General features: G+C 40.9%; 10 protein-coding genes and 1 long non-coding RNA gene across 17 annotated transcripts in view; 6 read left to right on the forward strand and 5 right to left on the reverse strand.

Annotated features, from left to right (window-relative positions):
• Positions 1-4,481: 4,481 nt before the first annotated feature.
• Positions 4,482-12,955, reverse strand: LOC120727834 (protein zyg-11 homolog). Of its 3 annotated transcripts, none has more exons than XM_040022383.1 (14): positions 12,698-12,955; positions 12,009-12,174; positions 10,953-11,752; positions 10,652-10,792; positions 8,906-9,082; positions 8,164-8,228; positions 7,756-7,855; positions 7,453-7,503; positions 6,894-7,052; positions 6,728-6,775; positions 6,391-6,591; positions 6,170-6,222; positions 5,030-5,127; positions 4,482-4,834 (listed from the first exon to the last, which is right to left on the reverse strand). In XM_040022383.1, the coding sequence occupies exons 1-14, from the start codon at positions 12,698-12,700 to the stop codon at positions 4,653-4,655; spliced, it is 2,244 nt and encodes a 747-aa protein (XP_039878317.1). In that variant the 5' UTR covers positions 12,701-12,955; the 3' UTR covers positions 4,482-4,652. The 3 variants fall into 3 exon arrangements, with proteins under 3 accessions (XP_039878317.1, XP_039878318.1, XP_039878316.1); XM_040022384.1 differs by having other exon boundaries at positions 6,502-6,591; positions 6,894-7,055; XM_040022382.1 differs by having other exon boundaries at positions 6,894-7,055; positions 12,698-12,954.
• A 2,198-nt stretch (positions 12,956-15,153) lies between these two features.
• LOC120727837 (angiopoietin-related protein 1-like) lies at positions 15,154-24,205 on the forward strand. The gene is made up of 5 exons (XM_040022391.1): positions 15,154-15,413; positions 18,138-18,962; positions 20,689-20,882; positions 21,951-22,221; positions 23,040-24,205. The coding sequence occupies exons 2-5, from the start codon at positions 18,176-18,178 to the stop codon at positions 23,225-23,227; spliced, it is 1,440 nt and encodes a 479-aa protein (XP_039878325.1). The 5' UTR covers positions 15,154-15,413; positions 18,138-18,175; the 3' UTR covers positions 23,228-24,205.
• Positions 24,206-29,438: 5,233 nt separating this feature from the next.
• On the forward strand, positions 29,439-37,428 carry tada1 (transcriptional adaptor 1). The gene is made up of 8 exons (XM_040022401.1): positions 29,439-29,567; positions 30,144-30,235; positions 30,341-30,406; positions 30,626-30,720; positions 31,707-31,919; positions 34,099-34,250; positions 34,437-34,593; positions 35,305-37,428. The coding sequence occupies exons 1-8, from the start codon at positions 29,485-29,487 to the stop codon at positions 35,455-35,457; spliced, it is 1,011 nt and encodes a 336-aa protein (XP_039878335.1). The 5' UTR covers positions 29,439-29,484; the 3' UTR covers positions 35,458-37,428.
• LOC120727846 (transcription factor AP-1-like) lies at positions 36,907-39,056 on the reverse strand. Its single transcript, XM_040022402.1, has one exon. The coding sequence runs from the start codon at positions 38,670-38,672 to the stop codon at positions 37,701-37,703; it is 972 nt and encodes a 323-aa protein (XP_039878336.1). The 5' UTR covers positions 38,673-39,056; the 3' UTR covers positions 36,907-37,700.
• Positions 39,057-44,180: 5,124 nt separating this feature from the next.
• Positions 44,181-68,462, forward strand: fggy (FGGY carbohydrate kinase domain containing). The gene is made up of 16 exons (XM_040022399.1): positions 44,181-44,321; positions 44,616-44,809; positions 48,185-48,296; positions 48,665-48,816; positions 48,999-49,087; positions 49,418-49,533; positions 49,657-49,785; positions 51,650-51,753; positions 52,189-52,296; positions 52,523-52,584; positions 52,885-53,047; positions 63,778-63,852; positions 63,989-64,109; positions 64,524-64,618; positions 67,846-67,907; positions 68,068-68,462. Exons 2-16 carry the CDS (start codon positions 44,627-44,629, stop codon positions 68,147-68,149), a joined length of 1,653 nt encoding a protein of 550 aa, XP_039878333.1. The 5' UTR covers positions 44,181-44,321; positions 44,616-44,626; the 3' UTR covers positions 68,150-68,462.
• A 3,116-nt stretch (positions 68,463-71,578) lies between these two features.
• Positions 71,579-78,655, reverse strand: LOC120727848 (peroxiredoxin-6-like). Its single transcript, XM_040022405.1, has 6 exons — positions 78,548-78,655; positions 77,930-78,061; positions 77,199-77,355; positions 72,392-72,541; positions 72,125-72,271; positions 71,579-71,990 (listed from the first exon to the last, which is right to left on the reverse strand). The coding sequence occupies exons 2-6, from the start codon at positions 78,019-78,021 to the stop codon at positions 71,862-71,864; spliced, it is 675 nt and encodes a 224-aa protein (XP_039878339.1). The 5' UTR covers positions 78,022-78,061; positions 78,548-78,655; the 3' UTR covers positions 71,579-71,861.
• Positions 78,105-81,977, forward strand: LOC120727847 (phospholipid phosphatase 6-like). Its single transcript, XM_040022403.1, has 2 exons — positions 78,105-78,916; positions 81,266-81,977. Exons 1-2 carry the CDS (start codon positions 78,538-78,540, stop codon positions 81,685-81,687), a joined length of 801 nt encoding a protein of 266 aa, XP_039878337.1. The 5' UTR covers positions 78,105-78,537; the 3' UTR covers positions 81,688-81,977.
• Positions 81,978-85,492: 3,515 nt separating this feature from the next.
• On the reverse strand, positions 85,493-88,508 carry LOC120727844 (myocilin-like). Its single transcript, XM_040022400.1, has 3 exons — positions 87,289-88,508; positions 86,703-86,807; positions 85,493-86,605 (listed from the first exon to the last, which is right to left on the reverse strand). Exons 1-3 carry the CDS (start codon positions 87,770-87,772, stop codon positions 85,803-85,805), a joined length of 1,392 nt encoding a protein of 463 aa, XP_039878334.1. The 5' UTR covers positions 87,773-88,508; the 3' UTR covers positions 85,493-85,802.
• Positions 88,509-102,220: 13,712 nt separating this feature from the next.
• On the forward strand, positions 102,221-124,887 carry dnm3b (dynamin 3b). 3 transcript variants are annotated; one of them, XM_040022410.1, is made up of 21 exons: positions 102,221-102,587; positions 103,296-103,461; positions 105,321-105,394; positions 105,639-105,788; positions 106,771-106,974; positions 109,098-109,196; positions 109,418-109,578; positions 109,960-110,102; positions 110,249-110,384; positions 111,016-111,083; positions 111,724-111,862; positions 112,011-112,097; positions 113,239-113,309; positions 113,502-113,556; positions 115,129-115,242; positions 119,093-119,202; positions 120,788-120,902; positions 121,373-121,537; positions 121,687-121,922; positions 122,024-122,197; positions 123,321-124,887. In XM_040022410.1, exons 2-21 carry the CDS (start codon positions 103,301-103,303, stop codon positions 123,361-123,363), a joined length of 2,505 nt encoding a protein of 834 aa, XP_039878344.1. In that variant the 5' UTR covers positions 102,221-102,587; positions 103,296-103,300; the 3' UTR covers positions 123,364-124,887. The 3 variants fall into 3 exon arrangements, with proteins under 3 accessions (XP_039878344.1, XP_039878343.1, XP_039878345.1); XM_040022409.1 differs by having other exon boundaries at positions 102,222-102,587; positions 103,135-103,461; XM_040022411.1 differs by having other exon boundaries at positions 102,222-102,587; positions 103,135-103,461; positions 123,348-124,887.
• LOC120727851 lies at positions 110,508-119,085 on the reverse strand. Its single transcript, XR_005694590.1, has 2 exons — positions 118,192-119,085; positions 110,508-113,636 (listed from the first exon to the last, which is right to left on the reverse strand). It is a non-coding gene; the product is annotated as an uncharacterized LOC120727851 (long non-coding RNA).
• A 2,795-nt stretch (positions 124,888-127,682) lies between the features above and the next one.
• The window catches only part of LOC120727849 (SUN domain-containing ossification factor-like), a 14,160-nt gene continuing 395 nt past the window's right edge, over positions 127,683-141,447 (forward strand). The window contains exons 1-24 of one of the 3 annotated variants that reach the window (XM_040022406.1): positions 127,683-127,986; positions 131,093-131,198; positions 131,463-131,582; positions 131,868-132,088; positions 132,174-132,278; positions 132,401-132,542; positions 132,630-132,747; positions 132,864-132,988; positions 133,100-133,167; positions 133,273-133,380; positions 133,573-133,678; positions 134,087-134,107; positions 134,529-134,584; positions 135,540-135,622; positions 135,895-135,948; positions 136,055-136,120; positions 136,847-136,934; positions 137,420-138,760; positions 138,892-138,979; positions 139,807-139,911; positions 140,186-140,343; positions 140,549-140,643; positions 140,747-140,802; positions 141,147-141,447. The exon at positions 141,147-141,447 is cut by the window's right edge and continues 395 nt beyond it. In XM_040022406.1, the coding sequence (XP_039878340.1) occupies positions 127,928-127,986; positions 131,093-131,198; positions 131,463-131,582; positions 131,868-132,088; positions 132,174-132,278; positions 132,401-132,542; positions 132,630-132,747; positions 132,864-132,988; positions 133,100-133,167; positions 133,273-133,380; positions 133,573-133,678; positions 134,087-134,107; positions 134,529-134,584; positions 135,540-135,622; positions 135,895-135,948; positions 136,055-136,120; positions 136,847-136,934; positions 137,420-138,760; positions 138,892-138,979; positions 139,807-139,911; positions 140,186-140,343; positions 140,549-140,643; positions 140,747-140,802; positions 141,147-141,447 (3,790 nt within the window). In that variant the 5' untranslated portion in view covers positions 127,683-127,927. The remainder of the gene's footprint in view (positions 127,987-131,092; positions 131,199-131,462; positions 131,583-131,867; positions 132,089-132,173; positions 132,279-132,400; positions 132,543-132,629; positions 132,748-132,863; positions 132,989-133,099; positions 133,168-133,272; positions 133,381-133,572; positions 133,679-134,086; positions 134,108-134,528; positions 134,585-135,539; positions 135,623-135,894; positions 135,949-136,054; positions 136,121-136,846; positions 136,935-137,419; positions 138,761-138,891; positions 138,980-139,806; positions 139,912-140,185; positions 140,344-140,548; positions 140,644-140,746; positions 140,803-141,146) is intronic. The other 2 variants (XM_040022407.1, XM_040022408.1) reach the window with 2 other exon arrangements.

Genomic DNA, 141,447 nt, shown 5'->3' on the forward strand with positions numbered 1-141,447 from the left:
TTCTTTCTGATGGTAAAATAAAGTAGAAAGCTTTCTCTTGTCTATCTGATGAAAAGCCAGCAGGTTATTAACATAGCATAAAAATAGGGGAAGACAACTAGCTTAGCTCTTGGAAGGAAACTAAGCTGGCATAACACAAAGGTAAAAATTTAAGTGGGTTTAAAAAGTGCTAGATGAGTTGATTACTTAACTTTGAAGACCAGCAGTTTTTTAGTGTATGATGGTTACACACCAACTAGCACAACTGCAGCTACATAGCACCAGAACAGGTGTTCAAAGGGCAGAGTGGTAATGCAAGAGAAGCGATTCTTTCTATTCACAGAACCATAAAAGGATTTAAAAGCTGCCATTTTTATTTTATATAGGACTGCAGTGCTCCTTTAAACAAAAATGTAACATTCATTTGGCAGGTTGGGTTAGGGTCGCTGTTTCCTTCTGGTTCCACGTTAATCTAAGTTCAGCAGCAACTGGCTACAGCATCACATTAACATACAAACCTGAGGGGCAACAATCATTTGATCTGACCATTGGCAAGTTAGCAAGTAGTAAGAGCACATTTCCCAAGATGTTGAACTGTGGCTTTGAAATAATAGCAGTACTTAAGGCAGCTGTGGTGCTTGCGAATGGATGTTTGTTTTCATTTTCATATCCCATCATTCAAAAGCCAAGCTGAGGCAGTGGTCAGGATGTGCTCCAGGACAGAGATGCGCCCAACTGGATATGGTCACATTACAGCTGTGACTGCGAGCCAGTTCAGTAAATAGACAAGGAAATGCACACAGCTACTGGACGCAGAAGCTCCTGCAGCCCTGCTTCCTGCTCATATTTTTGCACCATTGTGTGCACCCACTGAGCTGGAGGCAAACGGGCCAATGTAAAAATGCCTGCAGATGGGAGATGTGACATGAAGTAAGACTGGCTCTAACCGACCGTAATAGCCCTCTGACACATCTACTTACAAACATGCTCACTTACACAGAGTCATGCACACACACACACATCAAATTGGAAAATAATCCTTTAGTCATGGAATAGTGGAATGACTTAAACTGAACTTGGAGATGAGGGGGATATTTCCACGGAAGGGTGGAAATCTGGTGTCAGTGTTACAGCTGTTATGTGAGAATTTCATCATTAATCAGACCCAAATTAATGTCAGCTGAGACAAATCTGCGATACATGCTGTACGCCTGTAAAGAAAATACTTTAACGTATATAAACGTATAAATGCATTTCTTTTGCATGCATTTGTGAACACACGAAGGCTAAGGAGGGTTCTTGTTTTATACTCCGAGTTACTTTCTGACCACAGAAGGATCAGGATCTGCAAACACTGGTTTTCCACCAGTTTTGCTTCCCTCATTTCCTCCATTGTGATCTCAGTACATTCTCAAAGCAAATTATTTGTGTCGTGGGATTTGTTGCAAAATAACATTACTGTTTGATTTGATTTCTGTCACATGCAGTATATAGTATATATTTTATTGCAGTATATATTCTATTGGACTCAATATTGACAACTTCTACTTATCCCTTCCTTGGAAAGAGGCTATTGATTGATTGCCTTCACTTGGCAAAGAGGAGGATGGTCCTGCTGCTGTTACACACTGTATTTCCACACAGGCTCAGGGGCCTGCCAACTCTGTATCCTTCCCCAGCAATAAAAGGTCATTGGAGAGGAGATGGTGTGTCCTTTTGTGCGTCACAGTTCTGCCTGGAGAAGTGTTTTTTTCTTCTTTTTTTTGTTTCGCCTTCTTAGACGTCTCCTCTCCTCCTCTTCTTTTCTTGAAACGTGTTTTCTTCCGCTCTTGCTCTGTGGGTATGTAGAAGGCTAGTCGGTGTCTAATTAGCTTCCAAGTCAAAAACCTGTAAAGCCAATAGGCACATATGCACTGCAGAGACCGTCGCACACAAGTGAACAGGCACACAGACATTCGCAGCTGGAGATGTGTTGCATTTTACATTAGTGTATTCTGGGCACCCAGGCCAGTGCACAGTTGTTTTAATCCAACGGAGCTGGCTGCACAAGTGAGATAACGAGATGCTTACTCACACTAAGCTCCAACTCAAAAGCAGCACAATGGTATTTCAGACTGAGACAGGCACTTTGCAAACTGGTCTGTGGTATTTTTTGCACATACAACTGGCATGAAAGGGACTTTAATTTTCATTTGACTGGCTCTGTTCCTCTTATCTCTTAAATGTCACTTTATCCCTCCCTTGCTTTATTTGTCTCTTAAATATTTTGGCCATATGGCCAGAAATATCTGCACCTGCCATTTTCCCTATTGACGTGCCTATTTCTAGCTTTTTGCCAATCTCCACCCTTCTCTCTTTCTCTGAACAGAATACTTTCTTGCTGTCTGATAAATACCAACAATGAGTTAAGCTTAGCTTAATACAAAAAAGCTTCATATCTAATTCATATACTGTACATTAACTGCTTCTAGCACTGATAGTCTTGCAAATTTTTGCTTTAATACTTCAATTTTTGGAGCAAATGAAATAATGTAGTGACCTTCAGGATTGCTTGCACTGTATGTGTGTGCATTTTCACATCAAAAAACACCTCTTGGACATCTTTGCACAATACACTCAAGGATAGGAGTCCAGGCACATTATGAGGCTGGAGGTGAAAGCAACTGAGAGACACAGGGAAGGAGTTTCAGGGATCTAGTGAGGGTCAAGGTTGGCATGCCCAAAAGGTACTGTGTCCCTGTACTTTCACAGTAAACAGTTAATAGTCTTCAAGTTGAATCAGTATTAGCTCCATAACTTTCACATCTGAATGAAGAATCTTGGGCTCGAATCTTCGGAGACACCTGGGTCAATTTTGAAACTCCAGAATTTCTGTATTTCAACACTTGACATCTAGCAAACACTATAGTCTGCCATCAGTGATATATCACATACACTAATTTTGCCTGACAGAATCACGTCCATTTCTAATTCAGTCAGCCCAGTGAATACAGTCATTCAATTGTGGATTTGACTTCTGTTAATTTCTTTTTAAAAGAATCATGAACCCCTTTCCGTCTTTACTTCTTACAAATAGTAAAGATAATCAGTCACTTTAGGAAGCTCTCTTTATACATAATCCTCTTACTGACTTCTTGTTAATTAACCAAATTAGACTTTCGTTGGCCCTTTCTCAGCTTTTTTCTTCTTCTTTTTTACAAACCATTTCCATGTTTTCCCCCTTGCTTTTGTCCGTTTGATATCCTTCTGTCTGCTTCTTCCTCGTGTCACTTAAATATTGATAGGTTCCTCGAGCAACAGAAAGAAACTTTAGACCTATAACAGTGCACAGCGCTGTTGTCCTTCGGCTCGGTTCTCTCCAGTCACTTTAACTCATCACACGCCGTCTTTTCCTGTGTGGAAGTGGAGTTCTACGCTATCGAGTAACAGCACAACTGTAATAAAAACCCTCAAAGGAAGTGCTGTTTTTCCACCCTTCTCATGACTTGAACTTCACACCTCTCTGGCTGTTAGCATTTAAACTTGTAACACAGGGCTGCCACTGTGAGTTTAAAGTTTAGAAGGCGAGTCTGTGTTAAATGCTGCCTCTGGATCAGATCTGGTTCCCGTTTTCAAGCGTACAGAATAACCCACCACTTCCAAGGAAATGAGAAACCTGGCTGAATCACAACATGCAACATTATTTTATTTTTTAATAAATACTTTTAAATTCCTGCTGGGATTTTCTTTTTTAAACAGGTGAATCGAAGCAAATTGACACTTAAAAAGTTGAGCAGCCTGGTAATAGTCAAATATTCACATGAGCTTTTTAAATTCACTTCTCAAAAGGAATTATTAATAGAACAATTTATAATAGACACTCTCGATGCCTACAAGCAGTTCTGTCTTCCGGCTGTATTACATAAAACATAATGAATTCAGAGAGCCAGAGAGAGCGACAGTGTGCGAGAGAACAGAAAAATAAGAAGAGGAGAGAAAAACAGATAAACAGCAGGTTAAGCCTGCTGGTACCTAGCCACTTATCACACGATGATGACCTGGAATCCGTACATTTAGTGCCTAAATAATTTACACAAATACACATTAAGGGCAAAACAGTCCAAAAAAATACAGTACTAAAGCACCCCCTAGTGACAGGTTTTGAAATTAAAACCTTAACACCATACCTATCCAACACCTTCTCATCACCCCTCTAATAGCTACAGATCCATTGAAGTCAGCTCCAATCACCACTCTCACCCTGGGGACACTCTAGCACTTCATCCAACTTACTCCAGAATTCTTCTTTCGCTTTTAAGTCAATCCATTTTTAGCTGCAGTTCATTTTATTAAGCTTCTATGCTGTTCAGCCCATTATCAATGTAGACTAAAAACAGTGCACATGTCAAAGTAGAACATTCGCTCTGTAAACAACAACTCTGGTTTCAAAGTAAGTAAACAGTTTAAAAAATAGATAACACAAATAACTTTTTACATCAAGCAAATACACTGTCCATATGAAATAAATATTATGCATTATGTGGTTTATTCTATTAAATATGTTTCCAGATGATTAGCATTAAGTGTCTGCACCTTGATACTGCCTCTGCTTTCTCTGCAACTATATATCTAGCGTATTTCAGATATAACTCAAAGATAGCAAATCAAGTAAAATTCTTTTTTTAACACTTCTGTCAAGAGCGTTGAGGCGCCGTCTGATTGTTGAACGCTCCCGCATGAATCTGATGTTGCTCAACCATGCTCAAGACGCTGTCTGATAGTCCTTTAATGTCACTGTGTGTGCTGGGATGTGCAGCCAAAGCTTTCAGAAGTTCAGTCAGGCCTTCCTTCTCCAGCATGCTGCTGTAGTGTGAAGCTGGATGGATTGAGGAGAGGAGAAGCGATAAAAAGATGAAAGAGGGATAGAGCTCAAGACTATTAATAAACCAAACAGCCTATAAAATATGATCATATTTTTGCATGAATAAAACAATTGTTTCAGATCAACCCATCACGCCGATAGTGTAACCGTCCTTGGATCCCCACAGCTGTGTTTGTGTGTGTGTCTTACTGTTTTGAGTGCAGACCAGATGTATGGCCCAGACTGCCCACAGCTGCACGCCTGCGGGCTGACAAGTTTGAAGCAGAGGGCAAAAAGGATGGAACGACCTGAAACATGGACATCAAATAACCCAGTTTTTGTTTGTCCCAGATGCAATCCAGCTGAGTATGTGAGCTAAGGTGATGCAGAAAATGATTCTCAATCACATTTAGGACGTTTTCTTGTGATGTCTGAGCTTTCTGTAGCAATTGTGGTAGAATTCTGGGTATAACTCAGCAGAAAAAAAAGAAACAAACAACAACAAAACCAAACTGGCAAGTGCCAGTGATACCCCTCAGGCTCCTGGCAGTCGAATCTTTAGCTGCCATAAATCTAGTGGAAAGACAAGTTTTATAACACATAATTATAACACCAGGTCATCTTTTAAGACTTCAGCTATCAAATTGTGCCCTGGCTGGAAAATTCATACAGCTACAGCAGAAGGGTTATTATCACTAAGAAAATTTAATGAATGCCAAATGGGGAAGAGTCATTTTATCTAAAACGCTGAAACAGTGGCGTTGGTATAGCTGCACCACTGAGAAAACAATGCATGAATTATATTAAAGTTGCAAAATCCAAAAGTATCAGAGATTGTCAGTAGATGCAGCTGTGCTGTCATATGAGAAGCCTATATGATATCCTTCCTGAGTAAATATACCTATAGGCATGGTTTAAAAGATCCTACATGACCTCCTTCTCAAGCTACTGTGTTCACTAAACTTGACCTCTGACCTTGAAGTCTTACCTTAATCATGAGGTCAAGGCTGCTGATATTCAAAGCTATCAGAGAACCTTTTCTCGAGTTATCATCACTGCTGCCCACCTGGTTAACCCAGTTAATGCCCCAAGTGTTTCAGGCTAAGAGGTAAAAACTGTTAAAAGGAACTGTCCATGGTGTTTAAGATCAGGCTTGTATTCTACTGATTAAACTGGTGAAAACTGTGCAAATGTTGAGTGATCTAAAGAGAATGTAACATGTGTAACCTAATTAATGGGAAACTGTTTAAATAAAGTGTTATTCAGCATGTAGCTCATGTCTGATGTCAAACTCAGACTCGTTTTATTCTCTCTTTACAGATTTCTGTTCTGTCTTTGCTATTCTCTCACCTGTAAGACACCATCTCCCTCTCAAGATGGGTCCACGTCATGATGGAATCGTGCTGCCGAGACAGAAAGGCATATTCACAAAATGTGGTAGATCTTACGTGAAGAGCAGCATTCAAAACACACACACACACACACACACACACACACACACACACACACACACACACACACACACACACACACACACACACACACACACACACACACACACACACACACACCAGCTGCTTCAGTACGGTGCTGCGCAACTCATTTTCCAGGGTCCAGGCATTTGGTCTGGAAGCAAGGTGCGCCAGTATCCCCCCTGCAAAGTAGCGAACCCCCACATCCACCTGAGAGTCCTGCAAGAGGCTGAGAATGTGCTCCAAAATGTCCTCCTCCATCAGATCAGCCTGCAACTCCTCCACCTCAGCAATGTTGTTCTGCAATTCAGGGAGACCAATTATAGCAGTGACTGCAAAAACATAATATAAAAGGCAAGCATAACACAGGAACTGTTTTGTGTATGATTACGGCTGCCTACAGATGACTTCATTTAAAAGTATATCCACTACCCACCAGAAGGCCAAGAACTTTCTGCTGAATAGAAGGTTCAGTGTAGTAGGACTGCAAAGCAAAAGGGAACAGCATGAGAGGAAACATACACTCTTATGTTAACGTCTCTCTTTGTGAGGGTTCATTTTTAATCAGTGTGTCTATTGCTTTATTTTCTGGTCTCCTTTACCTCCAGAACCTCCTCGTACAGCTCCAAGCCCCGGCACTCAATGAAATTGCGCGCTGCTACTGGCATTTCATCTGTCAGGTTCCACAGAGCACTCAGGGCAAACTTCAGAGTGGAGTCGACAACTCCAACCATGGCTTTCTGCTGCACAATAGCCAGCAGCTGCTGTTAACAGAGACAACAAGAAGAGGAAATATGGCACGGTGGAAAAGCACAGAGGGGGAGAGAAAATGGGAGATTACTTTTTTTGTAGAATAAATAAATATATAGGAGAAATATTGTACACATAGCGGGAACATACTAATGTGTAGCTTTAGACATAGAGCAAAAGAGGATAACTAAGTGTGGAGAGCAAGACGAAGTGACTGAGAAGCAGAGAAAGAGCAAATTGAGGCGTAGGCGTGCATTAAGCGATGGAATGACAAGGGCATCGAGTAGAGATGTGTATGCATTAAGTAACTGTAAATGGACAGGTGAGAAAGACGGTGAGGGAAAGAAAAACACAGGGAGAGAATTAGAAATAAACCCGTGCTAAGCCGGTACCCTGAGAGCCTTAATGTACCTTCATTATAAAGATATCCTTGCTGAATTGTGCCATCTCCTCTGTGGACAACTGCACATAAAAACAAATGGATGAGTGCTTCTTTTAAGGGTTTTTTATCCATTCTTCTAAATGTCAGTCTAAAACAAGAGGGTACTTTTATCCCACAGGAAAATTGTCCACATTTAACTGGACTAAATGAAAGCATAAAGCCGCTCGCTGAAATAAGTGTCAAAGGGTTAGCTCTCAACAGGTAGGATTAAAAGGTGCCACCACTATTTTCCAGCAGCAGACTAATGCACAGCGAGCGAGAAAAGTCTTGACCTTGGCCACCAGAATGGAGATGACAGCCACAGCCATCCTCTGCAGGGTCGGATCCTCGTGGCTGCTCAGCCAGTTAATCACCAGCATTGCCGCTAAATACCTGAAGCACGATAACAGCGTGGATATAAGGAACACAGTATTACAAAAATACACCAGTGATGCACAGCAAAACCTTGTGAAAAGTTCACTGCTTTGGTTTAACATCTGGAAGAACTATTTCTTTTGGCAGTTGCATTTCAGAAAAAAAAAAAAAAAAAAAAAAAAAAAAAAAAAAAAACACAACTCAGCTGGATTCCAATCTGATGGAAAAACACTACACTGCCACTCTATGCGTGCACTGATTATTTTGGCTACTGCCAGACCAATGGACTCAAAGATCATATTACGACTGACGGAAAGTAAACTAACTTGTCAAAAGGAACCTCCTGGAGGATGTAGTCACTGCAGAGGGCCAGCAGACAGTTCTTTTGCACCTGGAGAGACGGTAACACTTCATGAATTGAAGTATGGGGTATTATAGAGCAGCTACAACTACAGTCAGGATTAGGTCTTAATTCTGTCAGGAATTAAGTTGGATTCTGGTGAATAGCAACTCAGCTAGAACAAAACCATTGAGTGCCACCTTTTGCTGGTATACAACTATGTGATATTATGATTCTAAAATCTGATGGTGGCTTTCACAAAGGATGGGGCATGCACTGAAATCCATCCATTACCTGAAATAATGGTTTTTCAGTGCATCCATTATCTTCAATAGCTTGCACCACGCAACAGCACTTTGCTGCTGCGCAAAGCAAATGCACAGCTCAGGAGCATTTGCGGGTTCAGCATCTTTCAACTTTGACCCATGCTTGCTGGGAAGCACACATTGCTAGTGGAAAGGAGGCTATGACCTGGCAGCAGGTAGGGAAGGCAAAATGAGGAAAAGTTGATATCATAAGTCTGAAATTTTGGCGTGCACACACATACACACACTCTCACCAGAAGATTAATACAAAAAACCTTTTGTGGAAAACAAGTTTCCATCCCAGTAGAGACGCCAAGTTTTTAAACTCCTAAAACACCTAATATTAGTAGTGAACCCAAAGGCGAGTAGAGCACATGCCACATCCTGAGTGAAAGCCTTCGAGGCACTGAGCATACTCCTGACCTGCTGGTGGTTGGGGAAATTCTTCATGGTGTTTAACAGTTGGGTGACAGTAGAGCTGAGCAAGCTGATGGGCATGGCCTGTGCCAAGTCCTGAGTGGTCAGGTTGAACACACACGCTGTGGCGACCAGGTGGATGTGCAAGGAGGTGGGGTGCTTCTGCATACCACTCACCACCAGCTATAGGACAACAAAATATCCATTATATTAGTGGTGCCCGACATTTTTTTAATCTGAAATATACTCAGAGCACTGTCACTGTCTTTTATAAAAAAATAAATAAATTAAAGAAAAAAAAAAAAAGCACCAATCTGTGTTCATTTGCACTTATTTTAAACTGAACGATAAACCCTTTCGGCTTATTTCTCAGCTGTAATCAGCTAATTGTTTTAACCATCATCACTATAAGTTCACAATGTCAACCATTCACTACTACTCTGAGTTCGACTCATTGTAACAACTATTCATTTCACTTGACACTTAGTGACCAATAACTTTACGTTTGTCCTTTAAGCTACCAATTAATATACTGATAGCTAAAAATATTAACTATTAATCCATACTTTTACATTGTAATTTAAACTTTCAATTCATAATCTTAACTACAGTTTACCTGTTACTTTTTTCAAAACTATTTATTAATTTTTATTCATAACTTTAGCTAGGTCTAAAATTATAAATAAATAGCTAATAAGACTAGCTAACACAAGTGGCTAATCGCAGCTAGCTACACACTATGCTACGAATATAACTGCTAGCCATATTTAAATACTTCATAACTTTGCATTAAGAATTTCATGTAGCTAATTTATTTTACTCAACCACGTTAGCCTATAGTTTAACTGTAACACTTCACCAAAATATTATACAGATATTTACTAAAACTTTTAGCTAGCTCCTACATTCCAACTCTTTATCGCTTTGGTTTAGCAAAAAAATTAAAATAGCTTACATACATTTAGCTAATTTTTATATTAATGATATAATTTTGTACCCAATTCTTTGATTCAGTTTTTGTTTTTTGTTTTTTTTAGGTCAGTGTTAGCAGTTGTGCTAATCTTGCTATACTTAAGGATCTTGCAGAAGTACTCTCTGTGGTACTGTATCTCATTTGGGAATCATTTTGTAGATCATTATTACACAAGCATGTGTTTTCGAAAAAGTAATGAAAGCGATATCCAATCTGCATGTTCTTTTGTTCAATTCTCAGCTCTATTCAACCAATTCATCTATACAGTTGGACTGTACTATTTAACATCAAAGCTATAATTTAAACTGCCTCACCACCTCTTCTCTTCAATATCCACAATTCACAGGACATTAAAGCTGTAAATTAGGAAAGTGGTTTAAAACACCAAAGAACCAAAGATTTTTGAGAAAAAAAAAGATTATTTATATTACTTTTTTCTTTATTTCAATAAATCATGTTTTAGTACTTTGAGATATGGTGTGAATGTTTGCATTGGTCTCTGCATATGCTGTTTCTCTTGGCAAGGTCTTAGTTAAAAAAAAGGAAATGCTAGTTTCAGTAACAGTACTGTTTTTAAAAAAGAAATTAATGAACAAGGGAAAAGATCTCATACAATGGAGAACAAAGGGAGATACTACAGTAAAATCTTACTTATGGTAAGTTTTTGCTTCTCCTAAACTGAACAAAATAGCCAACTGATTTTCTGTTACCACCCAATCAAACAAATCATTCCACAGGTTTACTAAAGACATGTCGGGAAGCAATGCAGACCACAACACCTTCAGCACGTCTGGCTGTGGTTTGTCAGTGTCAGTGGTTAGACTGTAGAGATGGACAAGGGCCTCTCGTATGAAACACTCGCGGTCTCTGTACCTTCTGAGTGCCTCACACACCTGGTTCTCATCAGCCTCTCCTGTTACCTGGACACACATTCAGCAGCATTACAGAGAGAGGAAATGCAGTGGGAAAATTCAGAAAGAGTACAAACAGAGCCTCAAGTCAAAAATAAATGAGAAGCTTGTGCAGTAATCAGGCTTGTATTTCTACCATTGCTTTCCCTGGGTAGTAAAAGATTCTTACTTTTAGGCTTTTCTGTGTAGAAAAGAAGTCACAGGAGCTAACCCCAGTGGCTAGCAGGCCCAAAAAGACCAGTCCACTTCTGGATTCCACAAAGCTTCTGATTGCAGCTTCACTGATTCTCTTCCGACCAGAGATATCTAAAGAAACTAGTGATGGGAGGACCTGGGGACTCCCCTCCAGAAGCTGCCGCACTGTCTCATCTCCATCTCTTCCATCGCTGTCATCTACAGAGAAGTGGTCCTCTGAAAAGTCCAGATGCTTGAGAGCATGAAGCTGGCTAAAGACAAAGAGCAGCTGGGCAGGGGACATATCCAGGTGCCGCTGCCTGTGGGCAATAAGGGATCTCAGGGTGTTTTTGCACTCAAGAAGTGCAGTGAGCTTAGAGATAGCACTGCAAGAAATATCCAGCATCTCCAGGTGAGGGAGATTGCAGATATCCTCAAGGGCAGCATCATTTAGGTCTGTGTTGGCAAGGTTTAACATTCTAAGGCCCCGCAAGGAGCTGAAGCCAACATGGATCCCACCATTTGCCTCTAAAGACTCCCAGTCCAGACGTAAACCGTTGAGGGACAACCTCTGCAGGCTGGATCTGCATTCTGGGTTGGAGGCCAAGCCTGAGACAATGTCAGCCCCAGTAAGACCACCAGAGACCCAGGAGGCATCTAGTTCCAGGAGCCGGTGAGGGCAAAGAGCCAGGCGGAAAGCTTCTGCAGACAGTGGACAGCTCTGAATGGAGGCTCGGCGCAGACGGAGTTCTTTGCAGCTTCGGAAAATCCCAACAGTTGTGTCATTCAGTATCTCTTATGGGAAGAAACAAACATAGGGATATTGTAGGAAAAAGAAGCATCGGTTAAGCCATATTTATGTTTGTGGAATATACCTTTCCTACTCTTGCAATATGACAAACTGAAACCTCTGTTTACTGCGAACTAATAAATCATTTCACCTCCAATGCTTTGGAATAATTTTTCTTTCCTTCAGTTTGCCAAACAACTGCGACCACTCAGTAGCGGTAGAAAATTGATGTTTGCAGAGCTGTTTTATTTTCTGACCTACCTTTAGCTGCCATGTGATTCAGAAGCTGGTCAGCAGTCTCCTGCGGGAAGACCGGGGCCCAGATGAGGCTCATGGAGCCGTCTGCTCGCATGCTGCACAGAGAGCTCAAGCTCTGGCACACCTGAGCCAAGCAGAGGTCACAAAGCGTCGGGGGGCCCTCCGCATCCTGCAAGAACATCACCATGTATCACAATAATCACACACACACACTACAGAAGAAGTATATGCTCATATGCTCACTTCAAAAAAATCTCACTCGACTCAAATTAAAGGGAAAACTTTACATAATATTCCATGTGATCTGGCCAAAATACAACAGCGCAAGTTTTATTATATGTCATAATTCTGTGATGTAAATGTCATATTAAGAGGTTTCAGTTTATTCTAATTGCATTTAAGCCTACATAGACCCTCCAGTTGTCTGTGTGGTCTTCCTCAGGCCTCAGCGGATCTACAGAGACACGGATCTCTAACCTTAGTCTAATTTTATCCGCCACAGATGAGTCTCCGCTCACGAGCAAAGCCTGTTTAAATCGCCTCGACCCCACCGCTTTCTGGAGGGCAAAGTGGACAATAACAACTGTTGCTTCTACGGCTCTACACAACAGCCGAGTGCTTGTCACAGAGTCGATGTGCACGAAAATAAAACCCTGGCGACATTACATGAAAGGGAATGGGGTCAAACTCACCATACTTGAAAGTGAGAAGTCCGTAGGAAAAATGAAATACAGTAACAGCAACACTTCGTTCACCTGCTTTTTAAACCATGTTACTCTGATTATTTATTCATTTCCTTCCCTTTAAACGAATGACAGCTAATCAAACGCTCCTCTGTTTAGATTAAAGTCGCTACAGTTTTTCGCCAGACGTCAAACCACAAGTGTCAACTGTCAATGTCCAGCTTGTGATTGGTCAAGCCGCATGGAGTCACCGAGGGCTTGGCGCAGTGTCTGTGATTGTAGGGGATTAAACGCTGTATCAATTACACGCTTAGAGAACTGTCTTTGGAGGTATTGCATAGATTCTAAATAGTGAGACTTGGGTGGTGACTTTAAGTGTTACGATTAATGTGGACTGGGTCTTAAAAAATAAAAAAAAATAGATATATTTTTCCCTCTCTCTTTGATTTCATCGCATATGTATTCTCCAACTTTCCACTAGACCAGTATTTCCCCCTTACCTTCTTTAGGTCTTGGGGCAACCCAAAGTGCCTCTCATTTTTCTTGCTGAATAGGAATATGAACATGTAAATAATATAAAATAACTATCTATTACTTTTTGGACTGAATACAGCCTCCCACATTCACATAGCCACAAAGCATATGCTTACACACAAACACATAAACCAGTTACTAATTCTGATTAAAAAAAAAATATGGATGTTTTTGTGGAGTCTGTCAGTTCTTTTACTCCACATTAAGAAATATATTCTTTTAGTTTATCTGGGATTTTTGTTATTCTGTTTTTGCACTTTTTAAAAAAAATGTATCTGCTTTCATGCATCTTCATATCTTCATTCAGAATAAACTGGTACAACTATGGTATTTGCGAAGGTGAAACTGGGTGGTAGTAGAGTAGTTCGGCCACAAGGAGGGGCTCACAGAGAGGGGTGGATTTTATTTTTTTACCACAGTGACAGCTTAAGTCTCAAAGTTCAAAGTGAACTTTCACAGAAATTATCCACAGATACAAAGGATCAAACTCCATTATGTGCCTCCAGAATATACACTTTACATATACTTGGTTTTCAGAAATTTGAGCAGTGAGCCACTTCAGGGGGAGCATGGAAGACCAGGTGATTTGTTTAGAGCTTAAAAGAGTTTGCAGATGTTATTATGCTTGCCATGTTTTATTGTTAAAGGTTGATAATAATAATGGAATATGGGTCTTAAATTATTGATTCTGCAGGACATTTTTTCAGCTTCTGAAATGGCACGTGTTAGAAAAGCTTTGGTAACCACTGTGGAGTTTGAAGTAAAACATCATGTTAACTCAGAGAAACGGGAAAATTATGAGGAGCATTTTGCTCAAAGAGTAATGTCTGTTTTCATAATATATTTGAATAATCCTTTTTATTTTGAAAAGTAGTAAAGTCACTTTGACGTCTTCAGACTTACTGCAAAATTATTTCAAAATAATGAACAAATTTAGAATTTGTTAGTTTTATTCATTGATATGATTTTACTTGCTCAGAAATCTGGTATTACCAAGGCTAAAACAATTTATTTACAAATTAAAGATTTACATTTTTGTTTATTAAAAAAGCTTTTTCCTTTTCAGATTTTCAGATTTCAAAAACATTTCTAAAAAGAAAGATTTTTCATTCCTGTTTGCTGTAATTTTTCAGTTTCACCCACTGCAGTGAGACTCACTATGTCGATCACGCACAAACAAACATATGCCCTCACACATGTGTGCGTCACACATGAGCACCCACACACTTCTACACAGACACATTTCTACAATATGAATCCTGTCTTGATTGCTCAGAAACAATACTGTCCTCCCACATGCTGAAGTATGCCTCCCCACACAGAGAATCCCCATGCTTCAAAGCCTGTGCTTCCTCTCCGGTCCAAAACATTTAGCTGAGGGGCGTTCTTTTTTGTTTGAAAAGCCCTGTGCATATTATCCTCATACCAAATAAGCACAGCTGCCAATAGCTCTTGGATTGCCTCTGGAGGAACACACATCCCATATAGGGAGTAAACACGAGAGAAGCACTCGCATCCAAAAAAACAGACCTCGTATTATTATGCTAGAGCTACTGGATCGCCAGAATCACTCAGTCATTAGATTCGAGTTGATAGGAAACAGATTTGCGTGGAGTAAGCAGACTGTGAGAAGTAGTTAGGTGAATGAAACTGACAGATGAATATGTGAGTGAGAGGGAGAAAAGGAAAAAGTCCATCAGCTTTCAAGCCTGACTGGCATGTTGCGTGTGTAGGAGACTGACTAACCCTGCAAACCAGATCTTGTTAGGATTTAAAAGATGGCAGAAAGATTGTTTTTTGCATGTGCCTTCACCAGTAACTGACTCACAGCCAAGTGCATTCATCACTTTGTGGTGAAACTTTATATTAGGAGGAGTCTTTTACCCAAACTGACATCAGAGGAGGAAGGCAGGGCCAAAGCCTCTACTCAGACTACAGGAGGAAAAAAAAATCACACCATCAGCCCCTCTCGTTCTGTATATGGACCACCCTCCAGTGTCCTCTTCCAGTTGACAGTTTCTGCTGGTGCCATAGCATAGTGTGCAGGCCGTTAATCTCAATGAGAACAAAGTCAGAGGGAGACTGGGAGTGAGGAGATGGGAATGGAGAACCAGCAGAGGAGGCACGCGTGAGACACCGAGCTGGGTTCTACCTGCAGCTCTTGGACCACTGATTGATCTCACTGACACAGGTTAGACTTTTGCCTGTTTTAAGAGCTCAGAGTGGCATGTGAAGTTTCAGAAACTGATGTGACAGTATGTATATTTTTGAACTATATGCGCATTATTGAATCTGTAGATCTTTGATGAATGCAAAGCACAGATCTAAATGCAATGTACTGAGTATAAACCTTCTTCTGATGGCTTTAGAAGGATCCGTGGAAGGACTGTTAATCTCCTAAAGGAAATATGTCTGATGTGAACCACTTGGCCCCATTCACCATGTTTAATGCTCATGTTTAATGTTGTCTCTTTAGCAGACAGACTTAATCAGTGGCACCGTCGGAATAACTTGTGGTCTAATCCTGAAAGAAATCTGCTGGCTCCGAGCAAAAGCCACAACAAAGTTTGAGTGGGATAAAAAGGAGGGATATGTGATTTGCAATAATATATTCTGTATGTTGGTATAACCAGTTTGATGGGACCGTAGGGACTCGTACGCTGTGTTCGCAGATATATAAAAGAAAATCCTTTAATCGAGGAGCTTACCAGCACACAGTGGTGCCACTTAGAGTTAGTGGGCCATTTGGCAGAGTCCTCCTAGTTCCCTTCTCCGCTGGGGAAAACCAGCCACCGCAAAGTTTGACCCGTCTGGTTGCAAAGGACTGTATTAATATAGATGAGGTGGCTGGATCTGGTCAGGTCTGGCTCTGACCAAGGAACGTAGAGGTGAAAATACCCTTTTAATAAGTGAAAAAAAGAGGGAGGGAAAAATGAATGCTGTGGCCGAGTTGATGAAGACCAGCAGGGTGTGAACGACAGAGAGAAACCTGGTGGTAATAACTGCAGATGAGATTCACAGCTGCGGCTGAGGAGCCTCTATGTAAACACTGTCACTCCTGTCAGACCAGAGCCTGTGAGATTCATATTGTGGCGTTGGAGGCATACAGATGGGCCAATTGCTGAGCCTTAGCTATTGAAGGGAGGGATGACCGATGACTACAGAAAGACAGGAAAAATGCACTCTCTGAGTAATAATAACTGACTGCCTGTGCCAAGGTGTTTTTGAAGCACGACACATGGGCCACTTTCATTAAAGCGCCTTTTCCTTTCCCATCATATGGTTTGTGATCTATGCCAAATAAACAGAAGTTAGTTCCATATGTAAAAGCTAAAACAAGCCAAAGCTTTATTTCTATCAATGAGTCTTTGTGCTTCATGAGAACACAAAAAACTTTCCCTTGAGGCGAGCATGTTTTTTTCCCTGCAAGGATGATAAAAGGGTACTATTCTGCTACGGGAGCATTCTGAGCTTAGGTAATGCTCTGGGATCGGTCCCGTTTACTGTGGTCAGGGCTCTTCAATGCAACTAAACATCAAGTTAAGGCCACAGAAATGATTCAATGCCCCTGCTGTCTCTGCCTCGCGATCATTAATTTCTGCCTTCGTGGGCATCTGTAAAAATCCTCAGCAGATGTGTTTCAGAGCATCAGCGTGATGCAGTTCATATCATGCGCCTGTCAGAAGTGTCAGCTGAAGGTTCAGCTTCAACTCATCCACCAGACTGCCTTCTGGTTGGATTTGGCTTGACTGCCAAAGTCAGCCTGACGCTGGCTCGCCGTTATTGCTCCACTTCCAGAGCCAAGCCATGTTACTGAATATGAGAAGGAGGGATCTTTCACTTAGCATGCGCCCACCCCTGCTTCTTTTCGTTGCGCTGTCAAAACCAATAAGATCAAAACACCAGCTTTCTTCCCATAAATAGACTCCAGAAAACATTACTCATAACCCAGGAATCCCCCCCCCCCCCCCTTTTTTTTAAAACTCTGCTCTTCATCAAACAATTTATTTTATTTGTCACCAAAACTCAAATGTATCTGCTTTCTAGCAGCCAGGCAGAAGTTAAAGTGAGTCAGAGAAGCCCAATGACTACCACCTGCTGCTTTCTTTGCTCATTACCGGACTAAAAATGTCTGCACCTCATGAAACACAGACTGCCACTGGATGCTTCCCTATTAGATAGCACATTCAGCATCCTCCATGACCACAGTAACACAGTTTTCTCTCAAGTATATTTTAATTTAATTTAATTTTTTCACTTGGAGTTAAATCTTTTGTCAGATTCCTCTGTTTTATCCACATAAGCTGGTGTCGGTATGGTGAAAGACTATAGGGGAGATTTGCAGAAGGTCTGAGCCATGAGGTCTACTGAAATATTAAAAACAGATCTCAGCACTTGTTCACACCCGCCCAGACACCTGATACAAATGTGGTAAGAAAGAGAACCCACGAGGGGAATGTATTTAGAATAGGAGATTTTAAATACACAGATTCCTGCTGATGAACAAACAGCTTAGTACGTGAAAACAGGTGTATCTCAATTTTCACTTTTGTAAAAACTATTTAGGTATTGGTGCTTTTTGACTAAGTTTTGCAGCCGCACTGGATTAAACAGATTCAAAGGAGAAAAGAGAGCCTTTGCAAAACTTTAGTTTTCTTGTAGTCTGCCTGTTAGAAAGATGATCAAATGGAAAGAGATGAGTGATAAAGATAAATATCTGAACCAACTCTAGCGGAGTCAGTTTATTTTGATGCTACCAAAGTCCTTTTAGAAGCAGGTACCCACTGATGTCCAGATCTGTGGCAGGGAATTTGCAAGGAGCTGCAGGTCAAATATGGTGTTTTCATGGAAAACTCTAGAATAACACCAACCTAATTCCTTATGTATGCAATGCGTTTCTCTTTCCTTTTCATAGATCTGTACGTTTTTTTGATAACGCATAGAGGAAACACCATGGGACCTGGAATGTGGACCGTATTTATTCTGCTTGGTCTGTCCCTCTGGAGCAACAGTCAAGCCTTTACCAAGAACCCCATCCTCTCCCGGATAAGAAGGGCCCCAGAGGCCAATGGAGAAAACAAAAAGTGCTCTTACACCTTCCTGGTCCCCGAGCAGAAGATCACAGGCCCCATCTGTGCCACCCGTGGTTATTCAACCGACAAGGATCGAGTGACACGCCTGGATGTGGCCTCGGTGCGCGACCTGCTGTCTAAGCAGCGTCGGGAGATGGAAACTTTGAAGCTGGTGGTGGACGTCGATGGCAACTTGGTGAATGAGATGAAGCTGTTGAGGAAAGAGAGCAGAAACATGAACTCCCGAGTGACCCAGCTCTACATGCAGCTGCTTCATGAGATCATCCGGAAGAGGGACAACTCGCTGGAGCTGGCTCAGCTGGAGACACGCATCCTCAACGCCACCACCGAGTCGCTGCGCCTGGCATCCCGTTACAGGGAACTGGAGGCCAAATATGCAGCCCTGTCAGCAATAGTGAATAACCAGTCAGTGGTTATAGGAGCACTGGAAGAGCGCTGTATGCAGGTGTATAGTCGTAGGCATGAGCATCCACCTCTTGGACCTCCACTGGTGCAGGTGGTGCCTGAGAACATTCCAGTCAATGTGCCACGTTTCACCAACGAAATCCAGAGGTTTGCACGGGAACGAGGCTCTCGTTCCGGTCCGTCACCCACAAGCGGTACCCTGGAAGCCCAGAAACCTCCACAGAGAAACTTCAGCGCAGAAGGTTAGAGAGTTACTCATCCATCCACAAATCCATTCATTTAATCCCTGCTTCAGTCCCAAATATCCAACACAGTCATGGTAAAATGTAGAGCAGCCTTCACAGGCCAACCACAACAAAATAATAATCCAAAATTTTGAACACAGCTGCAGGTGGGCCAGTGTCCCAACTTCTAAAGGTTAAAGATTTTGTAAATTCAGCTCGTACCTCAACAGAAGGAACACAAACCAGGATGGAAATAAAAATGCGCTAATGTCTGAATAGAGGCATGCAACCTAAAGTAGAACAAAGAAAGTCCTAAGCAGTGAGATTTTGCTCATCAACAGATCTCCCTCAGATAGTTCAATTACCTTCACCCAAGAATAATAGAGTGTGTTGAACTTCAGTGCAGCTGTGTGCAAAAGATCCTTCATAAAACTGCAACTGCATGTGAAGTGCAGACAAAACTCAGGCTGGCATTACAGGCGCCGTCCAAACCACAAAGTAGAGGTAATTCTGTTATATAAGTGAATGGACTATACCTTTACCTTATTATCATAATGTGAGCGACTTCCTCATCCTTACTGTAAACTCACTTCTACATCTGCTAACAATGAAAAAATTTACAATGGCAATGTTAAATTAGCTTGAGAAAGGGCAGACATTATTAAAGAAAGGTTAATAAGATATCTACTTTTTTATTACTTCAAATGAGAGAAAGTTATTTCTTATTAAAGTGACTTAATAGGCCAATTTTCTTCGACTGCTCTGTATTTAACTTTTCAGACCTACAATACATGTGTTTTATATTACTCTGCGTGCTTGTGTGACTTTGTTTTTTTCGTGTTTACTGTTTTCCCCCGATATATTTCATTTTCTGTCAGACATTTCGTTGCTTGTAATGTAAACTCGTTGTCTCAGTGCTCTAATTTAATCTGCCCTATGAAACCCAATTGCGGTCGGATGATAGGTTTGGTCAAAATTGACCTTTTGTTCTCTAGAGAAGTGTGCTTTGTGAAAATGTAACATTTGAAACCACTTACCTACAAAACAGGATAAAAAAAGAGAGAAGCCTGCAATGTTACCCAGTGATTTGTGAAGTCCTTTTAAAGCCTCAAGCTGAGCATTTACACTTTGCAATCTTGTCAATATCAAACAGGGCCATACTTACAAAATGAGCATCATGTTGTATTCAGTATTCATAAACTCAACAGAACAGTTTTTACTGATAGCACGGATTAAGGGAGTGCTACTTTTGGTCTATACAAAAAGTAGTCCACGCTAACTACATCTTAGCTAGGTTAGGCTAACTTGAGGATAGTTTGTTAATCTAAGCTGAAGCATATTTGATTTCTTTTGGGTTTTGTTTTGTTTTTGTTTTGTTTATTACTAATTTTGTCCATTGAAAAAAAGAACTGAATGCTCTAAAGTCCAATTCAGTTTCTTATGTAGCATAAATAAGTTACTGGCTGAATCTAATAGCAAACAGTACTGGTAAAAGCTAACTAGCCTAGCATCCGTTTCCTTTCCTTAACAATTCAAAAAGCCTAACAAACCTCACCTTCAGATTTTTGTCTCAGGTCTTTGATTTTTATAAGCATATATAAATGTGTTTTTAGTAAATCTGATGATTTTTTCCTACAAAAATGTAGAATGTTTGTCCAGCTCTCTACTTTCTTGATAGAGCTAGATTTTTTAGTTCTCTCTTACTTTTATCAACTGTATCTTCTCTTATTCTCTTTTCCCTCAGGCCCATTCAGAGACTGTCTTGCAGCACAGGAGGCTGGCTACAGCACTAGTGGCATGTACCTAATCAGACCAGATGAAGCTGAGAGGCCAGTGCAGGCCTGGTGTGAACAGGACATAGACAACGGCGGCTGGACTGTCATCCAGAGCAGAAGGGATGGTTCAGTTAACTTCTTCAGGAACTGGGAAAACTACAAGGTGATGACAATTGCACTTCCTCTGCCCCATCTCTTCCCCCCTCTTTTCTTCTTTTAAAAGTGCTGTCAAATAAATACTTGGCCTATCCAGAGATAACAATGTGCTGTTATACGTTCCATCTAGAGGAACCACTGGGGTGTTTGAAACAATTCCCTGAGCCTGAATCTTCATGTATTCACTTACTGTAAGGTATAATACCCTGTCAGCAGCACCATTTGTTGGAGATCCTTTTTTATTTTCCCATTATGAAACATTAGCTGTCCCACTAGGAACACTGGGAAGGTATGTTCCACAGCTGGAGCCAAATTCTTTCCAAACTGCTTCTACTACAGCACCTTCCTGGGTGGATGGTTAGTACTACACCACATCAAAGCACAGTGAGACTGAGATTGAGTACATCATTGCTGGCAGCCTCTGCAATCCGGAGTTCCATTCAACCAGGTCAAGGCTGGAGTCTAAATTGCAATTTCCAACACTGATTTACCTCTGTACTCTCCCACAAAGCCACACACACATACACACACCGCAGAGGAGGCCTCAAACTCAAAGCCTACATCATTCATCATTTGCTGGCTCCCCGAACTAATCCGCAATCACAAACCTCAACCTCTTTTACCAAGTGAAGTGTTCTGGCGGAATGAAGCCAGACATAGATGGCTGGTGGTTTTTCAACACAAGTGGCCAGGCCAGTTTCACTATTAGCAATGATCCAAGAGATCGTTGCTGTGGGGTAGGAGCAATGAAGGAGAATTTTGAAGACAGATGGCTTTTCCAGCATAAACTCTACAGCATGTCTTCCTCAGGAATTTCAAATGCAGGATGGTATCCGTATATCTCAATATATTTTTTTTTTCCTTTTTAATTTTCACTTTTCTGCAGAATCATGTCATGAGAAAGACCTTTCTCATTTGTTCCCCTGACAGTCACTCATCATCACCCACAACTCCTTTTTATTTTCCTAAATAATCCTCATGTTTCTAAACTCCACGGGTAACCGCAGAACAAACAGTGTACATTGTTTTCTGTGATCTTTTTTGTAACTTTCCTTTTAATCTTCCTTTGACTCAGAGCGGCTTTGGCAACATAGACGGAGAGTACTGGCTCGGTCTAGAAGGCATCTACGGCCTCGGAAGGCAGGGGGACTACAAGCTGCTAGTGGAGCTGGAGGACTGGATGGGCAAGAAGGTTTACGCTCAGTACAGCAGCTTCCACTTGGAGCCAGAGAGCGAAGGCTACCGCCTGAGGCTGGGCACCTACCAGGGCAATGCTGGGGATTCTCTGAGCAGCCACAACGGCAAACAGTTCACTACTCTGGATCGAGACAAAGATGCTTTCTCAGGTAAACAATACTGTGTGATTGTCACACATAGTCTTCTCTGAAGTGTTGAAATATACATTTTCTCTTTGAATAATTGAGACCATTAAATTATTGGAATCTGCAGTCTAAGTGGTCCTTCTTGATTGGTCAAAACATATCAGAATCGACTAACAGATTCAAAAGGGAACACACTGTGACACGAGGCCAAGTTTGTTCATATCAGTGCATAGTGGTATATGTAAAAGATGGGATGGGTCTAAAAAAAATGTACTTTACACTTGCAGTCTTTCTAATTGGGGGCAATGCAGCTGATTACAAGTTTACAAAGTTACCTCAGTAAACATTTTCACCTAATTTAGTTTATGGTCTCAATACTTTGTTTCAAATATTGTTTATCACAGCAAGATGCTAATTTCATAAATATGGTTCCAATTACTGTAAAATAGACTAGAAAGCAATGTATGATTTAAGGCATGGCTACTGTATGAGCACGTGGTGTCCTCCATTTGTCGCTTTCAGAAAAGCTTTACTATTACAGTCAATTTTTCTCACTTGATAGAAAAAATAAAGACTGGGTTCCATCGCTAGAAATACTTTTTCTGTCCATCATTATTGACAGACGTATAAGATAACACAATACAATACAATGTTATGTTATATGTGTATACACAACACAGAACGCTAATCTCAAGATAACAAAAGGACAAAAACAGAACAAAAAGGGAAAAAAAACTTATAATTTTTTTAAAATTATAGTAATGTTTTCTAGGGCAGTGCCAATTACCTCACTGAGAAGACTAACCAATATGATAACCAATTTTTCTGTTTCCCATTCGCAGGTAATTGTGCCCATTTCCATAAAGGAGGCTGGTGGTACAACGGATGTGGCCAAACCAATCTCAACGGTGTCTGGTACAACGGAGGTGTCTACCGTAGCAAATACCAAGATGGTATCTTCTGGGCCGACTATGGCGGAGGTTTCTACTCAATGAAGTCTGTCCGCATGATGATCAGGCCCATAGATTGAGAAGAATGCATAAGCCAGGCTGGTCAAGGGGCAGCTATGTAGGCCAGGGCAAACTTGACTCCGTCTACATTGAGCCCAGCTTGAAGATGGAGTTTACCAATCGTCAGACAGTGACCTGAACTCTCTGCTATAAAAGACACAGATTCTGCTTGTTCTCCTTTTGATATCATAGCTGACTCAAACATAGACGGATTTACCATATTCCTACATGACTGCTCATAGGAAGCCATACTGCTCCTTTAACCACCTAATGTGTATGACCGAGAAGGTGAATTAAGAGTATATGCCTACGTTTTTCACTAAAATAATGGTAGCTGTCTCTCTGATTAAGAAACCACAATGTTTTCTTATTAGTATATGACTTCATGGAGCAGAGAAGCCACATCATAAAGGAACTTCAGCGGCTGTGATTTCATTCCCACGGTTAGCATCGCAGGCTCTTAATGCAGCTCGTCCTACCTCGCCAACATAAACGTCTGGAGGAAACACACGTATACGGCATTTAACTTGCTATAGTTGCTGGTAGCTGGAAAAGATATTTTGTTACTACGTTATAGATTTATCTGGGCTCTGTATTCACTTCCAGATGTGAAAGAGCAACACATTAATGAGTTGGAGTTTATACATTTGATTACATGGAAAGAGTGGCAATTTTATTTTTAATCCCTACACTTAAAATGACCTGTATACTGCATGTTAAAGTACTTTGAGTGCAGAAGACCAGAAAGGATAATTTATGTGTATAATTAAGTTATCATTACAGTGAAAGGGGCCAGGTGTCCTGAGGGAAATAGTAAATGATCCTGAAGAAAATAGGACTAATTTCCTGCACTGTACGTGACAATCATTCTCCAAGTGTGCTTACACGTATGGAAATTTGTTTTATATGTTTTTCTCATTTGGCTGTTGATTAAACTTGAGTATGACTCTGTGAAATACAATCATTGTTGGGAGGGGGAATAAAAAAGATGGATTTCCGTTTTGTTTTGAGTGGTTTTCGAGCATGAAGAATATGCCAGCCGAGCGTGTTGAAAGTTATAGGCATGGGGACAGACAACGAGAAACACATTTCTGAAAGCCAGACGGAGATGGAGAGAGAAATAGAGGGAAGGAAGGGGAGGAGGAGATGAACTGGGATGGAATGGGTCCAAATTTCCAAGTTATTTTTTCCAGCCACCCAACCAGCCCCCTACCCGCACGACCTTTTTTTTTTTTTCAAACACAGAGAAATGTACATTCTTTCCACACAAAAGTGCTTGAACTGTATGTTTTTGTAATTTAAAAAAATCTCTCCTCAACAAAGACACCAGTCCCTGCACCCTGTAATCACTGGTAAAGATGGAGAGCAGCATCCTTTTAAGGAAAACCATCCCTGAGGAGGGGGTTGCAGGGATGTAAAATGATGGGGATGCATTTGAAGAAATAGCCAGTTGTTGTATCCACAACAACACATTAAAGCCAAGCAGCCTGTAGTCTCGGATCTGAAAATAGGCTCACATGTTGTGCTCACCCACCACAATGGCCTTCACACCCATGTCTTTAAAAACTTTTATAAAGCATGAAATATGAACCAGGAACACGGGTCAAACCCAGCTGGACATGGAAACATGTTTATGGACATGTAAAAAAGCAGCCGCTAATAAAAAAAAATGGCATTACAATCTTAAAATTAAACAGCAATAAAAGCCGATGAGTCACGATGCTTGGCAGAACAATATTACACAACCAACAGTCACTAAATGGGAACATTTAGGGTTCACTTCAGGGGACATTCTTGTTCAAGTGGTTTCAAAAGAGCTCTTTCCATAGGCTGGTTTATCTGTTCACCAACTCAATAGGTTTACTTGACTTATTAATTATTAGTCCTGTTCTGTCTTGCTGGTTGAAAGTTGTTTTCCACGGCTGATTCAAACGAGTGCTATGACACTTAATAGAAGAAGGATATGCAAAATCCAAAAGTTCCAGGGAATTCCTGGACCAGTTTGCAACACTTTGAATTTGACACTAATAAGAGTTGTCTTAAATCTTTCTGGCCCTGTCGGCTTTGTGTTGATGAGCCAGACCATCACACTCTTCAAGTGGTGTCCGTGGATGACTGGTTTCAAGCAAAGTCATCAACGCCAGGCGCACAACTTTGATCACATGGAACACATGAATCCTTTTTCTTTCTTTTTCAACCATTGTGTTCTCCCTTTGACAGTCCAAAAGAGTGCTCTTAATTACTTTATGTCTATAAATCTGTCTCATTATAACCGTCAAAACCTCTGTTTCCTGAGAGTTTGCCTGCATGCGTGTCGATGTTAGTTTAGAAGACTGAATTTAATTACATCAGAATATCTTGCAAACAGTAAAATTGAGATTAACGGTACAACTCTCATGTGTCTCTAATAAATCTGAAACTTTGGCCACCTGGCGTTTAGCTTACTTTGCCATAAAACTGGAAAATGCTTCCAGTCAGGATCAAGAGTTATAAAAGCAAAGCAAGTGGATCCAAAGCTTACAGATTAATGTGATATACCCCCTTTTTTTACTTCTAAAATGAGAAGTTGAGTAGTTCTGGAAACTACCCCCATAACACTGATTCCACGCAGCTGAAAAGATGAGAAAAAAAAGTGCAAAGCTATTAAAGCTGATTTTAGTTTTATTGTTTGAGGATTCTTCTGATTTTAAGAGGATTTGTCTTCTGTATAACCGTTTCTGTGCTCAAGTAAGCTAAGAGCTAGCAAAAAAGCAAATAAACGTGAAAATTAGAGGCCAAGGGCTTTAATCTGTCACAGGTCTGAAAATATATAAATGCTTATTAAATCCTTCATTTAAACATTTAGCCTCATTGAGATTGAGATCTATTTTTCAAGACAGACCTGTGAACAAAATAAAACACATACAAAAAGTTAGACAAACAGGTACATGTACACAATTTAAAAAAATGCACAAGAGTAGCTTCATAACATTTTGGTAGTTTGTTCCGTTTGTAGGTGGAGAAATATTTCAATCCAGTTTTTCCAATTTCAGTGTGAACAACAGGTACAGCTAATGTTTAAAATGTCCCACGGCCTGACATTGTAAGAGCTCCGTTTAAATTCAGTCAAGGAGATAAGCAGGCAATCTTTGCAGCAAAGAGCCTTGTAAATAAATATCATACAATGCTGCTGTCTTCGATTTACTGTACATTATCACATTTTGTTCTCTCATATAAGATACGATGGTGACCAGGAAAACAATCACCTGTAATGAATCGTAATTTACGGTAGTACACAGAATCAAGAGGCTTCAACTTGAATATAGAAGCAACATCACCGTAATCAAGCGTAGACAAAATTGGCAGATTGCACAATGATCTTACTAATCATGAATGAGAAACAAGATTTGTTTCTATGTAGAAATCCAATCTATTCCTTTCATTTTCTTAAAAGGTGCTCCGCATAAATAAAATAAAACATGCAGAAATGTGACCTACTGACATATACAAAGCATTTTAACAAAGTATAGGCCTACTGCTTGCTGAGAAGTGCGAAAGCAGGTTTAGATACCTTTCTAGAGCATGGTTGTTCTCTAAAACACTTTCTTGTGCTTTAATGCAAAATCTAGACGTCCTGTCCATCCCTGTCCTCCACTGCTACCCCCTGAGAAGCTTTACTGGATTAATTTCAATACAAATTTTCCCAGCTTGACCAAGGAAAAGGACGCTGATTATAACGGACCACCTTCCTGTTACAAATGTGCCTCTAAACCCTCAGTGAGAACAGACCCCACAAATCAGCCAGTGTGGGTTGATCCAAGTGTAGCCTTCCAATAACTTGTGCCGGTGACACACTGAACCCTCACAATTTTAAACAGCCTCACAGGGACATGGAAATGCCTGATTAACCCACAAAAACCAAACCCCTGCAAAGCCTCATGCTGGAACTGTGAAGGTGACATCCTTGGCTCCGGTGAAAGGACCACACTCAGGTCTGCACCAACTCAAAATACCTTGCCAGCAGACTGGGGATGGGCAAACGCTGCTACAGGTGTGGTCCTCTGAAAACCACTGCACGTTTCAGAGGTAAAAGCCCTCCTTGTCACTAAGTGAAGGTTCACTGTCTACAGATTTCAGGCTCGGAAGATCCCTGACAGTTCGCTGCTGTTTGCTATAAAACATCTGCTGTTGGGGGAATGTCCGTGAGAGTGACTCATTAGCTCTCAGAAGCTCACTTAGTGTCAGCAGCAAATCAGCAGACAGGATGTGGAGCTGTTTTCTTTGAAAATAAGCTCCATGATGAATTTTTTGCTCTAACTGGGACGGTTAAACAAATCCGTAACTAAGTTTGTTGCTAAGTGCCCTTTTGATTTAGGGCTCAACAGACACTTGTTTAAGATGGATCATCGTTTGGAGAAATCTGGGAAGGCTCACTTTGCTGTGGACAGCTACAGTTTCCAGTCTGTCCTAAAATTTCCAGAAGAGTGATAGTGTGTTTAGCTTTGAAGCAAACAAGCAGAGGCTGAGATTGTGAAAATGATCTTTATCTTGCTGAGGGGTTTTTCTCCAAACTAAGCAGCAAATGCAACCCAGAGATAACAAACAAAAGGACATGTGAACCATAGAACATTTGCTCCTTGAGTTTCAGCTGCTTATTAACTGACATTTAGTCTGTTAAATGCATCTAATAGCAATGAAAAAATCAGATGGTTTTCATCGTTCTTGCGTTTGGCATGGCAGGCTTGTTTATTCTGCTAAAGCCGCGAAAGCCTAAGATGATCAAATGCACATCCTTTGTAAAGAAGTATGACCTCTGAACACTGCAGGTTAGTCACGTAACTGAGGACCCGCTAATAGCCTACAGTATGTCTGTATATGTTCAGTGATTGCACTCATTTTGATGAATGACATGAGTCAGATGGCCTGGTTAAGGCTTCAGAACCTCCTGGGTATGTGGGGGCAGGGGCGAGGAGGACCATCTATTTGATGACTCAGCTGTTTTTACGCCAAAGTTAAAAGAGTGAAAAACAAAAAGGGCCTCCTGGCCTAAATCTGCTCTGGAGGAATATTATCTGTAAAGGACAACATATGGAACCACGGAAATGCTTTCTGATGAGCACTGTGGAGAATTGAGGTTTCTAACCTCAACTGGTAACTCTAAAGCTACATTTTTTTGGTGAAAGCAGAAGAAATAATCACTTCATAGAAGTGTACTGGCTGATGTTATAGCTGTTGCATTCCAAAGTAGCTGTAGGTGTGAGTGACTTTTGAATTGAGTGGAAATTTTAGTGGTTATAATGGGAAGTGCGGGCAGGCATGCTTCATATTGGAGGGAAACTTCTGTGATCATTAGAAGTGTTTCTTCTGGTCTAAGGGGAGCTAAAAACAAAAAGTAAAAAACCCATAAAAACTCAAAACCTAGTCTGCAAAATGTTGAAAAAGCCTAGAGCATGAAAACAAGACAATGTGACCTTTTTCTAAGTTTGTCGTAAAAGGTTGCAACACTGCTTTACGTGATTTGTTTTGAAGGCTTTGATCACATTCTTCCCACTGGTCTTGCAAACTGACTCTGGAGTCATTCTTTATACACGTCAGCTCAGGCTCTAAAGTCGTGTTAGCACACAAATGCTGTGTTCTGACATGAAAGCTGTTCACTGTTAAACACAAAGAGCTAAGATTCTGCTTGGTAAAAGACAGACAACATTTGGGGGGGCATCTTGACCTCTTTGTTAAGCTTATGAAATTTACAAGATTAAAAGCACTTTTATTCAGCTCTTCTGCATCAAGTGGACACCAGTGGGAGAAGTTTGTCCTCAGGGTTAAAATACATGCTTTCATCAAAGTTAACCACGTCTTTAGAGAGCTTGTCTGGCAGAAGGCCTTGAAGGCAAACCTCACTAATCTGTGTACAAATATGAAAATAATACCACACTGCCATCTAGCGGCGCAGTCGTTTGTAACAAAACCACATGGTTTAGTTATTCGTTTTACTTACATTGTGTTTTCCACTTCTTTTTGTTGTGTGATTGATTCTGTTATTTATCTTAGCTTAGTCATCATATTTATTTAATTTAGTCACCATATTTATTTAACCTAACTTATTTATTGATTGGTTATTGACTTTTTAATAGATTTCATTTAACTAGTTAGATTCAACTAATTTCAGCCATTACAAAATGCTAAGTGCTTTTCTCTCTTTTAGATTAATTTTGTGAAATGTATTTTCTACAATAAAGTTTATAGGTTTAGGGGAAGAAAATGTTACTGTCGCCGATTAATGACGTAATTGTAGGCGTTTATGAACGTCATGGCGGCTCATGCTAGCGAGCTTGAGATTGCAAAGAAGAATTTAACGGATGCAATTGGCGATAATGTCAAACAGTAAGTGAAGTGTTGTTTGTGTGCTTGTCTTTGTTCGTAGTCTTGCGTTTTGGTCCCATTTCTGTGCCACTGAAATGAAAAGGGGACTAACATTAATTAACTGCGCCTTGGACCAATTAGCACCTAGCTATCCTCTGCTACATTTTGCAGGATTTTGTTTTGTTGACATATTACTGTAGCATCTCGTTGGTATCTTTTTATGTCTGTGGTGAAGGTGATGCGTAAGAAAGGTGAGATTTACCTTGAGCTTTATTAGCTGTATGAACTTTAACGTTATGGCGGGTTTGTGTAAATCCAACTTGACGATATTTTGAAAAGTAGTGTACCAAGAGTTGGCGAGATGTGAAACTTAACTTAAAGACGACGAGTGAAAGAAACAGGAACAGCACTGTTGAGTATTTGTGATTTTAAAAGTTAATAGCACGTGAATAACGCGATAAAGAGATGTAATGACGTGCAGATGGTGCTTGTGTGTATGTATGCGTGTGTTTCTGTCTGTGTCCAGCATCACTTTGTGTTTTAGATGCACCTGAGTTATGTGTGTGTTGGTGCTTGCTTCTTGTTTCCTCCCTGCAGTTACTGGGCAAACCTGAAGCTGTGGTTCAAACAAAAGATCAGCAAGGAAGAGTTTGACATTGAGGCGCGTAGGCTGTTGGCACAGGAGAATGGTCAGTGTCAAAGAACAGCTCTCCTCTGTGCTAATGTGTAATGTAGAAATTATAATACTACTAATAAAAAAAATGGCTTATTCTGTGTTTCCTTCATTCATCCAGTCCATGTTCACAATGATTTTCTCCTGGCTATTCTTACACGGTGCCAGATCATCGTCTCCACACCAGGTGAGTTTTTTTTTAAATAATAACTGAATGCCTCTGAAATTGTGGCTGAACCTATATTTTATAACAGCTGACATTTTATGTATGTATTAAGCCATACCTTTTTGTCAGGACTGGCTTGGGAGCTGTTGAGATTAAAATTCAAGACTATTTCACCAAATAAAATGGGATCTCTGTTTGTGTCTTTCATGCACCTTGTTGTGTGTCCTTTTTGTCCTCTAGAGGGTGCAGGGTCATTGCAGTGGCAAGGTAGCTGTGCTTCAAAGCCCGGCAAACCGAAGGGGAATAAGAAATGTTCCTCTAGGCAAAAATTCGACGTAAGTCCTCCTTCATATTTTCATCTCCGCACGGCCTAGATATGTTCATGTTGGCAACAATACTGCTAAAACTGTTCCCACAAATTTATATTCTTTAACAGAGGTTGCACACACACCTTTAATGAATTGTTGAAAAAATACTTCTTATAAGGTTCTCCTCTCTAAATATTTTAGTTGCCAGGTAGTGTAACCAGTAAACTTTTATTGAGCTGCTGCTCCATTGAGTCTCTCTGTGGATGAGCTTTATCTCTACTGTGTTGGTCTGCAACTAGTGATGATAATCCATGTTCTGCTTTGCATTCTCAAAGGGCTCAGCATAGTGCCACATGACCCATTGCTCCCGCTGAAGTTTCTGGTTCTTGGGCCATTCAGTTCACAGCAGAAAAAAAAGACTGTCACCAGTCTAAGTCCATCTGACTATTAACACAAGACCCATTTAACTCTTTACCCCTTGAAAGCCTCCTAGGAGTAACCCTTGAAGCTTTTTTCTGAACTGAGTAGTTTCTCATATTTCAGGCCTGCTTATAGAACAGGTCATTCAGTAGTAGTAGATAGTAGACCAAGTAGACCGATGAATACTGGGGTGTCAAAATTCATAATTAAGGGTACAGTGGAGGTAGATGCCACAACAGCAACCTGACCAGCAAACCAACTGCTAGGGAAACCGCACAAAAAGGGCCTGGGCTTTCAAAATAAGAGTGGGGGAATGGTCCAACTGTAAATCACCCATGAATGATTTCATTTTCTGTGGCATGATTTAAAAAAAAAAACCCAAAATGCATTTAAAAAAAAAAAAAAAAAAAGGCTGAAATGAGTAAACAGATACACTTGGGTGGCCATCCTAAGTAAAGTGTATGTGTGCAGTACACTTAAAAAGTAAAATCACAACCGAGTGTTGCAGCTGCAAGGTTAGCCACCTCTAAATAACAGCTGTGTGCTTGAACAGTGGACTGACAATATCGCTCGGATGCTTGTGTGTCCTTCAGCATCGTTTCCAGCCTCAGAATCCTCTGAGCGCCGCCCAGCCATTCAGCCCGAGGGAGGGGGGAAGTGAGGAGGAAGAGCTGCGTCTCAGCGCCCACACTCTGCTGCTGCCCACACGGGGCCAACTGGAGGCTCGCATGATGGTGACCGCCTTTGAGGTGGGCTTGGATAACGTCACAGAAGATGCCATCAGCACCATGATCTATGCCGTTGAGGTATATACTAACAGTTCAACAGAAGAGTGACTGTTTGAGCCTCAGTGCACCCTCATAAAAGCTGAGAGTGTGACGCAAGTGATTCTTCTGCTTTTTAAGTCTGACATTGTTTAAACATCCGTGCAGTGGTTTAAATGATCAGAAAGAACATGTTCTGCGTCATTTATTATGCAGCACTGACAGCTTTGTTTTCTCCAGAGACTGAGCAGAGCTTTGTCGCTTAGTCACACCAAAATCTAACGAGATGTTTACCCATGTGTGGTGGCCAAAAGCAGGAGGGACATCAGTTGTACTGTCTCAGTCTGTGTCCTTGCCCAGCACAGTGTCTTTTTCACTCAGCTGTTTGAATTATTTTAAAGTTGAGTTATGAAACAAGTATATATAGAATATATATACAGTGGGGCAAAAAAGTATTTAGTCAGCCACCAATTGTGCAAGTTCCCCCACTTAAAATGATGACAGAGGTCAGTAATTTGCACCAGGGTCACCTTCACTGTAGAGATACAGAATGTGAAAAAAAATCCATATGCCATGTTAATTTGTAAAGATTTATCGTAAATTAGGGTGGAAAATAAGTATTTTCACTCAAAGTACAGGTTTTTAAAACTTCGTGTTTTTTCTGCTGCGCACCTGGCGGACCCTGTATGTGCAGCCCTCTTTAGCTCGTCATAGCGCCAAGACATTATTTTGTCCATGAAACCATAAAGCTGCCACTCTTTTTTGCTCTGAAGGATTGTGTCAACTCCGTTGTGGAGCTTTCTGGCCGCACTTTTCACCCTGACTTGTCTTATTCTGGCTCAGCAGAACTAAAATATATATCCTGCTTTTACACGCTCACTCACATAAGCTCAGCGATTCTCTGCGCGATCAACCTCTCACATGTTTAAGCTTGCTGCGTGAGATTTCACTTGTCATGTTGCATAGTAAGCTACGATTAATAAGCGATGTCAGAGGAATTGGTGCACAAATTCATCACTCACAGATCAGTGCTGTCGCTCTCTATACACAGTTCGCACGATTGCAAAGTGAAAGCAAAAAAACAAGCGCAATTCAAACGCGATTAAAATATGTCACATATTGACAGTGGCTCACCAATGCCAATGACATAATTACCCAGCTACATTTCTGAAAGAATGCAAAAGCATTGACATATATTTTTCCTTCCTACAATAGCCCGACGGGCAGGGCAGAGATAGATTTTGGTAGCCCGACTGAAAAAATCGCTAGCTCCAGGACGTCGGGCTAGCGATATTGCAAGCCCTGATCTGATTGAGGAATCACTCATCTTTGGAAAAGAGAGTTTATTACAGAGAAATGTCTCTTTCCAAAATAAAAGCTATACTATCCGCTTCTTCTGGGCTATATTCTCAGCAGCATAAGGAGAATCATGGCTAACAGCTGTCTAAATGACTCGGCTAAAGTTAGTAGCATGCTTGTTGTTTTTGTCTTTGCACTAGGATGATGTCGGCGTAAATGTGCAGTCATATTCGTTGTGTTCCCACTAGTGCTTTCAGGTTGATCTCGTTGAAATGACCTTAACGCCACAACACGGCAAATCTCCGTTAACGAGCTACCGCCGATCGCCCCATGCATGGGGCTAGACGGCCAACACGTTAACGAGCTAACTGCGCTAACACACTAGTTCCCACCCATGTAATTGAGCATTGCATGGCACATCCAACATACTGTTTTACTTTAGTCCATGACTCGCTTACCTTCAGGGTCATACCTCACATGAAAACCAAAATAATTCCAAACGCCAGATCTGAATGTTGCAAGGAGAGCTTAACTTCTGTCTTGCTAGCTTGCCCTACCATCTGACTATGGATTGTGTTTTTCTTGATCTGCTCTCGACAGTCAGCCTAGCGGAGTTACGTAAAACGCAGATACTCGCTCAAACTGCAGCAATCTGTCATCCAGTTGAAGTGACCCTGGTGTATGGTGTCATACATTTAGCGAACGCAACATTGGTGGTTGACTAATACTTTTTGCACCCCTAATATATATGTAGTAAGAGAGGTCTGTCTTGATTCCATTATCAGTGATCACTTGGATTAAACTACACTAAGCTATCAGTCAGTTTACATGCAAAAGCTAATGCGACCTGTTGCACCCAGAAATGAATGGGAGCCATTTTGAGTCTGACTGTGCACTGACTCAGTGCTCTGATTTATTTCAGCACCACTTGAAAGATGTCCTGACTGCCGTAATCATGCGGAGGAAGGCGTATCGATTACGAGACAGCCGTTTCCCCTACGCCTTTGGCAATGACGTCACGCCTCAACCCTATCTGAAAAACAGCCTTGCTGCTTACCACAGTGTTGCTGATTGGTAGGGACTCCAGCTTTTGTTAGGCTGTGAGAATTCTCAGTATAAGAAAATGCATTTGATACAGAAAAATGTGTTTGCCTCTCATTAGTGCAACTTCATTAAATCTTTTTAGTTTTTATGTTTGTATCAGTAGCTGCTTTCTTTTGCTGTCAGCATGGACTAATAGTGTACTTTTTTTCCTTGAAGTCCGCCACAGAGTGCTTCCCTCCCTGCAGGCCCACCACCGCAGGTGTCACCCGATGAGGCTGAGCAGCAAGCTGTTCATTTGCTGGCTTGTTCTGCTGACAGTCTTCCTGCACCTCTCCCTCCAATCAGCATGTTTGATCTCCTCGAGGCTTTACAGGTAAAATGTGAACAACTGGTCCTAGCAACATCAGCATATTTCACAGTGAGTTTGTTTGGAACAGCCCAAAGGAAAAGTTGTGATATTCCCAGGCAAGTGGTCAAATAATACAACCTTTGACCCTGTTAAATGTGATGGAGTTTTTCACCTTGAAAATTTGTGTGTGGGATTCTTAGAATCCTGTGAAGTTGTGTAATAGTCCACAAATGAGTGTGTAATAAGACTGATATAAACTCATTTTTCCAGCAAAAATGCCAAACTTTTCTAAGTTCTGGCTTCAAAACTGTGTGCAGTTGCTGCCGTTTTTTGTCTTATAATTTTCGAGCTGTCAGTTAGAGATAACAAAACTCATAGCTTTTTTTTTATTTTCTAACCAACCTATAAGTTTGAGGTCTTATTGCAGAATTGGTAGGCTGTTTGCCTTGTTTACTGAATAGTTGTGTTTACACAAAAATGCTGTTTCCCTCAGAAATGCATATGTAAAGTGTAAAGGTTTATATCTTCATGTCTTTCTCTTCATGTCAGCACATGAAATTTCCCACTCGTGGGACTAAAGAGTATCTTATGTGTATCTTATCGTGTATCTTATCTTTCTTTACTCTCAACGCTGGATTCTTTTTTTTTTTCCAAGCCTACCTTTCCTACCTTTCCATCATTTAACTATCAGAATTGAAATGGTTTTCTCATCTCTTTTATACTCGTTTAATGCAGGTTCACCACGGCGTGATGCCCTCCCACACCATGTACGCCCTCAACATGGAACGCGTCCTGTCACGGCTTTGGCACCCCAGCCATGAAGAACTAGAGCAGGACCACGTCCACCGGCAGCGCATAGCTGCTAAAGAGGGCGTGCTCGTCAGCTGAGAGCCCCCGGCCACAGGACTGTGCACAGACTATGGGGGTTATCAGGAACCAAACACAAGAACGACCCCCAGATAGATATAATTTAGGAACTCAACTCTGTGTTTGAGAACTTAAAGCTGTTTAGAACCTGGAAAAATTTGTGTTGCACAGAAAGATGGAAGACAAGTAAGATCAAAAGAAGCTGTTGGATGAGACCAGAGCAGGCAGTCGGCTCCAGTAATCAACTCCACCAGTCGCTTCTGGCAGACAACCGTCATTTTGTAACTTCTGATCCATAGTAGAATATAGTGTTTAATTTTATGTACACTGTCTGGGGATCCAGTGCAGGATGCAGTTGTGGAGTTTGTGGATAAGATGCCTTAACAGACTAAACCCTGTCTGAGTTGCCTCGAGTTCGTCTTTGCTCACATTGTCAGATACGCATCAAAACATCCTGTAAAGATACAGAAAAGCACATATCTAATCCTCAAGTGTTGTGTAAATAACCAGTTAACAACATGACATACGGCACGTATAAAAGATTACAAGCATTTAAATGGTCATAAAAGTTCTGGACAGAATATGCAGGTGTATTCATTTAACGGCTGATTAAGTCTTGTGTCAGGCTGAAGTTGAGGGAATCCATGAGGAGCTTATCTAAACCGATGTACCAAGACTCAAGTTAAACATAGAAACAGTCCTGTCATAACAGGTAGGGCCAGGGTGTATCAAGCAGTGAGTGAAAGCACCTGTGTGGGTTTACAGTCTGTGTGTAGGGTCTTTAAACTGCCAGACAGCTGCCTCCTCCAATCATTTACCAGCTGGTAAATGATTGGGCATGAACATGTGTCCAATCATTTACCAGCTTCTGGTGTCACTGTTGGGCTAAAGAGTCTGTTTTTTGTTTTATTTTGTTTTATTTTCTTTCCAAGTAATTGAACATGTGCCCCTCTGTTCAGGTTAAATGTATAAAATGTATACATTTGTACTTTTTTTTTTTCTACAGAAACGTATTTATATTACAGACAGTTATTACAGTTGAGAAAATAAATTTAAAAAATAAGCCTCCTCCTCTTTACAAAGTATCTCGTCTCCACTCACTCCCTTCAAGTGTGTAAACAGATCTGCCTCGGCTTCATGGCGTTTCTTGTAAAAGAGTCACCAGCTGTAGTGGGAGGACGGTGACTATAACTCGCGCGCGCGCACATACACACCCCCACCCGTCCCAGCGCTCGCTCGGGACCTCTTGCCATATTTGGCTGCCTGCGGCTCACTTCCGACGCTTCGCTGTCCAATGGGCGTCCGAGTAGCTTCGGCAACCATCGGGTGCGCCTCAGCGAGCTGGTGACTCAGTCTCGCGTCCGCCCCAGTTTCTCCAACAACAAACACTCCATGTAACACACTGCAAGACTATCCGGTCACCTCCAGGCTCATTTATCGTTAATCACAAAGCCACAACACACATCCTGCTGCATGTCCAACACTTTTATTTTCTCATATTTACATTTAAGTGCTCAAAATACTGCGTACAAATATTACTAAGTGTTAACTTGAGGTTTAACATTAGTTACAACTATATCACAAAGTTGCTTGAAGGTAAGTATTAAGAAAGTAAGGCAGTTTTGTCAGTAAACACACACCTATGAGTCTTTAGGGAAAGGTGTGAACTTTTGTTGTTGTTAGTGTTCTGTACATATAATCGTTGGTGCCTGGGATACTCAGTGCTTGACTCATGTCTATATGCATACGTTGCTACTTGACATAGTGAAAGGTTCGGTTCACATTGTGTCTATGCAATTTGAGCCCACATAAGCCCTATCTATCCTCCAGTCAGGATGCAGGATATGTGTGGGCCACAGTCGAGTGATAAGATGTGGACACTTGCCATAGCTGGTTTGACAGATTACAGATTTCATTGTGTAGTTTAAGGTGGAAATAAATGACAAAGACACAAAAAAAAAATGCCAAAAATATGTAACGAGCCAGATCAGAGGCGCTGGCAGAGCCAAGGTTCCATCTGAGCTGTGTGCGCCTGTGCAATAAGTTTGATGGCTTCTGCTCTGTGATAATTCACCGTTGCTGACCAATACCAAGTATCTTGTCAGTCAGCCTCCATGTGGATACAGTCTGAGCGGATATTTTGGTGGAGGAGAAAAAAAACAATGCGCTGAGACTTCCCTGAAAGGCTGAACGGGCCACTTTAAGCTGCATTTGGTCCCCGAGCAGTGTCCCTTGGTTCTTTTTCTTTTCTTCTCTTGGCAAGTCTAGTAAGCTTGGAGCTGCTGCGTCAAAATGAGCTGGCAGCCGCTGTTAACGTGGTCCATCACCTTTTGTTTGAGCAGAGCCAGCTCGTCCCGCAGGACGTTGGCAGAGGAAACCAACTCCGTGTTTTGGCTCTTTAGGTTTTTGACCCTGTCCTCCAGTCGGGCGATCCTCTCCAGCTTCCTTTTCCGGCATTTGGACGCGGCCACCCTGTTCCTCATGCGCTTTCTTTCAGCTTTGATGCGCTCTTGGGACTCCATGTCGATGGGGGAGAGCGGTGGGGTCTCGCCGGACATCTCCGGGACCGTCTGTGGCTCCTCTTTGAGCGCGTGTAGCCGTGAGTGCTGCGCAGCCACCGGCAGCTGGTGGTCCATGTGGTTGTGGGACGGCTGTGGGGCCGCCGGGTAACTTGTAGGTGGAGGTGGCTGTCTCTCGCCGGCAGGTGCGGGCGTGGAGCCTATTACAGCCCGAGTGAAGCTGCTCAAGTTGGTGTACTCCGGCGGCTCCGTGCGCACCGTGCAGCTGTAGGAAATCCCGCCGCTCTCGGGCGCAGCGGAGCCGGATGTCATGCCGTTGGCCGAGCCGGTCTGTGGGTCGGGCTGGGCAGCAGGTATCTGCTGCTGGTAGTGGAGCTCAGCCAGCGCCCTCACAAACCCTTCAGCGAAGCCCTCCTGCTCGTCGGTGATGTTCTTGGAGCAGATGAACTGGGTCGGGGTGGGAGTTGTCAGCCCGTTGCAAGACTGGATGATCAGTCTCTCCAGTTCAGGTGAGGCCAGCTTCAGTAACCCGACATCAGGGGACGTCAGGATGTCCAGGGCCTTGGCGCCCAAATGAGGTTTAAAGTTCTTCGGGTCGTTCAGATTCAGGGTCATGGTCTGTTTGAGGGTTTTAGGGTTGAAGCCGTACACTGCCGCCCCGTCCCGCTGAGAGTTGGAGGCTTCGTCGTAGAAGGTCGCTTCCATTTTTCTGGACATAAAGTTTTGTTCACCCTGAGGGAGATCTTTCTTTTTCTCCTTTAAAAAAGAAACGAGAAAACAGTCCAAGGTCGACTGTTTACATAGGTCCCGTGACAGTCCGTCAACTGGATTGCGATAGAGTCCGCCTATTGTTGAAGTTCAACTCACTTGACAACTTTATGTCCTGGGAAAACTTTTCTTTTGTGCGCCCTGCGCTCATCAACAACCAAAAATTGTCCCCCCGCCGCCGGGTCTCCGTGTCCGGACACACCGAATGTCTTCCGTGACTTATCCTCGCTCCCAAAAAGTAAAAACAGTGCCCGAAAACGTCTAATACTTTCTATCACTTCCAACGTGGAGACGAACTTTATCCACCTCTAAGCTGCAGCTCGCCTGAAAATAACAATGATGTCATTTCTACAGCCAGCGATTGGCTGGAGATGACTTGGTAGGCGGGATGTGTCTAATGACATGCAGGTTGCTCTGACAACAGGCCATATCCCCGCCCACCGCGATGGCTTATGGGATTAGGTAATGCAGACAGTGGAGCAATGTACTCTGGGATTACGTAGTGTTTTTGAATATTTAGTTACCCGCTCAATTACTAGTTATCCCCCGAAGTGCGCGCTGAGGGTGCGCAGAGATGAGCGCTGATTGGAAATGAACCAGGAATCTTTAAATAAGATGTTTCGGATCAGGAACATGTGATTTAAGGCTGTAGGTTTCACAGTCTTAAATATTAAAAATAAATCACAACAAAGAGATAATTAACCTGCTTGAAAATGCAGAAATTGTGGTGATCAGTGTGTGTGGCTGTACAGGAAGAACTACACGGGACTTTTGAGGAAGTGGGCACAGGTTGGCTGGTAAAGCAGGGTTAAAGACAGGAAAGAACAAGAACCTGACGTGCGTTGAGCTCCTTTGTTGCCCACAAAATATGTGGTCCTACACCTGTGCTGGTTTTAAGTTTCTTTTTGATTTCTTGCTATGTGAAGATGGCATGTGTCCTCAGCAGTGCACATATTTACTCGGAAAATGTGTATCTGTGCCATACAGTATGTGGAAACAAGTAATATCCAAAAAGCTTAGAAATATAAGAACAAAAAAATTATTATATGTAAACAAATGAGTATTAATACATAAATGTACACTAGGCCGTAAGCACTAATTTATAGTCTTGTATGGGTACTCCATGTTTCTATACATGAAATTTATAATAGACTATAAGATTTGTGCATCTCTAACACTAACATTGTTGTATAACAAACATTTATGCAGTTATGGTCTGTTTTTCTTAGTACCAGTATCATATGATGCAATAAAATCAAGTTAGCTGCTGAGCCAAAGAGTATTTTATTTAGCTGATCATTTTCAGGAAAAAAAAGCTCTTCAAGGAGAAATTTGTTCCACTCTTTAAGGAACATCAGCTTGTAAATTTCCACAGCAGCCTTTTAGAGTGTTTTTTCTCTTGAATGTGTTCATGCAGAGGATGTCAGTCATTCTTTTTGATGTGTGGCTTAAAAAAAACAAACAAAGTTGCGTAATCCTGTTTGGAGTGTGTCAAACGTTTGGCATGACGTGAAAATAAACTAGCATGCAACTTTTTGTTTTGATTAAGGTGCAGTACTAGTTAAAACATTTATGGACACATATTTATTTTACAATGCATTTTTGCACAACATAAAAAGTAGTTAAAATAAATAATCGTAAAATACAAATGGAGCTCTATTTTAGGTATGATTGTGACCAATCTATAGATGAAGTCTGCAACAGCAAAGATGATGGCACAGGTGTAACTTCCAGGGGACATTTTTAAAACCTTATATTGAGGGGAAAGCCAGCACATTTAACAGCTATATATAATTTTTTAAAGATATTGATGGGGGAGTGTTTGTTTCCTGTAGTGGCCAATCAAATTAAGCTTATTTTTAATTATGTTATGAAATAAATACCCAAATAAGTTCCTGCAATAGATGGATGCTGAGTGGTGAGACTTGCTCGAAGGACTTTGATATGACACCTGAATTCCTTAAACACTGTAATTTTTGATTAATTGTTTTTGAGCAAAATTTGTCAACGCTGATAAGGCCACACTATTAAAAACTCTAGGCAACCTATGCACTGACAGGCTAACCCAACCCTAAATCTGCACAAAAAGTAAGGAAATCTGCGCTTGTTCAGCTTTTTCTTTCTTGGCAATTTCTTTCTTTCTTTTGTTCCCCTAAAATAATAACACATTTGTAAGGAAAATGCATTTACAGGTTGAGCAGCAGAGTTGAGTATGTGGACTGAACCCATGAAAAACTTGTCAGATCTTTTCTTCTTATGTCAAACAGCTTATTCTGCTATTGACTCTTGTTGTGAGCTGCTAGCACCCCAGCATGTGAGCATGGACCCTGCTAGAGCAGTCAGTTGGTCTGCTCCAAGCATGCCCCATTTGACTGATCTGGATCGGACTTGTGCCATAGTGCAACTTCAAGCTTGTGTTTTATAAGACCAAGTAGCAGCATTATTTGGAGTAAGCCCTAGTATCATCTCCAAATTGAAGGCCAACTTCTATCTAATGGGGAATGTCAGAGACAGTCATTGAAGTGGACGTCCCAAAACGACGACGCCACAAGAAGACCATTTCCTCACGTTGTCAGAACCGTAGGCAGTCTTCTACAGATTTGCAGTCAAGGCTTGCAGGACGACATACCAGTGGGTAGGCAACTCCCTCACTGGAAAAACAAGGCTTGTCGTCACTGGCGGCAATCTGAATGCATATCAAGATATTGAGATGACATTCTACAACCAGTAGCAATCCCATGTCTCCACAGTCTGGGACAGAATTCAGTCCTCTAAGACGACAATACTCACCTCCACAGAGAGGGGTTTATCAGAGACTATCTTCAGAACTTGGGAGTGGAGAAGATGGAATGGCCTGCCTGAAGTCCTGACTTCAACCCCCCTGAACACTCGTGGGCGTGCTGTTCGTGACCAACACAACCATATTGGCTGACTCGCAACAAGTCGGTTGAAGAATGGGACGCCATCCCACAGCAGTGCCTGACCAAGCTGGTGACCAGCTTGAAGAGGACCATGTGTATGGTTCTTCCACATGCTACTAAGGTCCCTGTTTGTTAAATGAATAAACTGTTAAATTGTCAATATGTATTGTTTCTTCGGACGAAATCATCCAATCGAATAAACGACACCAAACAAAAGTCCACAGCAGAATAAGCTGTTTGGTACTGGCAGAGAAGCATAGGTGCAGCCCACACACTCAACTCATGAATGCATTTTCCTAAAAATGTGGCACCATTTAGTGGAAAATAAACATAATGAATGCATTCTTTGGCATTGCAGTCTTAACCACCCCGCACTGTATGTATGAATATGTGTTCTTTCATTCACATAGGTAGACACAAAGCCAGCTAATGACAGCTGCTGTCCAGTCTGTCTGGTCTACCCCATTGTATTATTAAACATGTTCTCCTCGAGCCAACTATAAATAAGTTAACAGCCCAGACAGACAGGCTGGGATAACCAGGGCAGCCTGAGGTCAACACTCTCCAGATGACATGTTGTCTTCATCAGAAGGCTGCGCAACACCCATTCTAAAGTATGATACCCTGAAGAATGCTTTAGAAACGTTCTTTCTTTCTATCACACGGTAACGTTCTGGGCCACTCTGTCCATATACCTGTGTCAAGACCCACCGTGCAGTGTTTCCAATCAAACTATCGCTATGGCCTGGCCATGCTTCCTGTTTCTCTGTCAGCTTTTCCTCTCTACTGGGTTGACGGGGTCGCCTTTAGATAACAGTGCTTTCCTCCTCCCTGGCTGGGCCAGCTGTTTCCACTGCATGGAGTTTTCTAATCAGGAGCTGGTCCCGCCTGTCTCCCAACAGGCCCTGCTTTTGTTGTACAGAGGTGGGACAATCCAGCTTTCACGGAAACACCCCTCCCCTCTCCTCCCCTTTATTAGGGCAAAACACACAGAGAGAGTGTATGTGCATGTGTTGATGTATCAACAGAACAAAGTTTTGATTACCTTCAGGCATGGACTTGAGGGACACACACACACACATGCACACTGGCCAGTGAGAGAGACAGATGAGATTTCAAACACTGTCCATGCACTGTTTGTTGGAGACCATCTGTTTCTTCCTGTCCTGCTGTTTGGTTTTTCTCTGAAGTCCATCTCTGCTGATCATTCCTTGCCCAAACATACGGGTCACATCCAGCAGCACTTCCTTTACACAGCTGCTTAGCTCCTTTAATAACACAAATAGACAAGGTAGGATTTAGAATGAAAAACTTGACTATATAAAATTCCCCACCCTTTGTCCTTCCCTCGAGCTTGAGGGTACCCTGGAGTATCTTTGCTGTGTTCCTAGAACTGCGCTCTTCTGGACAGAGATCTCAGATGTCATTCCTGGGATCCGCTTGAGCCAGTCGCCCAGTTTCCAGTCACTGCTTTGAGCTCTCCGATTTCACCCTCCACATCTTCTCTACTCTCTCAGCCCTTGGTATTTCTCGAGTTTCTCATGTTCCTTCTTCCTGATATTCCTATTGGTTGGTATAGCTACGTCTACCACTAAGGCCTTCTCCTATCCCATTTTGACCTCAGGACTTCCAGACCATACTTCCAGAGATGTTCCTGTATACTATGTCGGCATACACTTCCACATATGCCCTGTCTAATGGCAGCTTGCACCCTGTTGTTATGCGCTGGGTTGTCTCAGGGGCATCTTTGCACAGCCTGCACGTAGGCACGTGTCTTAGCTGATGTGGTAGACCTCAGCCTCTATCAATTTTGAGCTTATAGCTTGTTCCTGTTCTGACATGATTGGTGCCCCTGTGTTGTCTTTCAGTCCAGCTTTGTGAAGCCATTGGCAGGATTTCTCTATATCAGCCACTTCTTCTATTTCTTGGTGGTACATGCCGTGCAGGGGGCTGTCCTCAATGATGGTTCCTGTTCTTTCTCCTCTTCTTTCTCAGGGGTCTGCTGCCTGAGGCATCCACTAAGCACACAATCAGTTGTGGCCAGTTGTGGTTTATATATATCATAAAAGCAACTGAAATCACCAATGTCCTTTATTACAAATGTTGTGTAGGAATCAGTAGTTCTGATCTTTTGGTCCACCCCACCAGATTTATTATAATTTGTATTTCTAATTATTTTTTTTATTTTTATTTCATTTTTAATTATAATCTTTTAATTCAGTTTACTTTCAGTCCCCCCCACCCCCCGCTCATTGTTTAGATTTTCTAGTTTTTATTTAAATACTTTCAGTTTTTAATTAGTTTTAGGTAATTCTGATAACAAGCACTCCACAACTGGCATTGCAGTTATTTTCTGCACACTTTGAAAAAAGTCTAAATGTTTTCAATGGTAAACTTGGACTTTTCAGATAATAAAAGATATAAATGTAAAATATAAAAATATTTAAATGTATATATAAAAAATATGGCATGATGAAAAAGTGAATAAGCTGATTTCTGAAGCTAAAATGCCTGAACAACTTAGCATACGATAAGCTTTTTGTCCGCTTTCGCATTCCGTCCGACTCTGAAGTCCAGCAGCGTTGAAGCAATGCTTTAACTCTGAAAGTACCCTGATCACAAACTTGAACGATCAACATAAATGCTCTGCGGACTAAAATAATTGTTTAATCGCTGGGTAAGTTCAGATTACGCACTCGCGTCCTATTTGTTTATTAATAAGTACTTTATAAGTACTAGTCTGTTATTATTGCTGAAAACTCTGTTTTACCAGCTGCTGCTGCACTTCACACATTCCTGCCCTCCAACCGTCTGCAGGAGTGTGTGAAGATGCTAAAAAGAAGACATTTTTCAAAAGCAAAATACGCAAGTTGCCTTAATAATTGCGTTTTCCTTGAATTTGTATAACCTGCTCAAAGTCGACACTGGTAATGTAACCTGGTTAATAATAAACCTCCTCCCCCACTTTCAGGTCATCTCCTCATGGCAGAGGTTTTTTATGTTGGAGTGGACGTGGGCACAGCCAGTGTGAGGGCTGCACTAGTGACCAGGGAGGGCCTGCTGAAGAGCACTGCACAGGAGCCCATCGGCATTTGGGAGCCGGAGTCTGACCACTATGTCCAGTCCTCCACTGAGATCTGGGAGAAATGCTGCACAGTTGTCAAGGTGGGATGATTTATGGCCTCAGTATGTGTTATAAAGATATACATCCATCCCTCTACAGCAGCCGTCTGAGCACAGAGCACCAACACAGACTCTCATGTGTTCATTTTAGCTAATTTTTAGCATGGATGTTAATAGTATTTTAGCAGCTAAAGAAAAAAAAAGCAGTTTCTTCATTATATATATGTTTTAATTATTTAAAAATTCCTTCTAAAACGTATTATTTAATATTCCTACCGCCCTTATATTGTTCTCTGCTAATTATTTCAGCATTTTCTTCACTACATCAGCCACCGTTTGTTATTTTTAGCTAACTCTTGGTAAGTCTTTCAGTCGTTGTGTATTGTCATATGCTAATGTTTCGCTTACTTTGCTATAATTACTTTAAGCTAGTTATTTCGTCTTTTTATTCAGCACCTATTTTAGGTAAAATATAAAATATATTTACTATTTTGACCATTTTGGTTACCTTTAGCTAGCTACTGTACTCGTGCTTTTTCTGCTAACTTTCTGCATTTAATTCCCTCCTAGTTCAAACTCAGCTGTTACAGTAGGCTTCTTACTACCAGTACATTTGCATAATTAATTAAATTAGCACCACTGAAGAACAATGGGCTGTGAGCTCAGTTTCTTGATCATTAATATGCCAAGTGTCATGACCATGAGGACCATTCACAAAGAACTGAGGAATGGCTTTCAGTCATTGTGCAAAGGCACTGTTTATAAGGTTGGGGAAACCTGCAGTCAGCTGAGACTGAAAAAGTCACTGGGATGAGTGACCAAGCGTTTCTCCCACTGAAAAGGCTACATCCAGATGATTTTGGGGATTTCCTTACCTAAATGATTGCGCATGCATCAAGACATTTTACTTCAAGATATTGCACCTCCATTGTTTCCAATACACAAAACACTATAACCAGTGGTCTAGAATTAAGCTGTGTGTTGTTGTTACACTGTAAACTAGTTTGTTTGAAATACATTGCTGAAAAGTTGTTATGCAGGACCCAATCAATTTCCCTTTTATTTAGAACTCCCCTGTAAATACAGCATTACTGTATGTCTAAAGAATATAGGGCATACAGTGGGGCAAAAAAGTATTTAGTCAGCCACCGATTGTGCAAGTTCCCCCACCTAAAATGATGACAGAGGTCAGTAATTTGCACCAGAGGTACACTTCAACTGTGAGAGACAGAATGTGAAAAAAAAATCCATGAATCCACATGGTAGGATTTGTAAAGAATTTATTCGTAAATCAGGGTGGAAAATAAGTATTTGGTCAATAACAAAAATACAACTCAATACTTTGTAACATAACCTTTGTTGGCAATAACAGAGGTCAAACGTTTACTATAGGTCTTTACCAGGTTTGCACACACAGTAGCTGGTATTTTTGCCCATTCCTCCATGCAGATCTTCTCGAGAGCAGTGATGTTTTGGGGCTGTCGCCGAGCAACACGGACTTTCAACTCCCGCCACAGATTTTCTATGGGGTTGAGGTCTGGAGACTGGCTAGGCCACTCCAGGACTTTCAAATGCTTCTTACGGAGCCACTCCTTTGTTGCCCGGGCGGTGTGTTTTGGATCATTGTCATGTTGGAAGACCCAGCCTCGTTTCATCTTCAAAGTTCTCACTGATGGAAGGAGGTTTTGGCTCAAAATCTCACGATACATGGCCCCATTCATTCTGTCCTTAACACGGATCAGTCGTCCTGTCCCCTTGGCAGAAAAACAGCCCCATAGCATGATGTTTCCACCCCCATGCTTCACAGTAGGTATGGTGTTCTTGGGATGCAACTCAGTATTCTTCTTCCTCCAAACACGACGAGTTGAGTTTATACCAAAAAGTTCTACTTTGGTTTCATCTGACCACATGACATTCTCCCAATCCTCTGCTGTATCATCCATGTGCTCTCTGGCAAACTTCAGACGGGCCTGGACATGCACTGGCTTCAGCAGCGGAACACGTCTGGCACTGCGGGATTTGATTCCCTGCCGTTGTAGTGTGTTACTGATGGTGACCTTTGTTACTTTGGTCCCAGCTCTCTGCAGGTCATTCACCAGGTCCCCCCGTGTGGTTCTGGGATCTTTGCTCACCGTTCTCATGATCATTTTGACCCCACGGGATGAGATCTTGCGTGGAGCCCCAGATCGAGGGAGATTATCAGTGGTCTTGTATGTCTTCCATTTTCTGATGATTGCTCCCACAGTTGATTTTTTCACACCAAGCTGCTTGCCTATTGTAGATTCACTCTTCCCAGTCTGGTGCAGGTCTACAATACTTTTCCTGGTGTCCTTCGAAAGCTCTTTGGTCTTGGCTATGGCGGAGTTTGGAGTCTGACTGTTTGAGGCTGTGGACAGGTGTCTTTTATACAGATGATGAGTTCAAACAGGTGCCATTCATACAGGTAACGAGTGGGGGACAGAAAAGCTTCTTACAGAAGACGTTACAGGTCTGTGAGAGCCAGAGATTTTCCATGTTTGAGGTGACCAAATACTTATTTTCCACCCTAATTTACGAATAAATTCTTTACAAATCCTACCATGTGAATTCATGGATTTTTTTTCACATTCTGTCTCTCACAGTTGAAGTGTACCTCTGGTGCAAATTACTGACCTCTGTCATCATTTTAAGTGGGGGAACTTGCACAATCAGTGGCTGACTAAATACTTTTTTGCCCCACTGTATATTAGTATCAGATCATTTTTTACACCCTAAGTTGGCCCCCAAAATCTAGTATTGGTCAGGCTCTACTCTTAATGGCAGCACACACACTTTGGCAACAGCTGCCTTAAGTTATGGGAGGTATATACTCGGCAGCTGGCATATGTGGTGGATGACTGGTCTCTGCGACAAAAAAATTAACATTACAGGGTTTTTCCTGGCTCCAAATGTGCCTGTGGGAGAAGCATGATTCATCCACATTAGGTTAAGGCAAAGAATATGTTTTACCTTAGTTAACAGAGGTTTATGTAATGAGAAAAATGTGAGTAAATTTAACTGTACTAAAAAAAATTAAAAAAAAATACCTGTTAAAAATACTGGTTGAAATCATCAGTAGTGGTAATTTCCCCTCAGTGGAAGGCAAAAACCTCATGGGCAAGGAATATTCAGGAATAAACTTGTATTAGACTCACTACATGTTGTAAACGTGTTGTGCTGAAAAATCTTTTCTATGTATTGCCAATGTACTCCCTAGGTTTCAATGTGCACTTGGTTGGGAATCTCAAGCACACATCCTGTGTGAACAGCTGTTTATTTATGAAAGGCAGAAATTGACATCATAAGCTGGTGAATGTATTCGTGCCCTCTTACGGTTGCAGGATGAGTAAATGCACGGAGGAAATGTAATTTAAAAACAACTGCGTGTATTTGTTCCAGAAAGTTACTCACGGTGTGGAGAAGAGCCAGATTAGGGGGATTGGCTTTGATGCCACCTGCTCTCTAGTGGTTTTGGACCAAAGCTTCCAGCCTGTGCCTGTCAGTCAGGAAGGTAAGCGATTTATTTTATTGCATTTGATCTGATCTGAATGCTTGGTAAGCATTGGTTATGTAAGCCCCATTTTTGCTGAGCATTGATCCTTCAGGGGGAAAAAAAATCACCCCTCCACAGTGAGGTCCAAGGTCATAGTCGGCTGCAGAGTAGAAGCCTGGAGCTGGATTTGAATCATGTTTTTGCTTATTAAGCAAGACACAAAAGCATGACCCAAATTCTTTGGCTAAATACTGAATTTGTACTCCAAGATGAAATCTATCCATGACAACAGTTTTATGTATCAGGTCTTAACAGATACAATATTATATCCAATATTAGCTCTCTGGTGTTTGTTGCCTTCTCCCTTACTGAACTGCTTTTCCCAGGTGACCCCCAAAGGAACGTAGTGATGTGGATGGACCATCGTGCTACAGAGCAGGCTGATCGTATAACAAAAAATGGCCACAGGGTCCTCAGCAGGGTAGGGGGAGTCATGTCACCAGAGATGCAACCCCCTAAGCTGCTCTGGCTTAAAGAGGTGAGAGGTGAACAAGGTCACCACTGATCTCTGCATGTTTTATTATTGCTCTTTGTACTGGCTGTTCAGCAGATACCTGGTGGGCTTTTTTTTGTTTGTTTTTTATTACTGTTTTAGCCTTAGCATATTTGTCATACAGTTGTTGCTTTTATTCTCACACACTCTGTCTTTCACTCATTCAGAATCTAAAGGAGAGCTGCTGGAACAAAGCCAGTCACTTTTTTGATCTTCCAGACTTCTTGTCTTGGAAGGCATCCGGCTCTTTAACGAGGTGAGCTGTCGATGATGTTACGGAGACTTACACACTTATGTATGTCTAATAAAAAAAGGAGGTAGGTTTGAAAAGGATCACCACTAGCAGGCCTAAAAACCCTTGTATTAATTCAAACATATTTGCTGGTGGGCTGCCCCATTAAAAACAATAGTCTTGTTTCTGTTCTCAGTTAAAAAGAAAAGATGCAGTTGCCTAATCCTTTGTAAAATGTGTGGACAAAGTCATTGGTTTTCACAAAATACTTGTATCTAATGTGTGCTGTTAATAAAGCATGTTTATTATCCTACAGTATTTGCAAGTGGATGCATGTTGTCCAATGTTGCACAGGTCTTTATGTACTCTGGTGTGTAAGTGGACCTACTGCCCTCCAGAAGGATGGGATGCCAGCTTCTGGACGAGCATTGGACTGGACGACCTTCTAGAAAATAACTTCTCCAAAATAGGCCAGAAAATGACATTTTATACATTCAGATAGTTTGACTGATTATTTCTTATATCTTTTACAGTTTTTTGTCTCCTTTATTAAATTCTAAGAATTAAAAATTTTAAATAATTTTGTCATCCAGGCAGTGTGACGTGTCCTCCAGGAAGTCCACTGGGAGAGGGCCTTACACAGGAGGCAGCAGCAGATTTGGGTTTGGACCCAGGAACTGCAGTTGGGGCTTCTCTCATCGATGCCCATGCTGGAGGCTTAGGTATCAGATGACGAATCACACTTACTTGAAAACAAAAGTATTTTCTTGTCATGAATAAGCTGAGATTACTCAGTTTGCAGCCGCTTTCACAAAGCCTGTGACTGTGGCTGTTCCATATGAAAGCTATAGTGAAAGCATGGAGGGTAATCACATAGCCAAGTCATCACACACCAGAGATGCGTAGCTGTTTTTTAATGGTGTGCTGGAGTGGTGCAGACATGCTGGAGGAGCAAAAATTGCTCTATGCTGTCGCGTTGTTATGCCTATTTAAAGGTACTGAAAGGAAAATGAAGGCATAAAATGTCAGTGATGCAAAGTTGATATTTTATTTGCACAGTTGATATTTTGATATGCTACGTGTCAGGGTCACAATAAAAAAGAAGTTCATTCCTTAAGGAGCAAAGTTTAATATAAACGTTTACTAAATAGACTTATTAATATTTCATAATTTCCACATGTGGCTGTGGCTTTTCAGCATCCTGTGTGCAAAGTTTAAACTTTAACTCCAAAACAAAGCATGTGCTAAGTTAAATCATTATTTTTGTAGGTGCATGAATACACTAGGAAACCAACTTAAACATCATAGTAATATGTATATGGACAAATGTAAATTTGGGCTTGATGGTAGTGCTATATTAGATGCTAGTTTATCCATCCATTATATTTTGCTTATTCAAAGCCACGTCGCAGTAGCAGCAGGCTAAACAGGGTGCTCCCGACGGCTTTGCCAGTCCTTTCTAGGAGATCCTGGGGCATTCCCGTGACACGTCAGATATATAATCTCTCCAGGAGCTTTTGGGTCTACGCTGGATTGTCCTCCAAATTGCATATGTCAGAAAAACCTCTTAAAGGAATCTCCAAGGAGGAGGCTTCCTAACCAGATGCTTAAACCATCTAAGCTGTTTATGTTTGGCGTGGAGGCGCATTGGCTCTATTTCAAGCTCTCTCCTGATGTCTGAGCTCCTCACCCTGTCTCTAGTGCTCGCAAATAAAAGAAATCAACACAAGTTGCCCTTGTGGTGTGGCTGGGCTCAGCCTTCGAGATAGGGGAAGCATTTTTGCACTTCTTTGTGAAATGTATGCCTATTGATCAGTGGATGACCTGCCACAAGTTAAAGCGCTAATTATCAGGATAGTGTGATCCTCACTGAAAAGTGAAAACAACCTGCTTGACCAGCCGACAACTTGTGACTGTGCTTAGTTACCAAAAATAAATAAATAAATAAAATACCTTTTTTGGTTTTATGAGTTTGCTGGAAGAAGGAAGTGAGATAATAGATGGATGATGTGATAATATTTCAACAACTATAGTTTACCACATGAGGATTAGGTGCCTAGCGTGTGTTAGATGTTCCCATCTTTAATATTATGGGAAATAAACTGAGTAACAAACCCGCCTGAGATGTTAGTGAATTTCTGACCAGTGTCAGGGCAGCAGCAGACCTTCCTCAGGAACAGAAATCTTCACCATCTGGATCTGTTCTGTGAGCTGAACTCGTCGTGAACTCTTGCCTTTGACCCTCGACCGTGACCTCTGCCAATCACACATTGCTGCGTCAGTGAGAGGTTACAGCACTCTGCACCATTAGTTTCTGTTCATGTCACAGTGATGGAGACTGGCCTCCCACCTTAAACTCAAACCAGCTTGATAAACATTATTCCAGCAGTTAGCGTCACTGCTGAATCCTATGAAGAGGTTGGAGCACAATTTCATTCATGTGGATTTAAAGTTCTAGCAGCATCTTTGACACTTTGTGTTAGATGACAGCAAAAAAACCCAACAACTTAATTATTACAATGTATCTTTTCCCCCTGCATAAAATAAAGAGTGTTAAATAAAGCAACATTAACCTCCTCCTTCCAGGTGTGATCGGTGCTGATGTGAAAGGTTTTCATTTGCCCTGTGAGGGTCAGCCGATCACTGCACGCATGGCGCTGATCTGTGGAACGTCAACTTGTCACATGGCGGTCAGTAGTTCACAGCTGCTGTTCACCTGATTGGTGTAAAATTACCATGCTAGTCTACTACTGTACTGTTCCCCAGTGGCCTTTGTGATTGTGTATATGTTCCTGTGAATATCTCCTGATGACTAATAAAAACGTCTTCTGATGATTAATCGTGTACTCACCACCTTCATTTCCTAGGTGCACAATCTGTCTTAAGTAGTCTGATAAGATATCTTTCTAAAAGCCACTCTATCTGTATTACTTGTTTATACTTATGTGAGCATTGTTAAAAATTGTTTATAGACATAAATTATCCTGTCTGCACAGGCCAACTGCAGTAACTCTGAGATGAGAAGCAAATGGCACGCATATCCTGTTAGTCCGGCGGTTTCTATTTTAATTTATAAAATATCTACCTCCAACTAAAACTAACTAAAAGATTTCCTGTGCCATCAGATCAGTGAGCAGCCTCGGTTTGTGCCAGGAGTGTGGGGGCCCTACCTATCTGCCATGGTGCCTGGACTGTGGCTCAACGAGGGAGGGCAGAGTGTGACAGGAAGGCTGGTCAGTCTACTCATATTTTTCTTGATCTTTTTCATTCATATTTAAATTATTTTTCAGATCCTCTTCATGCTCAATACTAACAGAAAACATGGAGACAAAACCACTTATTTTTTCCTCACCTTTCACATTTATAGATTCAGCTTTGACATTATTAGTTGAATCCAGGTGGCCACCAGTCATTTGTGATCCTTTTCAGTTTAAATGTATTGCCGCTTTCCTCCCTCAGATTGACCACATGGTGAAAGGTCACACTGCATATACCCAGCTCCAGGAACAGGTTCAGCAGAGGTCAGCTGATGCTTTTAATACTGCAGTTCCCAACAATGCTTTTGCACATCTGTGATCCTCATCAGCTGGGTTAGAATAATGTCAAGTATGCTTTATGGAGATTAGAAGCTCAGTAATGTGCTTTCAGTGCAACTCAACTGTTCTCTGGAGGAATAGGAAGTTTAATTTTTTGATATACGGTACTTCACGTTTGCTGAAGATTGAATATAGATTTCATGCTCGCCAACCACCATGGCATTAATATAGGTAATATCAGCTATCATTTTAGGTGTCCTGGCAACAGTGTTTTTCATTTTATAGGCTTCCTTTTGCTGGCGAGAATATCTACAGCTACTTGAACAACCATTTGAGTTCGATGGCCAACTCCTGCTCTGCTGTCGATCTGCTAGGGTCCAGTCTTCACGTGTGGCCGGACTTTCATGGAAACAGGTCGCCCCTGGCTGACCCAACTTTGAAGGGCATGGTAAAGGCTATGACTTAAAAAGAAGGATATGTGTAGACTGACGTTGTGTTGGATGTGTGAGTATCAGATTTTAAGTTAGGGTATGCCTGCTTTGAATGTTTCTTCCTTTTTGTGCACTTGGGGTTTTCTTAATCTTTTCTTAATGTTCTCTTATGCACGTGGAAGTCTGTGTTTCAAAGATCCATGCTCTACAGAATGATTATGAATGAATTCTACAATGATTCCACTTATATGTGTGAGGCTTTTAGAAGCAGCAACATATACACAGCTCTGACTGGCTGCTTTCCTGCTTTTGCACTTTTTTCATTTGTCACACATTTAAAAGGTTTAATCAAAACAAATACATAAATTCCATTGTAAAATGAGGGCAAATGATTAAAGTCAGACGTAGGGCTGTTCGATATAACGATATATATCGGATGACGATATAAAAACGTCTATCATTTCATTTTACGCTATCGTTTGTTTCGTGGTGTCGCAAAATAAACTGTTTACGGCAATATTTTTTCATCGTTTTGATGGTCACTGTAGTGGCTATATTAATTTATTAAAGTTCTTTCTTTCTCTTATATTTAATATAACCACACTACGGACGGACAAGCACCTGTTTTTATGCGTTGTGGTTAGCAACAACGACGGTAACAGCATCGCGTGTCCGCTTGTTTATGTTCCACATAAACCTTTCACAATAAAGCTCAAGATCCTGTTGAGACTTTTCAAAATAAACTGAATCACGTGAAAGAGCAGATTATTTACAGATGAGAAGTAAAAAAGAGCCGCCAGGTGCTAAAAAAAATAAACCTTAGACTCAAACGTTAGAACAGGCTTTTCCCCGCAGCACGCTGTGTAATAAATACTCACAAAGAAAACGGCGGCCGTTACAACTTATGTCTAAAAATGTATAGTTTCATGCATCTGTTAAAACACTCGACTCCAGCTACATGACGCGCAGCTGGAAACACTTCCTGCAAGTCGAGCTGCCCGAGATTCACAGAATTTACAGAAAATGTTACATTTTTTGGATTTATATCGTTATCGGGATGATAGAATTCTTATATTGGGATATGAGATTTTGGTCATATCGCACAGCCCTAGTCAGACGTCACTTTTGTTACATTTTCCAATTAAGGTGAGTTATTTTTGAACTGGTCCCTGTTATCCAACTCAAAGCTGTTGACTTTTTTTTTTTTTTTTTTTTTTTTTTTTAAATCTCTTTATTTGGATTTTTTGATACAAAAAAACAACAACCACCACAACAAAAAAATAAATAAATCCCAAAACAAAAAACAAGAAGCAACACAATAAGCAGTCTGAGACATGTAAAAGGAAAACTAATACATTATGGTAAATAATTGGGTATACCACCCATTTACACTTTGTCCTGACAAACCCATCCTGCCATTGGAGTGGGGCTGCCCCTCCAAAAAGATATCGTCATTACCGCTTAGTTTTGCACTCAGTCTTGAGTTATTGTTGGTGGTTTTCATTGATCCAATTGAAAAGAATACATTTTCTTGCCAAAAACAATAATTTACATAGCAGTTTATATTTGTTAGCTGTTGACTCATCTTAATACAGGAAGTATTGTTAAAGAAAGCTCAGATTAAGTTATTTAGCTTTTCCTAAGAACCATCAGTAATGTTTCTAAAGAGCTTTACCATTGAATAAGACCATAAAGAACAGTGAATTTATTTACATAATTTATTGTATGATTTTCCCCTGTTGGAGTAAGATGGGGCTACTCTTGACCAGGCTGAGCTCAAGAAGAGTCCTTTTTCCAGAAAAACCTGAAAGTCTTTTCCCGACACAGTTCTTGGAGATCAATGTTCTGTGCTGTGAGGTTTGTAATGTCAAGGAGAAGTTTCTTAGAGCTTTTCTCCAGGTATTTAATTTTGTCTTGCTTTTCCTCTTGTTGTTTTTAGAGTTCTTTGTTTTCTTCTTGAAGTTCTTTATATTTTTCTTGCAAATCTTTGTATCTTTCTTCTTGACCTTTCTTTTCCTCGTCCATGTCGTTGTTAGTTTGTTGTAGTCTGTCATGGATGGCCAGTAACTCTTGATGTCTTTTTTCCAGTTCTTGAAGAGTAAACTAGGTCTCTTGATGTTTTTTTTCTTGTTGTCGCTTCTCGTCTTGCATTTCACCGTTTGTGAACAATACTTTGTAATAGAGTCCTTGCAGATGGTTATTTTTTGCTGATCATTGCTTGGATTTTACACTGCATTTCATTATGTGTTGCCTCCTGACTTTTTTTCTCTGTCAGTAGTTTTGTGTTTCTTTGAAGCGTTTGGTCAAACTTGACTTGGAGCCCTTTATTTTCCTTCTTCGTGTCTTTGAGCTTGGACAGCATCTGATTTTTTTCTTCCAGTTCAAAGAGCTTGTAAATGTTTCTCTGTGTTTGATTTTCCATTGTTTCTTCTGTTTCAGTAGTTGTGTGTTTTCTTTGAAGTGCTTCGTCAAACATGACCTGGAGGTCTTCATTTTTTTTCTCCATATCCTGGAGCTTCTGCTGCGTCTCTTGGTGTATTGTCTCTATGCTTTGGAGTTGGCACTGCATTTCTCTGTGGTTCTCCTCCACTTGAGTTTTCTCCTCTTGCATTTGTTTAACCTTTTTCTCCAGGTGTTGTTTTTCATTGATGCATTTCTCAAAAGCTCTTCGGAGTTTTGTTCAGTTCAGTTCATTTACGAACATCAAACATGTACATTCACCATCATTACAAAATATCATTCCATTCTTTTGTTTGAAAAGGAGTAGGCAGAAGTATACACTTATTTGGCCCTACCCCATCAAGTTTGACCTCTCCTTCGTTTAATTTTCTTCAAGTCTTAAATTAAAGAAACAACAAATGAAGCCAAAGCAAAACAAAACACAAAAAAAACCCACACACAAAAACAAACAAACCCCACCACAGTATAGTTTCTTTCATATAAATAAAGACAGAACGTATACATTTGCAGATTCACAAATTATGAAACAAACAAACTAAAACACCATTACCAACAACATTACCGTCCTGGGTTAACCCAGTTTTCTTCATTCTTATATTGGTTTAAAATTTGTTTTTTATATTTGATTTTAAACTGTTTTAAACAAAGTAACAACTTATGTTGTTACTTTGTTTTATTTCTTCTGTTAGACTGTTCCATAATTTAACTCCTGCAATTGAGATAGACGTACGTCTTAAAGTTGTTCTAGCACTTTGTATTTTTAAATTCCATTTCCCTCTTAAGTTTTACCCTCTTCTCTTTCTATAAACAATTTACAGATTTCTTTTGGAAGCATTTTATTTCTTGCTCTATATATTATTTGCGCTGTTTTAAACTTCACCAAGTCTTGGAATTTTATAGCTTGCATTTTGTTAAAGAGTGCATTTGTATGGTCCCTGTACCCCACATTATTTAGTAATCTAATGGCCCTTTTCTGTATTATGGGTATTGTTTGTGTATTACTTCTGTGTTTCCCCAGACCTCTACACAATAGCTCATATATGGCAGTAGTAAAGCACAGTATAATATGTGCAGTGCTTTCTGATCCAAGATTGCTTTGTTTTCCCCAGGACGGCAATGATCACACCAACAAATTTTATTTCATTTACTCTAAGTATACATTATCAATACATATTTCCACTTTGATACGTTTCTTGTGGTTTCCAAATAACATAAATTTGGTTTTATCTAGATTTAATTTATTTATATCAAACCACTTCTTTAATATCTTTAATTCCTGTGTGATCACCTCCAAAACCTGTGGCAACTCCACACCTGAACAAAATATATTGGTGTCATCTGCAAATATTACAATCTTCAGTATCTTCGATACTTGGCAAATATCATTTATATACATAATAAACATTTTTGTACCCAATACTGATCCTTGAGGTACTCCACAAGCAATATATCTATCAAATTAGATTTTTACTTATTTATTTGTACATATTGTTGCCTATTCACTACATAGCTTTTTAAACAGTCCAAAATCACTCCCCTAAACCCGTACCTTTCCAGTTTTTTTATTAGAATTTCATGATTGACAGTATCAAACGCTTTTTTTTTTTTATCTAAGAAAACTCCAAGTGCGTTCTTCTTATTATCCATACATCCTGTTATCTCTTCCATTAAATCTATTAATGCCAAAGCTGCTGATCTATTGTTTCTGAACACTATTTGTCAGCAATTCATGTTTTTCCACAAAACTGTCAAATCTTTTTTATGAAAAGTTTTTCTAGTATCTTAGAGAACTGGGAGAGTATTGACACTGGTCTATAGTTTGTAAAGTGGTGCTTTTCACCTGTTTTGTAAATGGGAATAACTTTAGGAACTTTCATTTTTTGTGGAAAAACCCATTTTTAAAAAGATAAGTTCAAAATGTATTTTAATGGCTTCACAATACCATCAATAACTCTCTTTACTGTTGCCATATCAATATCATTCCAATCTGTACTGGTTTTGTTCTTAAGTCCTCCAATGATGTCACAAATCTTTTTCTCTTCCACTGCTCTTAGAAACATTGAGCTTCTATTCCTTTCAATATTTTCACCAGTGTCCCTTTCTGTTCCATCAATCATCACGGTGGCACGGTGGTTAGCACTGTTGCCGCACAACAAGAAGGTCCTGAGTTCAATTCTACCATCAGGCCGGGGTCTTTCTGTGTCGAGTTTGCATGTTCTCCCCGTGTTTGCGTGGGTTCCCTCCGGGTACTCTGGCTTCCTCCCACCGTCCAAAGACATGCAGCTTGTGGGGATAGGTTAATTGGATAATCCAAATTGCCACTAGGTGTGAATGTGAGTGCGAATGGTTGTCTGTCCCTGTGTGTTGGCCCTGCGACAGACTGGCGACCTGTCCAGGGTGTACCCCGCCTCTCGCCCTATGACAGCTGGGATAGGCTCCAGCGCCCCCCGCAACCCTGAAAAGGATAAGCGGAAGCAAATGGTCCCTTTCTATTCCATCAATCTTTATTTCCTCTGCCAGTTTTGGCCCTATATTTACGAAGAATTCATTAAAACCATTTACTACCTCATTCATTTTGTTAATACTTCTTGTCCCTTCTATAAAGTACCCAGGGTAATCATTATTCCTTGATTAATTTTTGATTATACCGTTTAATACGTTCCATATAACTTTTGTGTTATCTTTGTTGTGTTCTAACCTAACCAGTTTTTATCAAGTAATGTGTTAAATGTTCTTAAAAATGCTTCGTAAGCTATCAACTTCTTTTTGTTTATATACAATATTTCAATCTTGCTTTAAAAGTTCATTTCTAAGACAGTTTAATGTCTTCTGTTCTTATTCTTTTGTAAATAATATTGTTATAATCGCTGTTAACTTTATAATGGCAATTATAAGATGCAAAGACTGGTAAACGGTAGAGCAGGGCGATATGGCCAAAATTATTTATCACAATATATATTTGAAAATTTGTGATGACGATATAACTGACGATGTAGTTGATACGAGACAAAATACAACTCTACAACTTTACTAGCGCAAAAGAACACCATCCATTTATTTTCACTTAAACAAGAAGTTGTTTTTTATGTGCATTAAAGCTATATAAAAATTTAACAGTGCAAATGCAAATTCCTTGCTGAAGGTTTAACCAAAAGGCATTTCCAGTAGAAATGGGCTGACATATCCTGAGCATGACCATGTATAATATCCACTGAAGTTAAAAAGAAGTGCTTTGCAACATTAAACTGCAGTGTGCCAAATAAAAAAGTCAAATACATATTTTTCGGACCATAAGGTGCACGGGATTATAAGACACATTAAGCGAAACAAAGCAGTCAGATATATCCAACTTTATAATTTGATCGCCCCGAAGAATGTAGACAGATTTTTACTCTCAGTGATGCTGCACTGTTTGTTTGACTTTGGGACCTGAAGTGGAGGGAGTTTAGGACACAGATTACTCCCAGATTTACGAGCACCTTAGTCCAACAAATACGGTAATAACAACGGCCCGCTTGCATGTTCTACAAAAAAAAAAAAAGTGCTTTGTTGTATATCTGATGGACAAACACCAAACCAGTTCCACATCACTGAAGTTGCACCATTTTTACAAACCAATTCTGGTTCATCCGTTTCACTCAACATTCGGCCATGTGCATATGAAAACAAAGGCACTGCGCATGCGCGTTTGACCCATATTCTATCGCGATATTTCATTTTCTTATCTTTGCCTAACATTGTACCGGTATTACCGTGAATGGTATAATATGGCCCACCCCTAGTAAACGGTCACTTATATCATTGATTAATAACCCACTTTTTATATTTTCTTCCATTATATTTGTAAATATATTATCTAATAGAGTTGCACAATGAGACGTCATTCTGGTCGGTCTTGTTATCAGGGGAAATAAACCCATGCTATACATGGAATCAATAAATTCTTCTGTACTCCTATTACAATTTGGATTCAGTAAGTCAATATTTAAGTCTCCACTAATAAACATTCCTTTCTGATTTAGATTTGTAAATAAGTTCTCCATATTATCCTTAAAGATCTCAATCCTTGATCCTGGTGTTCTGTATATACAACTGACAAGTAGGTTTTTCCTTTTTTCCATATTGTTTTCCACTGTTAAACATTCCATCACTCCATCAATAACAGTCGTCATTCTTGCCACTCTTTTGTACTCAGAACCGTAACACGACTCTGGTATGGAACAGATGTGGGTGTGTCCTCACCTCCCAGAGGACTCCAAATTGTCATCAGACAGACCTACAGACACAAAAACATTTGAAACTATAAACAACCAGACTATCAGCAGTGATTTAAATACTTTAAGACCTCTGTGAAAATCATTTACAGTATATATCACAGAATTTAAGGCCTTTATAAGCACAGAGCATACAGAGAAAAGTACTAAACTGAATCAATTTCAGCTTTTGTTTTTCATCATGTATATTTTATTAATAATTACATTTCATTATCTGTATCTTTACCACACAGGTGTAGATACTGTCGGTAGGTGCAGTGAATGCTTAAATTGTATGGATTAGAATATACTGGACATTCAAAGCTAAGATTCAGCGCACTGTGTTAGAGGCTGGGATTTGATGAATTCATCATATATACAACCTTTGATTATCATTTATGTCCAGTTGAGAATGAATCTGTGCACTCACATATTAAATGAACTGAAATCAGTAATGTGATCTCCAGTCTTGATATAAGGAATGAGAGAACTGACAGCTGTTATTTCAATCAGCCTGTTTCAGTTGCTTTAACTCTAAGTATCATAACATCTGGACTGACGAGTTTACTGTCAGCATTTTAATCGCTAGTTTAAAGGCTGTAGGTTGCAGCCATTGCTCTAACACTGTATAAATGTAACAGGTCTCAGTGTTGGTTCTAACAGTCTGAGCTGCTTCAAGCTTTATTTGTGAAGAGCACCGCAGCTTACAAAACACGTAGCTAGCTCGTACAGCTGCGATGTAAAATTTTCTTAAGCTAAGATGTCCTTCAAATAACAGGGCTAGCGTTAGCCATGTTAGCACGTTACCTTCACAGGTGGTCAGACTGTATAAACAGGCACTCAGTCAGAGGTTGGGCTCTCCGTTTCGCTTCATTCTTCACATATCCGTGTCGTTTGGCTGTCGGAGGGGCGCTTTTTTTGAACTGCAGGTCTTTGAAGGGAATAAATGCCCTTTTACATGCCAACCCAGCGTTTTCCTTCATCACCACGAAGGAAAACAGTCTGTGGTCGTCTGAGTTTGGTGATTTTTGTGTCACAGGTCTACGTGTTTAATACAGGGACTTCCACAGCCTTTTCAACAGCGCTGCGGACCGCGGGGTGGGGGCAGTGTTTTGGAAATGACAGTCTTCATTACAAAGCTTTCTTCGTTATGAATTAGCATACATGTTTTTATTGAACATTTGAAGAACCAGCAAAAAAAAACAGAAACTCTTGTAGAGGACATAAAGTCAGAGATAGAAAAGACAAGGAGCAGGTGCATCTAGTACAGGTAGAGCTGCTGCAAAAACCCACAGAGCCCAGCAGCCAGCGCAACAAATTCTGGATCCTTTGCTTTTAGTTAGCAGTTAGCATTAGCAGCACATCCTGCGTCCGATGTAAAAGGACTTTTATGCTGCGCACTGTGACTCACAGAATGGTCCCAGGTCAGCCCTGACTTTGTGTTAAACTAATCCTAAAGTAATAATGGTATTTCTAACCACTGATATAGCACAACTTTATCCTTTCAACAGCTGCTGAAAGTTAGGGGACCTAGCTGCTATCGGATATTTATATAGAGATCCTCCAGCTTCAAACTGTATTACCCTTCAAGGACCTGCAGTTCAAAAAAGCACCCCTCCGACAGCCAAACCCATCTGTTCTCTGATTGGATTGTTACATTTGTGATTGGCATGACATTGACCAATCAGATGAAAGGAAGAAAAATAGGGTCAAAATTCGTACTTGTAACTTGCAGGGGTTTTTTTTGGGCTAAGTCCACACACAAATCTTTTTTACGCACACACAAATCTTTTTTACACACACACAAATTCTTTTTACACATATAAATCTTTTTTACGCACATACAAATCTTTTTTACGCACGCACAAATCTTTTTTACACATACAAATCTTTTTTACAAGTACAAAATATTTATGACCACATTTTGAGCCCATATGAACGGCACAAGCACACACGCTTCTTAGCAGGGCGAAGCTATGAGCTAGAAAAATCCAGGCAGAGCCTGTGTCCGTCCAACCAATCAGAGAGCTCCTTGCGTCCCACGGTTTGGCTAATTTGCATTGCAGCAGGATTTTTAAAATGAAGTTGCTAATCCAAATGTTCATCCCTGAGCGAACAGGAAAGGGAAATGGATTTTGAAATGAGGAGTGGAATCGCCATTTTACAAAGCATTTTGAAAATCAATTTATTAAATTGGAATATCTATATGAGTTGTTACATGAAAACTGTCAGACATTTGAGTTGGTTGTACAACTTGGACAAATACCATCATATTTAGCATTGCTTTGCGTTCTGATTTATCAGTTATATTTATCTCTTTGAGGACTAGAACTTTTGCCTGCTCTGGTGTTCCATTTAATTTAATGAATACCTTACAATCTGATGACCAAGTTGACTGTATTTTCTTCTGTTTTCTTAATATTCTTGGTGGTGCCCGGCGTGGCCTGGCAGCTAGCCTCGCTGGCTGGCGGTCTGGTGAATGTCCAACTCTAAAGTTTCTCTCCTCTTTGAAAGTTCTTCAAATTCAACACACTGAGGAGTGTTGGGGTCATCGCTCTCTGTTGACTGGTGTTTTTTTCTCTCTCAGACATTTTGGTACCTTGCTGACTAACATGACTCTGTGAAGGATCCAAATGTGTTTAAATTCGTCGTAGTCGATGCCGAATGTTTGATAGCTGCGAACAAACCGGTGTGTTGACTGAAAATGGTTGACTTGAAGTGTCTCTTGTTTACTTATGAATTATAAAACAGCATAATGTTTGATATAAGATTCTAGTGATGCAACCAAGTTCCCGACAAGGTCAACATTCCATGTGCAAATTAGGTTGTCACATGACATTTTTGAGGAAGGGATTATTTTTCTATTTTGTTTGTTTCAATCTCTGATATCTTTGTTAAAGATTTATTATCATTGCAATCACATAAATATAACAGAAACAATTTAAAAAGCGATATATATATATATATATATATTTTACAAATTATTATTAAATACACCTGGCCAGAGAAGTCACTGATTTTGAATATACATATTCCACTTACGTTATTTCTTATCACCTTGATTAGTAAAGAATAAGAACCAGAACTTACCTGTTGATTGTATTATGAAATAATTGTTTTTAATTTATTCTTTTAAAAACTTCACATCCACAGATTTGACTTATTTTAGTTGTGGTGTGGAAGAGAATTATTTTCACTAGCTACAACCAGAAAACCCCCTTTTCTCTTAATAAGGTTAACAGTGGCTGTATTCTGTTCAATTAAACTGTGTTTATCCTATTTTGACATATCAAAGTGTCTCCTGAAATATGGTCCATCAGCATTAAAACTCAGCACATGGGGAAATAGTTAATTTAACTTGAACTTATTTAACTTTGCAGAACCACAGATTGTGTTTTCTAGAGTGCTGGTTTGGTACAGGGAAAGCAAATGAGATAAGATCCTAATGACTGATTTGATTTTGTAAGTCACAGCAAGACAGTTCAAACCTGTGCCTTAACCTTATTTGTGGAACTCCCCACAGGACTGAATAGGTTCAAGTTGGCAGTTTTATACGATCTGTTTCAGATAATATAACAATGACCAATGAACATATCTTTTGCTCTCTACATAGACAGAAATTCACATTTAACTCATGCATTTGTGCTCAGCAGCCTTTCTATTCTCTTCTTGTCCCCTCGACTTCAAATCAAATTAATTTCCCATTACACAATAAAATGCCATTAATTGAGTTTGTTACTCTTATTGGCTTACTTATCTTATGGTCCCTCTCTAATCATATCAAAAAGAAACTATTTTTATTTGTGTGTTTAACTTGTTATTATATTTGGTTATCCATGTTTTGTTTTGGTTTTTTTGGTAATTACTGGCGCCAAACCACATCTAAAATTCCAGGAAACAGAAAGCCAAGTAATGGAATATGAAAACCTCTGTTTTAATAAATCACCAAACACTGGATGACAGCCTTGCTTTCACAAAATCTTAGACGGTGATCACACCCTTGCTGGTATTTTTGTGTCATTACTGTTTTGCAGGTAGTTGGACTCTCTTTGTCCCAGACCTTGGATGACTTGGCCCTTCTCTACCTGGCCACCATGCAAGCCCTCGCTGTGAGTCTGATGGCGTTTTGTGTTTCAAATGACTTCCTCTCTCTCAGACTGATACCCTAGCACCTTTAAGTACAAAGGAGGTTGTATTTGCTTTCTTGTAACTTTATTCCTGTTGTGTGTCCTCCTCTGGTTTCAGCTCGGTACACTTCATATTCTGGAGGCCATGAAAGAAGCAGGACATGAAATCAGAACCCTCTTCCTGTGTGGTGGATTGAGCAAAAACAACCTGTTTGTACAGATTCATGCTAATACTACAGGTAGTAAATACCAATAACATGGTTATATGTATATTTTGAAACACAGTTGCACAGTATGTACATTTATAATTTATTGAGAGTAAGAAAGAATGTTTGTATTAGTATTTCAATAACTTAACCACGAAATAAAGATTAAGAAGAAAATTTTAATTATGTGCAGCTTCCAGTAGCCAACTTTGAAGTTTAAAGAGTCCCCCAAAGTCTTTTTTAACAGCACAGCACAACAAGACAGAAGAAGAAGAAGTAAATTTAGAATACAGACAATCAACAACAAAAAATAATTAATATATAGTAGGAATATGATACATGAAGACATTGAAGAACATTCAGGCAGAGAGGACCTGGAGAGAGGAAAAGGTAAAATAAGTTCTGTGATAGCTTTAGCCCATTCCATGTCTTCAATCTCATTCTTAGGATTGCCTGTAGTGTTGCCAGACCAAACTGAAGCTGTGCTAGTGGGAGCAGCAGTGCTGGGAGCATGTGCATCAAGACACTACAGCTCTATACAGGTAGAGTGAAGTTACAATACACATGAGTCAAACAACATCTGAGGGATTTGGCAGGAAATGCTTTTGAAACGTAATTAAGCACTCGTTAGATATAAGGTCTGAAGAAGAGCATCTCTGAATGGGCAACATGTTAAACATTGAAGCAGATGAGCTACAGCAGCAGAAGACCACACCGGGTGCCACTCTGTCAGATAAGAGCAGGAAACTGTTCTGATGTAACATTAAAGTTCATAAAGAACATGAAAGTATAAATCCAACTGCCTTGTATCAACAGTTCGGTCTAGTGTTGATGGTGTAAAGGTATGGGGGATATTTTTTGGCACACTTTGGGTTGCTAGTACCAAATGACCGTTCGTAAAATAAACACCTGACGAATGGTACGTAACTGGAAGTTTTTTCTGATATGTCACAATACCAACACAATAACATAACAAAAGTATCCCGGTGGAAATGCACTGAAACACTGTCGGCTGTCACAGTGGAAATTTGGATTTGCTCTTTTGCACAAGTAGAGATGGAGGTGCATAGTGTTTTACTCTAGTCTGCAATTTGACTTTAAGAGCTGGCTTCCCAAAATACATTCAGCGATTGTAGGGTAAGTTGTTCATTTTAACAGTTTTTCTGTTTAACAGAGTTAGAAAAGGATTAGAATCTGTGACTGGCTTTTTAAAATAATTTAATAACATTAAATTTTCACGGCACTGTTTGTGTTTTTGGTTTAAGCTGTACTCTTTGAATTATGGATTTCCGTTTGTATTATATTTATAGTTCCTGGTTATTCGGTTTCTGTTCTGTTTCTGTGCCTCCTCTGTGTTCTTGGTGTAATTCTGTTCTCCGTGTGTTGTATATTTAGTCTTAGTTTTCTGTCTTTATGTCTTCCCTATGTCCCACGTCTTGTTACTTTTGTCTCTGTGTTTCATGTTCCTCTGTCTCAGTATCAAGTCCACGTTTCTGTGTTATGCTTCCTGTTTACTTTTGCTTTGACAGTCTGTCCTTGGTTAATGTATTCTGCTTCGCTTCCTTTGTCTCACTATGGGGGTGTCTAAATTCATGGGCTGCATCCTCCTGAGGACACATTTGTAGGCCGATTACGTCACAGCGACGCGACGAAGGCTGTCCAAATTCGTAGACTCCTCCGAATGCAGCCGACAAATGTGTCTTCCTTTTCTCCGAATTTGAAGGATGGGTCGGGTGTGTCCTTCGTGGCCCACCATATCCCAGAATTCATAGTGTGGCTTAGCCAATTCCAGTTTTCAACAATGGCGGCCGCTACTAAGTTTTAAATTACTCATACTAATCTTTCTGGGTCACAAAATAAACTTTTAACATATTTTCAGACGAGAATGTAGCTGTGTAAACATCAAATATCTGCTCAGTTTATCAAGATATCACGTATTTGCAAAAATGCTCCGACGTTTTCGGAGACGTCTGCTACCCACCAGCTCGATAGCTAGCCGGGAGGTCGAGGGTCACTGAAGCCGCAGAGAACGGCACAACTCCCGGCACATCATTTTCAGATCACTGCGGACTTTTGCTACTCATGTTAAACGTAATATATAAGTCACTTAGACAACCTAAAAATGTTATTGTTTGGCTTTTTTCAGTGTTTTATTTGTTTGTGAGTAAATCGGTTTGGCTGAGATTCAAGTTATTAGATTAGATTAGATTAAAAAAAAACTTTTTTAATCCCCTGGGTGGTTTTCACACAGCTGAATAAACGTCAAACAGAAAACAGATTAAACAGAAGTGTGAGATGGTCGAGAATTTACGCCAGTGTCCTGTTATATTTCAGATAGCAAGGAGCAGACGGCTGAGTTTATTAAACTCCACCGAGACAGCGGTGACGCAAATCTGAAGGCTAGACCGTCCAATTTCACAGCCGTTTACTTCCGGCCTACCCGACCTTCTGAGGACCCGGCCCACGTAGACCGCGAAGGCCGAGTCCTCAGGAGGATGCAGCCCATGAATTTGGACATGACTTATATCTGATTTGTCCCACCTGTGTTCCCACCTGTTCCCCATCATTGTCTTGCCCTCTCATTTAAGCCCTGTGTTTCCCTTTGCCCTTTGTTGCATCGTAACCTCACTGTGCTGTGTTTCTCCCTTCGTGTTCCTGATGAAATTCTAGTTCTCAGTCCCTGTGTTTCTTTTCCTAGTTTGTGTTTTTTATTTACTAGTTTCCAGTTTAGTTTCTATTTTATATGTTCAAAGTTTAGGTTTGTTTTTTGGGAAGTTTCTTTCTATGGAAAAGTATTCCCAGCAATAAAAGCTGCTGCTTTAAGTTTGTCCTCCGTTTGGCTCCTACATCCTGCCTGCCACAGCAACACACCTTGACATAAATACATTTCAGTCAAAGAGGACACGTTTGATGAAGTGGTTGCATTTGAAGAACATATAAGTAAGCCCATATTTCTGAAACTTGGCTTTAAAGGGATGTTAATAATAACCACTTCATTATAAATACAATATGGATAGCATTTTTTAAAGAGACTGCCCCTGCCACTTAAATGTAAACTGCATATATCCCAGTTTATTTTGTAAAAGCCAACATCTTTTTTTTGTCAGCATCATAGAAGACTGTGTTGTGCAGCTGTTTTGAGCAGTTGAGCAGTACTTAAAAACGAAATACGTGTCTCTTTAATCCAGGTCAACTTGGTATTTTAATGTTTAGTTTACAGTTTACAGTCTGCAGCAGTTTGCAGTGTAATCATTAAATGCTGTAGTGTCGTGGAAACACAGTAGAGGTCAAACATGACATAGGTTATGTCATACATAATCACTGACTCACTGCCTGCATCTGCTAGGTGGAACCAAACTACATAATAAGCAATGCACTGTGCTGGCTTTTGTTACAGACAGGTATGGATTCATCTTGTGTCAGGTCAACTCATCATCTCTTTGTGTCTCAGCTCCACAACTCTGAGCAGCCTCAAAGCCAGACAGACTAAAAATACGATGCTGTTATTTGGACGAGGATGCACCTGTCAACCCATTACGAACATAGACACAGCAGGCAGTTGTGTTGTCTGAGCCTCCGAGCTGCAAACAGTCAGCTGCATGGATTTTGTAGGTTTAGACAGCAGAGGGGCCCTGCAATGCATTAATTATAAACTCCGCCACAGCAGCAGGCTGCTGCTTTTACTATAACTGGGTCATGGCTGACATGAAGCTGAATCAGTGTGCTATCATTTATTGAATGAAATTCATGTGTGTGTCTTGTGTTTCAGGAGGCCATGGAAAAAATGGCTAAAGTGGGGAAAGTCGTCCAGCCTGACATTGAAGTCCAGAGGTGAGGAATTCTGCAACAGGAAAGGAAACGCTTGACTCTGATGCCTTCTTTGTGTTTAATAATTGATATAGTTATGGGATATTTCAGGAATGAAATCTGAAATATACAGCAGGCATCAAGTTTATCTCATGATTTTCTTTATTTCTTCCTTTTTTTTCAGCTTCTATGAGAGGAAGTACAAGGTGTTCCTGCGACTGCTCGCCCACCAGAGGGAGTGCCAGGCCCTCATGAGCCAGAGATGACAGTGCTGGTGGGAGGTGTCTGAGATGAAGCTCGCTCTCTGTGACACAACAGTGATGACAAATCAAGAACGAGACGTCTTAACCTTGCTGCTTTTTTCAGTATAGATAATGTTTTTTAATTCCATTATGGGGGTTTAACATTCTCATGTGATACTATGTCATATATGCAGGACTTATCAGATGACATATGGCATCAGATCTCTGTGTAAAACTATGTGTTTCAAATTCAGGCTGAATGGGACAAGTGGCAGTTAAAGTCAAACATCATGGAGTGTTATCTTCTAATGCATTCCTAATAAATATTTCAAATGGACACTCCTGTCTCTGTCACTCCAGCCTAATGTGTCTGGATAAACAAGCTAATGTCCCTGCAGTCAGCGTTCAGTGACATTCATTTTTAAACTGCTTGTCCTTTGTTCTCTCCTCACTCGACTTCATCCCTCCATTTCCTGTTTTTAACACCTCCCTTGTCCTTAAATTCTCCTGTCTGCTGCTCACAGAGGGGAAGCCTGTTGCCATCGTTCCCCTAGATAAAAGTTGATAAGCTCTTAGCTGATGCTGTCAACCCGGTGAGGAGGGAACACCAAATCCCACACAGCTGAGTTAACACTTCAAACAGAACTAACTTAGGATACAGAGGAGGCCAGGGACAGTGCTAGCCAAAGCTAACAAAGTCACAGAGGAGATCCTGGACATATCTATATCTATGTATATATATATGTGTGTGTGTGTGTATTTGGGGGCTCGTCCTTGCCCTTTGCGTTTCCTTTTGTAGCGCCCAGGTGGGTGGTTTGTCTGCGTGTTGCTGGGTGGCTGTTTGGTTTGTGTTGTTAGCCACAATGGAGTTTGATTTGGATAAGTTTGCTGGGAATCCTACATTGCAGCAGTTGAATAAGTGTAAGAAGATAGATTTGATGTTTATTGCCAACCTTTTTAATGTGCAAACACCACTGGTTGTGAGGAAGGAAGAACTGTGGCGGCTTATAGCCAAGGCACTGGGTGAGAGGGGACTGTTGGCGGATGGGGCAGGCATAGCTGATGTGGAGCCACTAGCTCCTGTACCTACTCCTTCCACTAGTCTTCCTGTAACCACTTCTATAGCTCCTCCCAGTCCTGCGGTGGGGGACGTCAGCTGAGGAAGTCCAGCTGATGCTCTGCATTAAGGAAGTGGAGTTGAGAAATTGGGAGCTGGAAGGGGAAGCAAAGGGTGAAGGCGTTAGAGCTGGAATGCCAGCCTAGTAGCTCCGTCCACCCACCGCTCACACTGTGATGTCATTACAGATCCAACAAGAAGCCAACCTCAGCCAAGGCAGCTCACTCTTTGGGCAGTAAGCAGTAGCATATACATACATTTGGTATATACATACATTCCCTATATTCTTTTATGTTGTCAATACAAACGATGGCAAAGAAACAATGTTTTCAAAAGCTTTATTATCACGGTGACCTTGAGATGAATCTATTGAAGGAGGTTAGAGGTCAAATGTAACATGATATTTTAAATCTTTATATAAGGTACTTTCTATATGTTAACAATACACACCATACTTGTAAGAATTATAGTTTCTAACTTATGAGACTTTTTGTCATTTTTTGGCAAATAAATCATCATTACTTAAAGACCTTGGTGGATATAAGATTGTTAACATTACCGGACTCTACACCACTACAAAGTTTGCATTCATTCAAATTCATTAAAAACTTTACGAGCTATGTGTTTACACACAGAATGACATGCACGCACAGAAATGCTACCAAAAACATGATGCAACATGTTTTCGCTACCAAAACCATGTTGCATGACCAAAAAAACTTGGTCGAGGTAAAAAAAATCCAGTGAAATCGGTTAATTTGTTCTTGCAAAAGTTTTGCATCATCACTGTCAGCAGTTTAATATTAGACCAGTATTACACACTGTAAACATTATTGCCAAATTTAATCATGTTTACTGATTTAAGCTTGTCATGCTCAACTTGACAGCTGTAAAGAGAAGAGTGGGGAATTATATTAAATTTTGTTACAAGTTGCACCTCTTCTCAATGTATCACCACATCCAGCTTCAAAAACCTAAAACGTCCACAAATGTATACAGTAGATTTAAACCTGCAGGTCCTGGATTGGCCACTTGAGTCTGGTTTGGAATTGTTGTTGTTGAAATGCCACATTTCACAGCATTAAAAGGGATGTTTACTGCCTGATATCAGTTTTAGTCTCTATGAAGAGACCTATGAATCACTGAACCGGCCCTTTCAGTATTTTAATTGAACTATTTGACAAATATTGTGGCCCGTTGTGTGGTACAGACCACCCAAGAAATTTGTTTTCAGTCTCCCCTCAACTCTAGAATACATGGATGGATGAGCTCGGTGAACTGATTAAGGCTCTGAGGGAACACATGAGTGTTGACTGATGTGCTTCATGGAGCGTTGCAGTGAGACGTCGCCACACTCACATTTTCCAGACCACAGAGTGAATGTACCTGGCTTCAGAACTATTCAGCAGGCGTGGATGTTAATCTGAGCAGTAATGAGAAATCTTCTTGTATTTGTGGTGGTGTAATCCCAGACTGCAAGGAAATGTTTCTGCAGCCTGAATATTGAACTGCCAGCTGCTGGAATGCATCCATATTACTGGCCAAGGGAATTCGTCATTGCTGTTGCTATTTTGAGTGTAGTTTGAATCAGCACACTGTTTGGATTCCTCCATCATCTGAGAAAGAGGTCACACAGATAACAGTGGATGATGAATGGATCCTGACCACCCCAGCAACCCTTACTAGACATGCAGATGAATGCTTTCTCTAACATCTGCTTCAGCTTCTAATTGAACTCCCCTTTGAAACATTTTTCAAATCTTTCTATTTTTTGTGATATTGTATTCATTTATTTCATCATTTTTCATGTCTGTAATGGTCATTTGTTACAGCAGTAACAGTTACTTAACACTAAGTAGAGCTATTAATGTTTGTATGTTGCACACCTAAAGTTTATATATGCAACTTTCTAACCAAGCTAAATGCTAATGCTAATGCTAAACTAACGCCAAGCTGAAAAATGAGGACAACAGATGCCAGTGGTGTCATATTTGCTACGTCCATCTTTTATGTGCAGGGTTGTGGAGACCTTCTAAGGAGTCAGCTGTGCATTTTCTCTTATTAATATCACAGCTGATTATAGATGGACCTTGCTAACCAAACTAGCTAGCTCTTGATTTAGTTCAAAACTCCTCAGATGGTATGACAACATCAAGGCATCAATACGGGAGTATGGGTATGGATATTAATAAACCTATTTGTGAGGTCATATTCCTATATGTATTTATGATATACAACGTATGGCTTAAATAGCATCATAAACATCTTACCTTTGAACCTGTAAACAACATGCCAACAGTATTTCTGCTAAAAAAAAGAGACTTATTCTGCCACACTGTAGATTAAAAAAAATATTTTATTCAAATAGTAATCTATTTCCCCCTGACAGCTCCTTTCCATCTGTCTTCTTAGAAAAGTAGGCAGCTTGAGGAGAGGAAGTTGTACTAAATGTCTCAATCGTATATCATAAGGCACTGGTATTCATTCCATCCATACTGACTGGGACTTATTCACAGCTGGGATGTCTATCAACCAGGTGAGAGCGCTGTCCATGCAGTGGACATTGCAGTCCATGTAACAGATGCAAGTGTTGAATATCAGCATCCTTTCTGCCTGTGCTTATGGCTGGGGTGTGTAGCGCAGGTACTTCTTGCCAGAGGGGAGGTCTTTGGTGTAGACGCCAGCTGGGAACAAAGAGGCGGCCTCTTCTTCAGACATACTCGGGGGAACCATCACGCAGTTTCCAGGCTGGAGGAAGAGACACATTGCAAAAAGTCTGCTGGTCAACACAGCAGCTGCTCAGGTCCTATAGCTATTATCTGTGCCTTCAGCTGCTGTAATAACTGGCAGCAACTGAGGTCACTTTCAAATGCATGGCATACCTTCCAGTCGGCAGGTGTGGCTACTCGCTTCCCTGCTGTGAGCTGGAGCGAGTCCACCACCCTCAAGATCTCATCAAAATTGCGTCCTGTGGTGGCTGGGTAAAGCAGGGACAGCTTTAACTTTTTGTCAGGACCAATAATAAACACCTAGATGGTGGGAAAAAAAGAGGTGAGAGAGTTTCCCAGTGAGAGGGATAAAAACCTTCACAGGAATGAGCAGAGATGGGGCACAAATTCCAAAAACAAATGTGTGTTTATGTTTCTCACACAGCGGGCAGTAAGGGGCATGCCATCTTTGTCCTTCTCATCTGGGTCCAGCATGCCCAGGGCGACTGCCAGCTCCCGTTTGCTGTCCGCTATGATGGGAAAGGGCAGCGAGCAGCAGGCAGACTCCTCACAGTTGTAGGCCACGATGTCCTAGTCACACACAAGAACAGACGCAAGCCCTCCATTAGATATTCAAAGCAAGTGTGAGTGGTGCAACATTGATTGAGCTCTGTCGTATATACACTGTTACTCAGATTTCAATGTAGATTTCTGGGATGTGAGGAAATAATCCCCCACATTATTTAGAACACAATCTGTGGAGTCTGTGGCCTGACCAGTTAGCTTTTCTGTGTTGTGCCATCCGACTTCGCCAGAAGTTGTTTGGTTTCCCAGATGGATAACTAGAACTGATCACAGCCACAAAACAGCAATTCAAAACAACAATATTGCAGACGTGGAAGCAGAGCAACTACGGACGAAGGTTTTGGCCGGTCTCAGCAATGCAAAGCCCCCAGCATGCAACATCAGCATGGAGGAGAGGAAGGCACTCACATCACTTAGTAATGACAACAACATTATTATCCTTCCAGCAGACAAGGGTAGGTGCACAGTTTTGCTAAACCAGAAAGCCCATCATGAGTAAATTTTATCACTGCTCAGTGACAAAAATACTTATGAAGCAAGACCCAGAAAGTGGTTACAGGAAGAGGGTGATAGATTGTCTTGTTCAAACTGCTTCAGACAATCCTCTTGACTGGACCTCATACCACAGGCTATACCCACAGGCTATACTCAGGGGAATCTACACCAAGTCTGTATGGTTTACCTTAGATACATAAACAGGGTGCACCTTTAAGACCGATCGTCTGTGTGATCAACTCGATCACCTATAACATCTCAAAGTTTCTGGCTTCGATCCTCAACCAGAGGCAGCTCTGAACAACACATCCAGAACACCTCTGATTTGAATTGGGAGTTGGAGCAAATGAAGTATCTTGGAGTAAATATCACTAAAGATCTCTCTAAAATATATCATGTAAATGTTAAACCTTTGTGTTATAAAATAAATGAGGATATTAAAAGATGGAACTTAATACCAATTTTAAATTTTGAGTCACGTATTGATACAGTTAAAATGAATATTTTGCCTAGGATGCTTTATCTGTTCCTAACACTCCCAGTTGAAATAACTGATAAACAATTTCAGGAGTGGGATAAAATAATCTCTGTGGCAGGGGAAAAGACCACGGATTAAGTACCAAACTATCCAGTTGGCTAAAGATAAAGGGTGGTTGGGGTTCCCATGTTTGAAAGATTACTATATTTCAGCTAAACTGAGGATCCTAGCGCGTTGGTGCAATGTAGACTACCAAGCAAGATGGAAAGAAATAGAAACAGTTGTCTCAAGAGATTTTCTGATTCAGGCAAGCTTATGGGACGTGACACTTATTAAAAAACAAATTAATAAAGGAAACCAATGGATTAACTTGCCTTTAAAACTCTGGTTACAGTTTCTTAATAAGAATGACTGGAATGAAGAGGCCACGATCTTAAGATGGTGCGCCTATGATCTTGATTTTTTACCCAATAAGTTAGACACAAGATATGAAAAAATGGGCAGGGCAAGGCTTAATGGCATATTGTATGTTTTATGATAAGGGAACTCTTGGGGACTTCCAATCAGTAAAAGATCAATACCAGGTAAGCAATACGGATTTTTTCATGTTTCTTCAAATCAGGCATTATCTATATAACTTTATACCTAAGAGAACAGATCTTTTCTCTCTTCCTGTTTTGAATATATTTGTCAAGGCTTACCATGCAGATCCTGGCCTCAAGGTGATTTCTAGATTGTACAAGGGTTTACAAGAGGTTAAGAAGTTGAACACTATCTACATTAAACAAAAATGGGAAAGGGAAACAAATATAGCAATTTCAAATGATATCTGGTATCAGCAGTGTGCCTTTCAGTGGAAAATTTCTAGTTCTAATATATGGAGATGTTTTGTTTGGAAGAGTCTCTGTAGGTTTTGTATTACACCTGCACAAAGTAAACACTATTCTAATCACTCTAGCTGTTGGAGAAACTGTGGGGCCCAAGGAATAAAACACTTCCACTTGTTTCGGTCTTGCCCATTGATCAACACTTTTTGGGTATCGATTCACTCTGAGTTACAGACCATTTTTAGTATGCAACTCCCCTTTAATTGGGATGAACTTTTGTCTGGATATTTATATTCAGTGAATGTAGATAAAATGTCCAAGCTGTTATATGGTACTCTGAGTCTGGCTGCCCGAAAGACTATTACTAAGAAATGGCTAAGTGTGAAAATTCTATCACTAAATGACTGGCATGAGACTGTTTATGGGTTGTTTAAAATGGAAAGAATTACCTTCTTTAACAGATTTCAATATGACCTATTCATTGAGATTTGGGATAAATGGAAACATATTTCGTCAAGGAGACCCGATTTCGTTTGAATTTTTGTAATTCTGTATGCCATAATTTTGAACTGCTATGTGTATATATGTGTATGTATGTATGTATGTAAGTATGTACAGGCGTATATGTATGCATGTAGGTATGTATATGTGTGTATATATATATATATATATATATATATATATATATATATATATATATATATATATATATGTATGTGTGTGTGTGTGTGTGTGTGTGTGTGTGTGTGTGTGTGTGTGTGTGTGTATATATGTATATATGACTAGATGGTACACCCGTTTGTTTATTTTCGATTACTTGTTTATTTCGGTTTATTTGTGTTCTCATACGTTCCTTATTAAAAAAAAAAAAAAAAGATAAAAAAAAGAGAAGGTGAGAGATGTTACATCTCTCTTCACTTGTATTCCAGTTACTGAAGCAGTGGAGGTAGTTTGTAAGTGATTACAGGATGACCCCAACCTTAGCAACAGGACCACTCTCAGCACCGACCACGTGTGTTTGCTTTTGGAACTGTGTTTTAATTCCACCTATTTCACATATAAGAGTCAGTACTACAGGTAGAAACATGGGTGTGCCATGGGTTTCCCAGTTTCACCCATTGTGGCCAACTTTTACATGGAAGAAGTGGAAAAGAGGGCTTTGTTGTCCTACCCTGGAACACCACCAAGTCATTGGTTCAGGTATGTGGATGACACCTTAAGATGTGCCACAATTCACTGATCACATTAACTCGGTGGACCAACACATCAAATTTACCAGGGAGCATGATAATAATAATACATTTTATTTAAGAAAGCGCCTTTCAAAACACTCAAGGACACTGTTCACAAGCAATAACAACAAACAAAAATTTACAAAACTATAAGGATAAAACATAGAGCAAATAAATAAAATAAATTAAAGTAGCAGGATGGAAAAGCTTGTGTGGAATAGGCTGTTGTGAACAGGTGAGTTTTGAGTCTGGACTTAAAAAGAGGGAGGGAAGTGATGTTTCTTATCTCAGGAGGAAGGGAGCAGAGGGGGCAGAGCAGCAGAAAGCCCTGCTCCCCATGGTGGCTAGCCAAGGGGAAGGGACGGAAAGAGAAAGAGAGGAGGAGGATCTGAGACACCGAGAAGGAATGGTGAAAAGGATATAAACTATATGAAAAGTGGCAAGTTAGCCTTCTTAGACTGTGAGATTTCCATTAGTAATCAGGGACATTTAAAAGTTGATGTAAACCTACACATATGGATCAGTATTTAAGGTTTGACTCTCATCATCCACTGGAGCATGGGTGTCATCAGGACGCTACAGCACGGAGCCAACACCATCCCCACAGACACAGCAGCCAGGGAAGCAGAAGAACATCGCATCAAGAAGGCCCTGAGTAAATGTGCGCAGTGGTCTTTGAACAGTGGTTGTTCACATAATAATCCTATTTTGCCACAGGAATGATGGTTGCTGATTATGTGCCTTGATGTTCTATTGTAGATATTCCACAGACATTATTAATGATTATTATTTCTATTAATCATTGTGATTGACAACTTTGGAGGCAGTATACAGTACTTAACCTTATACTTGGGAAGAGAAGTGATGCTCATTTCACAGCTGGTGCAAAGGCAACATGGTGGACTTTGAAGTGCAATATATATTTTTAAAAAGCATCAAATATTTGAAGCAGGAAGACAATTTCACACACGGGGTTTTCAGGCTTTCTCAAAGATATATAGATTGATACTATATTGATCCCACAAGGGAAATGTAGTAGTTGTACCTGATGTAATCAAATTGAGTGCTAGCAGTAAAAAAAGTTGCCACGGCTGAGATAGTCTCACTTTTAGCCTCTCTAAGCACACAGCATTCATACACATCCCATAATCACAAGCCTCGCCCTTCTATAGATCCTCAATATGGTTCATACACCTTTCATCCCAGTTTCAAATTCACAGCTTGTGGTCGAAGCTTTATTTGTGTTGCAAATTTTTTCCGCACACACTATTTATAGGAGTCAGGCCTGCACAGGCTCAATGTTCATTGTTCATTTGAGAAACCTGAGATTTTAATAGGAGTGAGGTTTTGAGTGAACCCAGAAGGATTCATTTATTTCAGCATCCTAAATACCCACATAGATTTAGCCCAGCATTAGTCCAGGTATCTCGATGTCATTTGGCTTGCAAATCTCTCGTGGCTTGTTTAAAGAACTATGCTCAGCTGAGAAGTCAGAATGCTGAAATATCACCAAGCTTAGAGCACAGTTCACCAGCTAGCACCGACTTCCTGCTTTCTTTATGTGTTTTTCCAATACTTCTAAATACTTAAAGGTGTGCAGCAAATAAATAAATAAAATGTAGTTACAACACCTTGGCCCAGCCGTGGTGATCCTCCAGGAAGTCCACTGATAGGGCGATCAATTTAACGTTGCGTTTACTGAACTCACTGCTGAGTCTGGCAGCTCGGCCCAGCTCTGTGGTGCACACAGGAGTGTAGTCCCTGGGGTGGGAGAACAGGATTCCCCATCTGAAATGAGTCAGATTTACCATCATGCTCAGTTCGATCTCAGAAAACAAGAGGCCTCATCCTGACCCAGTTTCCTCTCCGCATCAGTCTGCATTTCTTGATATTGTGTGTGTTACTGCTTGTTTCTGGGTTTCACAAAAAGACAACAGGATGTAAAACGAGTTTAGCAAAGTTGTCAAAAGTGATGGCAAAGTTGTTTTTCTCCACCTTGAGGTCAGCGGTCTGCACATAATCACTCAAAGGAGTGTTTTTGTCTCAGGTTTGACCTCAATTTCATTCGTTCAGCTTACAGATGCTCTCAATATCAGAAGACTTTCACTGTCTCACAGAGAGATGATTACTGATAGATGCACTAAGTGTTATTTTATACATACTTAGATCGCACTTAGACCACAATACCGTCATTACAGGTACAGTATGCAGATTTTAAAAATGCCACATGCAGTATTTCAAAGCAGAAGTGAAAAACCATGACAGGAACTACATCCCGCCCTCTCTCCCCGCTCTTAAGCGAATTCTCAATAAGTCTGTAAACCTGCAGCGTAAAAAATAAAAAGTCACAAAGTCTACTCACGAATCACCAAGAAATTCGTGGAGTTTAATTGTGCCGGTGGTGGTCTCTGCCTCGAAATCAGGAAACACGTCTCCGAGCAGCAGCCCCGGCATGCTGTGGCCGTGGAAGTGTTTAGTCCGGTGTGCAGTAGCTCTGGTGACAGCAGGTAGAGCAAAAATAAAGAAGAGGCGGAAACCACGCACGCACTGCCACAGCATGATAGACCCAATTTAGGTTCATAAAAAGCGCTGCGCTCTGAGCCTTTGGCGTAGTTGTGACACATTTTGCGCTCAGACCGGTGTCGTGAAGAGAATATAGACATTTATTATTATGAAATGTTTATTATGACACAACTAACAAAATAGTCAAACTTTACAGTCAAGGCGGGCTATCTGGTTCACAAGTGATAACGTGTTCGCTGGGTTTCCAAGTTTAAAGAAAAAGCCTAAAGCTCAACACCGGACCCGTTCAACGAGCACGGTTTTGTGGATTCATTCCTGTCACGTGACAAGAGCGGTCCAGTTCTAAACTGGTACCATTTATCCCCTGTAAACCGGGCAGGATGTTACGAGCTCATCAGGGGCCATAAAGGAGAGCGGATACACGACTTACGGCACTGTCCAACCAAAATGTCCTCACCAGGGTCCAGGCGGAATAGTTGCCGTGGAGCTGCGTGTGGAAGCCGGGCAACTTTTGAATACCAAGTCCGTCGCCGGAGCTCCAGCTGTTCTTACTTTGCCTCTGGAGCGCAAACGGGAGACTTTTCAGTCAGTCTGAGTCAGCCGATATTTACTGTAACGCTCCGGTTTTTGCTGGCGATAGATCTATGGCTGTCCAAACGGCTCGGAGTGTGCGCCTTTGAGGGGTCTGCATGGGGCAGCATACGGCCCTTGGTCCGGCTGGTCGAGTTCTCCGGTCATGTCATCCCGTGGCTCATCGGCACCGTGTACACTCTTCTCCGTGGACGAAGTGTGGAGGAGCAAGAGATCATGCTGAATTTGGCATTGGGTATGTATCATTACACCATAGTTAATGTTAGGATTTCTGTCTTTAATGAAACAAAAATATGTTCTGATTTAATAAATAACACATCTCTAAGTCCACAGCCATCAACAGGCTCGATATTTACGTAAGAAGTGCTCCAAAGTCAAACTGACTTTAGCTGTCCGAAGCTCTCGCAGCTTCATATTTATCACCACATTGCCGATAAGCCGGTGCGTTATTATGCACGTTTGTGCCATGGCCACAGTGGAACCCGTGGCATTCATAAGTGGCTCTCATGTTTGGTCAAAGCTAGATAACGTTAATAGCTCTTAATGTCCAGAGACCAAAATGAGTCCAACTAGTGCCAATTAATGCATTAGCAGGAGTAAATGGTGTCTGAGCGAGAAACAACTGCACGACAGCGATGGAAAGTTTTTCGTGGGAGCTGTCTGAGATGTGATCCACAGGTCATGGCTGATGATTTATTTGCACATGTAGATTATATTTGTGAACTTGCAGCCTTGAGTTCAAGCTCTGTGCTGCTATACTGTATTGTGTTGTGGTGAAATGCCAGAGCTATTTCTGGCCTGTAAAAGCCCAGGATGCCATGGAGATTTGGAGATAGTATATGATGTTAGACCAATCAGGTATTGACCGGGTCAAAGACCTTTAGAATTTTTTTTCTAGGTCAATAAATTGAGCTGGTTATATGCTTTTACTTCAGCCTTGCTCAGTTCCCCAAGGTGTTACATTAAGAGTTCAACATGTTTAAAATCTCAACTATTGGTTGATTCAACTGAAATAAAATTCCACTTGACTTCAAAATGTTTAGCAGAGTGCTAACTAAAGCTGCTAACCATGGTTCACTGCAAAATTTGACCTTTGCTATAATGATGTACTGAAATCATCTGAAGATGTTTGAAATACCTAGATCTCAGTTCTTTAAATATCTGAAAGCCCTCATGGACTATCAAAGATGTTCAAATGTAATTTATTAGCTCCTAAAGCTGCTGAGCTCGTTGAACTTTTGAACTTTGGGCGAGGCCATCAAGTATTTGTAGAGTATTCGCTGCGGATTCAAAACCTGTGTTAGGAAGCTTGAGAAAGTTTGAAATTTGATGATAAATGAGATGATGGGATAGGATATTTAGAGACATCAAAGGAATTGCAAGGGATGTAAAAGTATTACTTAGCCAATTTAATGTTATTAGTCATTTTTGTTGGACACAGTGCCGATCATGTAGATTTAGCTCACAAATCTAAATAATCTGCCAGGAATATTAATGAGAGTAGGGTCATTTACTCCAATTATGATCATGTAATAAATTCCAGGAATATTTTTTCAGGATTATGATAAGCATTAAGAAACAAGAATACAAACTGTGATCACAGCAGCAGACCGATTCTTGTTAGAGGATGTTAGGCTGAAGAGGTATCCTTGGTGTGAGAATAGACTGAAAAAATATCAATAGCTGCAGCATTTGGAAAAAAAATGTCTTGAAATAATTTGAAAACTGGACAATTATTCAAGAAAGCAGGGAAAATTTTTTTACTTTTCCTCAGAGGACTCTTGACTTTAAGCCGCGAGGTGTGGAGCAATGTCAGTCGGCTGTTTCTCAGTATAAAAAATATATAAAACCTTATATAAGTTTTATATAAAACCTTAGTCTAGTAATTTTTTTTTAATTAAAGAAGAAACTCAAACAAAGTCACCATGATTAAATATTAGATATAAGTTCAAGGCAACTTTTCCACAGTATTTACATACTGCATGGTTACAGTAACACTGGTACTAGTAATCAAACCCTAAAAAGGCAGTCTCAGTTACCGGGGCAAGCTAACATAGGAAACCACATCATGAATTCACAAGCTAGTCGAAACACAGCCTAACTGAAATAATGATCACAGCACCGATAAAGCTTATGAAGCTAAACATTATCTTTACCACAAGTTTTTCTTTTGCAGAAATGCCCCATACTTGGCAACATCAAGTGCTCAATTAAGCAACTGCGTGCAACTCAGAATGGGGACAGAAAGTACAGCTAACTTAAGCGGGAAAACAAGTGTTTCAAAGCTGGTACAAATTAAGTTCAACACACTAAAGTAAAACTTTTGTTTGTCTTTACAGTGTAAATCTATAATTAACTGAAGCTTTAAATAAATGTATCAACAACTGAACAACTTCAGCTGCATTTTTTACTCATCTTTTCAGCTATTTAGTTCTTTTTCTAATATATTTTAAGGAAAATGTAATACTAATACTAATATTTAATAATAATAATAATTGTTATTATTGTAAACTAATATATATCTAATGCAATCTTGTTGTTATTTACATCCTCAACTTTAAAAACTACTCCTTCCTCCCCACAGCTCTGATTTTGGATTTGCTGCTTGTCAGACTTGTGAAGACTCTGGTCAGACGTCGCATGCCCACCCAGAACCGCTCGGAGATCCTCTCCACCTTCTTCGTGGAGCGCTATTCCTTTCCCTCCGGCCACGCTTCACGGGCGGCCATGTGCGCCCGGTTCTTCCTCGCCCAGCTGGTGGACACAGACTCCATGCGGCTCCTGGTGGTGGGGTGGGCTGCTTTGGTGAGCCTGTCCCGACTGCTGCTTGCAAGACACTATGTGACAGATGTGGGCTTTGGCTTGGCCATGGGCTACTGCCAGTACAGTCTGGTGGAAAGACTGTGGGTGACTTGGGACTGGTTGCAGGACGCGCTGCTCATTGGCCTGGGAGAGAGGCTGAACAGGGCTTACGATGGACTCTGGATGCTAGATGGGAAACATTAGGTCAGGTTTAGGTGTGTGTGCATGTAGGAAAATGTTGAACATGAGTGGGTAATTCTGAAATTCCTGATTATTGATGTTATTTTAGGATTCTTATATGTTTTAAAAAAATCTGTATCAGCGTTATGTGTTTGTCTTTGTGTTTACTTTTATTTTGAAGTAGAAGTATTAAATGTTTTACCTCCATTAAGCTGCTTGTTTGCACATCACTATTGATAATGCATGGACTTAATTTCACAAGCCTGAAACCAATGTTGAATTTATTTAATTAAATTTTCTATCTTAAAAAATTACATTTTTTTTTTTTTGAGTGTGTTTTTAAACTGTGGTATAAAAAAGAGACTTCCCCCTTGACACACTTCATGATGTGAGAATTTTTTCTGTGTTTGTTTTTCATGTGGCTTAGCCACAGTGTGTTTGTGTGAACATTGTTGTGGGGAAAGTCAACTCACACTCAACCAAGTTTCCATCAGCTGCTGCTGCTGAGTCTCCTGACTGTCATTGCACGGTAACACATTCCATCTCATCTTACAGTGTTGATAAACTGCTGCCACCGCCTCCTTTTTAACACACCGAATACCACTTCCAAAGCAAGCAGTTGTTACAGAAATCATAACACTCGATACATGTGGGTTTGGAGTTAACATGTTGAACAGGTTAAGAGAGCAGATGCGTGTGTAGCCTACATAAACAGCTGGAAAGTGTGACAAGTTGTGCTCAGGTTGTAAGTGGGAACGTGGGATATTTTCAAGCAAAGCTGCTCATTTTTATTGACTTTCAAATAATGCAGGTGAGCTGACGTGTGGGCGCGTGTCTGTCAGCGGTTTTATTACTCCAAGAAATGTGACAGAAGTAACCTCATCTCTTTCAGTTTCATCGTGTGAATACATATACTCATATTATTTAAACTTTTATCATCTAAATTTAAAGAACACAGTTGTGTTTAAATAGGAACAATTTTCTGAAGGCTTTCTGTAATTATAAAAGGAGAAGTACATTTATTGAATGTACTGTGTATCTTAGAACCTCAATTCCAAAATAAGGTTGATATCCTGTAAATGTAAAATGTAACTAAAGCCAAAATGCAAGGAAATTATATTTTAATCACAATACAGCATGGAAAACATATCAAAAGTTCAAAAAGTTTTGCCAGAGCCATGTTTAGAGCTGTAAGACAAATCCCGTCTTCTTTTAAAAGCAGTACGTTTTTCTCTCGGAAAGTGAGGGGCCTGCCAAAGATGCCTCCTGGGTGAGGTGTTGGTGGCATGTCCCACTGTGAGGAGGCCCTGGGGCAGACCCAGGACACGCTGGACAAATTACATTTCTTGGCTGGCCTGGGAACACCTAGGTGTTCCCTCGGATAAGTTGGAGGAGGAGGCTGGGGAGAGGGAGTTCTGGGCTTCTGTGCTTAGGCTGCTGCCCCCGCAACCCGGCCCCCGGATGAGATGGACAGATATTTTCTGATGATGCTTGAAATGTTTTCAATTGGTGAAAGATCTGAAGTGCAGGCGAGTTCTGCACCCAGACTCTCCTACTATAAAGTTGTGCTATTGTAATAGCTGCAGTATGTGCATCAAGATTGTCTTACTGAAATATGCAGGGCAATCTTGAAAATAAATTGGACTGGATGGAAGCATGTGTTGCTCTAAAACCTGCACTCAGTAATCATGCTTATGGGGCCTTTCCTGATGCGAAAGCTGCTAATTCCACAGGGCTAATGCAACCCTTTTGAACAGCACTGATAATATGGTCCCCCTCGTCTTTAGTTGGGAGGACATGGCATATGTTTTTCAAAAAGAATGTAAATTTTGTATTTGCCTAACCAGAGAACAGTTTTTCTCTTGGCCTCAATTCATTCCTGGATTCAGAAATGTTTCTTTGCACGACAGCTTTAACCTATGTTTGTGGATGGCACGGTGAATACATTCACAGACAGTGAATGAGCTCATGCAATGGTTTCTATGACAGAATCATACTTTTTTAAATTCAGTGCAGACATTCAGAAATTCAGCAATGATATTCAGGCTTGTCCTTTGCACACAGTGCTTCCCAGAAACCTTTGATGACGTTATGTACTCTGAATGATTTCTTTGCAACTTTACACGGGAACATTCCTCTAAAATTGTTCTACAATTTGTAGATACAGTTTTTTGGTGATTGTCAACCTCTGCTCATATTTTCATCTAAGAGTTCTGCCTCTCTAAGATGCTATTTCTATGCCCAGTCATGTTGCCGACTTGTTGCCAATTAACCCAATTAACTGCAAAATGTTTCTCCAGCTGTTTCTTTTTAGTACCACCTTCTTTTCCATCCTTTTGTTGCCCAGTCCCAACTTTTTTGATGTTGTTGCCCTCAAATTGAAAATGGGCAATATTTCTATTTAATGAAAAATTATATTTTTCAGGAAGTAGCATAACAACGAGGAAGGATCTCTGAACCCACAGTCCAGCCCATCTAACAGTAGTATTAAGTATTAGAATGGACTAAGGTTGTCCTTATTTTATGACATAAGTTAACTTGGCTAATGCTGCCTGTAGATAAGCCTGTGGTTGAGGTTGTAGGTAATAAACAGCACATTAGCTTCCAAAGCTGAGCTCCTTTGCTGGTGCTGATTCTACGTGGCATGGTTTGTTTTTGTTTAATGAAGACGTAACCATATTTTAATGAACGTGGGCGATGCCAGCTAATGCTATTTCTAGCTAGCTTGTTTATTTCATTAGGATGCTAACTTTGGCTAGCAAAAAGGAGCTTAAAATAAAAGGTCTGTGCTTTCTACTCCTTATATTTTCAAAACAGCTTGTTACATTAGGTTTAACGCATTTGAGGTAAGTTTTTATTTCGTGGTACTGTGCACCTTAAAACAGATTTGTGCCTAAATGAAGGGAACAATGAGACATAAAAGACAATCCTATTGGTTTAGCCATCACCAACGCTTACAGCATACAACGAAATGAAAGATGCACAAAGATAATTTATGCAGAATCTATAGCACTAAACTGTTCCTATATGGAATTGGTCTTGGTATTTCAGCATCAAGTTAGCAATAAAGAAGAGGAGCAAGTACAAAGGGAGTAACATGTTATTAAAGTGTCAGGTAATTTGAAATGTAACATTTCTATCAGGTCAGGTTTGTGGACTGCTGTCACAGTGTGTTGCTAGCTAAACATCCTGCTGCTGTATTTCATGGGGTAGTGAAAAGAATAACAACTGACTGCACTCAGAGATGAAGAAATACAAGATAGATAGGAGAGGAAGAGCAGTTATATTTAATGGTTAGAACTGCTCGGGGGCATTTGATGAACAGGAAATGTGCTTGTATGATGTGAAGTTTTTGTTTTTGTTTTATTTTATTTTATGAAACATCCTGTATCCTATAACCTGTATTGGACTGTTTCACAGGGGTTGTGGTGCTCATGCTCTGTATTAGGTTACATAAAGTGTAGCAGAGAATAATTTGGCTTTGAGCTGATAATACTTAGGTTCATTCTTTGAATTCCACCTTTATGCTAACCAGGTCTAATTTAAAGTTATTCTGAAGAGTATGCTGTCATTGTAGAGGATGCAAATCAACCGAGATGGCTTGTGAAATGTTGGATTACGTCCTGCTCAATTCAGTTGTGTACATCTACAAAAAGCAGTAAATCTGAGAACCACAGCACAGTCAGCTCTAAATTTAGGTATTGTAACCACTGTAGTCTACTAACTTGCTCTTTGAGGCAGCTATAGTCAGCAGTTGGAACGCTGCAGTTTGTGGCTTTGGCAGCTGAGGACATGAGTGGTTGGTTGTGACTACATTTTCAAAATGCAATCCAGAAAACAAAAACTTTATTTCATAAATTCATATCTTAAATAAAAAATAACATTTGCAGATTACAATTCTGTTTCATGAGCCATCAGTAACAATATCACATAACCACACTGAACAGGTTTACTGTATGAATAGTTCTTTGTTTTTATGCCACTCCTTATTTATGATACTAATGCCACAGAAATACTGTAAAATTCAAAACACATTGATAGCACAGCCTTGACAGAGCACCTGAAATGATTATTTATTTCATCTCTATCACTTGTTGTTGCATCAGTCCTGCCAACAGAAGTCCTTCTCTGTGTCCTCTCTAGCTCCTACCATGGCTGGCCCTGCCCAGTCTGATGTCATAGGTGACCATGTGGAAGTTGTCCCAGGCATACAGCTTCCTCTGAGCGTGGTTGTAGTCCACCATGCTGTTGTAACTGTACTTGTTTTTGAAGGGCACGGAGACAGCTTGTCCCACACCAGTGGCTGTATCAAACGCAAAGTTGATGGTGGTGTTGGGAACAGTGTAGCTAGCAACTGTGTACAAACGTCCACACACCATGAAAGCGTTGGCCACTGTGTTCTTCTTAATATTAGTCTCCCAGGTCTTTTTCACCTCCAAGCTCTCGGGGTTCAGCTGTGAAATTACAATTGCACCCCTTGCTTTAGTTGTACTGTAGATGGCCCACAGACCCTGTTCATCCACTGCTAGGTCAATGTCAGTGTAGCCCCCCCAGGAATAAGGGTGCTGGCCATGGAAGCCGGCATGAGGCAGGTCCATGCGGGATGCCAGATATTCAGAAGCCAGGTCGTAGCGAATCAGTGTCCGACTGCGTCTTCGCTGATAGTAAAGGGAGCCTCGGTACACAGTTGCCCCTGTGCTCTCCACAGGCTCTGGCAAAACCAGCACCTTCATTGGGAAACCTCGGGAGAACTGATCCATGTCTTCATATGCAAAGAGGTGACGCACATCTCTTCTCACCGCATCAATACGCCACACAGTGTTGTTGGTGTACTGAGGGCCTTGAGGCTCTGGATCCTGCATCCACACACCATACTTCCCTGTGATACTGTCAGATTTCCTGTGTGACACAGGATCTCCCACTGACACTAACTCTCCACAACCTGAGGGAAAAAAGCAAGTTACTTTAATTTAGACTCTAAATTTTAATTTGCTTAAAAGCTATAATGCTCGATTCCAACAACTCCAGTAAAACGCTACCTGTGAAGTTGTGACTTCCTTCATGGAAGACGTGGGATGCAGAGATCTCTGTCACTTCAGCTTTCATCTCCTGATATCCACTATTCCCAAAGTCATATGCGGGATCTGGGAGAGAAATACAAATTCTGAGCAAAACTCAAAAGTAACACTTTAACCTCAAAGTTGTAAGGTCCCTGTTTTTTCCTCAGAGTGCTTGATGCTCTAACCCTGAAAATAACCACACTTGTGTAAACATCAACATGAGTGACGAAGCCATAAAAAAAGACTGTGGTAAAAATTCCTATCCCCTTACTTAACTGGGGACAGTTAACTGCAGGCCAACCTGTCTCTGCCTCTTTAGACTTTTCAAAGCACGAGTCTACCACAGAAACATTTATTCTGAAAAAAACAAACAAACATTAGAGCTGGCAAAAATTGCATAAAATATGTTTCTTCACAGATTTTTTTTTTTTTTTTTAAAAAGCATTATTTTGAATTTGTATGATTTTGTGGTTAAAAAAAAAGTGTTCTTTTGTGATTGACAATCTTTTAACTAAGATAATTTTTTATTTGTGTGGTTTCCCATTACCCCCTGACTGGTACATACCATTGGCTGGTCTGTTTTCATGCTGAGTGCCCACTGAGGTGAGCGTCTGCTGGCAGGGTTTCTGCCTGAGGCTCTCTGCCTCCTGGCTCAGCTCAGCCAACCTCCTCTGCAGCTCCTGGATCTGCCTGTTTAGACGCTCCTTATCCTGCTGCAGCTGGTTTCTTTCCCCAGTAACCTGGGAATAAGCTTCCTGGAGACCTTCTTCTCTATTAGCTCCAACCCCAGTCATGGTGCCTTTGTCTACTCCTGCTAGGAGACGGCTGACCAAAGCTTCGAGCAGGGTGAGCCTGGACAAGACTCCATCCATCTCGCGGTTGCTTCCAGGGCAGCTGGACTCTTGTGGACTGGCCACAGTAAAGGTGTAATGACAATGTCCAGAGGGGTCATTGGGGCCAGAGCGGTGGAGGGAGGCTTGATCTTGAGCCTGGGTTTGGATTGACAGAAGTAAGCCGGACAAACTAAAGAGGGACACTTGGAGCCACATTTCAGAGGACTGAATCTTGTGGTATGTGGGAGTTTGTAGATGCAGTTGTCTAACCTCTCTTGTTAAAAACCTAGACTCTTTTTTAGACTCTCTTTTGTTTTCTTAAGCTAGTCTCTTTTCGCCTGAGTGTCTGATATCCTGATAATGCTCTGAGTGTGGGTATTTATACAGTTAACTCAGAGAATGGGAGGGGACGAGGAGTGTGTCGGGAATGAAATAACCGGGGGTTGTGGAGTGCTTGTGTAAAAGGCCACGTGTTTCTTCTTTTTGCTCGTGGTGGTGGAGATGTGTGCAGAGACAGCAAAAACGATGTGAAAATCAGTGGAAAAATTTAATGTTTGTTTACTCCTGTGAAGAATTCTTTTAGTGTGTCTCAGCAGTCGGTATGTCTCTGCAGGTTGTTTTGACTGGACAGCATCTCTTTATGTGTCTAGTGCGTGTCAGCTGCTGTGCTGTTTACTTCCTTTGAAACTGATAGTCTTTCTATTAAACCACTGTGTGATTAACCACAAATTCAGTTTATGGGCTCGGTGTGTGCGTACATTTGTGCTGAGAGGAAGTGTTTAGGATGCCAACATTCAGCAGCCAGGCTCGAAAGCAAGGCAAGCTGGTCCTTGAGAAGACCTCAGGGCAGACTGGAACTTATCTGTCCCAACTACAGCTGAGCAGGATGTCTGGCACAGGAAGCAGTCTGGAATGGAGACTAATCCAAACCCCATATTTTCTGCAAACGGCCACAAATTACAGATAAATTATCAAGACAAAAGGAAGTAATCATTCACTGTTCAGGCTGGAAAAACACAGAACTTGCAGTAAGCAGTCTGGAGAGATGACGCTGAAATTGCTGGTTGTAGACACCAACCTTCTGATATATACATACAAAATTATGACACAATGTTCAAGAAGCATTACTCAACTTTCACGTAACCTTAGAAGAAGAAGCATTGCAGAGATGCATGAACTTTTCAAAAGACCAGGGGGCCCAACAGTCTGAATAAGACAAAGTGTCTAAAAATGGAAGACATTTAAGACAATTGTTACTCTTACTCTTATACCAAAAACCCAACATGCAGTTCTGAAAAGGAAAAGGGAAAAAAGCAGTGACAGAGGTGATAAAGTCTTTCCCAATATAAAAAAAACTCTGCTTAAAAGAAAAATATGAAAATATGTTTCTCATGGCATCTGAAGACAGTGAAATCATACCTTGAGCCCTGAGTGCCTCGCAATCAACAAATGAATTAAAATTGTTCATTCTGGAAAGGATTGTTTATACTCAGTTGATGGACTATTTGAATGACTTTCAATTGTCGGAAATCTTTCAGTCCGGCTATAAGCCATTTCACAGTACGGAGACAGCCCTCGTAAAAGTTATGAATGACATTCTGATAGCGACAGACCGTGGTAAATATGCAGTGCTGGGTCCTGTTGGACATGACCGCTGCATTTGACACAGTGGATCACAATTTGCTGATCTCCCGCTTACAGCACTGTGTGGGAATTTTTGGTTCGGCACTTGTGTGGTTTAAGTCCTATCTCTCAAATAGGACCTTTTGTGTTAAGTTGGGGTTGGCTTCATCCTCTGTGGCCCCGCTGCTTTGGGGTGTGCCACAGGGATCTATTCTTGGGCCATTATTGTTTTCACTGTACCTTTTGCCTCTTGGTGCGATTTTCCGAAAACATAAAGTGTCATTCCATCTATATGCAGATGACTGCCAGCTTTATTTACCTTTTAGTCATTTTGATAGTCTCCCAAGTCGACCTCTGTTTGACTGCTTTAGTGATGTTAAAGCATGGATTGCAAAAAACTTTTTAAATTTTAATGATCCGAAGACAGAAGCGATCTTATTTGGCCCAAATCGTTTTTCTCACACACCAGATGTTGATCTTGCAGCTTTGACTTCCCAACTAAAGAGTTCGATCACTTTCTGCACTTACCTTTGATGACCACGTAAACGGGGCTGAAAAATCAGCATCCTATCACCTCAGACGTTTAACGAAGGTTAAGCCCTTTCTTTCCAAGCGTGACTTGGAAAGTGTTATTCATGCCTTTATTACTTCATGTTTAGATTATTGCAATTCTCTTTTAATAGGGGTTGGGCAGGGCACTTTGTCACGCTTGCAACTAGTGCAAAATTCTGCAGCATGATTTTTAATTGGCAGAGGGAAATTTGACCACATCACTCCGATTTTGGCCTCTCTACACCGGCTTCCAATTGAATTTAGAATCTGTTTTAAAGTCCTTTTATTGGTTTTTAAATCTCTAAATGGTCTGGAACCTGTTTATTTGTCTGACTTGTTGAAGCCCCATGTCCCCATTCGTTCCCTTCGGTCAGCTGAGCAGTTGTTGCTTTCGGTCCAAAAGTCACGGCTGAAACTTAGAGGAGACCGAGCGTTCGCTGTTGTAGCGCCGATGCTTTGGAATAACCTCCTCTCCATATTAGACAGGCTACATCAGTGCCAGTTTTAAGTCCTTATTAAAAACCTAAAAACCCTGGCTTTTAACTCTGTGGGTAACTGACATTTTTATTAATTTTGTTGCTATGTCTGGTTTCTGCTGTCTATTATTATATTTATATTTCGTGCGTCTAATGCTAATTTGGATATTTCGCTATGCACTTTGGTCTACCAGGTGTGTTTTAACCCTCTTGAGGCAGGCATTGCCAATTTGCAACAGTTAAAAGCTAACAACCTGATTACCCCACATACATATTTTATGAGTTTTTTTTACTCAGAAGTACCACTGCAGGACTTGGTTGTGCATTAGCAACAAAAAGTTTAATTTGAGCCCGAGAGGGTTAAAGTGCTATATAAATAAATGATGATGACCTGAAGCTTAGCAGAAGTTTGATGATGCAAAAAGAAATAACACAGTGCCCAAAAGTAAATCAACTACAGAATGGTTAAAACCCCCCAAAAGGGACCTCCCACCACATCTACAAGATGCTGAATTCAGATATGGTGGTTTCTGAAGCGTGCACTCAAATGATTTCTCGTTGTGTTCACTAGTGCAAGTACTGCTGTCTGTGTATTTTTAGTTTACTCAGATTGTGTTTGTCTAAAAATGTGACTTATGTAAAACTCAGAATACGTTTTAAAATATATCAGAGCAGAAATCCTGATATATCCAGCATGTTCACAAGCTGTTGTAAGACAGTGCTGCCATGCAAGTTGCTCTTTGATGGTTTATATGGCAAAACTGTGTTGACTGTGTTTGCTTTCTAGTTTGAAGCCTCATTGGTACACCTACAGCATGTTCCAACTGTCTTCATGTGAGTACAGTGTACTTACTGTGAATGTGCAGAAATCATTTTCTGGTTTCTGAAGGATGTGGGCACAGTGCTAAGTGCGTCAGGGGTCAGTGACCTGTTAGGAATGTTTTTTCCAAGAATGTGGCCTGTCAGTGGTTAGCTGCAGTGCCTGCTGTTCTATCGCATCATTTATTTGTTGGTAGATAAAGTGCGTCTAATGCTAAACACTGGACCTTGCAGTTATGGTTATGTCGTTGCATGCGAACACTTTAGCTAGCCACTGGCTGTTACAAAAACAACTTGATGATTGAAATCATGAAAAGATGACCGAGATAGTATTAACAGGCAATGCAAGGTCATCAGATTACAGACTAACAGTTAACTATAGACTAATGTGCATTTGTAGCATGCCTATTGTACGGTAGCAGAGCATAAAAAATGGTCTTAAGCTTGGGATTCACACTGATTAAACTGCATGTCCTGGTTTTGAAAGTTCTGTCCTGAGGTGAAATTTTGGCTCATATACCTGGGAGAAACTGTGTCAGCTTTACAGTATTTTTGATGCCATCAAGGAAACCCTTGCTGCCAATGCCATAAAAATTCAGAAGCAAAAAAGAAATACAGGGTAAAGTAGTGTAAACTTCAAAGTAATACCAGTGTGACAGCTTTAAATTGCTAAAATCAACGGTCACATCTTTAGTGTTTCTTAGCTAAAGTGTTCCTTTATCTGAGTTTCCTTAGATTTCGGAGGAATGAGTTAAAAAAAAATTAAGTAACAGTTCAGTAACAGTTGAAGTAACAGTTCACAGGTTGGCTTGTAACAATGCTGAAACTGAAACATCTGCAATATTAAGTTGCGTTTCCATCTTACCATACTGTGACACCCACGCGAAGCTGCTGATGAGCAGTTAAAGCATGCTGGTCTGGTGAAAGTTGGAATCGTTGTACATCGTTCATGTAACATAAACTGGAAATACATACATCAGAATAATGGAGTTTTGTTCGTGACACAATCATGATCACGTGATCAGGCCTGTGGTACAAAAAGTTTGTTTTCCTGTTTTTATTTTTTACTTTTATTTGTTGTTAATACCAAATATTGAAGCACCAACAAATGCTGTGGCCCCAGCGTCAATGTATTAACCAAACTATGATTTTGGAGAACTGTTACACCCCTAATATCCACTGTCTGAAATATAAAAGTATATTTTAAGTGAACGAGTGATACTTCATTGTGGATATTATGTGCAAACAGGGCATGCACACTGAAAGTTAAAGTGTATATATATATATATATATATGTATATATACGCCTCTGTCAGTGCGCCCCAGGGTGGCTGTGGCTACAATGTAGCTTGCCATCACCAGTGTGTGAATGTGTGTGTGAATGGGTGGATGACTGGATATGTAGAGCGCTTTGGGGTCCTTAGGGACTAGTAAAGCGCTGTATAAATACAGGCCATTTACCATTTACCATATGTATATATATACAGTGGGGCAAAAAAGTATTTAGTCAGCCACCGATTGTGCAAGTTCCCCCACCTAAAATGATGACAGAGGTCAGTAATTTGCACCAGAGGTACACTTCAACTGTGAGAGACAGAATGTGAAAAAAAAATCCATGAATCCACATGGTAGGATTTGTAAAGAATTTATTCGTAAATCAGGGTGGAAAATAAGTATTTGGTCAATAACAAAAATACAACTCAATACTTTGTAACATAACCTTTGTTGGCAATAACAGAGGTCAAACGTTTACTATAGGTCTTTACCAGGTTTGCACACACAGTAGCTGGTATTTTGGCCCATTCCTCCATGCAGATCTTCTCGAGAGCAGTGATGTTTTGGGGCTGTCGCCGAGCAACACGGACTTTCAACTCCCACCACACATTTTCTATGGGGTTGAGGTCTGGAGACTGGCTAGGCCACTCCAGGACTTTCAAATGCTTCTTACTCCTTACTCCTTTGTTGCCCGGGCGGTGTGTTTTGGATCATTGTCATGTTGGAAGACCCAGCCTCGTTTCATCTTCAAAGTTCTCACTGATGGAAGGAGGTTTTGGCTCAAAATCTCACGATACATGGCCCCATTCATTCTGTCCTTAACACGGATCAGTCGTCCTGTCCCCTTGGCAGAAAAACAGCCCCATAGCATGATGTTTCCACCCCCATGCTTCACAGTAGGTATGGTGTTCTTGGGATGCAACTCAGTATTCTTCTTCCTCCAAACACGACGAGTTGAGTTTATACCAAAAAGTTCTACTTTGGTTTCATCTGACCACATGACATTCTCCCAATCCTCTGCTGTATCATCCATGTGCTCTCTGGCAAACTTCAGACGGGCCTGGACATGCACTGGCTTCAGCAGCGGAACACGTCTGGCACTGCGGGATTTGATTCCCTGCCGTTGTAGTGTGTTACTGATGGTGACCTTTGTTACTTTGGTCCCAGCTCTCTGCAGGTCATTCACCAGGTCCCCCCGTGTGGTTCTGGGATCTTTGCTCACCGTTCTCATGATCATTTTGACCCCACGGGATGAGATCTTGCGTGGAGCCCCAGATCGAGGGAGATTATCAGTGGTCTTGTATGTCTTCCATTTTCTGATGATTGCTCCCACAGTTGATTTTTTCACACCAAGCTGCTTGCCTATTGTAGATTCACTCTTCCCAGTCTGGTGCAGGTCTACAATACTTTTCCTGGTGTCCTTCGAAAGCTCTTTGGTCTTGGCCATGGCGGTGTTTGGAGTCTGACTGTTTGAGGCTGTGGACAGGTGTCTTTTATACAGATGATGAGTTCAAACAGGTGCCATTCATACAGGTAACGAGTGGTGGACAGAAAAGCGTCTTACAGAGGACGTTACAGGTCTGTGAGAGCCAGAGATTTTCCTTGTTTGAGGTGACCAAATACTTATTTTCCACCCTGATTTACGAATAAATTCTTTACAAATCCTACCATGTGGATTCATGGATTTTTTTTTCACATTCTGTCTCTCACAGTTGAAGTGTACCTCTGGTGCAAATTACTGACCTCTGTCATCATTTTAGGTGGGGGAACTTGCACAATCGGTGGCTGACTAAATACTTTTTTGCCCCACTGTATGTATGTATGTATATGTGTATATATATATATATATATATATATATATATATATATATATATATATATATATATATGCATACATTTTAATTTCATCTTCAGCAGTTAAATGTTTTACATACACTCAAGTTTTACAAACAGTTAATTAGGCTTTTCTTGCTCCAAAGCACATTGATATACACTCACAAGGAGCTACGCTGGTGTGGTGCTGTTAATTACAAGGTTTCCACAAGAGAAAATTTGCCTTAGAAATCCTTGTTATAACTGCAAAATTTTATTTTCAGACAGATAAATTCAAAAACTTTACTGAGATCAACAATAGCTAGTTGTCATTAGTTGTCTCAGAACTCAGAAATCCTTGCTATAATGCTTTGAAAACAGCTGCTGTATGCGTGTTTAGCCAGAAAGGACCAGAAAGAAAGCATGCATAACCAAAGTGCATATTACAGTTTATGTTATTCATGCATCGCTTTCTTCAGATTGCTATAACCCAGCTCACAGATGTTATGTCATCTCCACAACACTCCCCTTTGAAACATATCCCCACAGTTACGACTATAGGTCATAAGTTTGCATTATGAATTGGTAGCATTTCATTTCTCCTCTACTTTCATTTGGATATTTCGCTAATTGCTTCCACAATTGTTGCAAAATATTGTTTATAAAATAAAGAACCTGTTTTTTTCAGCAATAGAGACTTGAAATGCACATCTGTATTTAGTTCCACAAGATCAATTTGCTGTTACTCTTTTTTTTACTGTGGAAAGTCACCAGTATTCCACAGTGCTTTTACTACTGAGGTGTGTTTTTCTTATGTAACATAATGACTCAAGCATCCTGTACAAAGCGAGCGCCAGCTCCTTGGTTGTCCTCAAAGAGAAGAGAGGATCACATGGAATACGTAACTTTTTCCACATGTGAGGCCATGCAGGCTTTTTAAAGGTTTGTAAGTTAGTAAAGTCTGTGAAGCTGCATTCATGCATATTAATGTGTTTCCCCTAGACATAATATTCTCAATTATTTCCCCCTTATTCCGCACTACTTGTTATTATTACTGTGAATATTTCATCTTGTTCCAGCTGGTTTACTTGTCTTTGAAGCAACGTGATTTTTACATTGAGGAAAACAAAAATCCAAGATTTCAGGCATATTTTATGGGCCCATATTTCTGCCAAATGGTTATTTGGCCTGGTTTTACATAAATCTTAATTCTGCATCCTTTGCTGCATAAATCTACGCAGCAAATGATGCATCTGTGTCATTACTTATTTAACAAACACTAAACCAAAATGCAGAAGAAGTTGTGCAAACTAAGTACACACCACGATCAGTGGGCTGTAATAACATGTTTATGAGCAATATCTTGCAGTAATCATTGTCTGTATGATTTTTTTAATCTCTCACACTGTTGTGAATTAATTTTGGCCCACTATCCTTTACAACATTGCTTCAATTCATTGAGGATTGTGGACACCCTCTTAAGGCCTTTCCACAGCATTTCAATCAGGTTGAAGGTCTGAACTTTGTCTGGACCACTGCAGTCACCTGATACTTTTTTGGGTCATTCTGTTGTAGATTTGCTTCTGTGTTTGTGATTATTGACCTGCTGCATGACCTAATTTGGGCCAAAGTTTAGCTGTCAGGCTTCAGGTTTGACTTTAGAATATTTTGGTATACAGACGAGTCCATGTTCAACTCACTGACTGCAAGATGCCCAGGTCCTGTGCCTGCAAAGCAAGTCCAAATCATCACCCCTCCCTCTTTTTGGAGGGGTTGTTTGTGCTGATTTGCTAAATTTGTTTTTTGCTAAATGCAGCGATGGACGTTACGGCAGAACATCTCCACTTTGGTCTTGACTGTCTAGTTTCAGAAGTCTTGTGGTTTATTCAAGTGCAGCTTTGTAGCCATGCTGTGATGTTCTCTTTACAGGAGAGGATAGGATTTCTTCCAGGAACCCTGTCAAACAAGTCAAACTTAGCCAGTGTTTATTTAATTGTACTGTCATGAACATTGAACATGCTTTTTATTCAGTTTCTGACCATAGGATGAATTTCCTGGGATCTATCTCACTGTAGAATGATGCACTTTCTGGCAATCGAGTGCTCCAGACCAGCAAACTGCCAAAACTGCTTTTATTGAGGTGCTCACACTTCCTGATGATCAGCTCATAAAGTGCATTTAAGTAGCAGCACTTGGCTGATACTTACTTACCTTCTTAAATAGTAAGGGGGGACTTTTTGACACACTGCATGTCGACTTAGTTTTTGTTAAATAAATGACAACACAGTGCAATATGCCATGCATTGTTGTTTATCTGAGGGTGTATTTACCAAATTTTAGGAGCTGATATAAGAAGATATAATTATAATATGTTTAGCTTCACTTAGGAAACAGCTAGTGTAATTCTGTCCATAAATAACAACATAAAAACTCCCCCCTTCAGCTCCACCAACACTGACTGAAGTGCACATCCTGTTTTTAATCTGCATAACTAAAGTGAGAATGACAGTTTGCCCTTTTACAGCTGATATGTGCAGGACTGTGTTCCTCTCAGATGTGCAGACTGTTCTTACAAAAATGTTATCAGCTTTTCCATTGAATAAGAATCGAAAATGTAGATGAATAAAAAAAAAAGAGCAATGAAAATCAGATGGAAAAGTTAGTAGTTAAGGCCCATTGAAAATGCAATCCCAGAATCCTTTGGCATTCAGCAGGATTTCCATTATTCAACTTTGAGGGGACGGTTTAAGGGCTGTATTTGTTTGAATATGAATTATATAATATTATGCAACAGGGGGGAAAAGGGGGAGTAATGATGGGGCTGATGACATTGGCATGACACAAGAAGAAAGAGAGAGAAAAAAGAAGAGAAACGTGCAACAGCTGAATGTCAAAAGGCAGGGAAAATAAAATACACTCCATCAGACTCTAATGTGCAGTTTGAATATCGAGTTCTGCGAGCGGGAAAGCTTGAAAACAAATTACCGGTACGGGCCTGCTTTTCTCGCACGGCACCAAAACAAAGATGCATCACTTTTCCAGTGGTCGCTGAAAAGCAAATCGAGAAACACCCACACAGAGCTTTCATTGGCTCTGCATAGTTGCACTCACAGGTGTGAAGTGTTGCACAACGTGCTTTTACATGGGAAGCTGTCTTCGTTTGGCTCGCTGACTTACGGTGTAAAGCAGACATAAAGCAAGCAGTCGCCCGAGGGCTGGTGAGTGCTCCGTGGTTTAACACCTGCAACCTCCCCCCTCATTGTGTCGGGCACATTTGAACAAAGTGCCTCAGTGCTTTGACTGCAACTGTGACTGGAAACGCGAGCTTCGGAGAGGAAAGTGAGAAAGTCTGGACACTTCACACGTGGTGCGATCCAAGCTCAAAAGACTCAAGCATATTTGACTTGTTGCAAGCATTGCTGGGGTATGATTAAAAACTGCAGTTCTGTACTTTGGGGTTCACGGCACAGATCCAAGGGGGAAGTCACCGTGAGGTGTTTTTAAGAAAAGCATTACAAATGTCTTGCTGTCTGCTATGAATGTGAGGATATAATCACAGTGGACCGCGTGCCTGCACACCTGAAATCTAACAGCAGAGCAGTAGGTGTTGTTTAGCGTCACAGGTGTTACACCAGACATTCTTATTACTCAGAGAGGCAGACTGGCATGGCGCCAGTGTCTCCTTTGCGAAAACACAGTTGCAAACACAAGGATTTAAAATTCAAATGGCATAACACAGTAGTGACGCAACTTAGTTAACTCTAAAAGAGCCCTCTGCATCATGGGTAGTGATGCATTTCTGCACGCTATGACAAGGCAGGAGACAGGGAGCGATGAGTCTGTCTGGAGCATTAATTGCTGGGTAGATGATAGATCACTCACATCTCATAGAGAGTCCTCCCTATCAGTTATTTTGTTAGTGAGCTCTTTAACTCTCTAAAGTTAGAAACATGAAATAACCATAAAATTACAACATTTTTGAAAGTTTATAGTTGAACCTTCAGACCAATTTTAAAAAAGCAATTTACATCCATAAATTTTAATATGTACCATTTTTGCTACATCGGCATCTTTGTGCAAATTATTGCTTAAATATCACCAACACGTCAGTATCAGCAGCACTTAGGCGGGTCATTGCACATAACATTAAACACGTGTTTTAGATTTGTGCTATTTTATGCAGCATTTTTAAACCCTCATAACTTATTATGTACAAGAGATTGCTGCGTGGAAATTTCAAGGGTGAAAATATATTTTGGGTCTGACAGGAACTGCTGCCAAAACACCCACATAGTGTGTCACAGCCTTAAACCGAAATCTTTTTTTAGTTTAATTTTTCCTACTATTTTCATTTTAATTGTTGGTGTTAAAATCAGACTTTATAGAAAATGATTTTTACACAGAAGAAATCAGCTAGAACACAGGCGTCCTGCAGGTTTTAGATGTGTCCTTGATCAAACACAGCTGATTAAAATGGCTAAATGACCTCCCCAACATGTCTTGAAGTTCTCCAGAGGCCTGGTAATGAACTAATCATTTGATTCAAGTGTGTTGACCCAGGGTGATATCTAAAACCTGCAGGACACCGGCCCTTGAGGCCTGGAGTTCGACACCCCTGAGCTAGAAGATGAGGCTAGCGTCAAAATTGCTATGATTTTTAAGCAGTCACGTGATCCATGTAGAGATGTGGGATTTGAAAGTTTTCAGTTTAAAGTTTTATCCAGTGAATTATCGGGAAATATGTAAAACACAGTCCAAAAAAAAAATTCCCCCAAATACTAACTTTAAGTAGTTTAATTCCATGTAAATTCCCTATGTAATTTTGTTGCATAAGTACAATGTAAAACATTAAATTTAATGCAGTCTGTTCAAATGAAATGTACTTGATTGGTATATATTCAGTTTATAACAAAGATTTTCCATATTGATTAATTATTTGAATAAATAAACCTTTTTTTTTAAAATATCTCTGATGCACTTTACTCAGAATTATTGCTTCATGTTTATGAGATCAAAGAACAAACTGTTTCTCTTTTTCTACGTCACAGACTTTAGCTTGTTGCTTATATATATGTTATATCTCATGATACTGATGCTCAGAGTTGATTACAGAAAACAAAGGATAAAAGTGAGATTTCTGAGGGCCTGTAACTGTGAACACTGTCAAATTATGAAGAAAAAAAAGAAGATATGAAACTGCTCATGTGAAAAAAAAAAAATCTGGAAAGAAATCTGCACTGTTAGAAATCATAACCTTACCTAAACTTTTGTTCTGTTTATTGGTGCTTCCAAGTTGCCCGTGGGTGTGATTATGGATGTGAATGGCTGTCTGTCTCTGTGTTAAAGACTCGTGACCTGACCAGGGTGCACTCCAGCTGGGACAGGCTCCAGCATCCTACAGTCTTTTGTGGCATTACCTCACATACTGTAAATACACAGTATGAAAATTATGGAATTTCTGTTCACTGCAATTCTAATAGTAGCTCCTGATGCAGTGTCACCCTACAGATGTGTTGTTTTTAAAGTATTTGTTTACAGGACTTCAGTTCCTCTAACGTGTACATTCAACACTTTCAGTAAATTCTTCTTTTCCTCACTATAAAACCAGCCCTCATTCCATCTGTGATCTGGACAGCATGTGGCTGTTTAAAGATGTGTTATGTAAGAGGGCCACTATTTCCCCCGAAATAATGACATTTTAACAACAGCCTCCTTCCCCTTTGGAACATAATTCAAACTGCCTCGAATGAGGAAAATTAAGAAAATCTCTGAAAGATTTTCCCTGATTTAGTTGAATAGTTTGCAACTTTCCCAAGTACAGACCCTGATTTAGTTTCATCTTGAATAACAGAATATCTTTGGCTCGTCTCACTGGGCTGTGCAGTCTCGTGCTAGAGAGAATGAAAGGACAAGGAATTCCTTAGAAACACATTTAATGCGGCATCAGACTGAACATGTGCGCTGCTGTCTTTGGCTTCTTCTTGGACTTTGCTGAACAGCACTTTGCATTCTGGTACGTCTTAAACCGGATACAGTAGGGCCCAGATTTATGAGCTTAGATATGGTAAGCAGATGCCACCGTCCTGTCCAAACGCTGTTTGCAGTCAAGCATGGGTAATCGATGATTCAAGGCCATGATGGAGTGGCTCATGGAGACCGGCATGCTGATAGCTCCTTTCCCCGGCCTCTCTTTGACCTGAAGCCAATAATATGTTCTCCACCAGCTCTTGACCATCTGCCTCTCATTCAAAGTGCGCATATAATTACAAGCAAATACACACGTCCACACAGACACACTGTGGAGGACTGAAAGTGCCATAACAAAAATTTTAAAATGGATCCAATTTAGTCAAATAAACAATCAGTCAATAAATAAACATCTCATCAAATGTGCCAAACATGTTAGAAATTAATTTCTGAATTAATGTATTTATAAGCTTGGCAATAAATTCATTCTGCCTTGCCTAGATAACTAGGTACCTAAGTTATCGTGGGTTGACAGGACACAGCCGTTTGATGTCTGATTTATAGTTCTGCACTAATCAGTGTAGAAAGAGGCTGAAGCTCAATATTGGGGTATGAAGAGCAGCTTTATTGCTTGACCAACATGTTTCAACCTGTGGCCTTCATCAGAGTCATCCTGATCCTGACCTGATGATTAAATAACACCTGAAGGCAGATGTATTCAGACTGATTATGTAATTATTATCTATAGTATGAACACAGTTAAATATTTTGGATGCATTTCCAAAAAATTATTTAAAAGTCCATACTGCTCTCCACAAACTTTAATATATATTCATTTTTATCTATTTCAAATACTCTGCGGCATCCCTGATGTTGATGTTACCAGGAAGTGGTGCCATTTTTTCCTATTAACACAAACATTTAGAAGGCTGTGTTCTTTTAGAGTGTCGTAGCTATTTTATATTTATGGTTTTTTTTTTTAAGATAATCAGTAAATATCAACCTGGTGGCCCAGAGCCACAATAACTAATCTCCAATAAATCATCCAGCACCTCATTTTTAAGGTGGCCCTGCTGACCAGCAAGTACTGAAGCATGTATTAAGGTAGCTGCCAGGTCTTGATCTAAAAACAGGCCCACCTGCATTATTGAGGCTTACATACTGACCTGGAGACCAGCTCTGGCCTTGCCCCAGATTTATCGGGACACACGAGCTTTGGCAGGGGATGAAAGCAATGGCGAGAGAGAAGTGTTGGATTGATGTTGTTACTGGACAGCCCTTTTCATGGGTAAGCTCACACTGTTCACATAGTGTTTGTCAGCATCCCTCTTAAAGACAACTCCTTTAATGCAGTGACTTGATAGTACTTCCTCCACTTTCTGTAATTGTCCCGATATTTTTTGTTTTTCAATGAAATAGCCCGTTTTAATTTTCTCAACGATAAGGCCAGTAAGCATTGGTCGTTACTGCCCTCTAGTGCTCACTACAGCGTGACGTTACGAGTGGACCCGGCTTGAAAGGCTTGGCCATAATGAAAAGGGGAAATGCCGACTAACCCCTGAGCTTTTACTATAATTTAAATAAATGGAAGGCTCCACTGTGGCCTCCATTTATGAGCCAGCACTTTACTCTTTAACCTCTCGGCTCAGGGCTCTTGAAAGCAAACCAGTTTTCTCCTTAAAGACTATTTCTGATGACAGCAGATGTCACCCGGCGATACCAGGCACAGATGCCGTCCTGCTTGAGGTTAAGGCAGGATGGCACCGTCCTTTCCGCATGACCGCTTCCACCAGTCAGGAGGCCAGGCCTCACACGTCTGTGCCTGCTCAAGAGCAAACCCCATACGCTCTTTACATCACCGAGCGTGGTTTGAGTGCCATACAGGATCATATTCTATCGCGCATAAAAGCAAGGTGTCATAAAACGACCGTGCCACGTCTGAAAGCGGTAGAAATTTACGACAGCTGCTTTCGGCTGCTACTGCGGGGATCTGCAGGAGCGCATTCACCTCTTCTGTTGCAGCGATGCGCAGCCGTGCCGCATGAGTCACAGCGGCAGAAACGGCACGGATGTAAACAGGGGGCGGGCTCAGGTAGGCCTAACCTGTACTCGCCCAGCCAATAGGGAGCCGCGTTTCTCTGCCTCGGCTTCAATCTCGAGGTTTCTATTGGTCCTCCGAAGCGTCGATAGCCTCTGACAGCTTCGCAATTACACCGCGGAAAAAAAGAGGAGCGAGAGAGCGAGGGGAAAATGATTAATCTGTCAAAGGCAAATTTGGGATCGGGATGAGAGCTCTGACATCCAGCCGAGCGTAACGCCAGCCCCCGCAGGCGAGCACCATTAATGCACAGGAGTTTCACGCTAAGCCGATGCACCGCCATAGCAGGTGGTGCTCGTATAATCATCCGAGGGTCTTGTGTCACTCGTCTCTGCTGCCTGATCTGCGCCTCGTTTCAGCACTGGACAGCGACCGGGCACTGAAAACACCGAGGGAATCCTGAGGCGGGGTAAATGTCACAGCCGCACAATAGTTTACCACAATCTTGGCATCAATCCCGTGCTGCATATTTCTTTTTTTTATTTTTTTTTTCTACTGGTAGCTGTTTTCTATTGCGATATCACCGTATGCGTGTGTGTCCTCTCGCCGCGAAGGATGCTTTGTTGTGCCGTTTGTTAAAGCGTGATTCGTGTTTGATTTGTCAAGCCTCCCGGAGCACGGGACTGCGCACGGTGGCGATATGGAGCTCACCGAATGCCCTTGAAAGTGTAGCCTTCATGTGTGTGTGTGTGTCGCTGTGATTGTGTGTTTTTGTGTCAAAGGGAAATAGAAATAGAGAGAAATAGTGGGGGGAAGAGAAAAGGAGAGAGGGGAGGGGGGCTGTGGTGGTTGGAAGCAACTGCGCAGTTGTCTCAATTGTCTGTCCCTATCTGTTCACATCTCCTCTCTGCGCCTCTCTCTCTCTCTCTCTCGCTCTTTTTCCCGCTGTATGTTTCCTTCTTGGCCTCTCTCTTGTCCGCTCTCTCTCTCTCTCTGTCTCTCCGCTGCTTCCACAGTCGGTCCGACCCTCGCTTGGCTCGGGGCAATGCGCGCCTAGATGACTTCACTACATCAACAAGCACCGCGGTAGTCCTGGACTAATATAGCAGAGCCACATCTTTTCCCCCTCATCTCTCCTCCTCCTCCTGCTCTCTCTCTCAATTCCTTCCGTCTAAAGGCACCATGGGAAACCGTGGCATGGAGGAGCTGATCCCGCTGGTCAACAAGCTGCAGGATGCCTTCAGCTCCATCGGCCAGGCCTGCAACCTAGACCTGCCGCAGATCGCAGTGGTCGGAGGCCAGAGTGCAGGAAAGAGCTCTGTGCTGGAGAACTTTGTAGGCAGGTAAAATTGACAAACAGAAATAGGATAATCCCTTCTCACTTTAACCTTGAGGATGACATAAGAGATTGGCCCCATAGAGTTCAGACCATCTTTCCCCTGCTTTAAGTCACAGTTGAAGCACCTTAAGGCGAGCAGATTCAGTCACTTTCTGTGCTGCTGTTTTATTTTCTCTTTTTTTTGGTACCACATATCCATATCTTGTGACCGCCAACAGGGGATGGAGGCTTTATTTGGGTTACAGCAGCACCTTTGGGGATTTTGGCCCAATCAGCACCAGCTGCAGGAGGCCACCTCACAACCCTAAAAATAATAACCGCTGCTTTTCCGTGAAGCATGTACTGATGGCGTTATGTTCGGATGTTGTGTAAAATGCAGATTGCTGCATGTAACCTTTATAAAAGCACCATCCTACTGTTCATGCAGAGGTGTCAGCTCCCACTTCTCCAAACACATGAATATTCATAATTTTTTCGCCCTTGATTTATATATCTGGGTTGTTGTTGTTTTTTTCCAACTCCATAAGCAGCAAGCAGTGAATCTGAAAATGAGAAATACATCCAGGCTCCACAATGACATTTTTTCCTGCTGTCCAGTAGCTACTAGTGTGTTATCTGCTACAAGAATCTCACTATTCTCAGACAATAATGTGTTGCCATGGTTTCTTTATAACCATGCATTTTAAAGAGATTGGGGACCTTTTAATTGACAGCTAATTATAGCGTCCCTCAGTTGTCTTTTAATAGAGAGACGTACTAATCGTATATTCTCTAAATTTGATGAGAACTTTGCTTTTTAAATCGATTAGGGATCCCTTCATGTGTCCGTTTTAAGGGGAGAAGTCCACTGCTCTGTCTGCAAAACAAGCTGTTGGCCGTGATGATTTCTGTGTCTCTGGAAAGAATACCAGCGGGGTTGTTGGAGCTAGGCTCAGATTCCAGACACTCGAAAGCATAAATTAGAGCATATAGTGTCGACATTTACTTTTAGATGAGAATATTTTACATGCAGGGAGGGTCTATTAAAATATGCCATTTCATTACTACTGTTTTTGAAGCTTGAACCACACTACATACTTGAAAGTCAGTCGTTATCTGCTGCACCGATTCTGGCCACTCTTTTAAAGCCTGCCTGTCAGTGTTTGTGGAGGTGCACAACTAAAATGCCATTAGCTTGAATGTCTTTGTAACCACATATTGCATGTTCTTACAAGCACGCAGTTCCAGATGGATGCATTGATTTAGTTCTGTTTCAGCCCTCATTTAGAGTCGTGATGCTGAGTAATGGTCCATCTGTCCAGCACTGGCTCTGCACAGCGCTGAATGGACAAGTAGTGGGCTTTTTAAAAAAAGGAAAAACAACTCACCCACTTTAGGGACTTCTGAGGGTCAATATGTGTTAATAAGGTTCTTGAAACAGACCTTAAAGCATAAGAGGCAGGCTGACAGGTGTGTGGCATGCCTGCATGTGCAAGTCACTATTTTAAAATGGGAGAGCTCGTCGTCAGCGATGCAGCTCTCTATTCTGACCTGTTGTTTATCGGGTCAGGTTGTTCTTTACTGTTAGAGTTATTGTGTTGCAGTAGCAGCAGCTGAAAGCCAGAGGACATGTTTTAAAATGGCCCCTTTCCCCCCACTTGTTTTGAAATGGCCTACAGCAGACTACACGAATGACACTGAAAGCTTTATGCTAGCTGTCATGCCATCGTAACTGGTGTAATTATAAGAAATTTGCCTTCCAAGGCTTCAAAAGTAGAAGCTGTAAATAACATTATCATCATGCTATCTATAGCCTTTCTTGGAAAGAGGTTTACATTTACTGCGGTTTGATGTAATGAGTTTTGATTGGCTGTCTGTCCTCAGGGACTTTCTGCCCCGTGGATCTGGCATTGTCACCCGCAGGCCCCTGGTTCTGCAGCTTATCAACTCTTCTGCAGGTGGGTGCACACAGCCACACACCCACACTTGCTAGCATGCAAACACACATGCTCTTACACACAAACACACATACAAAACACACAAATGCAGCCTCCTCCTCTCTCCTTTTAAAATGGTACTGCTTTTTTTCCCCTCTCTCTCTGGCTTTTATTCCCTACCGCTCTGGCATTATTTTCCACTCAGACACATGCAGCACAGCCATTACTAATCTCTGTTATATGCTCTCCATTTTCATCCTCTCAGAATGGGCTGAATTCCTCCACTGCAAAGGGAAAAAGTTCACAGACTTCGACGAGGTTCGCCAGGAGATCGAGGGAGAGACGGACCGTGTCACGGGGGCCAACAAAGGCATATCTCCCGTCCCCATCAACCTGCGGGTTTACTCCCCTAATGGTGCGAAAGGAATAACTCACCTTTTTCCTCTTTTTACTGCCAAGTGCCAGTATGCAGTAACACTTTTGAATCAAACTAGAACGTGACAAGCTGTGAGTCATCATACTCTCGCTCCTCGTTTGAACAGTTGGCAGATAGACTCTTTAAAAAGTGGGTCATTAGAAACAAAGAAGATAGTTTTGCTTGTGAAGTTATTGTGCTGGATATGAATGAGTTTTGATGATGTGAAAGGCAGGCAGGCAACCAGATCATTTAAAGGCTCTGTGTTGATATGGTTGCATAGCATATTCCGTTGTGCTGCCCTCAGATTGTTTGTGCTATTAAGAAGAGGCATTTTTTTATAGCCATATAAGTCTCAGAATTAAAGGGATATGAAATAATAGACTAACCAATTCAGCTTCCCACCTTCTGTGACCTTCTGTCAAACTGATAATGTGGATTGTCTTTCATTTTAAAAGCTAATAGCATCATCTACCTGCCTTGAAATGCTGAGAGATGGCTGGCTTACCGACTAAGACTTTTATTTCATAGCACTTTATTTACCTGTTTAGTCGTCAATGGAAGTTGTTCTCCCACTGTATCTGCTTCACAGAACTTTATTGCTGCAAAAATGACTACTCGTATTATTATAAAGCTTTAACCACAGATGATACACTTTAAAAAAAGCTAATTTTAAGCTGGAAATGTGAAACTGGTGATAACTTATGAGGTAAAACTAGCTTGCAGTTAGTAAAAGCGTGCATAGCTGTGTATTTACTCATTTACCCTTTAGCTGTTTGCTCTAATTTGCTGATTTAAATTATGGTATCTCAGAGCCGCCTACATATTTATGCACTGTTGAACAGTTGAACAGACTGAGAAATCTAGCCAAATGTTCTAGTTATCAACCACCATAGTTAAATGAATGTTGGACTAGCTGCACATCACAGAAATGTCAAACTAGTATGGCCAGTTCTTACATTGCATTCCTCTGATTGTGCAGTATTGAACCTGACTCTCATCGACCTTCCGGGGATCACTAAGGTGCCAGTCGGAGACCAGCCCGCGGACATCGAGCAACAGATCAGGGATATGATCATGCAGTTCATCACCAGAGAGAGCTGCTTGATCCTGGCCGTCACTCCGGCCAACACTGACCTGGCCAACTCTGATGCCCTGAAACTGGCGAAGGATGTGGACCCCCAGGGTAAGGCAAGGATGCTGGGGTAAGCACCAGATATTGGGAATAAAAGAGGCTGTAGCAAGGATGTAGAATGAGAAACTGAAGGAAATGAAGTCAGTACACAGTGGCTTTGTGGTTACTGGGCCAGCCTCAGTAAGACTTTCAATCTCTGTCAGCTGCAGGGTGGGTGCTCAGTGTCTGACCTTGTGCTTTGACTGCTCTGAATGTGGAAGCAGAATTTCCCTGTAGGGAATGATCAAGTGTCACATTTTTATTAGAAACGAGGGTCTGAGAGAAGAGGAGAATGGAGATGAGGAATGCACAAATCAAATGATAAACAAGGAAAGGGAAAGAAAACGAATGTCTTAACTTGTGTGGAAATAAAGATAGGCAGATAAGTTGGGGGTAAGAAAAAGCTGCATGAGATGAATAGAAATGATAAGAAAAGAGAAAAGAATCCACCTAACTGAACAGTTTGACCTTCAGACAGGAGACGAAAATACACAAGTGGACAAGAGGGTGAAATAGCTAAAAAGAGGACTTGAACAAAATAACCTTGTGTGAAAGACGAATTATATCAGACAAGAAAAGTGAGGTGAAGGAATACAGGAGGTAAGCAGAAACAGAGAAAGGATGCTTTAGAATAGAGAAAAGAAGAACAAAGCGTGGAAAAAGGGAAGCAATAAAGTACAGCAAGAGCTGGATGCAAAGCTGGATTAAGGCCCAGACCTTCATGAGCCTAAATGTTCAAATGGGAACATTTAGTATAATGGACAACAAACAATAAATGTGTAGTTAATTATAAAAGGAAGCAGATGTGTAACATAAGCTTTTTTGCTCAGTGTGAGGATTGTATAATTTTACACTGTAATAAATACAAAAAACAAAATACTCACCAGAGTGGATTTGAAATCAAACAATCTGTGTGTAATTGAAGTGCAAGCTGTGAGCATTAATCTGGTGAGTTTGAAAAAAAAATATGGCATTCACTGTTTAGTAATTACACCCATTTTTATACAAAGTTTCCCATTTTCAGAGGTTCAAAGGTTTCTTGGTTCACCGACAGCAGTTTCCTGGCCATATGAAGTCTGTTCTGTTGTTGTTAGGTAAAATCTTTTGTATTTTATAGCTTTTCACTGACATTTTAAATATGGGGCCCAAAGAAATGTGAGTGCAAGTGAGGAAGGCCATCATTTTGCCTGAAAAACCTGAGAGATATCATAAACCGTTAATATTATCAAGGTTTACAATCTAGAAACACCTTAATTAATGGAAATACATGGTGCAAACCACGAGTTACACTCAAGAAGGCCAGATTAGCCAGAAAACAGATCTGGAAAAAAGTTCTTTGGGCAGATGAGAGCAAGATTGCTTTGCACCAGAAAGATGAGAGGAGACAAACAGGAGAAGGAGAGCTCATGATCTGAAGGATACCACGTTATCTGTCAGACATGGTGATGGTAGCGTTATGACATGGACATGTATGGCTGTGGAACTGGGTCACTAGTGTTTATCGATCATGTGACTGCTGATAGAAGCAGCAGGATGACGTGTGAGGAGTGCTGTCGCTGCAAAACTGATCAGACAGTGGTTCACAGTGCAAATAGATAATGAGCCAAGCATACTGCAAAAGCAATTCAAAGACTTCTCAAGGAAAAGGAATATTCTTCAATGGCAAAATCGGATCCCATCCCAATAGAGCATGCGTTTCCGCTACTGAAGACAAAACTGAAGGCAGAGGGACCCACAAAAAAAAGCCTAGATGGGCATCTTAAGGGGGTAAACATAGCATATGTTGACGTTTATGGGTTCTAGACTTCAGGCAGCCACTAAATGCGAAGGAGTTTCTTTCAAGTATAGAAAACAGTTCTTATATTTAAAATAATACAAGTATTTTATCAGAAATGGCTGGAATTCCTAAACGGTTAAAGCAAAATTTTTGTTAAACCCCTTGAATTAAAGTTGAAAGTCTGCACTTCAGTCGCATCCATACTGTTTGATTTAAAAGCAGGCAAAACTGCAAAAATTTTAATTCTAATCTAATTCTGTGCTTAAAAAGAGTAACCCAAAACCTTTAAAAGAAACTAGTGTTTCCTAATGACTATCACTTCCTTTCCCATTGTACGTCTTTTTGATGCCCTTTCCAGGTCTGAGGACTATTGGAGTGATCACCAAATTGGATTTGATGGATGAGGGCACAGATGCCCGCGATGTCCTGGAGAACAAATTGCTTCCACTTCGGAGAGGTGTGTGTTTGTTTTATTGCGATGTAGCCAGCTTCTACTTGCCATTTCTCTTCTCCTACAGTTCCTCCGCTCTGAAAACTTCAATCTGTGTTCTTGTTCTCAGAATCAAATGTCTGTCCAGGTTTTACCTGCTTTCACATCCATTCTCTCGTTATTTTACTCGTGTAGTTGCTACTAAGATTCTCGTTTGTTTTTTTATATTCGTTTTTGTTCGCTCCCAGGGTACATCGGAGTGGTGAATCGCAGTCAGAAGGATATTGATGGAAGGAAGGACATTAAGGCAGCTTTAGAAGCCGAGAGGAAGTTTTTTTTGTCCCACCCAGCATACAGGCACATGGCTGAGAAAATGGGCACTCCACGCCTGCAGAAAATGCTCAACCAGGTGATCACAGGTTCCCCACCAATGTTTCTCCACCATACACTTTACATAATTAATAAGAGGGCGGCCTACTTTTTTTTTTTATTGTTGGCTTCCATTATACAGCATATCAGTGTGGGTGATATAAGACTGTAAGTAGATGGAAAACACACTCACGCTTTCTAGCTCAGCTCCTAATAATTTATCATTTACTGGAGGAAGCATTTCACATTTTCATTCTGCAGTGTAACTGAATGAGTGTTTGGCTAAATCCTCCTTGATTACAGTAAAATAAACAGTCCTGACTGTAATTATTCTGTATTGCAAAAAATGGCAAATATGTAAGAATTATCAATGAAACCATGATTTTAATGCGTTTCATATGGTGGCTTTGTGTCTCTAAAGCAACTTACCAACCACATCCGGGACACCCTGCCAGCTTTCCGCAGCAAGCTGCAGTCCCAGCTGTTGGCTCTGGATAAAGAGGCAGAGGAATACCGGGGATACCGACCCGATGACCCGTCTCGCAAAACCAAGCAGCTGCTGCAGTCAGTACCCCATTTTTCCCACGGACAAAGCATTCAGATTCGATTTTGCTGGCAGAAAATGTGTTTGCTGCAGAAATCCTACCATATATTGAATATGATGAATCATCGTTGATTTATTTTGAGGTTTTCCATTTTTCATGTTACAGGATGGTGCAGCAGTTCTCCGTGGACTTTGAGAAGAGAATTGAGGGTTCAGGGGACCAGGTGGACACAGTGGAGTTGTCTGGTGGAGCAAAAATCAACCGCATCTTTCATGAGCGTTTCCCCTTTGAGTTGGTCAAGGTGATATACTGAAGTTAAAATGAAATGCAATCACTGGGGTCACATTTAACACAGTCTCACAGCCAGGATTTTAAAATGACACAGATACTTAGATGAAAGCTTTAAAACAACATTATATGGCAGTTGTTTGATTAAATAGGATGGTGTATCTTTTTTTTTTTTTAGCCCCAATCCTCCCTGTGCATTTTCAGATGAGGGCATGTCATAAGTTGTAGCTTTGGCCTATTTGTACATATTAGTACCTAATGACATAAAACTCCACCTTCTGTTGTTTCGTGAATCTGGAACAGCAGAAACAGTGACACCCCTCGTTTTTTTTCTTTCTCATTTTAACCAAATGTAAGTTTTGAAGGATGTATATGACTAAAGTACATCATTTCTTCCTTTGTTTTCCTCCTCTGCTTCCTCCCTATTCTTCATGCACACTGTAATTCCATCCTTTATTCTCTATTGTGATTTTCTTTTGAATGATCCTCAAATAGCCTCACCATTAGCGATGTTTCTTCACACTCCGAGTGCAGAATGTTCTTTCTCTTTAATCTTTCAGCATGAAGAGCTCTTGCAGTCTTCCCGCTGTCCCATCCATTACATTTGTTCAGTTCTTTCATTTCTTCCTCTCTGTTCTCCGCAGATGGAGTGTGATGAGAAGGAGATGCGTCGCGAGATCAGTTATGCCATCAAGAACATCCACGGTATCAGGTAGGGTTTTGTCTATCAGGCAAGAATATGATACTGCCTAAACTAGTCTTTGTTCCAACAATCCCTTGTACAGGCCCACATCAACTTGCCAAAAGTAGTTCATGCCAGTTTTTCAAGCTCAAGCATCCAGTTCCTCAAACATTTTGAGCCTGTGCTCTGCTACTGCTCACAGCTTTCTGGCTGTGGCCACAGATATTCATTCTGGTATGGTGAGAAATTACCAGCATTGAACTTGGTTTGTGAAAAGGCCTGAAAGTATAAAGTTTGTATGAGTATTTATGAACTGGGGTGGAGCAGGCCTTTTCTTTTATTATGTTCAGTTCTGACTATGTGTGTTTCTATATTGATTCACAGTGGTTAGCCACTGGAACCAAAAAAAATGCCACCCAAGCAAGAGAAAATCTGACATTTAAGACACCACCACATTTTGAGCCTGAATTCCTTCCAAAAACAAAAACAGGTCTGCAGTGACTCACGTCAGTAGAAGATGGTGATCTATTTATTTTCAGAACCACATGTGAAGGCTGTGGTTACATCTAGCTGAATCAAAACACAAATCAAAAGCAGGAATATATGTGGAACCAAAACATGTGTTACTAATGTTCATCATCTCTTTTCTTGCACTCTTCGTGGGATTCAGGACTGGACTTTTCACCCCAGACATGGCATTTGAAGCCATCGTGAAGAAGCAGGTCATAAAGCTGAAGGAGCCTTGTGTCAAGTGTGTGGACATGGTCATCCAGGAGCTGATTAACACCGTACGCCAGTGTTCTAACAAGGTAGCGCTTCTGCTCATTGGCTTTGTTGTACTGGAACAATATTACCAGACTGATGTTTCGGGTTTTCATCTAAAGTTTTTCATTATTTATGATATTATTTCACATTCATTATGTAGAAGGAGTCATAAGCTGTTTACTATGTTTTCAGCTGGAATGCTTCCCCATGCTGCGTGAGGAAACTGAGAGAATTGTCACGTCTCACATCCGAGACAGAGAGAGTCGGGCCAAGGATCAGGTTTGTTTTGTTACTGTTTAGTAACAACTCAAAGGCAACAAACAAAACAAATATAAAAAAATAGCAAAGATTATCTCACAATTTTTCCAAAACTTGTCACTTGTGTACAAATGGCACACTTTGGCTTTATGTTCTGGATAGCGCCAAGCTAGCTGTTTCTCTGTTTATATTCTTCATGCTAACATAGGCTAACCCGGCTACTGCTCAAGCTAGCGAGCATCAACGAGTCTTTTGAGGCACTTTAGTGCAAATATTTGACAATAATATGACAGATTATTAAGTGTTGCTTCACATGCTCTGGTTTTTAGTGAGTAAATTTTTAGCTGTCACTATATTAGTACACTATAATACTATGAGATTACTTAGCACTAATTAGCAAGTAGCTGTGTCTCTGTTGTGTCAATACAACCTACACCTTAGCACTCCATCTTTTCCCCCGAACATGGTCTTTTCCTGAGAAGAAAGAAACCAACATGGACAAATATAAAAATTTGACACTGCTAAACAAACAGAATAAAAGATGGGTGTAAGCTACCATTATCTCACTGCTTCTTTCTGAAGTTTTTGAGAGCTTCTACTGTCAACATCTTCAAAATAATTGAATGTAATATACAAAATAGATAAATAAAATAAATCAAATCTTTGCAAAATAATAGATATGACAATTTGACCTGTGAAACTGCATGTTCATAGGCTAATAACACATGATTGACACATTGTTAAGTCAATGACAGTGCAGTTTCATACAGATAATCTAATACTTTGAAACACAATGATAAAGATTCAATTTTGTTTTATTCAACATGAACCAAAATGAGTGACTGAGATCACAAACTGAACAGGTCAGTGTTTACATCAAAAAGCTGTTTCCCTATAGATTTCTATAGGATTGGAAGTTACTTGCAACCAATGCAGGTTTAAGGCACTTCAGCATTGACTTCATTTTTCCAACCCAGAAGCCACATTTGTGTGTCATACTGTCTATGATTCATAACAGGGTTTCACAAACCAGTTGACACACTGGATATATGTCCATTTTTTTAAAGTACAGAAAAAAGTGAGGTCTTAATGCTGCTTGTCCAACTAAAGAAAGTCAATGCGAATATTTTACCCAAATTCACACATTGATTTTCATTTCCAGGTTCTGCTGTTGATTGACATCCAGCTCTCTTACATCAACACTAACCACGAAGACTTCATTGGATTTGCTAAGTAAAGAGTCAATCCCCCAACTTAGCTCTACTATGATGCATTCTTTAATACTGCTCATGTCAGGCTAGTAAAAACAAATGCTTAGAAACTCCTCTTTTACCCCATCATGTTTGTCACCTTCTATTTTCTCTGTGTTTGCCTCTCATCTCCGCATCGCCCTTCCATCTCTGTTTTGTTGCTTCTGGGCGGCAGCGCGCAGCAGAGGAGCAGTCAGACTAATAAGAGCCAGAGTTCAGCAGGCAATCAGGTGAGCATTTGTCACGTCTCGTGTGTCAAACAGTGGAGGTCGAGGGAGTACTGCACACCCACACAGCGGCAAGATGGCTACTGCAAAGAAAATACAAAGAGCTGAAATGAAAGAGATCTTGTGCAAAGCACTCTCTTTCATTTGAGTAAATCTTATGCATTGCACAAACATTATGTTATATGCATTTTACCTTTGCATTGTTTTTTTAGATTATGTTATTACTTATTTCTCCCTTTCGTCATGCATGTTGTATTATGTTTTAATTGGGCACCAACTTTGAACAGTGTGTTTTATTTTGATCTCTTTATTTCTTTATTTTTATTTGCTTCCAGTAGCCTTAGTGAAAGAATCTCTTGGGTTCTGTTACTTTTTGCCACCATCATCACTGGTGTTGTTGTTGTTGAGACATTTCCCTTTGTTTGAACCCCTCCTGTGTCATCAAGGTGCCACTTTGCATTTCATCCCCATCCCTTAGTGAGAATCTCAGCTGCCCTCTTAGCTGGGTGTCTGTTGGTGAGTATCGCTCATTGTGGGTTATGGTTTGCAATGTAATTTGTGCCTGCAGTAACAACTCAGCCCATTGTGTGGTGCTCTCCAGCACTGCTACATAAAAGAAAACATTTTCCCCTCATTTTCCACTCTGACAGGTAAAGAATGCTAATTGGCTGTGTACACTTCTGTTGGCCAGAGGCTCAACAGAGGGTCAACTTTAAAACAAGTTGCATTAGAAAATTTGCCTTTTTTTTTAGTGCCACATGGTGTCTAAAACCCCCACATCCCTTCCTGTTGTAGGCCTCCTCTCCTCCTGCATCAGGCCTGATCGTAAGAGTTTTCTTTAATAAATGTGTGCTTTCTAACACCGCCTACACCCACCAAGGCCCACAGACTACAGGGGGTTACCAGCTAAACATGTAATAGTGAAAATGTGCTTTTGGCATGGCTGTTAAAGTAAATCTCTAAGATAAGATAAGAAGCGTAAAAAAAAGATTTCTTTTTGGTGTCCTGGGATGCTTTCAGCTACAAAGCAGCTCTCTCATTTGGGCCTAAGACACAAAGGCTTTGTAATGATTCGGGTAACCTCCTTTGTGAGTCTTAGGCGGTGTAAGACTGACAGTAATCTAACCTAATAATCACTTGGCACTGTGCCCTCTGGCCTGTTTATGTAGGGCTTGTAGGGTTAATACACCACAGGAGACACACACACACACTCTGTGTGCTTGAAGCACTAAACACGGCGGTCACTTAACCAGCTAACACGGGCCTCTGCTTGTGGCATTGTGAGCACAGTGAATGAGATCGCACTGACACATAGACACACGCTCGGCTCTGCCGTGAGTCACAAAGACACACCTAACCTGACCTTCACACGCATTTCATCGCAAGTCATGCTTTGGGTGATTTGCACTAATTTAGCGGTGTCCGTCTTGAAAGGCGGAGGAGTCGTTGATCATTAGGACCGTGTCGTTCTCTTTCTTTTACGTGTAGTTTATGTTTTTATTTACTTTTTTGGGGGGAGGGTTTGTCCGTAGATGTCTTCCTGACTTTCTGACCTCACCTCCTTCCACCTCACAGGTCATCCGCAAAGGCTGGCTGACTATTAACAATATCAGCATCATGAAGGGAGGAGCCAAGGAGTACTGGTTTGTCCTGACTGCTGAGAGTCTCTCCTGGTTCAAGGATGACGAGGTAGGTTTAAAGCGGCTATGATCAGTATTTTTATACAATGTTATTTCTGTGGCTCAAATGTGCTGTGTGAGGCGTTGGCTGTTGTGATGAGGAGGCCAGGATTTAAGTGTTTGGATTCAGTATCCACGCTTGTCTCCTTATAGTTAATTCGACTTTTTGACTTTGAATTTTTTGTTTCTTCCTGAAAATACTGATATTATGTCACACGTTTACTATACTGGGATAAAAATAACTAAAACTTAAAGACGCTATGCTGAAAGGAAGCAGCATTCAGCTTTCTACATGGATACATGACTCAAATCACTGGTCAAAAAGACTTTTATTTATTTATTTATTTCAGTTATCCTTGAAAATATCAAGTACAGACCAACCAGCAGCAGCATACTGGTCTTGTAGCTGAGCACACCATCTGCACCACAAGCCTGCATGAACAGGATGAAGCATTCGGTCCATCCTCCTGGCTTAATCTTGGTGGGCTGATGTCTATCTGCCTGTCTGTGCCTGCTGTACAGGTTGGAGGATATTCTGCACAGCAAGTGTAGATAGGCAGACACACTGCAACTCCCTCAGCCAGTCGGTGTGGTCTCTGCTTGTTTATTGGGCCTCGTTTAGTCTCTTGCTGTGGTACGGCTCCAAAAAGGGGAATGCACAGAGACAATGGCCTTCTCTGCAGCCTTCATTACAACATATGTGCTTCCAATTGGGCGTTCTTTCAACTTATCCCCAGACCGGTCGACTGCTTTTTGTGCATTTTTCAGGCATTGCTGAGCAGCAGATCATCACGGTGATGGAGCAGTTTACTGTATGAGTCACCATTGCGAGGAGTTTTGGCCACATTTCTGTCATTCACTCAGTCTTTCCGTTCATCTTGTGTTTTGTCTCGAATCCCCCCTCAACCCCCCTCATATCTCTCTTTCTTCTCTCCCCACCTCTTTCCTTTGGGAGTTTAGGCATTTTCTTCTTCTTCTTCTTTTGCAAATTTGGAACAGGACCAAATCCCAACCAAATGTTCAATCGCAGACACCCAAAATATATGAAAGCACACTCAGCCCTAAGACCAGCACATGGGGCCGCGCAGCGCCGAGTCCAAAGATTGTCATTTGAGACGTCAGTGTGGTGGTGCAGGAAATTATAGACTCCGCTGGCTTCGCCTTGTATATTTCTGTTTTACACTCTGTGAACTTTCTATAGTCCCAATGCACGTGCACATGCGTGGATGCACATAGACACATCTGCACACTCACCCACTCTCTCCCTCTCTCTCTCTCTCCCTCTTAATGTGGCTGCCAGTTACTTTGGAACTGCTCGCATTCTTGGCAGGAAAATTATAAGTTTGTAATCCAAACATGAGCCTCCAGTGTTTGCGGTGAAGAGAAACCCCTCGACTCAATATCAGTGCCCTGCTCAACACCCCCCCCCCCCCTTCCCGCAATTCGACCGACCTTCAACATCCTTACCAATCACTTCATGACAGTCATTTCCTTTAATCCTTCATATGTGTAATGCTTAAATGTGTCACAGTGTGCAAAAGAGCTCCAGCACAAGATCTCAACTTAATAGACGGAACAATCGCTCTTAGCTGAAGCCATATTTATGAGTATAGCTCTCTTTTGTTTTATTTGCGTTATCGCACTTTTCCTATCAGCCTTTAGCCTTTAGCGTTCGACACCTTAGAAGTCTACTATAGCTCCTTTGTCCTGTGCCTCACAGTTTTCCAGTCCCATTCTGACCACCCACTGAAATAACTTCCCTGGAGGTGTCTGACTGTATTTTCAAACTCCACTTGATTGATTGGCCCTTCGTTCCTTTGGCTTGTGTTTGATGCTTTGCAGCCACATTCGCTCCTCCTCCTCCTCCTCCCCAATCCCCCCACCCCCACTTCCACAGGACCACATCTTCATCAGAGGCACCAGGCTAGCAGCCTGCACATTTACTCATTCATGCCATAAATTATGCGAGCTTGTGGGTTAAAGCTTCTGATTGGACTGATTCTTTTTTTTCTTCTTCTTCTTTTTTTTACACCCTGGTTTTTCAAAGCTGCACTTAGTGTTGGTGATGTTTGGTGATATATGTTTATTCCCCAAAAGAACCGAAAGGAAAGTGGTGAGCGTTAGAGGGCGCTTTGGACAAAATACAGATGGATACGGAACAAATACAGACTGCAAAAAGATTCAAAATAGTGAAGAGTGAGGAAGAGGCAAAAGATGCAATAAAAACAAACCCACCCCACACACACACACATGTCAAAGACCTGATATAGAAACAGAGAGAGAGAAAGGGACACAGAAAGACAGACTGACAGAAGAGGGTCCATGCCCAGTCTAACCAATGTGCAGACTACTGTACACCAGTATGACAATGAACAGGTAGTCTGAACACTGGGTGGACGGAGCCGGAATTAGAGCCAGGCCTTGTGCGCTGGTTTTCCTGCTTCCCCAGATGCTTGCGGCTCCGTCGTCCGTGCCCTCCCTTCGCCTCCTCTCCATTTTGGCAGCAAAGGATCCAGCGTGTCGAAAACTTTTCAAAAAAGCGCGATTCTGTCTCATCCGCATTCGTCTCTTTCCCCCCTTTTGGTTTTTGGGTCGCATCTCTCGTTTATTTGTTTTGGTGGGCGTTTAAGCTCGGGGTCCCCTCGCGGTCCGTTTTGGTCACGCCGGCCATGAGGAGTATCCAGCCTTGACGTGGCATATTCGCTCAGACGACCGGGACAGACTGGCTACACGTTCAGGGAGGGGATATTACAAAAAAGAGGGAAAGAGAGAGACGGAGGGTGGGGGGGGAGGCAGAGGTGGGGGGAGTGAGTGAGTGAGTGAGAAAGGGAGAGGAAGAGGGAGGGGACCTGTGTGACCATATATGGGTTGTAGTGACCCCTTGGGGAATAGAACACAGAAGGGTCTGCAGAGTTTTCCTGCGTCTTCTTCTCCCGTCCTTATCTCCTTTAATTCTTACCTGCAAGCATCTAGCACCACGTTCCAGACCATCGCGCCAGATGTGGACTTTCTTCTGCAAATCTTTTGTAAATCCACTTCAGCACTTCTTCTTCTCGGTCTTTCCTCCTCCCTCCTTCAGCCGCCATCTCTTTAACTTCTCCCTCCTTCCCTGCTTCCCTGCGTGCTGCTAAGCACTACCAGATGTTGAGTTTTAACGCCAGGCTGTCATTTAATCTCTCTTGCTCCCTCTCTCTCTCCCTCATTCAAAAAAAAAAGAAAAAAGAAGAAGAAAAATCAGGCAGGAAGTGGGCCCCTCTGGAATGGGAAGGAAAAATATTGAAAAAATATTGAGGGGGAGGGATAAAAGGGAAAAAAAAGACAGTTAAGAAAGATGAAGGCTGGGATGAAAAAAATAAAAGATCTGTCACAGCTCCTGCCAGAACCTGTGTGTCATCCACATCAACACCACTGCTTGAGTGGTGTGTTATCTGGACCTCCTGTGCGATTATATCAGCGTTTTCTCCTTCTTAACCACGACCAGAGTTTCCCCGCCCGTCAGCTACCAGCTCTCCACCAGCAAAACGCACCGTGAAGAACGACTGTGTCTTGACCCACGCTGTAATGACTTCCACATGTGCTCTCCTTCTCCCTTTTTCTTTCTGTTTCTCCCTTCCCACCTACTCACCCCACTGCCCCCCCACCCTCTTACCGCCCACTCTCATTTCTCCCCCATTCCTCCTCCCTCCTGTCCCTCCTCTTACTCTTTCAGCTCTTTTTCCTCTCTTACAAAAAAACAAAAAAATGGATGTCACCTTTTCTCTTACCTATGTCACATAATGCTGTTCTTTGCATGACAGATGAAAATGTTTCGGTTAAAAAAAGTGATTGCGGTACGTACCTTCTGCTTTCCTGGTCCGCAGGAGAAAGAGAAGAAGTACATGCTGCCCCTGGACAACCTGAAGGTGCGCGACGTGGAGAAGAGTTTTATGTCCAGCAAGCACATATTCTGCATCTTTAACACGGAGTCAAGGTCAGCTGAGAGATCTTCAAATATCTGCTTTTTTATTAACCTTTGTAATAGTCGGATTTATAGATGCCTAGAGGAACCAAGACTTATTAGAGCACACGCATGGAGAAGACGGAGGCCTGTGTGTTGAAGCAGAGGCTGAAATGTTTGGGATTATGTTTCTTATAGTGGAGTGTGAATACAGGTTAAGACAAGCTACAAAGATTTAGGTTCGATCCTTCTCAGTTTTTGAAGTTTGACAGTTACATTTGATGTACATTTGGTGCTACGACACACTATCTTTTAGACAGCGCATGTTATAGAAAATTGCCGCAACAAACTGAGGTCCTTGAAGGTCTTGATGTTGCAGTAGTGAGCTGATGTATGTGCAGAGTGCCAAAACACCATCTAGCAACTAAGCATATACATATGTTGATTTGTTCATATTTAAAAAGAGGCTTGGATGTGTCATTTGATTCTGTTCATCAACTGAGCACCACTAACTCTAATCAGAGGCATTCTCAAAGGAATAGATATGAAGAATGTAAAAAATAAAGAAAATGCAACACTGGCAGGCCTAATGCTGCAGAAAGAATTGTTACTTTGATCGTCACAGGCATGGAGAATAAAATAAATAAGTAAAATAAAGAGATTAACATATTTAAGTTACTGCTCAGTGTGTGCTCTCTGCCGCTGTTTATTTTTAATAATAATAATAATAATAATGATAATACATTTTATTTAAATAGCGCCTTTCAAAGCACCCAAGGACACTGTACAACAGATAAAAACTGGAAATATACACAATGATAAAAATAGAAGATAAAAGTTAAAACATACAGAAATTTAAATTTAACATGATAGCCTCGCATTAGAGGTTTGAAACTTTAAACTGCACATTCTTAAATATTAAAGGTCACTCTGTGAGTTCAACTCAGACTCTGTTTCATAGCCTAAAAGGAGAAATGGAAATTACTTTAGTTTGTGGCCAGTTAAAGGTGAAGGGAAATTACTTTTATTGATCGAATAATTTTGGCGAGAGATCGCCTTCACATGTACCTGATCAGTTTTCTAAGTTTTGTTCTTGTTAACTTAAAAAATTAGACATTTTTTGCATCGTCATCTGAATTTGATTATGTGCAAATACAGTGACAATGCATTACAGTAGGGGTGTCAAACAGAAGGCATGAGGGCCAGAATCGGTCTGCCAAATATTCTCATCTGGCCCACTGGACTGCTTTGGCAGATGGGTAGAAGGCATGAATTTTAGACTTTTAACTATAATTTTTATTGGTTTTACAGCTTTTCCAACTGATAAAGACGTCATTCATGACCATTCATATTGCATCAAAGTAAATAAGTAATAGACAAAGCATTAAATGCATTAAATTAAAGTTCCTCTCCCTTTTACTGTCTGCTATAGAAATGTATGATTTTTACAGTGGGTTCAACTTGGCCTTCTGTTTGATACTGTATCAGAAGCAGATTTCAAATTGAGAAACCCAGATTATTTGCTTAATTAAATACACTCTTCGACTTTTTTACATGGGATAGTACAGATTATGAGTTTTGTTCTCGCTTTGTCTCACACATGCTCTCCTGTCCTCAGGAACGTGTATAAGGACAATCGCACCCTGGAGTTGGCCTGCGACTCTCAGGATGATGTGGACAGCTGGAAATCGTCTCTCCTGCGTGCTGGGGTCTATCCTGAGAAGACAATTACGGTTGGAAAAAATTCCATTAATTTAGCTCCTTTTATTTAGTTTTTATGTAGAGCCAGTTGCTGAGAGCATGAGGCTTAAGGCAGGTCAGGTTTAAGGTTAGAGTTAATCAAAACATATTTAAAGAAAACTTATTATTTGCACAGACAAGGCACAGGTGAACTAAACCAAAAAAAATAATGAGGGCAGGGTGAAGAACAAAGATGTGAAAGGTCACAGAAATCCACATAAGCAACTAACCTTTACAATAAAATGGGAAGGTTACAACTACATGCAGGGCAACATGGGAAAAGGAAAACACTCGTGTACACATAACATACGGTGACTTGTGATCCCACATACTATGCTTTAAAGTAAAAAACAAATCCAATATAAAATATACAGAACAAAGCAAAATTATAGAAAATCTGAAGTTACCATGCAAATGTACACTTGCCAGCATGGATCTAAATGTTGTCTTTCTACATCTGCAGGTTGAGAGTGAGACGACCACCAGCACAGACAACTTCTCCATGGATCCTCAGCTTGAGCGTAAAGTGGAAACCATCCGTAACCTGGTGGACTCTTATATGGCTATAGTCAACAAGTGCATCAGGGACCTCATGCCCAAGACCATCATGCATCTCATGATCAACAATGTAAAAATAAATACTTAAATGTCTTCATTAAATAGGAAACAAAGACAATTTTTCTTTGGTTGTTACTGTATTAAAACAGCAGGACTGTGCTTTTTCTTCATTTTCACAATTATGATTTTCCATCTTCCACTACCTCTTTCTGCCACTAGGTGAAAGACTTCATCAACGCAGAGCTGTTGGCCCAGCTGTACTCTGCCGGTGACCAGAATGCCCTAATGGATGAGTCCCAGGAGCAGGCCCAGAGGAGAGACGAGGTACTGAGAACCCACCAGGCCTTGAAGGAGGCGCTGGCTATCATCGGTGATATCTCCACTTCTACCATTACTGTCCCACTGCCTCCACCTGTTGACACCTCCTGGGTGGGAGGATCTACTGGTGGTCGCAGGTAAAGTAAAATTACAGTACACATGGAGACTGTGGCCATTTGAAATAAAGGCATTTGGTGGTATGACGATATTCTGTTACCGCATATCTTGCCTTGTCCAGGTCTCCTCCTCCCAGCCCCACTGCTCCAAGGAGGATGTCTTCAGGCCAACGTCCAGCTCCCAGAGGGGCCCCGCCACCACCAAACCGCCCAGGACCCCTGGGGCCCTTCAATAACAGTGCTGATAGCCCTCAGGCTCCCAGCCGCCCAAATCGGGCCCCTCCTAGCATCCCAAGGTGAGTACAGTCCTCGCTTCCAGTTCTCTTTTCTTTGTATTAAGTACTCTATTCATTTACTGACTGAATAAAATATGGAATCACCTAGAAATGATCAAATTTGAGAAAAGTAAATCTAGAAACAGGTCTTTATGTGCTCTTTATGAGTTTTATATTTTTCAGCAGCAATCTGCTCTCCCGGGGCTTCTGTAGTAGTCAACTAACAATAGTTGAGCAGTGACCTGAAGTAAATGCCGTTTAATATTAATACAGAGTCTTCTGTAAGTCACACGGTATACCTAAAAGTTCAAAAATACACAGATTTTGAAATAAAATGCAATATGAAACTAATTCTCAGGAGAAGGAGGTTTGAGCAAATGTGCATTAGCTTTATGGCAAACACCATGTGGAACGTCCCTCACACTGATCTCACTGGCATTTCTGTATTTTACTGTGAATATGTTAAATGCACTGGTTTCATATCTACTTGTGCGCTCAAAGCAGTTTATACAATATGGCTCATTCATTCATTGACACCCACTCCAACAAGCCCTTTTTTCAATGCTAAAGGGCTTTCTAGCTAACATTCACACACTTGACACAAAGCTACCACCATCCCCATTTACACTAGCTCAGCACAAGGCAGGAAACAGCTAGTACGTAAAGGTTACACAGTTAGCCAGTATAATGTAACACATTATATCTGTTCATATCTGTACAAAAAACCCCAAACTTATGCCAGATATTCTGACTGAGCCAACCAGGCTAGCTTATGCTAGGCTAAGCTAACTTACTGCTAGTAGTAGCTTAATATTTAGCTTACAGAAATGAGCACAGTATAATACAGACTTGTATTTCCCAAAATGACAAACTGCTTCAATAAAAAATCTCTACATTCCTCAGATTTTATATTTATTTGGCTTTAGTGTGGAAGACAAAGCTTTTACTTTTTCTTGTTAATTTCCTCTTTACATATCTTATTCACGATGTAAAGAAATATCTTTTAAATTTGTGTGAACACTAAAGGTTACTCTCTTATCTCGTCTTCCCTTCTCTTCTTTTTTCTTCTCATCTTTTCTAAAATCACCTTATATTCCTGCTCTACGGCACCTCACACCACATAATTACCTATACTTTCCCTAAGTCGGCGGCCCCCTCCATCTCCTACAAGACAAGTCCCTCCATAATCATATAAAGGGATTCCCCATATCCTTATCTCCTTCCCTTATCCATTTCATCCCCCCACTCTTAGCCATGGCTCTGCTGTCCTGGTCTCTTCTTAGTGCTGACACTGAAGTCTTTGACCCCCTTTGACCCTCGATTTCCTGCCAGGTGACGATGTCCATATATTTATGTACAATATGGTACTTGTCTTGTGGTGTATGTGTACGTGTGCTTGTTGCTCGCCTGTGGTCCAGGTTTGCTTAGCAGGTCCACTACCCAGTATCGGTCCCTGGAACCTCTCCCCCGTCCACAAACCCTTTGCCAAGTCAACCACCGCCCCCACTTTGCTGCTTCTACATGAAAATACGCTCAGCAGTCGTACTGCCCTACTCATTCCAAAATGCAGCATGGCACATAAGCTGCTTTTATTGCATGGGAGTGTATGTGTGTAGAGTGCGTGCGTGTATGCGTGTTTTGTGCGTATGTATATGGGGGAGGGACTAATTTGCCTATATGTAGGCTGATTTTGATTTAGTATTGTATTAATTTATTGTATAATGCCCCCTCCCCTCCTAAGTGTTAAATATCAGCTTGATGTTCTCTTAGGAACAGAAGTTGTAACTTAGTATATGTGTGAATATGCATTTTTGTGTGCGGATAACTATGTGTATGTGCGTGTGTATGGGCGTGCGGGAACACGTGAGCATGTGCCGTCTGTCTGCACGTTTGTTGGCGTTTCAGTTTCTATTTGTTTTCATGGTCAAAGCTGTTAATGATGAATCAAAAAACCCTCCGGGGTCAATTTTAATGTTGGACTTTTGTGAGTTGTTCCTGTGTTGTAGTAGCAGCCATACACACATAGCAAGGCTGAGGAGCACCTTCAGTATTCTCTCTATATAGAAAACAGCCTCAATACTGCATTTAACCTCGTCATAGGTGTCCACCTGTGCTGTAACAATGGTCAAATTGTGACCCTTGCAGCCTTAAGCTTCGATGCAGACGCTGACAGTAAGATGAAAAGAGAAAGAATACCTATTTTAACGTGGCAGAACACACGTTCATCCATTAACAAAGAAAGGACATGTTCTTACATGTTTCCATTTAGCCTTTTTCTCAGGTTCGAAACATGCGACTCCATGCATATCATGACTAGCATTCCTATTTTCAAACTCTTCTAGTCTCTTCCGTTTTACTCGCAATCACTTAAGCTGGCTGGTCAGCGTTTGTATCAGCGCTCAAGGTTGTATTGTCAACGTATAAGTGCTTCTCTGTCAGTTTGTTATTGTGTATGTGGGCCTAAACTGTGTTCTAATGTATATAAAGTAGGTAATGATAAGGAGATACTGTACCTGTGGACTATAAAGACCTCATCAAGGATCCTAGCGCTTTAATCGTTCTCTCTCGTGTCTCTACTCACTAAATGCTCTCTTCTCTCTAATTTAGACTGCCTTACCGGCATGAACTACAATTCTGTATTGCCAAAGCTAAATGTAGAAGGGGATAGGTAAAGGTAATTAAAAAAAGATAAATCTGCTGATGACCAACAGCAAAACGGTTCCATTTGTAGTGAAATTGCATTGTTTAGCAGAGGGCGTACTGTTAAATTGGGGAAATGCATCAGTTGTTATTTTCTGTGTCTCTGTATCTCTCCTCAATAAACTTCTCCCTCATAATGTCACACTTTGCCAGACTCTTTATTGTTTCATTCACAGGATTTTGGACTTGTATTTCTATGCAGGTTTAAAAATTAAATGTGATTATTGCTACAATTAGTATCTTATTATTACTTTAACTTCAAAAATATTTGATTCAAACTTTTTGGTTAGAAGATGACACTTTTAGTGAAAGAAGGACTTAAGAGAAGAGGTTCACCTGAAGAAACAGGATGAGCACACAACCGTAAAATGAACAGAAATGAAACTCCTGTTGTAAAGCTTTGTAAAATGTAAATAAAAGCACAAATTAATCACTTTCCAAAAGAGGAAAGGGACAAAAACACTGAAAAAGTTGTATAATGCTAATAAACACATGGTGGAACATCTCAAAAGTAATAAAGTCAATTACCAAATAATCTAGTAAGTTCACCATCTATGGTACATAATATCATTAAATGGTTCAGAAAAATGAATCTTTGTATGTGAAGAACAAGGATAAAACTTGTACTGAATGGCCACAAACTGTCCTGTTTGTTGACCAATAACTATTTATACATTTTGAAAATCTGATCTCAAGATACACTTATTTATTTCCAAAGCTAGCATCCATATTTCCATGGGATGGTGGACATGTGAACAATGTCGTGAACAATATGTGCATTTTTTGGAGCAACATGTAATCTCGACAAGCTATTTGGCACAGAAGGCCTTGCTTACATAAGCAAAGCAATGCCAAACCAAGTTCTGCAAGCATTAAAACTGCATGGTGTAGTGATTTGGCACTACATAAATAAAGTTGAATTAAAAAAATGCTTTCAAAACTGCAGCCATTTCTCTCCTCAAAGGTTTTAAAGTCTTATTTATGTGCTATCTTGAAGCCCAGAGATGCTAGATTTACCTAAATGGTTATTGTTCTTTATGTAAAAAGTGTTTAAAAATGTTAAAAAAGTAGTCTTAGCATCAATTGCATTTATGTATTTAGAAGTTTCAGTTTGTGAGCATTACAAACTGAAACAGCACAAAAAGGTCAGTCAGTGGCAATTTCCTCTGTTCACCCAGCCCAAACATCAATATGTGGACAGAGGACTGCACATCTCCGATTAACAACAATGATCTTGTCGTGTTTGCTGGGTCAGAGTGTTTTACACTGGTTATTTGCTTTCCTCAACTAAAACAAAGGTTTGTTACAGTTTTTATGCTTTTTTTGTGCAGACATTAAGCCTTCCATAATGTAGAAAATGTACTAAAATTCTGCATAGAGATGGTGATGTGTGTAAGATATATATAATGAACGTTATTAACAGAAATTAATAGAACAGACATATGTAAACTATACCATCTGTCACATTTTGTGGCACTAACACAGTATTTAGTATGCGGGTTGCATATCCACTGCACAAGAAAAACCTCTTGATGTTAAAGTAATGTGATTTACTTGTAGCCACTTGGTGGCAGCAGAAGTCTAGGTTGGTCTGGTAGTAAAAGTTTATTTCAACTAGGGACAAAACAAAAAACTGTTCAGTACATGAATTTCCAAAATGTAGCGATGTTACATGATTTCTGATTTTCATGCATTGGTAAGAAATTAACTGCCAAACTCTACATTATGACCACACAATTTGAAATTGAGTGCAAAAGCACATTGAGTGCTCATTTAGTGTAGAAAAGCACTTTAAAAGAACCAGTCCATTTACCATTTACCAAAAGACCCAGAAAAAAGTGTTTCTTTTAGCACATTTCGTTCGTTAGTTATGAATGTAGTCCTGTAAAAAGATTTTTCTTAAAGCCAAGGACTCATTTTTGTCTAAGTCCAAATGTGCACTCAGTCATCCCCAAATCAGGATGTAGTATCTTTGTCCTCTCAAAGTCCAAGTGTGCTTTGTATTATGACTGGCCACATGCCCTGTAGTCACACTAAGCTAAAGTGCTGCTCAAGTGAGCTTGGAGCTCTATTCAGTGGAAGAGATGATTCTTTTCATTTAGCACTTTAGGCACATGATGGCTCTTGGGCTCATCACCCCGTGATTTGCTTATACCAAGGTGAGTTTCAAATGATCTCCTTAACGCCTATAGTTATGTTTCACAATTTGAAAACCCCGCAGGGTTGAGCAGAGGGCTCCCCCTAGTGGGTTTAATATAAAACAGCATTCACTGCTGTTTGCTGCAGTGCACGATATCTAATTGCAAAGTGAACCTCACAGCCAAAAATAACACAGGACTCTTCGCATTCCTGATAATTGCGCTGACCTGTTGAGATACAGGCTGATACTTTTGTAAAACTGGTGCAAGAAACGCACCGATTTGCAATATTTGAGGTCAAGTTACATGTGATTGCACCAAAAAAACAAAAACAAAAAAACATATACTATCTTTAGCACGCATGTAAGTTTCACGGTGTGGAATTTGGGGTTTATTATAAAGTTATTTAATGGGGTATACAGTGAGAGTTTAAGTTTACATGTTTTACGGAGCTTGTGTGAATTTCCATTAGCTGTCCACACCCCGCATGATCGTAACACTACAACACTGCGGGTGTGTTTTGATTATCGCAAATGATAACGCTTGAAAGGCAAAATCCCACTCCCTTGACAAATTTAAAATACTTCACTTCAAGGAGCTCAATACAATCGGGCGACCAGGCGCTACAAAACGAGCGCTCCCAACATACGCTCAGTTTGAACTGCGCCATGGCGTCGCTGTGTTTTCATTGGACAGTTTCGCGGTGACCCGGTAGCAAGTTGTGTGTGTATGTGTGTGTGGGGGGAGTTACAGCAGTTAGCATCACACTTCATCAGTGAAACCGCCAACGTCAGCTTTGTTAACAGGAAACAGCGGATCGGTTTATGTTATACACCGCTGTGAAAGACAGCGAAGCAAAAGGATACAACGTTTCTGTGAGCGCGGAGAGGATGTCTGTCCCGGCAGGAGAGGGATGAAGATGACACCACTGTTGTGGCGACTTGTGTCAGTGTGGCTAGCTGTTGTCTATTGGTGAGTTAGTTTAATTAGTCTCGTTTGAAAACAGTACTGTTGTTTCGCTGAAAAACACAAAATATTCAAACTGCCAAACAGCCCGAGTAAAGATTACCCCAAGGTTAACCTTTACATCGCTTTGTCTGGCTAGCTTGCGTAAACATTGTGGTGTGATGTGGCACCTGGCTGACTTCTGACTTGTTCGCAGACGAGTTAGCTTGAGTAGCTGACTTCTAACCAGCTAACTTTAAAGCGGGCTTGGGAAGCGTTAGCTTTAAACGACCTCGCGAAGTTGTTCACTTCATGAAAATGTTACCGTCTGGAAGCCAGAATATGATTTGAATGTTACCAGCCGCTTTAAAGTTTGGCACCTGTGCGAAGTCTGTCTGAGCTCTAGCTTAACTATTACCTTTCTACAAGACACTGACCAAGACAGCCTGGTTTACATACACACACACACACACACACGCTAATCTGCTCCGTGTACATCAGTGACAACCCATGCCGTGACGGATCAGACGTTACACAGGTTTGGTTCATCAGTTGCTGACAGGATTATGGGCCTTGCACGTCAGTCATGTCTGTCCTGTGGAAGCCTGAGTTTGCTGGGGCTCTGTAATTCTGACACAGAACATAGAGACAGGGTTTAGGATGAATGTGGGTTCTAGTCTTGATTTAATAGGATGGCAACAAACCATCAAACAAACTGCCTGCTGTGCTTCAGACAGAAGGGGAGGGAGGGACATGATGTAATATTTTATTAGGATGATGTTGGTGATGTTGGCATGGCCTACTTTCAACAGCATCAGTTTAGCTCTTATTTCAGACAGAAGCTTTACGTGATGCTGCTTTTGCCTTTTAATGTTTATCAGCTTTGTACCCCATGAAAAAGCCGTGGAATTTAATGAAGTTGTTGATGCCAGTAGAGTACCACAGCAGGAAGAGTACAAAACTCCTTTTACCATGTTAGAGAAACACTGATGTCATGGTATGATGTTACATGACCCATACATCTGATATACCAGGATTCAGTAGCTTTTTCTCCATATTTACATTTAGGGAGTGTAGCCGGCTGGTCGCAGCAGGTGGCTGCTCCTCCCTGAGCCTGGTTCTGCCAGAGGTTTCTTCCTGTTAAAAGGGAGTTTTTCTTATCCGCTGTCTACAAGTGGTTGCACATAGGGGATCGTCTGATTGTTGGGGGCTTCTCTCTATTATTGAAGGTCTTTACTCTAAGTATAAAGCACCTTTAGGTGACTGCTTTTGTGATTTGGTGCTATATAAATAAAACTGTATTTAACTAACTTTAATTACCGTATATCTAAAAAGCTGGTTCAGCATTTGTTTAAAAAAAAGTGTGTGATTTAATTTTTCTACCACTAATTTATTTCATTGAAGTAATAAACCACCATACAGGTGAAATCATACTATGTGTCATTTTTTCCTATCAGAGTCACATATCAGACATGTTTCCCAAGGACAGTCTGACAAGAGTGAGCACACATACATGATCTTTGCACTTGTGGTAGACGTGTTTCATCTGCTGCAGCGGTCAGCACTTCACTTCCACATATTAAGGCTGCTCTTTAAGTCTTTTTTTCATGGTGTTGCATTGGCACTACTATCACTTAAAAACTTAATCCTGTGTTTTGCAAATCCTGCATTTATACGACCCATTTCATTTCTCAAAGATAATAATAACATACAGTATACTGTGTAATACAAACGTTTAATGCATTTGCGGTGAGACTGAGCATATCTTAGCGTTTTGAATGTGATGGTGAGTGTTTTAACCCTTTGTAATTGGGTAATGAATTATTTAGCTGGCTGTGGCTCAGCACCACTGTTGCTCCTTTGGCATCACACTGTGGTAGATGACTTTCAATTAGAAAACAAATGCTCTGTTGTTCATGGGTGTTTTTGACTAGTCGAGCCTCACGTCAGATCAACACAAAAGCGATGCCAGCCAGGCAGCCGGCCAAGTAAAGTACCTGAGCTGGAATCCAGAATAAAATCCATGTCATGACCTGGGTTGTTGCCAAGTGACTGTTAGAGCGTGGCCTTTGAGGACACCAGTTTGACATTTTCGCAGCTATTTTAAGGCTTGTTACTGCTGTTTATTGTTGTTTTTCTGCCAAGGGGGCAGTCACTGTGACCCGGACCTTTTTCTTTTTGGGATTGTGTCACCCAATGGACTTGTAGGGTTCAAAATAAAGGCATATTTTAATATATAAGTGTATCCAAAATTCCAGCACCTCGAGACAAATGATTTTTGAACTGCAGAGACGTGAGTACCCTTAATTGATTCTTGCAGACTTCCACAGTCCTCTTGCCAGTTTCATCTGTTTCGAATGACATTTTAGACAAAGGAAATTGCAAGCTCTTCAGGCTTTTTATAGCTTTCACCTGCTTTGTGGGCATCAGTGAGCGTCATCTGTGTTAGCTGCATGGAGGCCAGCTTTGGAAATGTAATCAGCTACTAGGAGCATTTGGCCTTTTACAAGCCCTTATTAGTTAATTACATAAGGTTTTGACTCCTCTTCACTTGATAAGTGAAGAGGAGTCAAAACATTTGCAAATGCCACAATTAGGTTTTGTTCCAGTTTTTTAAGTTGATGAAAAAAAAAATGTACATAAACATTTAAAGACACTTTTTTTTTTTTTTAAATTTGGTTGTTATTCAGAAATATGCACAGTCATCCGAAGTAATCATCATTCCTCAAATACTTTCATCCTTCATCCCACAATTAAAACAATATTAGGATATGAATAACACATGAAAAGCAGGTCTCACAGACAGGTTGAGTAATGTGTGCTTGAGGTGTGTCTTTTGGCTCTGAAAACATTCCCTGGCTCTGCATGCAGATAAGATAAACTGATTCCTTGGGGTACGGCCACGTGAACGCTCGGTGCGTCACACTGGGCTGCAGGTTTCTCCGTTCATGACTCACTGCCCTGAAATAAAAGTGTTGTTTTGTTCGCTTGTTGCAAGAGTTTTAAAAGTTCCTCACATCCTCAGAATCCGAGCTCTTTGTTTTCCACAAAATGAAGTGACCCTGCTTTTCAAAACCGACTCGGTGGTATTGTGGCACTGACCGTCTTTCGCTCTGTCCCTTCGCTACCACAGTTGCTATGTTGGTTGCGCAGAGCTGCAAGGAGAGGCCCAGAGCCCCGTGTCCCCAAAGGAGGTCAGCTCGGAAGAAGAGCCTCAGGAACACTTCCATCATCACGAGGTAGCGTTGTGCAATACTGTACCAGAACTTACCTCATGGCTCAGAGCTTGTACAGGTCGATGTGATGAATAGCTTTTATGACCAGACACTTCACTATGCACTCCTTTGTTTGTTTAACAGCTCTGGAAACGCCTTGCTGTGCTAGATTTGTAGCAGATTAACAACAACATTATCTGAATATTTGGACTGAGCAAAGTTTTTTAGCAGCTCACTCAAATTTGGGGGTGTAATAATATCAGTGAAATGTTATTGTGTCGTGACTAGGTCGAGGAAAGCTTGGTCGTACCTGCCCCGCCTTTCCCTGAAAATGAGCCACCAACAGAAGACGATCGTGTCAAAGAGGAGCAGATGCCACAAGAAGTGGGCCAAAAAGAATATGATATGGTATAGTATGACTGCAGCTTTCATTTATATTTAATATTGCAATCACTGTCTGCTATGTAAGAATGTCAAAACATGTTTTAGCTAAGACTTCAAAAGGGTTTTACATCTTGTTTCCATCAGCATAAAACTTTCACCGCAAGAGAGGCAATCAAGGTCACGAACGTTCAGGGATATTCAGAGCTTTAAGTGTTTCATTGATCAGTCCAGCTCTGGTAAATGGGCCAAACAATACCATTGCACTCAACAGCGCAAATATCTTTATCCATCTTTGTCTTTATCCATCAGGCCTTTGAAGCAGACGAGTCTGCTGCTGAGGTAGAGCTGGAGGCAGACAAAGGAATATCACAACCTGAGCACAGCTCTGAAAGTCAGCATATAGAAATCTCTGCCACTCAAGATCAGGAGCATGCCTCCCCGCCGCCTTCCCCCGACTCTGTCGCTGCATTTTCTGCCGAAACTAACGACAGCCCCAGCAAAGTTAATCTTCAAGACAGCATCCCCAAGGGGCAAGTTACTGTTGTCAAATCTCACTGCTGATGTTTGTTTCATTTAATGCTCCTGCTAAAATGTTTTTTTTCCCTTTAATTTCAGAGTCCCGGGCGATGCCTTAGATGTAGCTGCTTCTGAGGTCAATGATTCTGACCTGCCTCCTGCTGAATGTGAAGAAGAAGAGAACAATCCATATGGCAGTGACAGGTAGGTACAGTTAACATTTCACCCTTTGAAAGATTTTAAAAACCTCTGGATGTAGTTAAATAAATAAATTCATTCTCGACTCTCTTTAAACGATGGCAACGATGCATTTTTCATTACTACAGCAGCCCTCCAATTGTTCTGGAGAACACTTCCAATGTTCACACTGCAGGTACTAAAGTCCACACTGATGTTCCTCTGAGTTCTCCTGCTGGTCACGGTACGCAGCACCTGGAATCCAACGTCTCGCACACACTCAAGGAGGCGGTAAGGAGCGTGGATTCAATGTGAACTATTTTTCCTTTCACGCCAGAGGAGCTGTCCCAGCTCTCATTTTCTCATTATCTGTGACAGGACTTGAGCTCCCCTGGTACCACAGACACAGATTCAAGTGTGAGCACCAAAGACCCCGAGGACATCCCCACTTTTGATGAGTGGAAACGCAAGATGATGGAGGTGGAGAATGAAAAAAGTACGATCAGAATATGAATTTTGAAATTGCAGCCATTTCTGTACTAGAATAAACTGCAAAAGTGTGAAAATATATATCTCTATATATCCCCCCCATTTTTTTTTTTCTCACCATAGCTCAGTCTACTCACACTTCCGACAACGTGGGTTCTCATACGGTGAAGAAGGTCCAGAAGAACTTTAATAACTACGCCTCAGTGGAGTGTGGGGCCAAGATACTTGGCGCTAACCCAGAGGCTAAGGTATAAAATGATGCTTATGTTTTCCATTCACCATGAAATCATAAAATCTGCCTCTCCTGCTGGATGTTGACACAGTGACAAATTCAACTCATACTTCTTTGTTCAATGCAGAGCACTTCAGCCATATTGAAGGAGAATATGGATTTATACATGCTAAACCCCTGCAGTAATAAAATCTGGTATGTTGCATCCCTTTCCTTCTATCCACAAATGAGTCAATTCTCTTTTTCTCTCCTCTTAAACCCAGTTTTCTATTTTTTTTCCACCCTCTCTCTGATGCTCAGGTTCATTATTGAGCTCTGTGAGCCCATCCAGGTGAAGCAGTTGGTCATCGCCAACTTTGAACTCTTCTCGTCTACACCTAAAGACTTTCTTGTGTCCATTAGTAATAGGTATGCCCAGTGGCTATGCTGTCGGATCTGTCATGTCATCTTTTTAATATCTTCTAAAAGAAGATCACATTTTCACTTATTTACATTTTCATTTGTCATCTTTTTTGTTTCTTGCTGTAATTTCCAGCGACACCAAGCTGCAGCTTCAGTCATCGACTAATCTGACTGTGCTGTATGAATCTACTTTTGCAGGTACCCAACAAATAAATGGCTAAAGCTGGGAACCTTTCACGCCCGGGATGAACGTACAGTTCAGAGCTTCCCACTGGATGAGCATCTTTATGCAAAATATGTAAAGGTGAGCATTATATTCTTTTTTTGTTTTGTTGTTTGTTTGAATTATTTCGCTATATCTCCTTTATTCTCTGCTGAATGTGTGCAACAAATTGCTGTAATCTTTCAGTGTAATTACATTACGAACAGTTGTTTCGATCTGCAGCTGACTATTACCCGACTGTACTGTAGGAGTGTTTTTTTTCTTTGTCCCTGGTGTTGCTGATATTTCTCTTTGTATTCTTGGTAGATTTGTCAGCTTCGCGTCTTAAATGCATGTAATGTGGCTTTGCCATTTTGAAAAGTGTTAGAGATGCTGTTGCCATTTGCCTGAGTGACTCAGGTGAAGCCAGCATACTCTCTCTAGTCTCGTTTTAATGCATGCTGACATCTCTTTTAATATTTCTCTTTTTCCCCTTTTCTCTTGCTTCAGATGTTCACCAAGTACATAAAGGTTAGCTTGTCCTTCTTGTAGTGCTCTGTCATTGGGTGAACTGAACAGTAAACGTGTAGGGGAGTGTGTTTTGTGTCTAACTGCTGTGATCCGAATGAAACAGAATCAGATCTAACTTGCTGTGCTGCCTGCAAACCATTGTAACGTCCAGTGGCTGCTTTTCCAAAGTGTTTATTTCAGACATGTGAACATTTGATAATCCTCGGAATAATACCCATTATTATGTTTCTCAAATTTCTCTGATTTCCTAGTTACACAGTCTGTCAACCCATCATTTTTTTTTCATTACACTAATTGACTTTATAACAAAATCAATGCTTTGCTGTTAATTAATAACTCTGCTGATGATTTTATAAACCTGCAACACAAGATATGAAATAATCTGAATGACTTTTGCATTTTTTTACATTTTTTGTTGTAGGTAGAGCTGGTCTCTCACTTTGGCTCTGAACATTTCTGCCCACTTAGTCTCATAAGGTACGTGATAGTGCTCCTAACGCACAGCATGCAGTGTGAAGCAAATCAAATCTATTTAAATAAGTCACAATCGGTATATTGCACAAGAAGCAAGAAACCATAACACAACATAAGCTAAGATAGCGTCTGATTTTTGGTACTACATCAAGGTTTTGGTTAGAAAAAGTGGAACTAACCTGTTGGCAGTTGTTTCCTGCTTCTGCAGAGTTTAAAGATGCATTTAAATCACAGTTTCAGAAACTGCTGACTAATAGTTTTTGAGGAAGTGAAAACTATTTGGTGACTTGGAGCAAACAAGAATTGGTTGTACAAGTTTGAATATATAAGTGTGCATACAGGCTCAAATATGTACACATCCCCCCCCATTAGTCTTTGTTAGATGTTTATGCATTTATCCAGTCCTAGACCAGGTTTGATGTGTGTTTGAGATTATTAGCGTATCTGTAACCGGAAGGTCGTCGGTTCGATCCGTGGGCTCTCTGTCCTGGTCATTGTGTCCTTGGTCAAGACACTTTACCCTACCGCCTACTGGTGTTGGCCAGAGGGGCCGATGGCGCCATATGGCAGCCTGGCTTCTGTCAGTCTGCCCCAGGGCAGCTGTGGCTACAACTGTAGCTTGCCTCCACCAGTGTGTGAATGTGAATGAATAGTGGCATTGTAAAGCACTTTGGGTGCCTTGAAAAGCGCTATATAAATCCAATCCGTTATTATTATTATTTCTTTCAGTTGTGTCCAAGTTGTAACTGTTTAGCTGTTGATTTGAAGTGAAGCTGAAGAATTTGGAATTGGTCTTCCTCCTTCATTATTTCATTAACTATGAGCAGTGAGGTTTCCTGGGTTGTTTCTTAACATTTTCCTCTTATTTGAGTGTGACAGTTTGAAACTTCTGACCACAACTGTAAATTACTTTCAGTGTGACTGTGGTTATAGATTTGGATCCTTATTTTTATGACAGGGTGTTTGGTACAAGCATGGTGGAAGAATATGAGGAGATAGTTGATCCCTCAGAAAGGCCAGATGATCAGGACGACGACTTGGGTAAGAACAGAGGATGTTGTAGCTAAAATTACTGTAAACTTGCTGTTAAAAGAAAAAAAAAATAGACTTGTTAAACTTGGTGTAAGTGCAGTTGTCAGTACAGTTTGAGAATAATAAATTAGTATTGAAATCATCCCTTTTGAATTTTTTTTTTAAAGTTTTGTTTTGTGTAAAACTAAGCTAATGTCATAGTAGTTTACTTTACATTTATATTGGTTGGTGATTTTAATTTCTTACATATATATGAAAGCGTTTAATAACACTCCCTACAGATTATCCCTCTGGATCGGCACCTGGTGAGGCTGATTTAATTGGATCAGCAAAAGGCAAGTCTGATTTTAAACTCCTACAGCATGAAGATGAGTACATTTGTTCTCAAGCTCAGATTGTGTTTGTGTGAACTTGTGACCGATGTTATCATTTGCTCTTCAGATGCTATTTTAAACATGGTGAACAATATTGCTGTCAACGTTCTTGGAGGAGGCACAGAGATGAATGGTACGGACAACACGCCATATATGCATATAACACTCTACTGTTTTCTTATTTTACCTTGTCTAGAGTAAACATAATAAAAGCTATCCAAATTTCCCAAAAAGTCAGGGTCCGGTGTAAATGTAAAATTAAAACAGTCTGTGGGTTTAATTTGAAACCCTACCATGCAAATATAAAAACATATACTAAGCCTTTGGAAATTTGTAAGTCATTTAACCTGCAATCCAACCTGATTCCTTGATGTTAGGGGATGTGTTAGTGTACACGACATAAAGAGAGGCCTGGATTAACTCAACCAGACGAAACCAAACCAGTTAAAATCTCATATTAATCAACAAGGAAAATAATATTTGGATTCTAAAACTACAAAAACACAGCTTGACTACAATGTGTTACTGATAAAAAAATAAAAAGTACATTCATCAACTGTAATACAAATATATAACATTCAAGAGAAAGATATTTGAATTTCAGCATTTTATGCTGCACATTGTTCTAGTTTTATATAAATACAGCTTTTAAATCATTTGTTTTTAATTTCTGTTTCACACACTTTTCTGACACTTTTTTTGTAAAGTTATTCGTCTTTTCAGTCTTATACAACGTTCAGGATTGACAAGCTTATTTTTGTTTAGTTTTTTCCTTTAATCAAAAATGTTGAAGTTGACTAAACTGTACTTTTGAAACATTTGTTGTTGATTTAAATTTTTCTGATTTTCTTTTTTTCAGGCAGCCTTTCAACCCAAGAAGTGAACATAACTGAGCCATCGCAGCCCCTTGAATCCACCACTGAAACTACTATTACTACTACTTCAGTGTGAGTACCTGTCAGATGTACCACAGGTTCACTATTTTACTCCCATTGATTACCTGTGTTATCTATAGTGTTTTTCATTTTTTAATAGTTAGTAGATTTTGCACGTCCCTCTGAGCCTCTTCACACAAATGCAATAGTGCTCCCTGTGACCTATGGCGTGGCGTTTTCGATGTGTAAAAGTGAGAGATGGTTTTAAACTGACCACAGGCAAACTTTCAACAAATGCTGGTATTGTTTTCAGAGGTGGAAAAAAGCATTTTAGAAATTTCAGCAAACCAAATTGTATTTTTATTATCAGAACTGAAAAGTGATGAATAATGCCGCAGGTCATGGAGCACTGCTGTGTTTCACTAAAATACATAAAGGATAAGCTGCGGTTTTAATTTCTGTACGTGTGTAGACGACACTGGTTAAGGCTATAAGTCTTTTACAGTTTTTGCTCTTCTCTGCATTTAATATTTACGACATTGTCCTCGTTTCTCCAGTCCAGACTCTGAAGACGTGCAGATTTCACAAGACACTGATATCCCTGAAACTGTGGAAAACTCTGCCCTAGAGACGTCAACCACATCTGAAGGTGTCAAACAAGAGCTCCCACCCATGGAGGAAAAAATAGTTCTTCCTTTAGACAAGGATGAGGAAGAACCTATCAGCTCTACAATCATCCTTCTGGATAAGGAGGATGACTTGGAAGAAGAGAAAAAGGATCATCATGAGAGACAACAGGAAAGCTTAAAGTACTGCCCTCCAGTTCCTTCACTTTCTTCTCCATGCTCCTGTGCAGCTTCTCTTCTGAAGTATTTCCAGCAGCAGTGTTCTGCCTCACTATCCAAACACAGGGAATGCCAAACAGCAGAAAGACAGCAAATAATTCCTTCTACCCAAACACCATCTTGGCACCCACCTACGCACTCATCTGCCCACCCCGAACCTCAGCAGCACCCGAGTGAGCTGCATCAGCTCCAAGACAAAGAACAAGCTTCTGAGCAGGAGCCAGAGAGTGAAGCTGTAGAATCGGAGGTATCACAGCCTGCTGGGAACACAGAAGAATCTGCATCTGGATCGCCTCTGCTGGAGCCCAGTCAAACCATGACGCTCCCCAAACCCAGCGATGCTGATTCATCTGCAGCCAAACCTACCCATATTGTGGAAACGCCACAGCTGTCCACCTTGGAACCGGCAAAGGAGCCAGGGCCAGAGAACAGCCAGGATGTGCTGGAGGAAGAAGAGCACATGGAGCCTTCGGCTTCTCTCAGTAGCTCTGTCCCCGTAAAACCAAGCACCAGTGCCACAGCAGACGACATATCGGTGGCACCCCCAGAGGAGAAGCTGGAGATTGATGTCACTCAAGTAGAAACAAATGTCCTCATTCAAACCCAAGACAAAACAGATCCATCTCCAGTCCCTGCACCCACAGGCTCCCCTCATTTAGAGCAGCAGCCTGACTCAGCTGTTGTACCCGAAAGCAGCACTGCTTCTTCTGAAGTATCCCCCCCTGCTCCAGAACCTGCTGCAGAACCTGAGCCTTCTGGCGGTCACGCAGCCATCGCAAATGCTAAAATGGAGGATTTTGCAGACGACATCTCAGCATCTTCAAGTGGCAACGGTCAGCTGCCTCGCCCATCCTCCCCAACTCCTCCTTCACCCACCTCACCGTCCCTCTCGGACATCTATGCAGAGCCCCCTAATGGCACAGAGCAGAACGGGAACCCGGTGCACAGCTCGAGCCAGAAAGAGTCGGTCTTCATGAGACTCAACAACCGCATTAAGGCCCTGGAGATGAACATGTCACTGAGCGGACGCTACCTGGAGCAGCTTAGCCAGAGGTGAGGATGGTGGAAGGACATGAGGAGTGAGGAAAACAAAAATACAAAGGTTGTTTTTGTTAATGAGCTGAGGTTACAGTGATCCTTTTTAAAAAAAAAAAAATCTTCTTCTTCGTCGTCTTCTTCTTAAGGTATCGAAAGCAGATGGAAGAGATGCAAAAGGCTTTCAACAAAACCATCATTAAACTGCAGAACACTTCCAGAATTGCAGAGGAGCAGGTAAACAATAACACACAGTTTTCATGCAGAGCTCTTTGTCTGACTTTGAGATGGCTGCTTCTTTCCAAAATCTTTTCTTGCTGTTTGTTTTGACTGTAGAACAGCCACACGATGTAGCAGCTGCCTCCAAGGGTCAGATGTGTTTTACCTCAAAGCTCTTTGGGATCCAAATTGCGCTAATCAATATTTTCTATTAGCGATGGCTCAAACACCTACCCTTAACTGGCTTTGCAATTCCTCACAACTCAACATGGAATTCAACTCATTGTTTTGTTTTTATGGTCCATTAACGCACCGTTTACTCTAAGTTAGAAAGAGGGCGAATAGACCTATTGGAGAGTTGTCAGGTGGGCAGGAGCTCAACTGCACATGAATGCTAATGTTGCTCCATATTTTTGTGGTGCAGTCAGTAAAATAGTCACAATGTTTCAGTTTCATGTAGCTCATTGTTTTAGCTTATGACCACAGTAGATTTGTTTTGGTCCACTACAGAAGACATAAATAATAGACTGGATATCAGCAGCAAATAACGATATCAGATTTGACCATATTTTAAACACACTTAAAAAAAGAGAGAGTAGCAAAAATAATTTCAAGTTGGTCCCATTTTGCACTTTTGTTTCAAGTGTTGCAATGAAAAGTCAACAACACAAAATTGTGTTTGGAAGAGAAATTTCAAAGGGAAATGCCTCTGTGTTTGTCTGCAAGTGAACAGAGCAAGCACTTATTATACCCCAAAATACTTACTCATCATACCTTTGCATATCATTTCAGTGACGTGAACCTGTGCGGTTGGTTGCTAATGTGTTGCCTTTTTACGCCCATAGGACCAACGTCAGACTGAATCCATCCAGTTTCTTCAGGGTCAACTGGAGAACGTGACTCAGCTGGTTCTCAACTTGTCCGTCAGAGTCAGCCAACTGCAGAATGAGGTGTGTGCAACACTCCGGGCACAAAGCTGTCATCTGCAGTCCTGTTTTTTCCTGCCTTTTCCCAAATGGAGTAAATTGAGTCTTCTCACTCAGTCATTAGGGTGCGCTGGTGCTCTTGCTCATTAGGTGCTTTTGCATGAGGAGAAGCTGCTAATATTTAACCAACTTTATAAAAACCCCTCACAGTGTATTTATAACACTTTTTGTCAGAGTACTTTCTGTCCTCATCATCAACATATCACATGTTACTTAAAATCACTTTCCTGCGTTCCAGGTATCAGACAGGCAGAATTACCTGCTGCTGTCTCTCTTCTTGTGTCTGTCTCTCTGCCTTCTACTGTGTGCCAACCACTGTCGCCTCTCCACTGTACCTCCAACCACAGAACCAGAGCCACCCTCGCCTAAGAGCTACACCTACTGCTGTCCTGAAAGGTACAAACACAACTTCTGCCACCTGAAGCCATAAGTAGAAAGAGAGCACTTCAAATGGGCTCTTAGGAGTTGTGAGGAGAAGTTGCAGTGCAATGAGTGATTTTTACTCATTAGGACAATTTGAGTTGTTCATCAAGATATCTTGATAAAGGTGGTGTGTGCTGTCTTTTCCACTAACCATTAATACACTGAATGTTATCCTTAGCAGACAGTTCTCCTGCTGTGATGAACTGGGTTTGAAGAGGAGTGCGTCCTATCCACTCATAAACTCTGACTCATTCCAGTTAGCCACCACTGAAGGTGAAGTTGCACCACATAACACAGAAAGTTTTAAGAATCTGCTTTTTATTTAGCTAAAAATTGCTAATCAGTTTGTAGAAATTAACCTTTTTTTCTGTAACAGGCCCAGAATGCATGCATGCAGAGGGAACAGAGAGTCTTTATCCAGCAAACAGAAAGGTGTGTAATGCTTTTAGTAGCGTGGTTTGTGGGGGAAGGGGGGGCTTGGTCAGTATATCACGATGTGTGAGTTTCAAAACTGTCAAAAAAAGAACTTGCAAGGAGATGCAATATTGAGTAGTGCGCAGCATGGAAACCCCACCAGTGGGGAGTTTTTACTGAGTTCAGTAAGCTGCGAACCATTATAAATTTGCAACTAGTAAACTGAACGTTGGGGTTTAGCACAATGCACTGGTGTTGTATTGTCACAGTGTAATATCAGGAAGGTATTAACCCTTTTACCAGGGTATCGTGATTAAAATGCATCTCATGTTTCTGCCTCGTCCGATTCTTTTCTTATACAGAGGAGACGCCGTAAGATGAAACCCCTAGAAAAGGTGGAGACTCTGAAACCCTCCTTACAGTCTTCTCCTGAGCTGACCAATGGAGTATGCAACGGAGCGCCTGTCACCACAAACCCCATCCCCCTTACAAAAAATTTACTTCACCCTACCTTTAGAGACTCACCGTCAGAGGGGAGCTCGGAGGGATCTTCTCATTCAGACGACCCCTCTTTCTGTGGCCTCACCACAGCCTGCTCTCGAATCTGTGACGGCCTCCCTCCACCCAAGAGCCGGGCAGAGAAACGGGCATGGCGACGCAGGC

This window comes from Simochromis diagramma, unplaced genomic scaffold (genome assembly GCF_900408965.1).
Source record: "Simochromis diagramma unplaced genomic scaffold, fSimDia1.1 OVJJ01000205.1, whole genome shotgun sequence".
Taxonomy (NCBI): Eukaryota; Metazoa; Chordata; class Actinopteri; order Cichliformes; family Cichlidae; genus Simochromis; species Simochromis diagramma.

Coding starts and splice junctions, on each gene's coding strand:
- LOC120727834 (XM_040022382.1), bottom strand. Junction 8,229..8,905: donor ATTTCCCCAACCACCAGCAG/GTCAGGAGTATG, acceptor CCGTCTCTCCAG/GTGCAAAAGAACTGTCTGCT. Junction 7,856..8,163: donor CAGGAGGTTCCTTTTGACAA/GTTAGTTTACTT, acceptor ATCGTGCTTCAG/GTATTTAGCGGCAATGCTGG.
- LOC120727837 (XM_040022391.1), top strand. CDS start 18,176: ATGGGACCTGGAATGTGGACCGTATTTATTCTGCTTGGTCTGTCCCTC. Junction 20,883..21,950: donor GGAACTGGGAAAACTACAAG/GTGATGACAATT, acceptor CCTTTGACTCAG/AGCGGCTTTGGCAACATAGA. Junction 22,222..23,039: donor AGACAAAGATGCTTTCTCAG/GTAAACAATACT, acceptor TCCCATTCGCAG/GTAATTGTGCCCATTTCCAT.
- tada1 (XM_040022401.1), top strand. CDS start 29,485: ATGAACGTCATGGCGGCTCATGCTAGCGAGCTTGAGATTGCAAAGAAG. Junction 31,920..34,098: donor CCATGATCTATGCCGTTGAG/GTATATACTAAC, acceptor GATTTATTTCAG/CACCACTTGAAAGATGTCCT. Junction 34,594..35,304: donor ATCTCCTCGAGGCTTTACAG/GTAAAATGTGAA, acceptor CGTTTAATGCAG/GTTCACCACGGCGTGATGCC.
- LOC120727846 (XM_040022402.1), bottom strand. CDS start 38,672: ATGTCCAGAAAAATGGAAGCGACCTTCTACGACGAAGCCTCCAACTCT.
- fggy (XM_040022399.1), top strand. CDS start 44,627: ATGGCAGAGGTTTTTTATGTTGGAGTGGACGTGGGCACAGCCAGTGTG. Junction 44,810..48,184: donor AATGCTGCACAGTTGTCAAG/GTGGGATGATTT, acceptor TATTTGTTCCAG/AAAGTTACTCACGGTGTGGA. Junction 49,786..51,649: donor TGCCCATGCTGGAGGCTTAG/GTATCAGATGAC, acceptor TCCTCCTTCCAG/GTGTGATCGGTGCTGATGTG.
- LOC120727848 (XM_040022405.1), bottom strand. CDS start 78,021: ATGCCGGGGCTGCTGCTCGGAGACGTGTTTCCTGATTTCGAGGCAGAG. Junction 72,542..77,198: donor ATCACCACGGCTGGGCCAAG/GTGTTGTAACTA, acceptor GTGTGTGACTAG/GACATCGTGGCCTACAACTG. Junction 72,272..72,391: donor TGCCCCTTACTGCCCGCTGT/GTGAGAAACATA, acceptor CCCACCATCTAG/GTGTTTATTATTGGTCCTGA.
- LOC120727847 (XM_040022403.1), top strand. CDS start 78,538: ATGTCCTCACCAGGGTCCAGGCGGAATAGTTGCCGTGGAGCTGCGTGT. Junction 78,917..81,265: donor CATGCTGAATTTGGCATTGG/GTATGTATCATT, acceptor TCCTCCCCACAG/CTCTGATTTTGGATTTGCTG.
- LOC120727844 (XM_040022400.1), bottom strand. CDS start 87,772: ATGTGGCTCCAAGTGTCCCTCTTTAGTTTGTCCGGCTTACTTCTGTCA. Junction 86,808..87,288: donor TGAAAACAGACCAGCCAATG/GTATGTACCAGT, acceptor TTTCTCTCCCAG/ATCCCGCATATGACTTTGGG. Junction 86,606..86,702: donor AGGAAGTCACAACTTCACAG/GTAGCGTTTTAC, acceptor TTTTTCCCTCAG/GTTGTGGAGAGTTAGTGTCA.
- dnm3b (XM_040022410.1), top strand. CDS start 103,301: ATGGGAAACCGTGGCATGGAGGAGCTGATCCCGCTGGTCAACAAGCTG. Junction 109,579..109,959: donor TGCAGAAAATGCTCAACCAG/GTGATCACAGGT, acceptor GTGTCTCTAAAG/CAACTTACCAACCACATCCG. Junction 111,863..112,010: donor TACGCCAGTGTTCTAACAAG/GTAGCGCTTCTG, acceptor CTATGTTTTCAG/CTGGAATGCTTCCCCATGCT.